This window comes from Stenella coeruleoalba (genome assembly GCF_951394435.1).
Source record: "Stenella coeruleoalba genome assembly, chromosome: 7".
Classification (NCBI taxonomy): domain Eukaryota; kingdom Metazoa; phylum Chordata; class Mammalia; order Artiodactyla; family Delphinidae; genus Stenella; species Stenella coeruleoalba.
In genome coordinates this window covers 121,886,083-122,018,478 of record NC_137153.1, presented here as the reverse complement: position 1 = coordinate 122,018,478, position 132,396 = coordinate 121,886,083, and the positions used below count along the sequence as shown (strand labels likewise).

General features: G+C 62.3%; 12 protein-coding genes and 2 long non-coding RNA genes across 16 annotated transcripts in view; 6 read left to right on the top strand and 8 right to left on the bottom strand.

The window, feature by feature from the left end:
• TRAF2 (TNF receptor associated factor 2) overlaps positions 1–5,574 on the bottom strand; it is a 20,425-nt gene extending 14,851 nt beyond the window's left edge. Inside the window, exon 1 of the mRNA XM_079927147.1 lies at positions 5,539–5,574. The gene's annotated coding sequence lies outside the window, so the exon portion shown is untranslated. The remainder of the gene's footprint in view (positions 1–5,538) is intronic.
• Positions 5,575–17,814: 12,240 nt separating this feature from the next.
• On the top strand, positions 17,815–21,515 carry EDF1 (endothelial differentiation related factor 1). Its single transcript, XM_079926979.1, has 5 exons — positions 17,815–18,009; positions 19,510–19,561; positions 19,934–20,094; positions 20,383–20,476; positions 21,038–21,515. Exons 1-5 carry the CDS (start codon positions 17,932–17,934, stop codon positions 21,097–21,099), a joined length of 447 nt encoding a protein of 148 aa, XP_079783105.1. The 5' UTR covers positions 17,815–17,931; the 3' UTR covers positions 21,100–21,515.
• Positions 21,516–22,260: 745 nt separating this feature from the next.
• MAMDC4 (MAM domain containing 4) lies at positions 22,261–30,569 on the bottom strand (the record flags this gene model as incomplete). Its single annotated transcript, XM_079926593.1, has 29 exons — positions 22,261–22,501; positions 22,667–22,944; positions 23,254–23,535; positions 23,641–23,768; positions 23,869–24,003; positions 24,182–24,328; positions 24,482–24,572; positions 24,657–24,775; positions 24,883–25,020; positions 25,122–25,341; positions 25,412–25,548; positions 25,687–25,821; positions 25,989–26,105; positions 26,252–26,366; positions 26,452–26,576; positions 26,656–26,787; positions 26,948–27,073; positions 27,176–27,319; positions 27,411–27,525; positions 27,784–27,957; positions 28,043–28,131; positions 28,222–28,359; positions 28,532–28,657; positions 28,808–28,892; positions 28,976–29,106; positions 29,298–29,423; positions 29,503–29,676; positions 29,750–29,857; positions 30,524–30,569. The coding sequence occupies 29 exons, from the start codon at positions 30,567–30,569 to the stop codon at positions 22,261–22,263; spliced, it is 4,122 nt and encodes a 1,373-aa protein (XP_079782719.1).
• A 1,602-nt stretch (positions 30,570–32,171) lies between these two features.
• PHPT1 (phosphohistidine phosphatase 1) lies at positions 32,172–33,820 on the bottom strand. The gene is made up of 3 exons (XM_079926529.1): positions 33,479–33,820; positions 32,983–33,107; positions 32,172–32,432 (listed from the first exon to the last, which is right to left on the bottom strand). Exons 1-3 carry the CDS (start codon positions 33,636–33,638, stop codon positions 32,340–32,342), a joined length of 378 nt encoding a protein of 125 aa, XP_079782655.1. The 5' UTR covers positions 33,639–33,820; the 3' UTR covers positions 32,172–32,339.
• Positions 33,821–35,883: 2,063 nt separating this feature from the next.
• On the bottom strand, positions 35,884–38,983 carry AJM1 (apical junction component 1 homolog). The gene has a single exon (XM_079927506.1). It carries the CDS (start codon positions 38,925–38,927, stop codon positions 35,997–35,999), a length of 2,931 nt encoding a protein of 976 aa, XP_079783632.1. The 5' UTR covers positions 38,928–38,983; the 3' UTR covers positions 35,884–35,996.
• Positions 38,984–42,204: 3,221 nt separating this feature from the next.
• RABL6 (RAB, member RAS oncogene family like 6) lies at positions 42,205–62,011 on the bottom strand. Its single transcript, XM_079927491.1, has 15 exons — positions 61,634–62,011; positions 55,567–55,701; positions 54,276–54,323; positions 51,957–52,009; positions 50,942–51,033; positions 50,673–50,813; positions 50,037–50,142; positions 48,461–48,564; positions 46,050–46,369; positions 45,726–45,876; positions 44,628–44,840; positions 44,324–44,546; positions 43,796–43,967; positions 42,959–43,017; positions 42,205–42,861 (listed from the first exon to the last, which is right to left on the bottom strand). The coding sequence occupies exons 1-15, from the start codon at positions 61,761–61,763 to the stop codon at positions 42,670–42,672; spliced, it is 2,139 nt and encodes a 712-aa protein (XP_079783617.1). The 5' UTR covers positions 61,764–62,011; the 3' UTR covers positions 42,205–42,669.
• A 422-nt stretch (positions 62,012–62,433) lies between these two features.
• Positions 62,434–71,116, bottom strand: CCDC183 (coiled-coil domain containing 183; the record flags this gene model as incomplete). Its single annotated transcript, XM_079926592.1, is given in 19 exon segments — positions 62,434–62,546; positions 63,205–63,301; positions 63,372–63,482; positions 63,568–63,644; positions 63,647–63,735; positions 63,929–64,071; positions 64,682–64,708; positions 64,712–64,782; positions 65,273–65,277; positions 65,279–65,325; positions 65,404–65,514; positions 65,516–65,530; positions 66,614–66,736; positions 69,229–69,333; positions 69,532–69,699; positions 69,842–69,847; positions 69,850–69,921; positions 70,388–70,509; positions 71,032–71,116. Coding segments are annotated over 19 exon segments (1,587 nt in total).
• Positions 71,117–73,250: 2,134 nt separating this feature from the next.
• Positions 73,251–75,214, bottom strand: TMEM141 (transmembrane protein 141). Its single transcript, XM_079927348.1, has 5 exons — positions 75,117–75,214; positions 74,773–74,839; positions 74,464–74,547; positions 74,097–74,204; positions 73,251–73,698 (listed from the first exon to the last, which is right to left on the bottom strand). Exons 1-5 carry the CDS (start codon positions 75,168–75,170, stop codon positions 73,685–73,687), a joined length of 327 nt encoding a protein of 108 aa, XP_079783474.1. The 5' UTR covers positions 75,171–75,214; the 3' UTR covers positions 73,251–73,684.
• Positions 75,215–84,250: 9,036 nt separating this feature from the next.
• On the top strand, positions 84,251–87,730 carry LCN15 (lipocalin 15; the record flags this gene model as incomplete). The annotated part of the gene is made up of 3 exons (XM_079926591.1): positions 84,251–84,560; positions 85,446–85,688; positions 87,586–87,730. Exons 1-3 carry the CDS (start codon positions 84,448–84,450, stop codon positions 87,728–87,730), a joined length of 501 nt encoding a protein of 166 aa, XP_079782717.1. The 5' UTR covers positions 84,251–84,447.
• A 997-nt stretch (positions 87,731–88,727) lies between these two features.
• On the top strand, positions 88,728–91,620 carry LCN8 (lipocalin 8; the record flags this gene model as incomplete). Its single annotated transcript, XM_079926590.1, is given in 5 exon segments — positions 88,728–88,811; positions 89,776–89,906; positions 90,721–90,751; positions 90,755–90,818; positions 90,898–91,620. Coding segments are annotated over 5 exon segments (435 nt in total). The 3' UTR covers positions 91,023–91,620.
• A 3,205-nt stretch (positions 91,621–94,825) lies between these two features.
• Positions 94,826–95,765, top strand: LOC307189427. The gene is made up of 4 exons (XR_013829188.1): positions 94,826–94,895; positions 94,973–95,001; positions 95,208–95,276; positions 95,614–95,765. It is a non-coding gene; the product is annotated as an uncharacterized lncRNA (long non-coding RNA).
• A 5,250-nt stretch (positions 95,766–101,015) lies between these two features.
• LOC307189145 (epididymal-specific lipocalin-6-like) lies at positions 101,016–106,823 on the top strand. The gene is made up of 7 exons (XM_079926945.1): positions 101,016–101,197; positions 101,377–101,516; positions 104,906–104,976; positions 105,489–105,599; positions 105,954–106,055; positions 106,356–106,381; positions 106,556–106,823. Exons 1-7 carry the CDS (start codon positions 101,108–101,110, stop codon positions 106,556–106,558), a joined length of 543 nt encoding a protein of 180 aa, XP_079783071.1. The 5' UTR covers positions 101,016–101,107; the 3' UTR covers positions 106,559–106,823.
• An 11,386-nt stretch (positions 106,824–118,209) lies between these two features.
• On the top strand, positions 118,210–122,911 carry LOC307189437. The gene is made up of 5 exons (XR_013829190.1): positions 118,210–118,674; positions 119,536–119,623; positions 120,572–120,642; positions 121,690–121,780; positions 122,712–122,911. It is a non-coding gene; the product is annotated as an uncharacterized lncRNA (long non-coding RNA).
• A 902-nt stretch (positions 122,912–123,813) lies between these two features.
• DIPK1B (divergent protein kinase domain 1B) lies at positions 123,814–132,070 on the bottom strand. Of its 3 annotated transcripts, none has more exons than XM_079927552.1 (5): positions 131,894–132,070; positions 128,274–128,408; positions 125,673–125,780; positions 125,393–125,548; positions 123,814–124,992 (listed from the first exon to the last, which is right to left on the bottom strand). In XM_079927552.1, the coding sequence occupies exons 1-5, from the start codon at positions 131,954–131,956 to the stop codon at positions 124,180–124,182; spliced, it is 1,275 nt and encodes a 424-aa protein (XP_079783678.1). In that variant the 5' UTR covers positions 131,957–132,070; the 3' UTR covers positions 123,814–124,179. The 3 variants fall into 3 exon arrangements, with proteins under 3 accessions (XP_079783678.1, XP_079783677.1, XP_079783679.1); XM_079927551.1 differs by having other exon boundaries at positions 123,817–124,992; positions 125,393–125,569; XM_079927553.1 differs by lacking the exon at positions 128,274–128,408 and having other exon boundaries at positions 123,817–124,992; positions 125,393–125,569.
• Positions 132,071–132,396: the final 326 nt, after the last annotated feature.

The following is a 132,396-nucleotide window of genomic DNA, read 5'->3' as shown; positions in this document are numbered from 1 at the left end:
CCCTGGTTGGGGAAACTAAGATCCCACGAGCCGAGCCGCGCGCGGCCATAAATAAATAAATAGACAAACAAAATAAACAAGATGAAACGCAAAGGCCTCTGTGGCTGCAGCCATGTTTTACACAGGCAGGGCCAGAAAACAAAATAAAAAATGGAGCTCGTGCAAGGCGTAAGGATGAGGGTGACGCTTTTCTCGCTGCCAACCTCAAACACAGTCTCCAGCGGACCTGTCAGGAGAGACTTTCTTCTTTTGCGATGACTTTCCGCCCGAATGTGGCCGGTCTGGGGGAAACACTTTCTGGCCGACTGACCACACCTTCTGTGGCAGATTGAGCCCATTTTATTAATCCATGGACCTTTACTCCTGTTGGACATAAAAGAACCACAAACGGTCTCTTTCTTGAGCAATAAAGAAGGAAAAGGCCCCAACACACAGTAGGCCTCGTCTTCCCCGCTCAGCGGTCACAGCTACCTGGCGCAGCAGGAGGGTGGGCGGCCACGCGGTCAGAGGGCGCCCCCGCCACGCCCTAGGAGGTCTCAGTGCTTAAGGCCTTAAATGTCTTATTCAAGTCACAGTTATACACTTGAACCCTCAAGAACCGTAATGGAAAACATCATACTCTAAAGCGCCGTGCCCAAACTCAGCACCGAAAGCCACCCGACCTGCCCAAACATCAGAAGAAACCTCCGCGTCTCTGGCCCTTTCGGACCCTCCTGGCGCCACACACTCCACCCACCTGCAGTCACACAGGGCTGGGGGCTGGGCGACCGGCAGCCTTTGTACTTAGGGGTCAGATGTTACAAGCCTCCAATATGGAACCAAACCCCCCTACTGGTCCTTCCAAGCTTCCAGTTTATCTTCCAAATCCTGACTCTCAGGTGTGGTGGTGAACAACAAGAACTACATCCATTCACACGACTCACCAGGGAGTGAGAGCGAGCACTCCCACACGCCCGGCGCCGGCCTCACACTTACTTCACTCCCCAAACATGCTCCAGACGGGAATGCACTAACTTTATACAACAAACTTGCATTTTGTTGGAACGGCATTTCTACTAGACACAAAACATCATTTACAGGATAATTTCAGTTACGTGAAGCTCGAGGATAGGCGAAACTAACCTATGACAATAGAAGTTAGAACAGCAGTTACCCTTGGGGTTGGGAACTGGGATACAACAGACGTTGGGTCTTCGTCCTGGTTCTTGGCGCAAAGCACCCAGAACCCCTGGGGCTTCCTGAGCCATGGGGACAGAGGAGCATCTCCACGGTGGGGGGTGGGGGCGGCGACACTGGCCATTGACTTAATCACCAGTGATTCAATCAATCCTGCCTTCAGAACCGAGCCCCGGTGAAACCCCTAAACGACCGGGTTTGGAGAGCTTCTGGGTTGAACACGTGGAGGTGCTGGGAAGGGGGGGCTGGAGAGGGCATGGAGGCTCCACGTCCCTCCCTGTACCTGGCCCTGTGTGTCTCTCCCAGCGGGCTGTTACGCATGTTTCTCTGAGCCCTTCTAGCAAATTACTGACCCCAAGGAGGGGGTCATGGGGACCCTCAATTTACAGTCGGTCAGTCAGAAGTATGGGAGGCCCCGCCTCCCCACTGGCATCTGAAGTGGGGTGGGGGCAGCCTTGTGCAACCAACCCCTTAACACAAGGGGTCTGTGCTAACTCCAGTCGGCCAGTGTCAGAACTGAATTAAACTGCAGGATGCCCAGTCGGCATCTATCAAGAAAAGTAGGGCTTCCCTGGTGGCGCGGTGGTTCAGAGTCCGCCTGCCGATGCAGGGGACGCGGGTTCGTGCCCCGGTCCAGGATGATCCCACATGCCACGGAGCGGCTGGGCCCGTGAGCCATGGCCGCTGAGCCTGCGCGTCCGGATCCTGTGCTCCGCAGTGGGAGAGGCCACAGCAGTGAGAGGCCCGCGTACCGCAAAGAAAAAAAAACAAAAGCCAGGCAGAACTGCTTGGTGTGGGGAAACCCACACATCTGGAGTCAGAAATCCCGTGAGACGCGAAACAGAGAAGCTTTCCATGTGGGAGGGTCAGTGCTGCCTGAGGGATGTGAGGGCTTCCGGAAGGCAAAGCACGACTGTATATGTGGACACAGGCGCATCTGCCTGTACATTTAGGACTTGTGCATTTTGCTGTATGCATGCCTCATTTTAAAAAGAAAGAGATGGAGTTTCTATTCCCGAGAGTCGAAAGAAAGATGGTGAAATCCCTAATTATGGTACACCCATGCACGTTTACCCAGAATAACCCTGCTTCATAATATTAACAATGGCAGAATAACCTCAAAAACCGGGTTTAACACAAAAGAAGCCCCCCAGGTGGGGCTGCGTCTCCCTCCTGCCTCCCCACCCCCAGGAGAATGGGGGGGCATCTGGCACCCCACCGCTGTTCTGCCGTTTCCTGTGCCCCCTTCCCAAGCCCAGGTCCCGCCTGGGTACACAGCAGGAGGACCCCGGGAAAGAGCCGTCCCTGTGACTGAGCCGGAGGCCGCTGGGCAGCTGGGCTCCACCGTCCTCAGTCCGGTGTGTGGGGGTCAGGGACGAATTCTCAGAAGGCTACGTTGCTGCCCAAACCCACATCACATTAGGTGTCGGAGCACTTGGTTGCCGGGGGCCACCTGTCGCCAGCAGACACACGGGTTCAACCCAGGAGCTTCCCTCTGGGATGCCCCAACGCAAGGACCAAACTCCCCCAAATCCACGCTCCACTGACAGCTGCCCCTGCTGCACGCCACGCTGGGCCCCCAGGTCCGAGACTCCTGAAGCAACTCCCGGGGACCTGCGACCGCACACAGCGCGTGTCCTCATCCACGTGAACGTTACGCTGACACTACCTTCATCTTCGTTCAAGCTCAACGTGATGCCAAGCGGTCTGGTACCAAGTTAACGCCCAACGACCGTTTACACTAAAGCACACAGCAAACGCTGCGCCGTCCCTCCCGCCGCGCCCACTCACAGCTACTCGTGCCGCCAGCACACCCAGATGCTCATGAAAACCTGGGGCCGCTGATCAATGACGCAGCGCTTCGGCCCCTTTGAGGCCTCAGCCCCACCTCACGCCCACCTCAAACGGGCCAGGAAATCCACTGGCTCTACCCGCTACAAACATCCAGGACCTGACCACACTGCTACCACTGGGCCCGGTCACCGTCCACTGTGACCTGACTCACCGCAGGAGCCTCCCGAGGCCCTTGAGTACGAGCTGGGGACTTGGGCTCCTCCCTCAGACCCCAGGCTTCCAGGGCCTCTGCTGCTCGGCTTCCTGAACAACCCTCGCCTCCCCGCACCGTTCCTCGGCCCGGGCAGCATCGCGGGCCTGGAGGCAGGGAAGAGGGACCCGGGCCCATGGGAGGTGCAGGGGTGCCCTCCGTGCTCCCAAGGCTCCCGCCGGTCACTGGCTCCTACACCCGTGTCTGACCCTTCCTCCGTGCTGCACCACTGGCCCAGCCGGGCACCACCCCACCACAAAGCAGGGCACCCCAATCCTGGAGCCCGCACTGTAGTCACCTCCACTACTCACCTCCTACCCCCACCGCTGCTGTGTCCTCGCCTCCCTAAATCACAGCCAGTCCCCAAGAACACCTGCCCCAAACGCCATCTCCACCGCCTGCTGGCCCTGCAGGGAACACGGTGGCCACTCTGTTCCTGCTCAGAGCCAGGGGACAGCTTCCGCGGAGCCTGCCCCCCTCACTCCCCGAGGCTCAGCTGCCCAGGCCTTTGGGGGTGATCCTCACCCACCTCCGTGAAGGAGCAGGCCCAGGACACAGGGAGGACAGGGCAACAAGCCCAGGTGTGGACACAGGAACAGACGGAAGGGGTGCACCCCATTCTTGGCATGATCTGTGGAACCTGTGGGTCATTTTTTCTGGGGTTTCTTCTCTGGACCTTCCTCCCCTTGCCCGTGTGTGTGTGCCCTGTGGTGGAAACCCACCTGCCGGACCGTGCCCAGTCCACGCTGGTGTGCTGACCGGGTGGGCGGGCAGGCAGGCGGGCAGGCGTCTCTCACTGCCAGAGGGGGGCCCACACCTGGCTCAGAACTAAGTCAGAAGGCCTTTTCTTCCCAGAGAAAACATTTTCTCCAGCACCAAGTGATGGCTGTAAATTCCGTGCTCTAGTCCACAGTTTACGACCACTGTTGAAACAACCCATTTCTTCAGGTCCCCAGAGGAATGACATGCGTGTTTGTCTCCCCAGAGGGCGCGAGCCTGTGATGTACATACGGGACCTGCACTCTGTCGCTCGCATGGATGTTTCCAGGCTCCTGCTGTGCATCACGCGTGGAGCTGGGGAGACTGGGCAGCACTGTTACCGATGCGGCCAACAGGCGAGGGCCACAGGGCACAACGCAACCGCAGGTGGCACAGGTCTGGGACGCAGGGGGGACACCGGAAGGGCCCATGGCGCGGCCTGGGTGTGTCAGGAGGTGCGCTCAGGGCTGTCCCAGGCCAAAGGACCAGAGAGCACAGAGGCCCAAATCACAGCTCCGGCCTTTGGGAGCTGCAGCCTCACGGGGGCTGGGCTGTGTCCCCAGGTGTGGGGCTGAGGTGCGGGACCGGCCAGGCTGGGGCCTGGAATCAGAGAGAGCGGCTGCTCGAATGTGTGAAGATGCTACTGCTGAAAGCACTGAAAGCTTCTACTTCTCAGAAAAGCTTTCAAAAAACCACTGCTTAGGATTTTGTTTGTTTGAAATTCAACGCTGAGTTCTGCGGTATGTAAATTACACTGCAATAAAGCTGTTAAAAATAACTCAAACAACAGTTCTGGGCTCTTGGGACCCCCACCTAGAGCCAGTAACTGAGTGGCTAAACGCTGTCGTCCTCCCGGGGACATGTGGTCCCTGAGTCACGCACGGCCCGGCGTCAGGCCTGGCACGCCCCCTGCTCTGCTAGATTCAAGGCCGGGCGGAGCGGCTGCTGTCACAGGCGCAGCTGTCCCCAGCTCTCCCCCGTCCCCACCGTCCAGTCCACGAGGAGCCCGCTCTGCCTCCAAGGAGCGTCTGGCCCCGCACACACAGCAGTTTTCTGAGTCCCCACGCCAGGCTCCGTCCGCCCCGGCAGCTCCCTGGATCCCTGCATCCTCCCCATCCACCTCGGGGCTCGGTGTCACCGTCGGACAAGGCCCAAGCTCGGGGGGTCGGAGACACGGGGAGAGGGCCCCGGGCAGCAAGCGACAAGCGGCGATCCCCGAGGTCCAGGCCGCCCGCGGAGCCCGTCCGGACCCCGAGCGGGGCAGGAAGCCCCTCGGGGGCAAGAAGGGGTGGGGCACCGCAGCCGAGGCTCGGGGGCGGCCCGGGGGGCGTGGACCCCGCGCGGACCCGGGCCGGCCGCCGTGGACGCCCCGCCGTTCGCGAACTTTCCTGTGAGGGGCCCGCTCCGACTTTCAGTTTCCGGCTCCGAGAAATCCCCTCAGGCCCGCGCGCCGCGGCGGCCGTGCCTCCCGCCGGGCCTCCTGGCACCGCGCGCCCCCCCGCCCCCGCCCCTCGACCTAGACCCCAAACCCCAACCCCAATCCCCGCGGCGCGACTCACCAACCGCCGCCGCGCGCCCGGAACTGCCTGCCCGCCTGCCGCCGCCGCCGCCGCCGCCCCGCCCACGAGCCCGCCTGATGGACTGATGTGGAGACCTACCAGGAGCGAGCAGGAAGCCACACAGGGCCCCGATTGACCAGCTTTCTCCCCCGCCCCCTGCTTCGGGCCCTCCCTCCTGACGGACTGACACAAAAGCCTACCAAGTGCCGCAGAGAACCACAGCGGGCGCCGATTGGCCAGCTTTCTCCCCCGCCCCTCCCACCTCGGGCCCTCACTACTGACTGACTGACACAACAGCCTACCAGAAGCGCGCAGGGAGCCGCAGCGGGCGCCGATTGGGCGGAGCTGACGCGTCTAGGGTACTTAAGTCGCCCGCGGACGCTCTCTAGATAGAGTCCGTCTTCGCTGGCGCGGCTCTGTGGCTGGAGGGCGTGGTCCCGCTGTTCCCGCAGAGGGTTAGTTCCAGGCGCAGGGCTGGGCCCCAGTGTGGGTTACATTTATGAGAAAAAGTACAAATAGACGCCGCTCACCTAAAGGGTAGGAAGGCTTTAGAGCTCTCCTTTCGGAGTAGTGAAATGTTCTAGCTCTAGGTAGTGGCGACGGTTGCCCGACATTACAAAGTACAAATGACACTGAATTGTAAGCTTTAAAATGGTTTAAACGGTGAATTTTATCTTATGTGAATTTCACCACCAAACAAAACAATATGCACAGCCTATGGCACATGGACACACACGAGTGGAAATATTTAGAAAGGAAGCGCTGGTCTTGACCAGAAAAAAGGGGCGGCACACTGCCGCTAAGTGTGTGACCTGAGGACAAGCCGTTTCTCATCTGCTAAAGGAGAGTGGGGACAATTTGGATTCTCTCCTGTGGAACACAGCTTTCTAAATACCTGAGAACAGCGTCTCATCTGATACCAGCACCCGGAAATGGGGACGGCTCTCCCCATTTTGCAGAAAAGGAAAGATTACGAGAGGCAAGATTCCTTACCCAGGTCACACAGCACACTGGGCACCCCCGCTCCAGGGGGAGCATCTGAAGCCACGCAGACTGTTCAAGGACAGAGTAAACGACACAGAAGCCACATGATGTAAAGGGTCCACGCTGTGTCCAGAAGTCCTCACATCACACTGCATAAATCATTACTAGGTCTGGAGTCGGAATTCCCCGATCGCAAACGCCACATCCCCGAATACAGCAGCAAGGCCCCTAGGCCTCCATTACAAGTTCCGTGAACTTCAAGGCTGAGTTTGCCACCAGCAGCCGTGGAAACCTCCTCAGTCCCCACCTACGCGTTCCATGAGGTTTCCCTCAAGGCCCATAACTAACCGAGCTCTCAGGTGTAAGGAGGTTTCTCCTCCTGGGGTCTGGGGGGCCGAGGCCATCCTGTGAACCCACTGGCAGCACGGAAGGAAGTGGCTCTTGCTGCAGAGAGGAGGTCCCCCCTCAGCAGCACCCCTCTTTCTTCAGGGTAAAGTGGAAGTTGTTCGCCGGCCTTCTGCAGTGACTCCCTGGGGAGGGTCAGACCTCACTCACCCTTCCAGCATCGGGGACAGCACAGGAGCGCTGGGCTCAGGGCCCCCTCAGCCCACCCTGCATCCCGAAGAGATTTCCTGGACGAAGGTCTTGCTTCCCGGGAAGGAGGCTGCCTGCAGCCCTCGGCACTGACAGGGCTGAGCCCATCTCGAAGGACCTGGCGATGCTTCCAGCATGAAAATGATTTCATATCTCTCAGACTGCCAGTTTCAGAGGATTTTCCTGAATACATTGTGTGTGTGTATGTGTGTGTGTGTGTGTGTGTGTGTGTGTGTGAGAGAGAGAGAGAGAGAGAGAGAGAGAGAGAGAGAGAGAGATTCTGACAACAGGCCCCCGAGTTGAGATGGGGTAGAGGGAGCCTCGGCAGGGAGGGGCTGCTGACTGAGAAGCGGCCAGCCCACCCCCGCCTGCCAGCTCAGAAGGGTGACACCTCGATCCAGGCGGGCTGGAAAAGGGATGACTCACTCTGGTCGTCGGGCAACTCAGGGGATTCCCACGCGGGTTCCTTCCTGCCAAAAAGAAAGCAAAACTCAGCCTCTGAGGCAGCCATGCGGGGAGGTGACTGGGACAGCCCCGAGCAGACCCTAGAGGGGGCCTGCGTCATCCACCTGCTCCCTGAGGGCTGGGGTCTAGGGCCTCTGTCCTGTGCCTCAGTGCCCCCCAGAGAGAGGCGTGGGCCTGGCTACAGATCCGGGTCGATGCTGCGGTGGACGCTGGCTTTTCACAGCTCGCCGGCCAGGCAGGAGAGGCCCCAGCAGCTGCCCACTGGGCCTGCAGACCCCGGGGGAGGTGCTGCCGCGGCCACGCACTCTGCCCCAAGGCCCCCTTTCCCAGGCCCCTGGCGCCTGCCCCGCCCCCTTGGCTTTCCTCCCTCGGGTCCTGGTCTGCGCCCAGGACATTTCTGAATGCTGGCGGTACCTCCGCTCCCCACTGGCATGGCCAGTCCCCTTGGACATCTCACCTCCCATCCTTTACTCACCCAGGCCTCTGGGAGACAGCACTCAGGGCCAGGAGGCAGGAAGGCCGACATGGGCCCCCACTTAGGACCCTGGACATGGGCTGCCCCTCCTGTGCCGGTGCTGTCCCCAGAGCAGAGGCCGGCACTGAGCAGAGCCAGCCTCCCAGTACAGCCCACTTCCCGTCCTGAGAGCTCGCCCCGCTTCTTTTCTCGCTTTTCAGACATTTGAAGGTCAACCGCGGGCTGCAGCTTCTGAAAGGAGCTGGTTTCACTCTCACTGTGTAATCACCTGATGGATGCATTTCCAGAAAGGCCGGCCTCCAGCTCTGCCCAGAATTCCCCTGCCCGGGAGTCAGCCACAAGGGGCTCCCCCACTCCCCCTCCTGGAACTGCACAGCCAGCACCGTCCCTCCCCAAGAAAAGGAGAAAGACGAGGCTGGTGAGACCCCGCAGCTGACTTCATGGCAGCAGCCAGTGCTCTGGGACCAGGACCGCCCACACCCAGGCCCTAATGAGGTGCAGAGAGCACGGTGGTGACAGCGTGCACGTAGCGCTGCGTCCTCTGTAAGCGAAGGTGGAAAGGAATGGTTTCCGTGTCTGTTTGTACTCTCTGTAGGCTCGGGAAGGGTGCGGGAGAAAGTAGTCAACGTGATGGGGGCCAAGGAGCAGGCCGTGGTCACTGTACACCATCCCACAGTTTTTAAACCACCTGATGATACCACCGATTCAAAAGCATTTGGTTTTAAACAACAGAAGGTCATTTCGGAAGCTCTGGAAAACACAGAAAAGTACCAGGAAGAAGGCAAAGATCACCCCAAATTCCCCCACCCTGCCCAGATTCCCCACTCAACACCCACCTCCCTTCAGCCGATCTCAGAAAACGGACGCCACCCCACACCCGGAACGGAAGGCCTGAGGGACAACCTCACATGCAGAATCACAGGTGCCCGGGCTTCCCTGGCCAACCCTGGCCTCCGATCGCCAGGCCGACCCGGCCCCAGGGCCTTTACACCGGCCAGTGCCTTGCCGGGACCAGCTCCCTCACTCCCCGGGCGAGGGCTCAGCCTGGGCCCTCTGCAGGTCCTAGGGTCTCAGATAGAGAAGGTCTCTCCTGCTGGCCCTGTGTTAAGTGGGTCCCCCCCCACACACACCCCGTGGGACTAGACTCGGTTTGTGTGCCCGTGTCCTCTGCCAGCTGGGTCATTGAAGGGCAGCGGCCTTTTCGGCCTCATTGGGGAGCAGCGGCGGGTCCGCGCGCGCCCTCTGCCGGCCACATCCGGAACTGCCGCTCTGGCCCCTTGACTCCGGCCGGACCTCCCGCCCAGGCACCGCGCCCCTGCTCCCTGTGGGGACCTTGCTCCACCGCCTCACTTCGGACCCGCAAACCGTAAGATGGCTCTGCTCACACTCGGACCCAGCAAGTGATCACCTGGCCAAGGTCCGCAGCTCTGTGTCGGAGAGGCTCGGGGTGGCCCTCAGGGGTCTCCCAGCACCCCACTGCAGCAGGCATTCCCCGCCCCACCACTGCCACCCTCTTCCATGGGGCTCCCACCTGTCCAGGACCCAGCATTCTTCAGCTCAGCTGGGACCTCTGACCCTGGTTCTGCCAGCTGTCAACCGTACCTCCTTGCTTCCCCAAACCCCAGGCCCATCCTTGGCAGCCCCCACTCTCCAGCCGGCCCCCTCCCCTCCCCTGGCCATCTGTAGAGGCCCTGCACCCGGCTCAGTCTAAGTGGTCCTGCTTTCTGCAGCTGAAGGAAGTGGCCACCAGTGCGCAGGAGAAGCTGGCAGCCTCCTCCACTGCCCAGTCCAGCCACTCACCCTCCTGGACCACAGCCCATCCTCTCCTCCCGCACACCTGGCCTTTCCAGTGCTCGCTGGGGACGCCCAGTGGATCTTTTAACTCCCCTTCTCCATGGGACCAAGTGTATTCGGTGACAACGACAATGGCTGAGAAGAAAAGCAAGCTGTGAAAATATTTTCTTGCTGAACTTCATGTACACAATCATGTGAATAAAAAGTAAATACATTCAATAAACAGTACAAAAAAGGGGAAAGTGATGGATCAAAACTTTCGTTACATTATGTATTTTCTCAAAAACAAGGGGAATACTTACACTGACATATCCATTTTTCACATTAATGAATAACAGTATAGACCAGTTTCTGTTTTTGAGTCTTAATATCTGCAAATTTCACAGTGCTTTTGTCACCATCAGTCTTTTTTCTTCTTGTCATGTTCAATAGAGTATCCAGCCATATTTGTCCATCTATTTTCACTCGTAGTTGATCAAAGGATACTTTTTATTGACCTCAATAAACCTGTAATTTTCTCTCCCTTGAAACCACAGACGCACCAAGTTAGGAAGAACCGTATGTACCTCCTGCAAATTGTGATTCTGTTAGTGTCTTTGGTCAAAGCCGATCCCTGGTGCCTTTCAGACCTCTCCGCAGTTGAAAAACTGTAAATTCCAATGAAAACTCTGAGTGGCTGTATAGAACGACAGGGTTGAAGTAAGTCGGGCGTAGTAGCGGTGCTAATGTCACCTGCTTTGCTGTCTAAGTGCAGGAGCACAGAGTTCTGCCAGGGCTGGAAGTACACATGACACCCAAATGTTAGGAACATTCCCCCGAAACACAGGGTGCAGCTGATTTCCACGTAGGACACAAAGCGCGCTGGGGTTTGCCGGTGCCAGCAGCCGCCAGGAGACATTTTGAGGAGGAGTATTTGTATTTTATCACTGGCATCATTTAGGATTACTACATGAACCTTTAGCTAATTGCATCATATACGATCTACCCTTTGGGTCCCAGAGTGAGGGGGGTCATCAGAGGCTAGCTGCGCTGGCTCCAGGCAAACCCAGAGGCCCCGGCCCCTGAGCAGGCTGGGCTGCAGGGAGGGGCTGAACACTGTGTAGGGACGGCTGGACCCCAGATCCCGTCTCCAACCCACACAGCCAGGCAACTTCCCTCTCCTCACTGCTATGGAAGGCAGGAGGTGATGAATCCAAGGGCTCTCTAGCCTAGGGACGCCGGGCTCAGTTCTTCCCCTTGGCGGCCACCTGGCTGGCAGTCAGGCTAAGGAGGAAACAGTGGGTTGGCCACGTGTTGCTCTTTGGGACCCTCAGACGAAATGGCTCTGTCCCACCCTGATCACCCCAAAGAGGAGCCCACCCTGGCGAGTCCTGCCATGCACGTGAGGCTCCCAGCTGCTCCCAAGGGCCACCCTCTTGGATGAGACAGACAGCCAAGGGTTGGGACAGTTGCGCGAAAGACATCAAAACAGATGAAAGGAGGGGGAGGGAGGGTGCAGGTACCTGAAGAAAAAACCTGACCAGAACTAAACTTGGTAACCTCAGAGGGACAGAGAGAAGAGTATGTGAAACAGGGCGCTATACATTTCCGTGCCGTAGAAGGAGCAGATAGACTAGAGCAGGGAGCGCTTAGAAACTAAAAATGTGATACCAAATTCAAGAAAAAAGTCAGTGAAAGGGTGGTAAGTTGAGGAAATCTCCCAAAAGTGGAGCAGAAAGAAAAGGAGTTAAAAATAGAAAAGATAAGGACATTCACAGCCCCAGGAGGGAATCTAAGATCTTAGTGATAGGAATTCCAGAAAGTGGAAACAAGCAACGAAGGGAGTTAGTTATGGAGGAAAGAGCACAAGAAAACATTCTCAAACTGAAGGGCCTTATTGTCCAAACTTAGGGGGTCTAGAGTGTGGAGCACATGGTGGGGAAGCACACCAAGGCCATCACCCTGAGGTTGCAGAGAAAGGAGGGCAAGTAGAAGGTCCTAAAACTTCCAGATGGGGGGAGGGGGGAGGGAAGGGAGAGGAGAAGGAGGGAGAGACAGAGACAGAGGCAAAGAGAGAGAGGAGGAAGCCCACACAAAGCAGGTCATAAATAAAGGACTGACAACAAGAAAGACATGGGACTTCTCAACAGTAATATGGAAACTAGAAGACAATAGAGCCTGACTTTGAAATTCTAAGAGAAAACATATTCCAACCTGTAATTTGTTGCTCAAAGTATCAATCAATCACCTTGAGAGTTGATGATGGGATAAAGACATTTTCAAACATGCTGTCTCAAAAAATTTTCCTCCCATGTAGTCTTGGTCTGAAAGTTACTAGAGCCTGTCCACCAAGATCAGAGTGAAAGGAAAGAAGATGCTGGCATTGGCTCCAGGAGACAGAAGAAACTCCTCAAAAGACAGTTCCAGGCTCGGGTCTGGACGAAGCCCACCCAACTTTGCTGGGGAGAACAGGCTGCAGAGGATGAGGCTTGGGAAACACAGGGATGGCCAGTCACCTGATGGGTGGAGAGGAGATCTGCAGCCCCGACAGACAGTCTGGGGCTGAATTAATGGGGGTAAATAAAAATGAAGTGAATTAACATGCAGCTAATCAAAAAAATTAGAGACACTTGTCAACACAAGGAAAAAGTGATGGGGGAAAGGAAGTAGAATCCTAATGCATTATGTAGATCTGCTGTGAACAATACTTGTACAGTCATATTCATCAGAATACTAACAAAGGATGTAACCAATAACTTTTAAGTTAACAATGAGTAACAAGTAGCTTGTTGGTCTGTTGATCCAACCTGACATAGTTAGCTTCCATAGGGTGTTCAGCCCCTCTCAGCCCCCTGACCACTCCTTTTGCCCTGGTCAGTCCAATTCACTGCCCATACTCCCCTGAGCACTGCCTTCACCCCATGTTCACACCCCCATCCTCCACACTGGCCAGAGGGCTCTCCCCCAAAGGAAAACCTCAGTGGGTTAATCCTAATCCCCAAAGGCTCCTTCTTTTCAGAAAGTGCCTGTCTAGGGACTTCCCTGGTGGCGCAGTGGTTAAGAATCCTCCTGTCAATGCAGGGGACACGGGTTTGAGCCCTGGTCTGGGAAGATCCCACATACTGCAGAGCAACTAAGCCCGTGCACCACAACTACTGAGCCTGCGCTGTAGAGCCCGCGAGCCACAACTACTAAGCCTGCATGCCACAAGTTCTGAAGCCCACGTACCTAGAGCCCCTGCTCTGCAACAAGAGAAGCCACCGCAATGAGAAGCCTGCGCACCGCAACGAAGAGTAGCCCCTGCTCGCCGCAACTAGAGAAAGCCCGTGCACACAGCAACGAAGACCCAATGCAGCCATAAATAAATAAATAAAATATTTGACTACTAGTGAAATTTTTCCCAATTTTTTTTTTTGCCACACCTTGTGTCATGTGGGATCTTAGTTCCCTGAGCAGGGATCGAACCTGCACCCCCTGCATTGGAAGTGCATTGTCTTAACCACTGGACCACCAGGGAAGTCCCAAATTTTTCCCAATTAGATGAAAAACATTAATATATAGATCCAAGAAGCTCAGCAAACCAAAGGAGGATAAATATGAAGAATGGTATAATTGGGCACATAATAGGAACCCCCTCTCCCCCCCAAAAAAAGAGAAAATCTTGAAACAGCCAGAGAACATGTCACATTACATGCAGGGCACAATGATCAAAATAGATATGAACGACGGATGATTTATCATTGGAAACAATGGAGGTCAGAACACAATGGGACAATATTTATAAAAGACATCCTTCAAAAATAAACACGGCAATTCCTCAAAAAATTAAAACTAGAGTCACCACATGATCAGCAGTTCCACTTCTGGGTACATATCCAAATAACTGAAATCAGGGTCTAGAAAAGACACGTGTACATCCACGTTCACAGTAGCACTACCCACAGTAGCTAAATACGGAAGCAACCTGTGTTCATCAATGGCTGAACGGATAAGCAAAATGTGGTATGTACGTGCAATGGACTATTATTCAGCCTTGAAAAAGAAAGAAGTTCTGACACAGGCTACAACATGGAGGAACCTTGAGGACGTCATGCTGAGTGAAATAAGCTAGTCACAGAAGGACAAATATTGTAGGATTCCATTTATATGAGGTTCCTAGAATAGTTAAAGTCCGAAAGTAGAGTGGTGGGTGCCGAGGGCTGGGGGAGAGGAGGAATAGGGAATTAGTGTTTCATGGGAACAGAGTTTCAGTTTTACAAAATAAAGAGTTCTGGAGATGGATTATGGGTGATGGTTTCACAGTATCATAAATGTATTTAATGCCACTGAACTCTACACTTTAAAAATGGCTAAGATGGTAATTTTTATGTTAAGTGTATTTTATCACAATAAAAAATGCTTTTTTACAGAGGGGAAAGGGATGACACAAAAGCTGGGCTGCCAGGAAGTGGGGTCCTTGGGGCCACCTCAAGGGCTGTTGGCCATGGTGATCATGAGCTGCCTTTGAATGTGTGAGTAGCCCCTCCTTCGTGAGGGTACAGACCTTCACGTTTACTAGATTTTACTGGATAGTATTTAGTTGATAACTTTTTTTTTTTTTTTTTTTTTTTTTTGCGGTACGTGGGTCTCTCACTGTTGTGGCCTCTCCCGTTGCGGAGCACAGGCTCCGGACGCACAGGCTCAGCGGCCATGGCTCACGGGCTTAGCTGCTCCGCGGCATGTGGGATCTTCCTGGACCGGGGCACGAACCCGCGTCCCCTGCATCGGCAGGCAGACTCTCAACCACTGCGCCACCAGGGAATCCCAGCTGATAACTTTTAATGCTAATTTTCACCAGGGAGGGACTTCCCTGGCAGTCCAGTGGTTAAGACTTCGCCTTCCAATGCAGGGGTTGCGGGTTCGAGCCCTGCTCAGGGAGCTAAGATCCCACATGCCTCGCGTCCAAAAAACCAAAACGTAAAACAGAAGCAATATTGTAACAAATTCAATAAAGACTTTAAAAATGGTCCACATCAAAAAAAAAATCTAATTTTCATCAGGGATACAATATTCAAGTTAATATCTTTATTTGGGAAATAGAGAAATAGCCATGTTTTATCTTTGTTTTCCAGAAGGCTACAGAATTCTCTTTTCCCTTCTCCATGAATGGAGATGTGTGACGCTGGTTACTTTAGTGAAGGCAAGCAGGGGATTCATTAAACAGCAGTGGTGTGACGCCTCAGGGGAGATGTGAGCTGCTCACCAGGCCTCTTGAAGCTGATTCTCCATGCCACCTGCTGCAGCTTCGCCCCCAAAGCTACTCTCCCGTGGACCCTGAGTAAATCAGGAGCACCCAGAGCCAGGAGGGGGTGAGCACGGGTGACCCGACAGGGAATGGGTCGGGGGGAGGGGCACAGACACCTGTACCACCTGTGCCCTGGTGGTAGCTCATGCCACAAGGACGGGGGCTGCAGAGGTCTCTGTGGCTTCAGGCCTGGACTCCTGACCAAGGGCCAGATGTGATGATGGCTATCCTGGCAGACACCTGCACGGACAGAAGACACCAGGGTCTAGGATGCCCCCTCTCTGGGCTGAGCCAACCAGGGCAGATGCAACACCACGGAGCTGATGCAACTTCTCCTTTGGGGATCACAGCCCTCAAGAGAGGGCCTCACTCGAGGGTTCACATGGCCGGGTGTTGCTTCAGTTCCAGGAGTAGGATATCTTGACTTAAAGAGGTTAAGACCGCCGTCTCTTTCTAAGCAGCCTCCTCTCTCTTCACACTCTTCCTGGGCCCGCTGCAGTGACCACAGGCATTTTTGGGACCCCACTAAGAGGAGCTTGAGTTGGGATGCACTGGGATATTTTTATGCTGTTCACAGTCTTGCTGGCCTGTCCTGGGGCAGGTACATCTTCCACATCTGCCAACTACTACCCGCACAGCGCCTGGAACTGGAAGTACGTGGAGCAAAGGAGAAACAAGGTTTGTCGTATGAACCAAAAGGGAGTCTATGCAAAATTGTTAGCAGAGGACTCGGCTGTCCTGACTCCTGGATAGAATGTGTGGATTTAATTACAGAAAACTCAGCCAGAGTTGGAGTCGACTCGGGACTGGCCTGTACGGTGTGCCCTCATGCCTGCCATGCATGTCAATTACCCCAAACAGGAAGAGATCTCTGCCTACATCTTGGGCAGGAAGGTGCCTCTACTTACCGTCAGGCAGGAGGAAGGAAACTTCCCTCCACCCCCCAACAGCCCAGCCAATCAGAGACTGCAGCAGTCCAGCCAACAAGAAGCCTCCATTGGACCCCCAGCTCCCCAAACTCTTTGGTTATCACAGCCCGTCCCAACTCCCCCTTCTCCCTATAAAAGCAAGTTCTTCCTGTTCTCCCGATTTGCCTATGGTCTGCCACAGTTTTAATATTCTGAACTGTAATTCCTAAATATACTTGCTTTTGCTGGTAAGATAACTGGATGTTATATTATTAAAGTGTACACATTTATCAGAATTCCTGTGTTGTGGAGCATAAACCTATAAGAATGCTACAAAGAGTGAGCACATCTGTGCGAAGCGCCAAGTATTACCCAAACCGAGGTCAACGCTAACAATCAGAGACAAATTTGATCACACAGGTTAGAAAAATGTCTGAATTGTCTTCCTGTTCTTTCCGTAAAACAATTCTGCAAAGTCATGATGTGGCATTCAATGAGGATACAGCCAAAAATGTAAGCAAAAGCATTAGAGATGCATTCATTAATTCACACAAACGTTATTTTTCTGAATTTTGTGATGTGTGGAGTTTGTCAGTTTTTTTAAATTTATAGACTTATTTTTTCATTATACAAGATTATCATAGGGCTTCCCTGGTGGCGCAGTGGTTGAGAGTCCGCCTGCAGATGCAAGGGACGCGGGTTCGTGTCCCCGTCCGGGAAGATCCCACATGCCGCGGAGCGGCTGGGCCCGTGAGCCATGGCCGCTGGGCCTGCACGTCCGGAGCCTGTGCTCCGCAACGGGAGAGGCCACAACAGTGCGAGGCCCGCGTACCGAAAAAAAAAAAAAAAAAAAAGATTATCATAAAATAACTATAAAATATTACAAAGTTATTGTTAAATAACTTATTCACGTTATATTATGTACACATATATTACATATTGTAAAATTATGTATATATTATTCAAAATACACGTGTTATACAAAAACATTCTCTTTTGTAACTAATTTTTTTTATAATTTTATATATTTCCTTGGAGTCCTCCCACAAAATATATTTGCTTCAGGCCCCACCTAACCCGCACCCTGGCCCCCATCATCTTTGCATCACGTGAGCAGAACTCCAGAGAAACAGAACTTCCATTTGCGTGCCAGGTGACCAAAAAAGGCATGAAACAGAAACTAACCTCAACTACAGGAAAATCAATGAGGCTACCTTTCCCTTGCATCCAGTCTGCGCGCCCACCTTGCCCGCGAGGGGCCAGGCCAGGCCGGGGCTGCTCGATCCCCATCCCCAAAGCTGCGACCAGGAAGCCAGGTGCGGACCCCAGTCTCCCTCCCCCTACCTGCTCCTCCCCCGAGTCTCCTCTTCTCCCCTTCTCGCCCCGGCGCACAGTACCCGCTACTCGCATTTCCCCTTCCCCTCCCAGTACCCCTCTTCACGTCCTGCGCCCCGACCCCGTTCCAGAGCCACCCTGCGCCGCCTCCCCAAGCCGGGTTCCCCTTCCTCCCACCCCCTCATCCTCTCGCCTCCCCGCCCACGGCCCCTGTACCTCTCATTGCCCCACATGCCCCTCATCACCCCCCAGCGCTCCCAAGCGCCCCTCCAGCTGCCCCTGGCGCCCCCCCCCGGCCACCCCCACACACAACGCCCCCCAGCGGCCGCACGCCCCGGCCGCGACTTCTCCCGCCCCACGTCACGCACCTCTGGCGTTTCCACAGACGAGCCGGGCACGGATTGGCCCCGAGCCGCGGGAAGTGCCCGCCCCCAGAGCCGCCGGCCAATGGGAGGAGGGGGCGGGCCCGAGGCGGGCGCCGGAAGCGCTCGAGCGACTAGGGGTCGTCGCGTCGCCGGGTTTCGAGCAGCTGCCGCGGAGCCGCCGGACGGACCGCCAGCGCCGCCTGCCCCGCCATGGCTGAGAGTGACTGGGACACGGTAACGGTGCTGCGCAAAAAGGGCCCCACGGCCGCCCAGGCCAAGTCCAAGCAGGTGCGGGCTCAGCGCGGGCCTCGGGGCCCAGGAGCGGCCGGGCGGGCGGGGCGGACGCGGGGCCGGGGGCGGGGAGGACGCGGGGCTGGGGGCGGGGAGTGGGGACTGGAGCAGGGACCGGGTGGGAGCGGAGCGGGGACAGGGGGCGGCGACGGGGCGGGGGCCGGGGGCAGGAGTGGGAGACAGGGGCGGGGTGGGGGTGGAAGGGTCCGGATGGTCTTAGGGCAGTGACACAGGCCTGCGGGCGAGGCGCTGGACCTCTTGGTGGGGACAGGTACATAGGGACTGGAGGGGAGCGGGGCGAGGTTAGCGGGGTGGACCTCGGGGCGCAGATGGGGGATGGAGCGCAGATAGGTGGTGGGTCGAGGGGAGGGATGGGACAGGGGCACGGTTGCCTGGCACCCCCGCCCCAGGGTCTCCTTCCCGCTTCTGCGGGCTGCCGGGTGCCTGGCCAGTCCGCTGCCGCCTGTGGAGCCCACTGAAGCACATTGCCGGTCATAGGGAGTCCCTGGCCCCAGGCTGAGGTGGCCTAGGACCCTGCGTCCCCAACTTGCAAGGGTAGCCGGCATGCCCTGAGGGGTACTTGGGGCAGAAGGTTCCCTGGCTAGTCCATCCGGGGTTCATCTGTGAGTCGATGTGAGGGAAAAGGGGAAGGGCAGTTTAGTCCCCACCCCTGCTTGTTTCTGCTCTCAGGCCGCCTTGGGCCAGCCTTAGACACGCAGTGCCAGGTCTGGGCCAGGACTAGCTTTGGCACTGGTGATCAGCATTCATTGACCTGCCCAGGACTTCTCAGTTAGTCAAAACCAAACTCACTCTTTTTTTTTTTTTCCAAAGGAAACTTAATAGCCACAAGCTAGGAATCACGTGAACAGCTCTAGAAAGCATCTGTGCACCTGTCACACTGAGAATGTCGCACAGTCATGTCTCTGAGGTGTCAGAAGCTTCAAGAAATACACTACATTAATACTCGGGGACTGTAGATCAGGGGATGTCGCTGTCTTTGCTGATGTTGGGGACGGGGGCTGCAGGCTTTGTGCGACGTACTGTCTTTTATCAGGAGCCGGACTGGCCGAGGAAGGCCAGACCAGGTCCTCACTTGACGTTCCTTCCTGCTTTTGCAGGAGAGTGTACTAGAGAGGTAAATCTATTTCAAGTGTGGGTTTCCGAAAGGAATCCATTAGCACGTTGTTTTCAGCAGCCAAGACGTGAGCTCTTTCTGTTTTCCTTAGCAGGAGTTTATTGAGAGTTGCCTGGATATTTGGTTGTAGAGGGATTTGTATAACGGGCTTTGGTTTAAACCCAGCATTTGCTTGTCAGTGCTTGGAAAAGCATCAGGTACTAAGCACGTAGCACTGCGCTTAGGGGCACGAGCTTGGAGCTCACGGGCTCAAAAAGCGCCAGGCGCTAGCAGTGCGCTGACTGGCTGACAGCAGCCTAAACCGGTGTTTGCCAAATACTGCAAAGCTAATTTTGACCGAAAAACACTTGCTAATTTTCCAGGCCATCTTAGCAGCTCAGAGACGAGGAGAAGATGTGGAGACTTCCAAGAAATGTAGGTACTCGTGTGTCCACTCGCAAGACCGGGGGGGGGGGGTGCTCTTGGGGTTCGTACCTGCAGACGCGTGAGTGCTGCCCCCGGGCTGTCGGGTGGCTGCTGGCAGCTGAAGCCGCCGCAGAGCTGGGCGACGTCAGGGATCTTGTGAGAGCAGCTGTGGTTGGCGTAGGTCAGGAGGGATTGTTCTCCTCCTTAGTTCACAGATTCTGGACTTGTCCTTTGCGTGCTCTTGTCCCCACTTTGGGTGGCCTGGCCTAGCACGTCACCCTGGGCACAGGGCGCCTCTTGGGCCTGGTTCCCATTCTGAAACGGCTCTCCTTCGGCTTCATTGCAAACCCTCTCCTCTGCTCTTGCCTCGTGCCGGTCCAGGGGCCGCCGGCCAGAACAAACAGCATTCGATCACCAAGAACACAGCCAAGCTGGACCGGGAGACCGAGGAGCTGCACCACGACCGGGTGACCCTGGAGGTGGGCAAGGTGATCCAGCAGGGCCGGCAGGGCAAAGGACTGACGCAGAAGGACCTGGCGACGGTGAGCGCGGCGGGTCCCCTCCTCCCGGGCCGTGGTCGGGCAGGCGGGAGGCGTGGGCTCCGCTCTCCTGGTGACTTGAGGGCTTCAGTTCGCTCTTGCCCCGGGAACCCTGAGCCCTCTCGGGGGGGCCACACGAGTCGGCTGTAACTTCCTGAGCTGCTATCCGCTCAGACCCTCGGCCTGCACAGTGCTGCGGGGGTCGGCGCCTGAGGCGCCTCACCTGGATGTGTTCTAGTCTCCCAGCATCTCCTTCTGGAACTGACGTGTGCAAATACACGTTCTCTTTAGAAAATCAACGAAAAGCCACAGGTCATCGCGGACTATGAGAGTGGCCGGGCCATTCCTAACAACCAGGTTCTGGGCAAGATCGAGAGAGCCATCGGTGAGTGTCCCGCCATCCTTCAGTGGGTCTCGGCTGCCACTGCCTGACCGCGCGCGGTACGGCCGCCCCTCCTGGGTGGGCTTGGTGAGGAGGGGCGCAGGAAGGCCCCTGGGGCCCCGGAATTCTCCGGCGCCTGAAGAAAATTCCCACGAGCATGTAGCGTCTGGGCGCCTCCCCCTTTGGCATCTCCCCGAGCCCCCTGTGCTGTGGGCCTCGCTCTCCCTGCCCCGCCCCCAGCATTGGCGGCAGCGTGGCTCCCAGAGCGAGGAGGCCTAGTTCTGGGGAGGGGCGTCCTCTGTCCCCATGAAGACGGGCAGGCACGTGCTCTTCAGAGTCAGGCGTGGAAGCTAGCGTGGTGGGCGTGGTGCTCATCGGTTTCCCGCCCCTCCACACACGCGCCCACTGCCCCCCGCCTCCAGTGGAGCCTGGGAGCCGCGCTCAAGGGTCGGTGCTGGTGCCGCTGCCCCCTCCGGGGCAGTGGGTAGTGGTGCTGTGGAGCTGCCCTGTGCCTTGAAGACCCAGGGGCGAGCTGCAGTGGTCATGGGCCGGTGGCTCTTTCAGGCCTCAAGCTCCGGGGGAGAGACATTGGGAAGCCGATCGAGAAGGGGCCGAGGGCGAAATGAGCACAAAGCCTCGAAATCAGTGCGTTCCGGCTGATCTCGTCTGGCTGGTTCCCCTTGACCACCAGCGCCAGCGCGGGTCTCCTCACCGGCCGTGCGGAACACAGGGCGGTAGCCCTGCCCGGGAACCCCCTCTACCCGTACCTGCTGTCAAACTAACAAAACCTTGCAGCGTGTTTGCTTCTCCTGATTGTTTTCCTTCCTGTCCCCGTCCCTCATGTGGGGTGCAGAGCGCTGCCTTCCTCTCCCCCGGGGTCTGCCCTGTCACGGCTGTGGCTCCAGGGAGCTCGGAGGGGGGACCGCCTCGCACACGGTGGGCAGCCACCGTCTGGGAGAGGAGCTGCGTGTCCGGCCCGGCTCGTAGAGAAGCTAATAAACGTTTGTCGCCCTTCCTGCTGGTGCTGCATCCTGCTGTCCGGCCTCGCCTCTTGTGCCTGCAGCTCCCCCTCCCTCTGGCCCCCAGCGTGGCGAGGGGCTGTTTGCATGCAGCACTGTGGGGGAGTCTGCGGGCCAGGAGGGTCGCTCTGCAGGCTGTTGCTCGTCACCTCTGCTGGGACGGTTAGTGGGCGTCCATCCGCTTCTTGGCGCCAGACCCTGGCCCTCCCCGGCACTGAGTCCCTGGTCACATCGTTCCGTGCAGAGCCCAGTGGGCCGGGGTGGCAAGGTGGAGCCACCTGGGCTGGAGTCCAGGGTACCTGGCCATGCCGGTGTGGCCGTCACCCCCTCCCCTAGGACAGCCATGCCCGGGGGGCCTTCCAGACCTGGCGGGTGGTGTCTGAATCTCCCTCGTGGAAGACCAGAGCCTGGGACTGTCCCTAGGTCAGAAAGACTCAGCTCCATTTTATTAGATGAGGGTGGCGTGTGGGCGGGGACCTTGACCATGGGAGGGTGGACACGGTGACCTTTATTTGGGACAGGGGACACATCAGGGCATTCCTCCTCCAAGTCCAGCTCCATGCCACCTTGGACCCAGTTAAGTGTCTGCTCCTCAGTCTGTCACCGGCAGCTCTGGGGATTTCTCTCTGTCTTAAATCAGATGCAGAATCGCCCGGTGAGGTGGGGCCCCTGATGGGCCTGGGTCGGAGTCCCACTAGGCTGGCCAGAGGCTCGCTTGGCCTGGGGCAGGGGCTTCTCAGGTCCCGCTGCGCCTCCCTCCTGGTGCCCCTAGCCCCTGGCGCCGTCTCCGGGGACTGCCTGTTTCCAGTCTCCTGAGCCACTGAGGCACGTGGGAGGGGCCCCCAAGCACATCCTCTTGGGCAGGTCGGGGAGCCCGGGGAGCCCCCGCTTCCTGCTGGCCTCAACCTTGGCTGGCCAGCGGGGGGTCCCTTGTGGGCCGGGCCACTTATTGCTGGGGTATGTAGCTGCGGCCCCTGTGAGGGTGAGGGATGCAGGGGCTCGACGCGTCCTGGGGGGTGGGAAAGGTGTCGGTCCCTGGGCCACGGGGTCTTCTCTGCGTCATCTACTGGTCATTGGTGACCGATGCTGGCAGGGTGACATGGCCCTAGGAGGAAGGAGGAGATCTGTGGCCACCGGGCAGCGGTGGCCCCGCGTGTGGGAGGGTCCTGTTCACCGTCCAGCCGAGTGCAGGGCGCAGGGGCTCCTGCCCGCCACCCCCCCCAGGGCTCCTACCGCGTTGAACAGAATGTTGTCAAAGCTGGGGGCCACGGTGTCCGTCTCCCCCCAGAAGGGGCAGCCCCCCCTGTTCTGCAGCCAGCGCCGTCCCGCAAGTCCAAGCAACACCAGCAGCATGAGGAGGAGGAGGGTGCCACCAACCACCGCTGGCACCGACGTGGCCACTGCTGTGTCTCCTGTGGGTGTGGGGTGCGTGACCCGGGATCCGAGCCCTCCCTGTCAGCCCCACGCCCGGGCACGGCCGTCCCCACAGCCCTGAGGACTTCTGCGCCCCCCGCTAAAGGAGGGGCGCCGGTCGTGCCCACACAAGGCTCCCAGCTGAGGCCGAGCCCTGGTGGGCAGGCGGCTGCCAGCTGCGGAGCTGGGGGAATCGAGGCCCCAGGCTAGGGCCCCACCCCGCCTTTGTCACAGAACACCAGCAACCGCAGGTGCTGCAGCAAGAGGCTGGCTGTGGCCTCTGGCCTGACCGGACGTGGGGGCGCGGAGTGCAGAGGCCGGGGAGGGGCGCCCCAGTCCTGAGCGAACAGGGGCCAGGGGCGGCCCAGCCCGGCATGGGGCACAGCGGGCGAGCGAGGGGACGGTGCAGGGCCCGGCCCGGTGGCTCTCCTGGTCTCTTGGGCCAGGAGCAGGCCGCTGGCAGCCACGTGGGCCGTGAACCACCGAAGCTGGTGGAGGCCCAGACCCGGGGCAGGGCTTACCCTGGCTGGGTGTAGGCAGCTGGCAACGTTGCCCGGCCAGGTACTCAACGTCATCCAGGGCAATGGGCCCCAGGGCTGGCTGGCCGCCCAGAGTGGCTTCAAACACAATCTAACCGGGAGGGAGAAGAGGCTGGGTGGGCCCGAGGAGGAGGATGGCCCCTCCTGAGCTCCTGAGCCCCCTGAGGTCCCCCGGCTCTGGGCGGTCCGGCCTCACCTGGAACTCCTCGGCGCTGGCCACTTCCACCTGGCCTTCCAGCCACTGGTGCCGCAGGCGCCCGCCCGCGCCCCACACGGCCAGCTGACCCCGGGCGCTGCTCAGGAGCACCCTCAGCTCACCCTTGTCTGAGAGCAGGGGGCCAGGTGTCAGACCCCCGACCCGGCGGGAGGCGGGGCTGCCCCCGTGCCCGGTGCCCCCACCACGCTCGCTGCCGGCCCGACTCACAGAAATGCTCAGGAAAGCCCATGTGGTACCAGAAGCGGAGGCAGGAGGCCTCGGTGGCGGGCAGTGGCTGGCTGCGCAGCCAGGCCGCTCGGCCCCCCGGGCCCAGCACGCCCGTTTCGAAGAGAGCAAAGTGGCCTGGCAACGAGAGAGGGCACGGTGCCCCGTGGACCGGATGGAGCCAGGCCCCCCGACCTTTGGCCTCTGACCCTGGCGGGAGCCTGGCTGGGCTGGCCGGTTGGCCCGGACTGGGGTGAGTGAGGTGTGTGGCCGGGGGCGTGTATGGCGCTGGGGTCCCTTCCCGACTCAGACCCACCTGCCTCTGTGCCCAGGGTGTGGTCCACAGGCGGCTGGGGGTAGCGGGAGGGCGCGGCTCCACTGCTCCAGTCCCAGCTGTACCCGCCCAGGCCAGGCCAGGGCAGATGGTTCCAGCCACACAGACCAGCCTCAAAGTCACAGGAAGCTGCAAGGGACTTGGGCAATAAGCGGTGCTGCCCCCGTCCCCGGGGCACCACCGCTGCGGGGGGTAGAGGTCAGGCCAGGCGTCTCGGGGGAGGCACGGAGCTGGTACCACCAGGAGCCAGGCAGGCCCCAGGGCCAGGCCACGGGCTCCCACCTGGCCGAGGGCAGGGCCCATCCTGGAGGAGCAGGTCGTCCAGCGCGATGTAGGAGCGCTCCACGCCGGCGGCCACGGCCTCAAACACCACCTGGCGGGCACGGGGCGGGGGGGCTCGCTTCCGGTCGGTACTGGATGGCCCTTGGGGGTGAGGAAGGCCCTCCACCCCGCTCACCCTCCAGGCCCGCTCGGCCTGCAAGTCCACGCTGCCCAGGCGCCAGGCAAACCCTCCATCGGTGCCGATGCTGAGCACCTGCCTCCTCTCAGCCTCCTCCACGTGGACCCTCAGCGTGCCTGCCGCCCGAGCAGCCACAGCCCCGGTCAGCGGCAGGGGCGGCTCCCGAGCGGCCTCCAGCAGGGGCCTGAGGGACCCACGGGCCCCGCTCCCGGCAGCCCCTCACCTGGGTTGCGGAGGCTCAGGTGGTACCAGAAGGTCAGGCAGGCGGCCTGGGCCAGGGGCCTGTGCTCCTCTGAAATCAGGGAAGCCACGTGGCCACGGGGCAGGGCCTGCGGGCTCATGTCCACCACCATGTAGTGCCCTGGGGGGTGCCAGCGTCAGCCTGCCGGCCCCCCCCGCCCCGCCCCTGCCCCCCAGCTCCCCACCCCCACCCCACGCCTCTGCCCCACCCCCTGCTGGCACCCTGAGCCGTCTCTGTGGTGTGGTCTGCAGGGGGGCCCCGGGCCGCCTGGCCCGTGGCATTGGTCTGGCGTGTCCAGAGGCCCCGGCCCCCCGTGGAGAAGCCGCAGGCGGAGTCCTCGAAGGAGCAGCGCTTGGGGGCCCAGCAGGGCCCGGGCCGCACAGTCATGTCGTCCAGCGCCATGGTGCCGTGGTACCCGTCCCGGAGGCCCTCGAACAGCAGCTGGGGGACAGCGGGGGGTCAGCTGTCTGGGGCCTTGCCCTGCCCACCTCTGCCGGGCACCGGGCCTCACTTGGTACTTGGCGCTGGAGTCCTGCGGGTGGTGGAGGGTGGCCCAGGCCTCATGCCAGCGGTTGCCGTGGGTGCCAGACCGCGACCACAGGTGCCTTTCTCTCTCCCCTTCTCGCCTCATTGCCAGGCGCAGAGTCCCTAGGGGGAGGCAGGGTTTGGAGGGGACAAGACCCCGACTCCTGCCTCTCACCCCTCCTAGAGCCCCGACGGGCCCAGAGACAGAACTCGAGCCCCCCGTGGGCCTCTACCGCGGCCCCGCCCAGCACGGGGTCTCACCGATCTGGGGCCCATAGAGGTGGTACCAGAAGGAGAGGCACTCCTGAGCGGCCGCGGGTGACTGGGGCCAGGTGAGCAGGTGAGCACCGGGGCCCTGGGCTGGGGGTTCCGTGGGGTCTAGGAGCATGAAGTGGCCTGCAGGCGGGCCGTGGGGCTGAGCCGCAGAGACGCCAGGCTGGGGACACTCAGCCCAGAGCTCCCCTCTGCCCCCTGGGAGTCCGGTCTGGGAGGCCCCCGGGGTGGGTATGGGAGGCCGCTCCGAGTCTGAGAGCCGCCCCCAGGTCGGGGCGCCCCTGCCTCACCTTGGCCTGTGGTGTGGTCGTACCCAGGGCCACGGCTCTCGACTCGGTGCCAGTGGGCATCTGTGAGGTGGCCAGTGTGCCAGCCGCAGGTGCCCCGCTCAAAGTTACAGGAGATCTCTGGGGGTAAGGCACTGGGGGGTCAGCAGCCCCCGCACCCCTCCTGAGCCCCGAGAGGGTGGGAGAGACTTGCTCCCGGACTGGGGACTCCCGGGGGTTCCTCGAGGAGGCCTGGGTGGGAGGCCCCTGGGTGGGGACTGGGCCACGGTGGTCACCTTTCTCGGTGACCGCCGCAGGGCTGCAGTCCTTCAGGGTCACGCTGTCCACCCCAGCGCCCTGCTGGCCAGGGCCATCCAGGTCCAGCAGCCCAACGAACTCCAGCTTTACGGGGGCGCGGGGGACGGGCCGGTAAGTCAGGGCCGGCTCCGCGTGCCCCTCGCCCCCCGCCCCAGGCTGCCCGCCTCACCCGGAAGGGCCGGTGGCGAGCCCCGAGAAGGACTGTGTCCACTTTCCAGCCCCCGGAGCTGCTGCCCGCGGCCTGCCACACCAGCTCACGGCTGCTGCCTTCCACCACGACCAGCTCCAGGAAGCCTGGTAAGGGGTCACTGTGGGCTGGCCCGCCCCACCTCCGCCCCAGGGCTGGGCAGAGGGCCTGGAGGGACAGCGGTACCTTGGGGGTGACTCTGAAAATAGTAAGCCATGTGGAGTTCACAGCGGGGGCCAGAGGGGCCCAGGGTGGGTGTGAGGACGCGGGCCTGCTCTGCCAGCTGCCCCCAGGCCCTCTGCACGGACAGGAAGTGCCCTGGGGAAGAGCAGGCGTCTCAGAGCTGATTCCTGAGAATGGGGGACACCCCCCAATTCAGAGACCCTCCCCGGTGAAAAGAAGCAGAGCGGGGACCCTTGTGCGGGTGCAGTTGGAAGGCAGGCTGCAGGCTGCCCTGGGCGGGGCACTCGGGCCTCACCAGCGGCCCCGCTGGCGTCCATGCCAGGGCTCCCGCTGTCCTGGGCCGGGAGACGCACCCACTGCAGCCGCCCCACACTGGCATCCTCCCAGCCCCCGGCCGAGGGGGACTCGAAGTCCGTGGTGCCTGCAATGGCAGCCGGTGTGAACGGTCCCGCCCACCACTGCGAGCGGGGCTGGTCTGGGGGAAGGGAGGTGAGGGCTCCCCGCACCCAGCTCCGCCTCTTACCGCATTCCTGCTCGTCCTCGCCCCCAGGGCACTGCTGCTGGAAGTCACACAGCTGCTCCGGGGGGACACACAGCTCCCCACACAAGAGATGTCCGGGCTCGCAGAAATTCCAGGGCTGCAGGCTGGACAGCTGGGACCGGGGACCTGGAGCCCAGAGCCCAGGAGGTGGGCCAGCCACCTCTGTGGGGGCAGAGCAGGGATCAGGCAGGTGGGTGGGGGCTGTGCCTCTCCTCACGGGGGGCGGGGGGGTGCCCAGCAGGCTCACCTGGGACTGGTTTGCAGTGGTCAGACAGGATGAGGTCATCCAGGCCCACGACGCCCCCCGGGCCCGTCTGCCCGGCCAGGAGGATCTGAGGGCGGAGGCGGCTCTGTCATCCCTGGGTCTGCTCCCTCGAGCCCTCTCCCCACGACCCACACCTCGTACCTGTCTATCGCTGGACGCTCCCTCCCGTCACCACCCCAGCCCTGCAGGAGGGGCCTCGGCGGGCAGCCCCTCCTCCCCTCTGGCTTGCCTTCCTGCTGAGACAGCGGAGGGGCCCAGACCAGACTCCTGAGGGGCCCCTGGACCTCCCCACGTCCCTGCATGGTGCTGCCCTCGCCAGCCTCACCCGAAAGGGGTGCTTGCTCTGGATGTCAACGCGGTCTCGGACCCAGGCGGCCCCCAGTTCCCCGTGGCGCCTGCGCAGCAGGACAGCGGCCTGGGGGGCGCCAGCGCTCCGCGTCTGCAGGAACACCTGGAGGCAGCCGGCCTCGGACCCGTGCAGGTAGTGATAGAAGGTGAGCTGGAAGGGGAGTGAGCATGTCAGGGGAGGCTCTCCAGGGCCTGGGCGATCAGGGTGGCCACCCTGTGTCCTCCACCCGCCTCACCGAGCACTTCTCGGGGGCCGAGGCCTGGAACTCGGGGCTGGAGAGGATGGCTGGGGCGCTGGGCTCTGCCACGGCCACCAGGAAGGAGCCTGGGGAGACAGCAGGCGTGAGCCGGGCTGGCAGGGGTGCTGTGGCCGAGCGTGGCCCGGGTGGCGGCCGGGGTCCCCGGGGGGCCTCACCCTGCGCGCTGTTCCGGCTGTGGTCACGGTGCGGCCAGGCGGGGTGCTGCGGACCGCCCGCGCTGTGGTTCCGGGCCCAGCCCTCTGAGCGGTTCCACAGGCCCAGGCCCCTCTCAAAATCGGTGGCCGTGTGGTGGTCTAGGGCGGGAAGCGGGGCTCCGGCTACCACGCGGGGCCTCCTCCCTGGGCCCCCCGCCTCCCCGGGCCTGTGCTGATGGCCCCAGCTCCAGGTGGACAGGAGCTGCCTCACCCCCAGAAGGACCGTGCCAAGGGACAACCCCCGCCCGTGGCCCCGCCAGCCCCGGCTCACTGCAGGTGGGCGTGTCTTCATCTGAACCGTCGCCGCAGTTGTCCTCCCCGTCGCACAGCTGGTGGGGCGCCACGCAGGCCTTGTTCTGGCAATGGTGATGCCCAAGGGGGCAGTGCGCCTGCGGGGCTAGGGTGGGGGAGGGTTAACCCACCACCCCACCCCAAGGCTCCGGGTCAGGGCAGCTTGGGGAGAGGCTCAAGGCCGGAATGAGGGGACCACGGGCTCCTGCTAACCCCTCCCCCACCCAGGGGTGTGTTCACGGCCTGGGGACCTTACTGGGCAACCCACAGCTCCAGAAGGCCACGTCGTCCAAGGCCACAGCACCCCTGCGGGTGGCGTTTCGGGTGGCAGAGAAGGTCACCTGAAGAGAGCGAGGTCCCTGGGATCTCAGGCAGAGCTCAGACCCTTCTCGCTGCCCCCACCATGCGACCGTCCCCGTCTCACCCTGAAGTCACCCTGGATGCGGCCGGTGGGCACCACCAGCTCCTGCCAGCCTGGGACCCAGGGCCCCGAGCTCCGCCACAGGGTCAGTGTCTCCACACCGTGGGTCAGCTCCAGCCGCAGCTCGGCCACACCTGCAGTGGGGCGTCCCAGGCATCTCAGGCCCCGGGACCCCTCCCCCCGCCCGGTGGCTGCTGCGCCCTGCCCCAGGACCCCTGCCCGTCCTGTCCTGGGGGCGCCCTCCCGTCTCTGCGGCAGCTCCCCTTCCTTTCCCGGTCCCTCCCCTCGGGACCCGCACGCGGGGCGCACGGTCCTGGGCCCGCACCTCCAGAGGCCACGTGGTACCAGAGGCTCAGCTCACAGGAGGGGGCTGCCTCACGCAGGGTTGGGGAGCGCAGGGCTGCGGTGGCCACCTCTCTCCCACGGTGTGTGCCAGCAGCCGCGTACCAGCCTGGCCGGGCCGAGAGGTCAGGAGACCGGGCGGGAAGCACAGAGGGGAGGGCTAGTGTGGAGACCCGCCCAGGCCTCACCGAGGTCAGTGCCCAGAGTGTGGTCCGAGCGCGGCCCTGGACCCTCCGGCATGGCCCCTGCCCGGTCTCGGAGCCAGCTGTAGCCCGAGGTGCTTATGTCCCGCCAGCCACAGGAGTCCTGCTCGAAGTCGCAGGCGAAGGGGGCGCCCAGGGTGGGTGAGGCCCCGTGGTAACCTGCAGGGCAGGTGGTCAGGTGGGGTGCCTGCAGGCGCCGGCCCTGCCCGCTCCCCGCCCGGCCCCGGCTCACCGCACTGGGCCTCGTCGGGGCAGCCCCTGCAGTCACACACAAAGTTGCACACGGCCTCGCGGGGGGGTCTGCAGCGGCTGGGGCCCCAGGCCCAGCCCGGGGACCTTGCTGCCAGCAGAGAGACAGCCAGGTGGCCTGGGGTAGGGAGACACCACATCCCAGTTTGCCTGGGACTGTTCCATGGCCCAGAAACTGCTCAGACTCGGGCGTCCCGGGACATAGGTCACACTGCTTTGGGGTCCAGGCCAGGAAGTCATGCAGGGAGGGGGCTGGGTCTGTGTCTGGGGGCCTGGAACCCAGAGAACTGCCACCTGGGGGGTCCCTGTCAGGGCCAAGCAGAGAATGACTGAACCTGGGGAGGCTGCCTGCGTGCCAGGATGGGGGGTGCATGGGCGAGCGAGGGACCAAGGACCCCTGATGTGGGACACTCCCTGGGGAAGAGAACAGGAGCCCAGCAAGAAACCGGAGGGGCTGCCAGCAGGGGGCCCCCTCAAGGGGCTGCATCAACGGGTGGCCCAGGCCCCCCAGAGCTCTGTCCAGGTCAAGAGTGGCTGACTACCATCTGCCTTCAGGGCCCTCTCACCTTGGAGCCCAGGTGGAGATGGAGGCCAGGGAGAGCAGCACCCTTCCCCGGCGGGGCCATCCCCAGGACCCCAAGGGCTCGCCTGCGTCCCCCACTGCAGGCCGTCCAGGGCCTGAACCCCTCCTTCTCTGTAGGCCCAGCACCCGAGCCCCCGGACACTCCTGCTTCGGGAGCCAGACCCGACGACTCACCCAGGAGCAGGACCAAGACGGGCAGGAGGTGGCCGGGCAGAGACATGGTCAGGCCAGAGGAAGGGAGACCAAGGGGCAGTGTGTGCACCGGCCAGCCTGGTGGGCACTTTTCCTGGTCATCAGCCCGAGGCCCCACTGGCTGACTCTGCTCTAATCGGAGAGTGGGGCTCAGCCCCATCTGTACCTGCGGCCCCTCGCCTGGCCCCGCCCTGCGCTGACAAGGACGGGCACCCGGCTGTAAAAGCATCCAGGAGAGGGGCCCCTGGCCTAGGTGGGCTCCCACCTGCCTGGCTCCTTCAGGCCAAAGGTCAGGCTCCGACCATCATGCCCACTGCTGCCCAGCCCTGCCGGGTGGAGGCCCCACTGGAGACAGCACCGAGTGACACCGGCCTCGGCCGCTTCTCCCGGGGTCTCTGACCCCACACCTGCTGGGAATTCAACTCAGCCTGGCCCGGGTCGCCAGTAGGAAACCAGCTTGTGCAAAGCCCCCATCCAGCCCCTGAGTTCCCTGCACGGGTTGGGGCAGCCCTAGCAACCCGGGACGTTGGCCTCCATAGCTCAGCCTGTGGGTTCCTCTTCGCTTGCTCTTACAAACGATGGACAGACTATTCGTCAGCAAGTGTCCCGAACGGTGTGGGCTGGACGCTGCCAGGCACAGGGTCCAGAGGAACCTAGAGACTCTGGGGCTTGTGGCACCGACCCCCCTGGAGGATTTGGAGCCAGGCTCCACCCGCAGTTTACTACGGTGCAGCCTGGGGAGCTTGTCTCACCTGAGCCTCAGTTTCCTCATCTTTGTTTTAAAATGTATTTATTTATTGGCTGCGTCAGGTCTTAGTTGCTGCACGTGGGATCTTTTGTTATGGCGCACGGACTCAGTAGTTGCGGTGCGTGGGCTTAGCTGCCCTGCAGCACGTGGGATCTTAGCTCCCCGACCAGGGGTCGAACCCGCCTTCCCTGCATTGCAAGACGGATTCTTAACCACTGGACCACCGGGGAAGTCTTCCCTCGTTTTCAGACGCGGTCACAATGGTGCCTGCCTGGACAGGCTCCCGTGAGGGCCCTGGAGGCTCACAGGAGGCTGGCGCGGCAGGGTCACAGCCTCGGCAAGGGGCACCTCCGCTCCCCACAGCCCTGCGCCAAGAGAAGGGTCTTGGGAGAGGGGCTCCCAGCTCCAAGTCTGAAGCCCTGCCTGTTTACTTGGAGCAGAGCCTGTGGCTGCGGCGCAGGGCCGTGGGACCTGACCTTGGAGTCGAGGGGTCGTAGACTGCCTGACTCATGACCTCAGTTGGCAGCTGGCCAGGAGGGTGGTTGCTGGCGCCTGCCCTCCCTGCACACTGGGATGGGTCCCCGCCTCGGCAGGCCCGAGGGACTCAGCCCTAGCTCCTTGCGTAAGGGCTCGTCAGGCCTCCTCCCAGATGTCCTTGGGGATAGCAGGTGCGTGGAGAAGCAATCAGGCCATAAACGGGGGCAGCAGCCCAGGGGCCCCCTTATCAGGCCCCAAAGGGCTGAGTGTGCACTGCCACTCCCGGGGCCCCCAGGGGTGGAGCGGGGTGAGGGGCAGCCAGGAGTGACCCGCTGCCCCCACTCTAGTCAGGGGTACAGAGAGGTGACCTAGGAACAGAGAAGCCAAGACACACAGCATTCAGGGACCAGCAGAGGTGACGATGCTTTTAATTCTCCCCAGAGAGGTAACCCCGGGCACTGAGGCCTGGCCAGGGTGGCAAAGTGCCAGGGGGTGCAGCCCAGCCTCTTGGGAGGTGGCCTTGAGAACAGAGTTCCAAGTGGGTCGCTGGAGGTGGCTGGTCTCAGGTGGGCCTCAGTAGCCGTCGTCGGCCCAGGTGACCTCGTAGTCAGGGTACCTGGCTTTGATCTTCTCAGTGGAGACGGAGTGCTGGGCGCGACCGTAACCCTGAAGGGAGAAGGCAGCTCTCACAGCCCTGTCCTGGCTCTGGGCGCCCGGTCAGCAGGGACACCAGGGGCCAGCTCAGGAGGGGGCTGTCATCCCCTCCGACCACACCAGGGCGCTCTCCTGTGGAAGCGTGGCCACCAGGGTGAGCAAATCTTGAGGGAGGTTCCTTTAGCTGGAGGCCCAGACCCCTCTAGGTGCCCCCGTGTATCTGCTGGTAGCTTGGTGAAGGGAGGGACAGGGGCCTCTTAGTTTCACCCCAGCACTGATGGCCTCAAAGCACTAAAGGATGACGGCCGGTCAGGCTTTTGGACCAGGAACAGCACGCAGACCGTCAGAGCAGAGGGGCAGGGGGCGGCTCCCTCCCACCCTGTGTGCTTCCCGTGTCATGCCACGTGAGAAATGGGGAGCCTACAGGCCCCGGATGGGGGGGTTCTGCCGCCGAGAAGGGCCGGAAAACTGAGCACCCCAGGTCAGGCAGCTTGGAGGGCCAGGTCTCCCCAAGCCAGGACTGGGGCCCTCGGCCCACCCAGGCCCGAGGCTGTGGGCTCACCATGGAGTAGCCGTACACATGGATCTTCTTGTCCTGGCTCTGGTGGGAGATGCGCCCGCCCCCCAGGCACACGCAGTCATAGCCTTTCTTCTGCATCTCGCCTGATACCTTGTCATAGATGTCCGCTGGGATAGGAAGGGGGGCTCAGCACGCGCCCTGGCTGCCCTTGAAGGCTGAAGGGGTCTGAAGCCCCGCTCTGAGCAGCTCCCTCCCCAGGAAAGGAGACCCTCTGGGAAGGGATGAAATGGAGGAGGGGGTGCACCCGGGCAGGGGCGCTGGGACTAGGAGGGAGGAGTCGGGCCATGGCAGCCCCTCGTCTCCAGGACCATCTGGGTACTCCAGACTCTGGGTACTCCACGCTCCTCTGGGCCAGCCAGGGATGAAACCGGGTACAGGATCACCTCCCACTACGCCCCTCGGCCCCGCCCGCAGCCGTGGCTAGTCCCGCCCACAGACGCCGGAGACCCCGCCCCCTGGCCCTCCGCCCCGCCCTCACCGTGGTACTCGGCCCACTTGTAGCCGCGAACGATCTCTTTGCTCTCCCCCGCCGGGGCCCCGGAGGGCGGCACCGCGTGGACTCGAATCAGCACATACTTGAAGACGCCGTCGGAGTCGATGTCCACGTCGGGGATCTGGGAGAGGTCCGCCGCCGTCATGTTCCCGGAGCGCACTCACCCCCTGCGGCCCGCGGCCCTTCCCCCACGCGACCCGGGGCTGCGCCGACAGTGCGGGAGGCGGGGCCTGGGAACCCGTGACCAATCCTGCGGGGTCATGCTGCCCGAGCCCAGTGCCTCAGCCAACCACGCGGCAACCCGCGGCACAGACTGGCCAATCGCGATCCAGCTCCTTGCAGCCCAGACACCACGCCGGCTCCACTTAAAGAGGAACTTGGGACCGGGAGTAGGTGGTGACTCAATCCAGCCCCCGTAAAAGTTCCTTTCCAGGGAGCTTGCGGGGAGGAGGGGGGTGTGACAGGCCCCTTTGGTGGGGGTTAGGAGGCCCATGAGGCCCAAGGGACGCGCGCCGGCCCTGGCGCCGTCCCCCACGTGACCGAAGGCCTCCCTTCCCCTACACCGATCCTGCTGTCCGCTCCCGCTGTCCCTTGGCTTCCCTCCGGGTTCCCCCCACCCCGTGCCCGAGGGCCTCCCTCCCCAGTCCCCCACCGAGGCCGAGGGCCTCTCTCTCCTGCTTCCCACTCCGCGTTGCTCCATGGTGTCCCTCCCAGGTTTCCGAAGGCCCCCCCCCCCACGCCTCCGAAAGTCTCCGTCCCGCGTGCCACCCACTCCCCCGCACAAAGAATGAGGCAGCAATGGCTACATTCGAGTTTTATTTTCCTTGGTTCGAAAGTGCTCGCCCTCTGGAAATAATCCCGGCCCAGGGTCCTTCCTGGAGGGCCGGCCCTCAGGCGCGGGGCAGAAGGCGGAGGCACCCAGGCCGGGGGGCGCGGCGGCCAGTTTGGGAGGCCGCGAAGGCGGGTGGGGCAAGCGGGGCGCGTGGCCGGTGCAAATGCGCGGAGCCGAGGTGGGCGCACAGGCATTTAGGGGAGGGAGATGGGCGCGGGTGCACGGTCAGGGGCGAGGGCCGGGAACAGAGGCGGGGTTTGGGGGGGGGAGGTCCACAATTTAATTCAGTCGATGCCCCACCTGGCCCCAATGGGGGACTGGGGGCTACAGGAGGGCCCTTCCGGGCTCCCGGCCTTGCCCCCTCTCCAGGTTACTCGCCATCCTTGGAGCCCGGGCCAGGGCCAGCGGGCACCCCGGGGTAGGGCGGGGAAGGACGGACACTCGAGCGTGCGCTCCCGAGGGCCGGAGCCGGGCCCCCTGGCCGCACCACAGGGCACGGCTAGAGCGAGCGTTCGGGGGCGTTTGTTTGATCGCGCCCCCACCCCTCCGGTGGACCACCGCCCTGGCGAACCTGCTCCCATCCACGCTTTCCCCGCCCTGCTCCAAACTGGGAACGCCCCTCTTCTTTGGTCCTCCCTGTGCCTAGGAATAGGGTCCCTGCTGGACGGCCTCTTCGGCCCCTCCCGCAAATCCATCCTGTGCACCTGCTTCCTGCCTCCCTGTATACCTGCTTCCTGCCTCCCTGTGTGGTTAGGGCCTGCGCTGCCGTTTGCACCCCGGGTCTGCCCTGGCACACGCCTAGGGCCATCCTGTCGGGTGAGGGCAGGCAGCCCGATTCACGCCCAGCCAGGTCTCAGGTCTGGCCAGCGCCCCTACCCATACGTCCGCTCTGCTTCCCCCACCCAGGACTCCCTTCCCTCTGGCTGGGTGTCTTGCACCTTGGCTGAGGACCCCCGAGTACCCCTTCACTGCTGCTTGCCCAACCCCTGCAGCAGGGCGGGCAGCGCCGTCAGTTTGCCATGGTCCGGCACAGCAGGGATGGGGGCCAGCGGAGACACCACGCGCAGGTCCCCGCCGGCCCTGCCCATCAGGCCAGGACGTGCTTGGGATGCGGACACACCGAGGCCAATCAGGGTGTCCTCTAGAGGGGAAAGGCCTCTGAGCAGGACGCATCCCAGACCACAGGAGGCGGGTGGGGAGTGTGTTTAAAGGGACGGGACTAGGCTTTGGTCGACTCGGGCTCCTGGACCAGGGCGAGCCGGGGTTGGAGAGGTTCCAGGGAGGCCCTGCAGACGGACAGGGGTCGGAGGAACCGATTATGCGCGGTGGGATCTGCAGCAGTGACCCCTCCGCGTAAAGGCAGGGCGGGCTGGTCCTCAGACCCACCCCGCCTCCCAGCGGGGAGCACCAAGCGGCCGAGGACCGGCCCTTGGGGAGGCCCGAAGGCGAGCTGGGGGAGAGGGAGCCGGGCGGGACTGGTCTGGGGGTTGGGGGGGAAGGGGGTTCGCAGGAAGGCGGAGGGAAAGGCGGAGCCTGTGGAGAACGCAATGGGGCGGAGCTTTTGGCGAGCTGGGCGGGGCCTGAGTGGACTGGGCAGGGCTCGGGTGGACTGGATGGGGTTCAGGGTGGGCCCTGGGTGGACTGGGCGGGCCCCGGGCGCGCCCTCGCGGCTCACATAATGTCATCCAACAGGTTGGCACTGGCCACCCAGTCTAGCGCGCGTGGCTCGGAGGCGGCCATGATCATGCACATGAAGGGACGGCCTGTGCGCCGGTCCGTGGGGTAGATGGTGGTGGGTGTGAAGCGCCGGTTGGCTTCGACGAACTCGCAGAGCTGCTCGTAGACGCGCGGGAACTCGTGGCGTAGGAAGACGCCGCGGAGCCGCAGCTCTCGCTGGATGTGGATGAAGGCCACCTCGCGTGCTCGCCGGCCCGCCTCGCCGTCCTGGTCCAGGCCCGCAGTGCCGGGCGGCGGCGTCAGGATCAACGTCTCCATGTCGGGTTCGCGGCCCCGCGCCGGGGGCGGCCGTGCTGGGCTGCCGGCCGCCAGCGCCACTTTGGCGAACTTGCGCACCGTGGGTCCGGGGCTGCGCGGCGCGGGAGCTGGCCGGGCAGGGGCGCCGGGTGGCACAGCGCCGGGGCCCACGGCCACGGACACGCTGAGCAGGAAGCACTCCGCCGGCTCGTAGAGGCGGCCGGCGGCCGCCAGCTCCCGAGCATAGCTGCCCAGTGGCGCCGCGTGCATGGCCAGCTCGCGCAGCGACAGGTAGGTGGGCGACAGCAGCAGCCCCTCGAGGCCGAAGCGCAGGAAGTTGTCTGCGGAGCCGGGACTCGGGAAGCCCAGGAAGAGAACGCCGCGGCCGCGCGACAAGAAGCCGACGCGCGCGATGCGCGAGAAGGCGCGGTGCACTGGGCCGCTGTCGCGGCAGAATTGCAACACGTGGCGGCACACGCTGCCCACGCGGCCGTACACGCAGCGCACCTTGTGCGCGTCCCAATCCTCGCGGCGACAGAGGCGCGAGCAGTAGTAGGTGTAGCAGCTATGGCAGGACTTGAAGTAGAGGCAGGCGTTGAACATGGTCTCGGTGCGCCCGCAGCGCGCATTGGAGCACGTCATCAGGTCATCCTCGTCGGCGCTGGGCTCCGGGGACGCGTCGGCCGCCTGACCCGGGCCCGCGGGCTCCTCAGCGCTGCCGGCAGACAGGGGTGGCGAGCGCGGTGCCCGCGTCGGGACCCCGGCGCCCGAGGGTCGCGAGTCTAGCAGGCGCCGCAGCTGGCGGCCCAGGCCGTCGGACGCGGGCTCGGGCGCTTGGCCGGCGGGGGGCCGCGAGTCGATGACCAGATCGGTGATGAGCTCGTCCAGCTGTTCGAGGCTGCGCTGGCGGCCAGAGGCGGGGCCATCGGGGACGGCGGGCGGAGGCGGCCGCGGGCGACTCCCCAGCAGCTCCCAGCTCCTGGCGCTCGGGCGCTCAGCCGCGCGCAGGTCGTTGTCGGTGATGGTGATCTCCGGCGTGACGTACCAGTTTCGGGCCAGGCCCTCGCCCATACGGCCCTTCTCCGACAGCGACGTCTCGGACAGCGACAGCGCCGCGTAGCGTCTGGGCGAGGTGGACAGGTTCACTATGACGGGCGGACGCCGGCCTTCGGGGGATGTGCCCCGCGGCTCCCGTGCCTCGCGCCCCAGCAGGTTCTCGTAGCTGCGGCCGCGGCCCAGTGGGTCTTCGCGGCGCGGCGCGGGCGCCAGGATGTTGTCCCAGGAGCGCGAGTAGTGGCGGCTGTCGGTCGCTAGCCGGGGTGGGCTGGTGCCGGTGCCGCCGTGCCACGAGGCGAGCAACGGGCCGGGGTCCGGGGGAGGAGGCGCCACCTGCAGGGTGCGGTAAGGCCTCGGGCCCCAGTCGCCCCAGGCCGGGCTGCTGCGCGGGTGCGGGTAAGTCCGCGTCAGGGCGTCTCGATTGCGGTACCGCCCGAAGTCCTCAGTGTAAAAGGGGCGGGCGGCGGGGTGAGCCCGGGGCTCTTCGGGGGCGTAGCGGGGGCCGCAGGGCGGGCCGTAGGCTCGGGGGGCCTCCCCGTAGTAGGAACGGGAGGGTGGTTCTTGGACGGGGAAGGTGCGAACTTCCCCCGCATAGTAGATGCCCCCGTGTCTTGGACTGGGCCCGGGTGGCTCTTCGGACAGAAAGGGCCTGGGGTAGTAGCTGTCGAAGGGCGGTCCAGGGCTGGCCATGAAGCCACCGGGGTGGCCCTCGGGTTCCTCGGTGTAGAAGAATTGGGTGGGGCCCGGCGGGGTGATGAAGGGCAGACTCCGGCGCTCCGCGTAGTCTCGCGGCCCGAGAAGGGGCCCATCGCAGTACAGCGCCCGGGGGTCGGCGCAGTATGAGTCACTGGGGGTGGGGGTGAGCGAAAGCCCCACGTGGCGAGGCCCGGGCACCGTGAGGCCGTGGAGCTGCGGGGCGGCGCGGGGCCAGGGCGCGGTCTCGGTGGGCCCGCAGGGCCTCGAGCTCCGGGCGGCATGCTGCAGCACCGCGTCGTCGGGCTTGACGTCCAGGCGGCAGCGGACGTGGGGGGCCGGCCCCGCGGGTGGCTCGGCCGGCGCACAGCGGTTGGCGGCGGCGCACAGGGGCGCCATGCGGCCCGGGCCGCCCCGCTGAGGCTGCAGCTTGATGGGGTGCAGCTCGTTGGCGAGCGCGCGCAGCGCGGGGTACGCGGGCTCCCGGCGGGGCGATGCGTCGGCCGGCGCCGCCCGCTGGGCCTCCCGGCCTCGGCGCGGCGGCACAGGCGGCGAGGCGGGTGCGGGCGCCAGGCCCGGGGCCGCACGGGGTGCGCTCTTGGAGCGGGCGCGGCGCCGTGGCTCGCCGTCGCGGGATCGGGCGCGCGGCGCAGCGGGCTCCGGAGGCGGCGGCTCCGGACGGGCCTCCATGGCCTCCCGGTCCAGTGCCTCCAGGAAATCGAAACTGCGGCAGTGGCGCTTGTTGAAAGGCGCGGGCGCAGCAGGCCGGGCCATTGGGCGCTCACATGGCGGGGGCCTCGACACGGGCCCCGGGGCCGCCACCTTGATGTCCTGGTACACGGTCGACACCAGCAGGTCCGGCGGGTCCGTGCGGGTCATCTTAAAAGAGGCCTCCAGGCTGCAGCTCACTCGGCCTTTTGGGGCTTTCGCCCTGAGGGGAGACGCGGGTCAGGGCGGCCCCTCTGTAGCCCAGGCCCCGCTAACCCCCAGCGCTGGCCCGGCTTACCTGGGGCACAGTGGGCGGGGCAGCCCTGGCCACGGGCCTTGGCCGAGGCCGCAGGGACTTGCTCCATGCTGGCGTCAGAAGCACCTGCAGGAGGAAGCCAGCTGTCCGGCCACTCAGGTCCCGCCCCCTCATCCAGACCATCCTTTCTGTGCCACTTTCTGTTGGGATGAGGCGGGTCAGCCAGAACAGGGATGTCATTGCAGTGGTTCCCGAACTTCTGCGCCCACTAGTGACCACTGGGCAGGCTTGGGTAGACCCCCTTTCCTGGGACAGGCCAGCAGCGGGGTAGGAAGAGTGGGGGTGTGATCCCAGGACCACCACCGTGGTGCCCACTGCTGGAGCAACTGGGTACTCCTTTGGGGCCTTCACAGACTTCTTCACAGAGCAGGTGGCTGAAGCCCCCTCCTTAAGACCCAGTGCAGAGCGAGCCCTCCACTGCTGCAGTGTGAGGTCCGGGCCCCGGCCTTCAGCAGCTCCACTCAGTCACCTGATCGTCCCGCCCCACCTGCTGGCTAGGCTGGACAGGCAGTCCTCCCCCAGCGCTGTGTCAGGCCCCAGGTCCTGAAGCGGCCCCACCGGGTCCAGGCATCTCGGCTCGTGGACTTGCCGGCCCCACCCTCAACTCTCCGTGTGGCCCAGGCCAGAGTAATGCTTCCAAAGGTCACAGTGGACCCTAAAGCTCCCTTTCCTTTGCAGAAACATCCTTTGACTCTCCCTCATCTTGGGGTGGCGAAACCCACTAAGATCTTTGGGGCTGTCACGAAAAGCCCGGGAGAGCGACCCCCCATCTTTGCAGTGAGTACACTGCAGCCGGCGACCGGGCCCTGGTTGCAGGACCACGTGGGGGCTTGCGAGCCAGGAGCTCGAGGCTGCCCCTGGGCCCCTGAGCAAAGCACCAGGCCAGGAGGCTGCCAGCCGGGGAAGCAGGGCGGTGGGTGGGTAAAGCCCCCGCCGCCCCCGGTTCTCAGGCAGGCCCTCCCCACAGCCGCTCGGGAAGGCGCCATGGAAACCTGAGGTTCCGTGCCCCCGCATGCAGGCTGAGCTGGGGTCCAGCCCTCCGTACCAGGCTCACGTTCAGACCTGAGCCACCGGCTTCACTGGGTACCCAGAGCCTGGACAGGCTGGGAGGAGCTCAGACAGCGGTACAGGTCCCCACTTCCTCACACAGGCTGGGGGAGCGTGCTCCAGGGTGAGCTGGGTCCTCACCTGGTAGGACCTCTGGTCTGGTTGACCCTCTGTGTCCCGGGTGTGCCAGGGGCTTCCTGCCGGCAGGGCTGCTCTCCTGGGTCAAGGCCACCCAGGCCCAGTGCCTGCCCCCAGCTCGGCCTCAGGCGCACCCCAACTGCCCCTGGTTTGCAGGACCACCCCCTCCCACTCCCTTCCATCCTAAAGCTAGGCCGGAATTGGGGGCTGGATGACGGGGTGTGAGGCTCCGCCCCAGGGAGGTGACAGCCAGGCCTTGGTGCTGCTGTGATGAGGAGCTAGACCGGGCGACACCCCTGCCCGTGGGGATGGGACAGTCCGCCCTCGCCGGGGTCCTAGGCCTAATGAGCCCGGCGGGTGGCCTCCCCGCCAAGCAGCCCGGCCCCTGCCCCGAGCGCCCGGGTGGGGGGCCGGCGTCCTCCCGGGGCGGCACCCCCATCCTTGCAGGTGCCGCACCTGCGAAAGACCCGCGGGGCAGCGGCCTCGACCCCTTACCTGGGCGGTGCTCCCCCACCTTGCCCGGTGGGCTGCGCAGGCCCGGCGAGCTCTGCCGTCCCCCGCGCTGCCGCCGCGTCCCCGGCACCAGCAGAAGCTTCCAGGCAGCGGCGCGAGGCCGCCGGGCCGCTCAGTGCTGCCCCCAATGGCGACTGGCAGGACTGCACTTAAAGGGGCCGCGCCGTGGGCCGGGGACGCGTGTGCCCCGCTGGCTCCAGGTTGGGGCTGTGGCTGGGCGCGAGGTGACGGGCTCTCTGCAGCCTCAAGGGCAGGCCTGGGGTCTAACGAGGGGACCCGGGTCCAGGGGGCACCTGGCCGGTCCTGCCAGCCCCCATCTCCAGGACACCTGCCCAAGGGCAGCTGGTGGCCTGGCAGGCCTTGGAGCTGAAGCCTGGAGAAAGCCCAAGCCCTGGCCCGCACAGCAGACAACTCCCGGAATTCAAGCCTCGGTTCAGCCCGGGCAGGAGCAGATGGGCGGCTCCCCGCCCTGCTGGCCTCTGCGCTGCAGTGCTGGAGGTGCCAAGCCCTCCCCAGGTACCTGGGTCCAGATGGGCACCACCTGAGTGCCTGCAGCCTCCTGTCCCCAGGATGTCCAGCTTCCCCATGCAAGCGCACACTCTTGCGCTCCCCACCTCCAATGTCCAGAGGCTGCTGCTGCTGCTCTGGGCAGCTCTGCACACCCATGAACTGCATGGTGACAGCCTCCCTCCAGGCCCCTCCCACACACGATACTGAGCAGGAAATATTCTAGCTTGGCAGAGGGGCAGGTCACCTGGCAGAGGAGCAGGTCACCGATGCCCTTGGCTCCGAAGGCCGGGACCTGCCACACTGTGGGTCCGTCAGATGAGGGGCCCTGGGCAGTACGGTCAGTATGGTCCCCACGTTAGCAGGTACTACAGGGACAGTCGACCTCACAAACTCTGGGCTAAAGGGAGCCCCTAAGGTATCTGGGGTCCAGCCCCCAACACCTGCCCACTGACCGATGGCCCACGGCCTCGCGGGTGCGAAGCTCTCTAGGCACGGCAACTGGGGAGGGGGAGGCCCGGCCACCAGGCCCCGCTTCCGCCTGCACGCCCTCGGAGGGAGCAGTCCTCTGGGCACCTGTGGGGTTGCGGGCGGGGCAGGGCCCTGCTGACAGCTGGCGGGGAGTGGCCTGTGGGGTTAGGGTTGGGTGTCAGGTGGGAGCAGGGACACACAGCTGCCCTCAGAGGGCTGGACCGGGCACACAGGATGGTGGCCGTGCTGGTCCCACCTGGATAGGGCATGGCACACGGAGGGCTGGGCCTGCTGGAGGCTTCCTACCCCCAAGGGTAGTCATCCCTCAGGGGAAAAGGGCTCCGGGGCCTGAAGGTAGGGTGCTAGGACCTTCCTGCCCACCCACGCCGACCGGGGGCTGGGGGCAGGTGGGCCCGTCCCAGCCGGGCAGGGGCCCCGCAGCAGCATACACAGATGCGCAGTAAAACAGGAGAGCTTTATGGTCCGAGTGGTGTGCAAGGACAGCAAAAGAACACGAGTGCTGCGGGCCTCCCCGCTTGGCCCGCGCACGCCCGAGCTCAGGTGCGGGTGCAAAGCCGGTCGCCGTGCCTGCAAAGAGCTGCCCCGAGACACGCGCCAGCGTCGCCTGCCCTCTGCGCACAGGTGCCCCAAGGGTCTGGGGACCAGACGTCTGCAGAGCCGGCGCAGCTGAAGCGGAGGCCGCTGCATGCAGCGGGCCTGGGTGAGTGCGTGCGGCGGGCCGAGGGCAAGCAGGGGCCGGGCGGGCGACGGGAACATTGCCCCAACCCTGCAAACAGCCTCACGGGCTTCCTCGGCCTCAGTCCCATCCCTGAGAAGCGCTGGGGGCCGGCTGCCCCTCCCCGCAGGGCAGGCCCAGCGCCCCCAGCACACGCGGAGCGCCCTGCGGTCTGCGCGCCAGGCCTAGAGCTCCTCGTAATCGCCGCCCCCGCGGAGGTGGCCGCCCGGGGCCCCGCCCCCCAGGAAGGCCTCCAGCTCGTCGACCGCAGGCCTCTCTGTGCCCCGCCGCCGCCGCCGCTCCTCCCGACCCTTGTCCTCCGCTTGGTCCCTGCTCTTCTTCCGCCGGCTCTTCTTCTTCGCGGCCTTCTCTTCCTCCTGGGGGGGGGGGGGGCGTGCAGCGTCACCCGGGGGCTGGGAGAGCTGGGCCCGCCCTGCCCAGGGGCACCCGGGAGGGCTCCGGGAGCGTGTGTACCTCTCTGCCCTTCTTCTTCTTCTTCTTCTTCTCCTTCGAGGGAGGCCTGCCCTCCTTATCTGCACGGGTGAGACGCAGCCTCAGCTCCCCGTGGGCCAGAGGCCAGGCCCTCCCCGGGCCTCCCGGGCTGGTGTGAGCCTGGGAGTGGGCGGGTCTAGCAGAGGCCCTGAGCCGGGGTCCCAGTGTGAGCACGGCCCAGAGTGAAGACCCAGCACCTCAAGCCTCTGCCCTGGGTCTGGGTGGGGCCCTGGCTACAAAGGCAACAGGAGCCGCTCCTGTGGACGGGCCGACACTTCAGCACCAGGACAGGCCCAGGAAGGTCCTTTCCTCCCCACTTTGGGGACGAGGCAGTTCCAGGACCGGCCCAGGTGACGCTGCTGGGCTCGAGCTGCCCAGGGTGGAGGCTGGGGATGAGGCAGGGAGCGGTGGAGCGGGCCAGGGTCGTCATGGAGCACATGGGGGCTCGGCAACGCAGGGCCGGACTGAGGGCTCAGAAGAGCTTGCAGCAGCGCTGCCCACGCCGCCAAACGCCTCCCCTGTGGCCACTCGGTCAGCTGCCTCAGCTGCCCATCCTTCCAGCCTGGTCCTGGCCTGAAAGCCTGGGATGTCGTCAGAACACAGCCGGACCCCAAGCAGGACAGAGAAAAAAGAAGGAACTGGGCTTCCGGCCCCGCGGGATGGCCTCGCTGCTTGCGCCCCTGTGCTCTGGGGCCCCCAGGTTCAAAGGCACAGGTAAGGGGGTCAGAAACATGGCCCCTGGCTGGGACACAGTACAAGTCACCAGTGCCGACACCGTTGGATGGGGAGGGAGGGGCAGGCGTGTCGCCCCGCAGCTACCTTCCTCGCTGCTCTCCTTGCGGCCTGTGTTTTCCAGCCCCAACCCGAAGAGATCCGAGTCGTTCTTCAGTCTGAAGGAGGGGGCAGGGGGTTTGGGGGGCGGGGGCGGCTGGACAGGGCCGGCTTCCTCATCCGTCACGTCCGAGAGGTCCTCTCGCACCGGGAACTCACCCTGGAGAAGGAGCGGGCAGGTGGGCCGCCGAGCCCCTCCCCAGTTCCCTGTCACGTGACTCCGTAAGGAGGCTCCTGCGCCGGCCCCGCACCACGGGCTCACCCAGAGTGACGACAGCCCGAGCGGGGCAGCCGTGACGCCGAGGCCCCCCACCACATCCTCCCCAGAACGGGGGCAGCCTGGGCCTGGCACACGCAGCCCCCTGCGGGGCAGCCCTCCCGGCTCAGCCAGGCTGCCCTGACTCACGCCCCGCGAGACCCCTGCTGCGTTCTCGTGCCTCCCGTGCCTTTCTGCCACTCCCCACCCACCACTCGCCCTGGACTCGGAGGCAGCGTGGTGCCAAGATCGGTCCTCACCGCTCTCCGCTGAGCATCTGAGTCACTCTCAAAGTCAGGGTCGTCCATGACGAAGGAGAGCATCTGGGCGGCAATAGGCCCCTCGGGGTCACTCTCCGATGACACCTGCTTGTCCCCCCCGTCCTCCAGCCCCGGAGAGGAGCCCTCAGTGCCGCCTGGCCAGTGGGGCTCTGTGGCCTTGGGAGCTGCGTCCTGGTGTGGCCTCGAGGCCTTCGTGGAGGAACTGCAGGACACACAGGAGGGTCACGGAGCCTGAGGCTGCCCTCCCCCGCGGGACACCCCTTCCTTCCCACCCCCAACATACCGTTTGGTCCCTGGTTCAGAGCACTTCTGGGGGGCCAGGACGGTGGCCTCGTGGTGCCCTGCCGCCACCTCTTCCTCCTCGCTGGACAGAGTGATGTGCTCCCTGGGGATGGGGCCCGTGGGTGGCAGGGGCCTACTAGGCGGCTTATCTTCAAGGTCCACGTCGTCCTGGAAACCCGCCACCATTGGGTTCCCCCCTGGGGCCTCCCCATCACTGCAAAGGACAAGCAGGGCAGTCAGAGGTCACAAGTGGGGTACGGAGCACCCACCCTGATCACCAGGCCGCTCTGTGCCAGGCAAGGGCCCTGACGGCGGGGTTGTCCACCCTTGCATGGATGCAGCAAAGGGGGATGCACTTCGAGGGTGGCCTTGGGGGCTGTCCCGTGTAGGGGACCCACCACACTGCAGCAGAGCTGTGGCAGAGGTCGACAGGAGAGCAGGCGTGAGGTGGGCTGAGGAGAGGACAGAGATGCCCCTGTGCGACGGGAAGCCACGGCGGGGCCCGCGGGTGGACACCTGAAGTGGGTGCCCTCCCGTGGGGCGGTGGGGTGAGGGGTGTGGGGCCCAGGGTGATGAGGGGCTCAGTGATGCCGGGGCCCTCCCTTGGCAGGGGCACAGTGCTGGCTTCGGCCTGGTATTTTGCACTTTGGGACACGCGGTGGTGGTGGAGGCGGAGCGGCGGGCCTCACTCGGGCTCGGCACCGGGAAGGGAGAGTGTGCGCCGGGCCTCGAGCCTCTCCCGTGCGGCCCTGACCGGCCACCTGCTGCGGGAGAAGCTGACGGCAGCTCTTTGGCCCCAGGGTTCCTCCTTCCACCCGGCCAAGGCTCTCAAGTGGCATCAGCCCCAGGAAGTCACTGAGAGGAAGATGCCGCCGACAGGCGGGTCACCGGCTCCCTGCTCCCTCCCTGCAGGTGTGAGGCTGCCCTTCCCGCAGCTCCTCAGGCCCAGCTCTGCTTCTGTCCCCAGAGCCCAGATGGGGTGCCTGTCCCCTCCGCCCGCCCAGTGCCAGGGAGGCAGCAGAGTCCACACCTGACGGGCCGAGGGCCAAGGCTGAGGATGGCAGCAGCTACCTGCCTGCCTTCCAGGCTCCGCGCTTACCTGTCACTGTCCTGCGGGACCTTGGCTCCAACTTTCTTTTCATCCCTTGGGGGGGCTACGTCCTCCAGGAAGCTGCGGTCAAGACTGTCGTCAGGAACAAAGTCCTCCACGTTCTGGACTCTTGCCGGGGCCTCTGAAGCTGGGGCCGGCTCTGTGGACAGCAGGCACCAACTCTTGCCCAGCGCCCAGCCCAGCCGGGTCCACCCCAGGCTGGGCCACAAGCAGGATGCTGTGTGGCTAGGCTGTGGGGCTGCCTGCCCAGCAGGGGTGTGCCCCACTTGGGATGCCTGTGCCCACCTCCCGAGGGCTGCTTCTGGGGCCTACCTGGGGGTGAAGGGGCCACCTCGGCCGCCGGCGAGGTCCCGAACAGCCGCGAGATGATGCTGCGCCGGGGGGGTGCCGCGGGGACCAGGGGGTGTGCAGGGGCTGGTGGCGCCTCCGAGGGGCAGGGGGGCCCCGGGCAAGCCGAGGGGGCCTGGAGGGGCGGCTGTGGAGCCGGCTGGGGTGTGTTGGGGCTGGAGCTCCCCGTGGACACTGCACTCAGAGGCACCACAGGAGATGGGGAGCCCGAGGATGGACTCTGCCCGTTGGTGGCCAGCGGGGACGCGTGGCCACGGCTGCGGGCCTCCATCATCTCAAGGAAGCTGGGGGCAAACAGGGCAAGGGGTGAGAAAGCCACCTCCCCGCGCCTCCTCCTCTGAGGCTCCTCAGAGGCTGCTACTGCTGTGCCGGTGGGGACGGGGTGTCCCCGCTCTCAGGCTCAGAGCCCCTACCTGCCTTTCCAGGTTTCCCAGCGCAGGCTGGTGGCAAACACTGCAAGCGCCCCCAGGGCGGGGAGTGATAGGTGCGAACACAAACACTGGCTGGGAGTCTCTTCCCTCAAGGGGAAGGGTGCGCTGTGCAGACAGGCAGGCTTTGCTGTGCCCCCGCCCTATGCCCCCTGACCCTGTTTCTAGAACCCACCTACAGGGACAGGCTGCAACCCTCCCAGACAGGGAGGGGCCTAGACCCGGGCAGCCTGGGCCCGACCGTCCCACTGACTGAGGACCCTGGTGTCACCTAGGCCTGTAGCAGGGCCCTCCTCCCGTGGGGTGGGCTTTCAAACATAAGGTGTGGAATGGAGAGCCGGCCTGTGCTTGTGGGCCGGGGTCCTGGGGAGCTGGGGTGTCCGGGCCAGCCGGCCTCACCTCTAGGTTGGTATTTGGGTGAGGGGGTGGGGGGTGGGAGGAAGGACGGGCAAGGCACTGGGTCCTGGCGCAGGCTGGGAGCGGATCCGCCCCAGACCTCGTCCGGTCCCCCAGCTGCTCAGGGGAGGTCACAGGGACACCACAGCCGAGCCCCCCCATGGTGCCGTCTTCTTCCAGTGGCCTGGTCCTGGGGGCTGGCTGGGGACGGACGCTGTGGGGAGGCTCCAGATGCCACCTCCCCAGGGACCCTATGCTTGGTGACGCCGGGCGCCCAAGCTCTCCGTCAGAGAACACCTTGCAGGAGCTGGTCAGCCCCAGGGTGGCATCCACAGCAAGGCCAGCCTGGCAGACGGAGCAGGTGAACCCCCCCCCCCAGAATAACTCCTGCTGCCCCCCTCTCGCTGTTCCAGGACCAGCAGCTGGATCTTTCTCGGGAGACCCAAAGGCCCTTCCTCGAGTCCCTCTGGGGCAGCTGGGAGGTGCGAGGGTCCTGCCTGGGCCGCAGCCAGAGCCCGTGCTCCAGGCCGTGAGCACAGGTGGGGCAGCAGCCTGCGCCCCACCCCCCAGCCCCAACATTTGGATAATTCAACAAAACAAAGGAAGCAGCTGTTTTTAGGGGTGGTTCAGGGTTAGGCCTTCCCCCACGAGCTGTGGAAGGCGGACGGGCCTGCTACCTGCTCTGGGCGCCCCAAGACCCTGCGAGGGCAGAGGAGGGCCTGCCCGGGGGCTGCTCCCCGCCCGCTCGGCCGTCCTGCTGCAAGTGGCAGGACAACGCCCCTTCCTCCACTATCAAGGGCCAGGAGATTTCGTTCCCACCCAACACGCCTTCCCAAGGTCGAGGAGCTCTCTCCACTGGCATCAACCTCGGAAACCTATGTCAAAACAGGGACGGGGCCTCGGCTGGAAAACGCCAGGGTGGCCGGTCTTGCTGGGGCCTGCGGTGGACACGTGGCCGGGTCAGCGGCTCCCCCTTCTGCATGCCAGGTGGCCGACAGGCGGGCCGGTCTGGACAGAGGCAGGCGGGGGCCGGGCAGCTAGAGCGCCTACAGCCGCACCGGGCCCGCACGCCGTGTTCCCTCCACCCCCGCAAGGCACGCAGCTGTCTGAGGGCAGCAGCTGCAGAAGCACCTCCGTGAAGTGCCGGCCACGCTGCGTGCCCATCACACCCGGTTAAAGCAGGCCGGGCCCGAAGTGCCCAGTGGGCGGGGGCGGCAGGGCCCTGGGGTGTCCAACCTCACATCCTCAGGGCCAGCAGGAGCCCGGTATCTGCTTCCCAAGAAGAGCCGAGGCCTGACAGCGTGGAGAGAGCCACCCTCACCCCCTTCCCATGGGGCCTGGACCACATTCAAAGCTGAAATGACTCCATTTCTTTGAGCAACACACCTCCACGCGGACAGATCTACCCGGGTGGGTGGCACTCAGGCTGCGGGCCCGCTGAGCGCACACCCGAGCTCAGAGGGAGGCCTGGCCCACAGGGTGCACGTGCCACCTGCCCGCAGAGCCCCGCCTGCAGGGTCTAAATGCTGAGGGCAGCCGCGGCCGACATACATGTCGTAGTTCTGGTCCTCGGTCTCCTGCTGCACGGACAACTCCTCCAGCGTGGCATCGATGTCCAGCTGGTTCGTCTCCAGCTGCCGCAGCAGCGTCTCTCTCTACAGAAAGGAAGCAGACACCTGAGCCGGGACCGTCGCTGCGGTGAGCCACCCCTTCAGCCTGGCGCCCCTCTCGGCGGGCCCTTGATGGACAAAACCACCTGAAGCTGAGTGCCTGGAGCCGGGAGCCCGCACGGCCTCGCCCAGGGGGGCACGATGCCTCGGCTGCTCTGCAGGGCTCCAGGGGCAGAGGTCGTGATGCGAGCGAACCGCCCAGAGAGACAGCGCCCTGTTCACACAAGGTACCCCAAAGTGTAAGAAGCCCCAACACTTGCTGAAAACCACGCGCTTCCTGCCAGCCCCAGGCTCAGGACCAGCAGCGGCTTCCAGCTTCCATCCTGCCCGACGCCACCCCCCAACCCACGCTGCGGGCGTTTTCCTGCGATTTGTGTGCACGTTTTACTTGGACAGAAGGTTAAAGGGACTCCTTCAGGCGACGAGGATCAACACCCAGGAAAGGGTGGCCAGCACGTCTGCGAGGTCCGGACACCCTGAAAACGCCCGCTGCCCTGGCCTGCAGAGGCCTCATCCCGTCAAAAGAAGGCGAGAGGAAAGGAAAGAGCCGCTCGCCCGAGTAAGTTCCACATCCTTCTGGAGGAGGGCCACGGGTCAACGTCCCAGTGACAAGCCGCGTGGGTGACACGTGTCCCCGCCATGTGATGAGCAGGGCAGTCACCTCTGGGGTCTCGCGCACAAAAGCCCATCACCCATCTGAGGTCAGACAGACCCTGAGCCAGGCACGTCTGAAGAACTGTCACAGCCCAGCGCAGCCGCGGAAGAGTGACCACCACGTGTGGGGTGGGCTGGGTGGGGCCCAGGACAGAGGGCCGGCGGGAGGTGCCGACAAAGCCTGGTTCTGTGGTCTTGATGGGAACACGTGGAAACGTGAGGCTGCAATCGGGGAACTGAACCGGGGCACGGAACCCTCTGCGCTCTCTGCAAACCTACAACTGTTCCCAAATACGAAGGTCAATAACACCAAGAGCAAAGGGCTGCACAGTAGGCAGGGGCCCGAGGCAGGGGCTTCTCGGGCCCATCCCGGCACCTGTCGCCAGAGAGGGGCCAGGTCCACAGCGGGGACACAGCGGCACGGCCACAGTGAAGATCCGAGGCGTCCTGATCTGGGTGCCGGGGCCGAGTGCACCTCCTCGGTGAGGACGGACACACGAGGGCCCCAGCAGGGGTCAGCGCAGAGGGTCGCAGCTCCCGGGAAGAACATGCAAGGACACCCATGTTCTCCCGCAGCTGGTGGGTCCGTGGCTCCAGAAAGGCCCAGGTCCCAGACCACCAGGCAAGGGGAGGGGACAGGGTGGGCCATCCAGGGGCCGCCAGCATCCGCACACGGCATCCTAACTGACGGCCTCGCTCCAACCAAACCACCAAGCTGCCCGCCCGCTCGGGCCCCGCCCCTGCGCCACAGCGGCCCTGGCAGATCCAAGCCCCACCCCCTGCACCCTGCCGGCAGGGCTCACCTGGAGCTGCAGGAATGGGATGTTGAAGAACCTGTGCAGGTACTTGAGCCCGAAGCTGTTCTTCATGGAGGACTCGGCGTAGCGGAAGTAAGAAGACCCTGGGGGCCTGTTCGTGAAAAGCACGGAGACATGAGACACGGTGGTGGCAGCGGGCAGCGTGGCCTGGCCCCAGCACCCCCTTGCAGGGCTGAGTCGCCTCCTGTGGGTGACGGGCTCATGGTCCACAGGCGGAGACCTGAAGTTCAGAGGGCTCTGCTTAGCCGGGCGCCCACCAGGGGATGCCTGGACCAGGAAGGTGCTGCCTGCCTGCCCGGCAGGACCTCGAGGCACCATCCCCAGCGCCCGGCCCCGGCCTCAGAGAGGGAGGGAGGCCGCCCCCACCTGGCACCTGGGGCTGCTCGGTGCCAGGAAGCCGGGTGCCCACCCACACCCCGCCCTCCAGGTCTGCGTCCGCATCCCGGAGGGGCAGGGTGCGGGCCAGGCGGGGCAGGGAAGCCGGGGGAGCTGGCGCACCTGGGGACCCGGGGCTGTGCAGCTGGGTGGGCGGCCAGGGCTCGAGGCAGAGGAGGGCGCAAGCAGGAGCGTCCCAGGCGGACAGGCCGACCGCAGCAGCCGCGCCTGCGAGCTGGCACCCACCTGTCCAGGTTGTCGATGAAGTCTCGCGCGTCGTCGGGCAGGATGACGCGGTGCTCGCCCATGTCGCGGTAGTTCCCCAGCACGCACACAGGCACGTGCGTCGGCACTTTGGGAAGCTCCCGGAGAATGTAGTTGAAGGTCCTTGGGAGGCGCATGTGGGGAGAGACCCGCCTTAGCTTCCGCCCCCGGGAACAGCGTGGCTGAATGGCCAGCATGCACACCGCCCACGGCCAGCCCTCAAGAAGCACTGAGTGGGCCAGCGCCCTCACCACTGCTTGGTGATGTCGAACATCATGACCACCCCGTTGCAGTTCTTGTACACGTCCAGGAACTCGGCATCCAGGGCCATCTCGGACTCCGCCTAGGGATGGGGGAATCGGGCCTCAGAGACGGTGCCCCAGGCCAGGTCCCACAGGCGAGCACCCGCCAGCTCCTGGGAAAGGCTGAACAGGACTTTTACAACTGAAAAGACAATGGCTATTTTCATTTTGGGAAAAAGAAACATAGACGCAAGGTTATCTGGGGTGGAGGCCACACCGTGCCTGCCCTCAGCTGAGGGTCTCCCGCAGTGGCCGGCGGCGGTGTCCCGACCTTGGGGCTCACAGACGCTCCGCTCTGGGACAACGGAGCAGAAGAAATGCGCCGCAGCGCTGGCGACGCCCCGGAGAACCGTCCAGGGCACACACACCAGGGGGGCTGCAGTGCTGGGGCGGTGGCAGCATGCCCACAAAGACCACACAGACCTGGGCCAGGCGGTCACTGGATCTTCCTGTCCTAAAAGGGAACCCTAAAGGCTGCCCGCCGTCAGGAGGCCGTCTACGGACGGGAGGACCCGGAGAGAAGGGCCCTTGGAAGCCGTCGGAAAGCTTTGCAGCTGCCCCTGAATTCTTTGTGTCGAGGTGGCGGCCGTGGTGAGAGCCTCTCGGAGCCACACTCATGCCCACGTGTGCCTGGGGCCACACCTGAAGGCGTGCCTATGCTTTCATTGGCTGAGGCCTTTGTAACACGGATATAAAATTTGGCCACTTCACCTAAATACCTCTCAGGTCACCCCAACTCCGAGTAGGGTCTGGCGGGCATCCCTGACACAGAGCAGCAGCTCAGGTGACCCCAGCCACCCCAACGCGACCAAGGGCAGCACGAGAGTGGCCACTGAGTCCACCAGCACAGATGGAGTCCTCAGGAGGGCCAGGCCAGGCGGGAGGCAGAGGGGTCTGAAGAACAGATGCCTGCTCACAACCCCCACCCGAAAGAGTGGGCCACGTGGGAACAGACGCAGCTCACCTCCTGGGGCTCATTCTCCATCTTCAAGGCATCGCCTCGCTTCTTGCATTTTCCTTAAGAAAAGACACAAAGTCACGGGGTGGAAATGCTGGGCCCAAGGATGGCCTGAGGGGGTAGCAGCCCCTCCTTGTGTTCCACTGCCCCCCATGCCCCTGCCCCCGCCTCCAGTAGGTGCCTTACGGGCTGGGGTTGGAGCCGCCGGGACCCTAGGGCAGGACATGGCCAGGACCCCAGGGAGCCCACGGAGGCTCCCTGAGCCGGTGCTGAGGGTGGACAAGCTGGGCTTGGGGCCAGGAAGCCGTGGAACCACCTGAGCAGTAAGAGCTCCCATGCCCAGCCTCCCTTCCCTCCATCTCAGACATTTCTGACAGAGGAGAAAGGACCACTCGTCACCCTAGGGTCCTGGGGCCCTCAGTCTCAGAGCAGCGGGCTAGGTGAAACCAACAAGCCGGGGTTCGTTTATTAGAAGGCCGCCCTCTGCCTCTTCCACAGCCTCTCCCAGAACCTCTCACCACCCTCTGGTCCCGTCTCTGGAGGTGTCCCAGCTCAACAGACGCTGGCCACCTCACGCCCTCCCAGTGGATGCCTGGGGCCATGGGGTCGAGGCCCGAGCACCACGACTGCCGACAGGTGTGGCCAAAGCCCAGGACGTGCCACCACCACCCAGCTGCGAGCAGAGCGGAACCTGGGCCGGTGCTCCTGGGAGGAGGGCCGGGCAGCCAGAGTTACGCCGCGCCCACGCCCGCCACGAGGGGCACCATTTCTCAGCCGCTGCCACCCCCCTCCAACTCGATGCCCCTTGCTGCTGTGGACGAGCCTCGGACCGTGTCCAACAGGGGACCAGTCAGGGTGGTAGAGAAGGCACGTTTCCTCCCCAGTCTGCAGATGACACCAGATGACGGAGCCGTGGGGATGCTGGACGCTCATACGGAATGCTGCCCCTGCCCCTGGCCGCCAGCACACGAGCAAGCCTCCTCTCCACGCCGCAAGGAGCTCTGTGGTGAACAGCCACCCAGGGAACCGTGGCCAGCCCATCACTGCCCTTCCGTGGGCGGGAAGTGGGGTGCTCGGAGGTTCCCAGAACAGGGCAGTGCCTGCCTCTGTACCATGAGGCCGTTCCCCCCACTGAAGACACGACATGCTGCTGATGGAAGGGGTCCCGTCAGCAAAGACAGAGCCCATTCTGGACATGTGCATCCCGTCCCGAATGAGTGCAGACCCAGGGAGTCGGAGCCAGGCACGCGGGGCAGGGGTGCGGGATGTGCCGGGGCACGGAGGGCAGCCTGGCCCGAGCGACGGCTCCCCCTCACATCTGGGATGGCGGCTGGGCTGCAAGGGGCTGCTTCCTAGTGCTACCCGGCCACACGCACACAGGACACAGTGCAAGCACGCTCTGGAGCACGAGGCCCCTCCAGGCCCTGTGGGGTTTAAGGCATCCTGGGGGCAGTAGCCCCAGCATGGCGCTCGGGCTCAGGGCAGCAGCGTCCTCACCTGGCTCGATGGGTCCTCGGGACCCAAACCCACCTCCAAAGAACGTGGTGTAGGAGAGAGTGCGTGTCCTGCACCAGAAATCACAAGCTCGTAGAAGACAACGTCCCTTTGTCCCTGAAGGACGGGAGGAGCTATAGCAGGCCTGCGGGATCCGAGGCCGGGCCTGGGGGTCGGAGGTCAAACCTGCGAGGCCAGACCACGGTGTGCACAGGGCACTGGCCCCAGGAAGGAACACGAGCATCACACAGGAGGGGCCTGTGGCCTGTGTGCGAGGAGGAGATGAATGGGATGAGACGCTGGCGGCGAACGTGCCACGCCCCCACCCCGGCCCGCCTGCTGCACACAGGCACGGCCGTTTGGGGTCTGTGTGCGTGCTGGGGTCCCCGAAAGCTCAAGCCACCTCAGAAGCCAAGGACCCTTGGCCCTGGGCCCAGGGGCAGGAACAAGTGGGCTGCCACACCCATGGTGCTGCAGGAAGGGCTCCCTGAACAGCCCCACAGAGCCTCTGGGTGTGGTCCTGTCTACCCTCCATGGCCACGTGCTCAGCTCAAGTGGCTGGAACAGGTGTTTCAAGAGCAAAGACCACGGTGCCCCGACTGGTCAGCACCGGGCGCTCCATCCTGGACCACACACCCGGAGCCCGACGGCACGCTCAGCAGAGCCAGGCCTCCGATGGACCCTGTGCCCAGGAACCAGAGTCAAGGGAACGAGGCGCCAGGAGGCGGCAGAGGAGGGGCCGCCAGCGAGGGAGAGAGGACAGCTGTTCTCCTCCACAGCACAAGCAAAGCTTGAAAGAGAAAAGCACACTCGTACAAGGATCTGACTTACCTTTGTCAACCACATCCCAGACTTCAACTTTCACGATATCGTCAGTGGCTAGAATAGGGGGGAAACAGTAAGATGAGCAACCAGTGTGAACTGCCGGTTTCACAGATGGGCCGCGCGGATGTCACTGTCCCCGCTCGGTGCCTCCCCAAGGGCCCCTGCTCCCGCCCAGGCTGGCGGGTGCTGTGCCCAGGACACCCCCTCCCTGGAAGGCAGGGAGCAATCTGGACACCTCCTCCGCTGACACGACCCCGTATCCCGAAGGGTCCCTGGGGCAGGCTCGCCCCCAGCCTGAACCCAGCCCCCGCTAGCCCCCGCTGGCCCCCGGCTTCTGCGGGAAGGCCCAGTGCCCTGCTCCTTGGCAGAAGCCTCTGCTCCGCTGCTTGCGGGGGGCCAGGGCAGCAGGCTCTGGGATGGGCCAGTCTGGCGTCAGGGCCTGTGCACGTGCCCGGGCCGTCAGCGGGTCCACCCACCACCCCAGGGATTCCGTGGGGAAAAGGGAGAGGCGGGGAACTGCCGGGCACCTGCCGGGCTCCTGCCACCGAGCTGCAGGGCACAAGAAGTGCGCTGTCCCCGCCAACTTCACCCAGACCGGGAAGGGGTGCCCTGGGGGGGAGGCTTCCCTGTGCAGCTGGTGGGCAGGGCAGCACGAATGCACACAGCTGTCCTGCGTCGCGGCCTGGCCGTCCCTAGGAGCGAGCCGGAACGTCTACAAAGGCCCGTGTGCCCTGCTGTTGGCCCACTGGATTTTTTTTTTCAACGGAAAGGAATGTTTAAAATGGCTCAAAGGGCTTTTGCTTTCTGGCTCCTGGGCACGCAGAGTGGATTCTCTCCCTCCCAGCAGGGCGCCCCGTGGCCGCTGTCCCCAGGCACGGAGTGGAGGTGCTGCCGTTCTGCCTCCGGCCGGGGGGCCGCCAGGTGTGTTCTGCCCATCAGGCAGCCTCGCCAACAAACGCCCTCCCAGGACCCCGTGGGGACGGCACCTCACAACTGCCGCCGAGAGCCGGGCTCCAAGGCCCAAGGGGCCTCTGTCTGCCGCGGCCCAGCACGCGCTGTGGCCGGGATGCTCCCTGCCCGGAGGCTCTGCCCCTGGGAGGTGGACCGAGTCTCCCACAGGACAGGGGACTTCAGGGCCACCCCAAAGCGGCTCTGATGAGCCCCCGAGTTCACGCGTGTGCGGTGTTCCTGGGACGACCCCAGGCTGGGGGCGGGCGACGGGAGGAAGGCCCTACCCTGCAGGCCCCGCCCCCCACCCTGCGGCCGCCGCCCCCCCCCCCCCCCCCCCCCGCCTCACTTTTGTAGCTCCAGTGGATGCTGGTGACCTGGATCTCCTGCGTGGGGATGTACTCCTCCACGAACTTCTTGCCCTGCAGCCGGTGCCACAGGGCTGTCTTGCCCGTGTTCCTGTCCCCTCGGATCACGATCTTCACTGCGGGGAGAAAGCACAGATGAGGCAGACAGTCAAGGCAAAAGGCAAACTTTCATCCCCCGAGCGGGTCCACGCATGGCTTCTCGTGCACAGACGTGGCCAGTGTGGCTGGCGAGCCAGGAGAGCTGGGTGAGGTGGGCTGGCCGGGAGCCCCCGGAGGGACGAGGCCGTGGGCACACGCTCGCTCCCTCGGGGCACCGGCAGCCCTGCTCTCCCCCAGGCCCCCGACGGACTTCCTCCGGGGCAGGTGGTCGACCTCGGGACTCTGCACTCGGGAACGCAGTGCTCCAGAGCTGGGTGCCCGTGGGGCAGGTTGGGGCAGGCTGTGTTCACCTCTGCAGGCCCCACGGTTCCCACGTCCGCTCTCACCCTCCTTTCCCAGAGCCCTGGCATCTTCGGGGCAGGATTCTGCAGGACGCAGGGCTCCTCAAGACCACATCTGGATGACAACAGGAAACCTGGATTCTACTCTGCTTGCTCAGCCGGTGTTTAGGAGCGTGTGCACGTGGAGGGCTGGGGGCAGCGTCTCCCCCACTGGCACCGGGCACCGGGCAGGGCCGGCGTGGACTCCGTGTTTCTCACCCGGTCGTCCTGTAGGGCGCCGTCTTCTAAGTTTTCAATGTCTGGCACAAAGTCGTCCGTGACATCTTATGTTCTAGACTTCGTGGTTGCTGCTGCGTACTCTTCATCCTCCCTGATACTTGTTTTGTCTTTTTAATTAACCTTCCCAGAGGCTCGTCTACTTGACCAGTCACACACACACACCCTGTGTGTTTTGCTGGACGCCTCCACTGACCCTTCTTAGAAAGCACTTGCTCCTGCGTTTTTGTCGTTTACTTTCTTTCTTTCTTGAGGTTTCTCCTGTTCTTCTCCTGGGTTTCACACCGTACTCTCGGGTCGACCAGCACAAGTGTGTGGGCTGTTCATTATCACTGCATTACAGATACTCCTCTGACCCATAAATTACTGAGAAATATTTCTAAGCTCCCCCGGAAAGTTGTCCTTTTCGTTATTCCCATCCAGTCTGGCTCACTGTGGCCCCAGAACGTGGTTTCCATGGCACGTACCCTCGGGGTCTGCTCGGACGGTCGGTTTTAGGAAGGCTCCTTGGTGTGAGCGGGGCTGGGCGCAGACGCCTGCTCTTCACTGAGTCTTGCTCTCGCCCGGCCGGCTGTCTGACCTGCGCCCAGCGTGAGTCCCCACAGCTCCGGCACGAGGACCCCACGGGTGCGGCTTCCTCGCGTCTGATACTGACCCACCGCGTGGTTCCACGACCCTGCTTTCAACCTTTCTATGCCATCGTGTGTTGGATGTGTCTCTTACACATCACACAGCCGGAAAGAAATCAAATCGCAGTCTCTCTTTCACTGGTGCGTCTGCCCGTTCACATTCCCTGGTTGCCAACAGCGGCGGGTAACCCCCTCCGCCACGTGCAATCATTTCCGGTCACTGCCGGGGCTCCCTCCCCTCTTTTCTGCCTCTTTCATGTTGGACGAGGGTTTTTTTAATTCCCCTTTTGCCTGGTATTTATTTGGAGGGTTTGAGATCTATTTCCTTTCTTAAATCTTTAACACACACCTCTGCTGCAGTGAAGCCTGAAGTTAACACGTGTCCTCGGCTCCCACTTAAACACACTCTGGCCAGCGCCATCGTGGGTTACACGCTGATTGCTAGCGTCTGGCTCCTCCTCCTGCGTTCCCCACGGTAGTCACGATGCTTGCTCACCCATTTCCGTGCTGACCTGTGCCTTGCAAACCTCCTCCATCTCCCGAGCTCCCTCTCCATCTGTCTGGAGTACCTCCTCCGGGACTTACTTCAGCAGGAACCTTCACACAGAAACTGTCCAGCTGAGATCGGAGAGGGGCTTAATCGCACTCACTCACTTGGCGTAGATTTCTAGGCCGACCAGGATTTCCCCACAGGAACGTCTCCACACCATCACTGTCGGCGTGTTGTCAGGCTCTTGGCTGTCCCTCTGCTTGCACCGGTCGCTTCTACAATTCTCCTCTTTGACTTTGCTGTCCTGAAATTCCCATGATGTGTCCAACTCTGGGAGTCTGAAAGCCCTGGCCTTGGGTTTCTTGGAGTTTCACGTACTCCGGGAACTCCGGGAAGTCCTAGCCTGCATTTCTGCAGTAACTACCTCTTCTCCACCCCTGCTATTCTTTCCTTCTGAGACTCAGATCACGTGTGTGTGGGCATCGCTCAGTTCTGGGCCCGCATCCCCCTGCCAGGTGCCAACTCCACCTTCAGCTATTACGCTGCTTCGCCCACCTGCCGGCCTTTTGTTTGCGTGACCGTGCTCTTTCATTTCTGCAGGGTCTCTCTGGTTCTTTTTTCAAACACGGCTTGTCTGTCCAGAGTCTTGATATAATCTTAGAACTGCTTCCTTCTTTTATATCTTTACCAATTTTAACATGTATTGATATTTGTTTTCTATTCTGTTTTGAGAATGAAAAGTCTTAATTTTCTCCCTCTTCAACTGAAATCCTTTTAAAATTTGAAATTTACTCTTCAAAAAAGTTAATTAGAAGAAACCGTACAACGTCAGAAATAAATAAAATGACCTGCTTTCATCCATTAAAAAAAGGAATTGGCCTCTACTTTTAAATTAAAAAGTCCAATCAATCTCAGAACCTTGGACACTGGCTCAGATAAGCTAAATAAGTGATCCACTGAAAAACCTGTAATTAAGATTCTCCCAAGAAGCGACGAGGAGCCCTTACTTAGGAAGCACGTGGCGCTTTACGCCAGGCGTTTTACTAAACAGAACTCTATCTCTATTCTACGTCTTTTCTTTTATTCTAAGTAAAGCTACAACGCAGAAGACCCAAGAATCTCTTCTACTCCGATTCAACAGTAATTCACTCACACTGCCACACGTTTCCTGCAAGATCGGGAATCTCCTTTTTGTGTTTTCATACAATAAAAGAAGTGCTTTATCTTGGATGTAGATGATGCAATCAATCACTCTGCAGGAGGCACAACTGAAATCCAGCGATGCCCTTTCTCCGTACCACCAGCAGGGGTCACTAGACACACGCCCAGCTGGCCACCTCCTCCTGGGCAGCCCCTCACCCCCACCGCAGCAGCGGCTCCTCTGCTCAGAGCCCTCTGAGGTGTCCCGTTCACAGAGTCCCCAGGACGGTGTGAGGGCCGCACTTCTGCGGCTTGGCCCCCCCGTGCTTCTCTCCTGATCTCGCTCCGCTGTGACCCCTCGGCCCTTCTCCACGAGGCCCGCTCTGACCTTCTACGTAAAGTCCCAACCCCAGCCCCCACCCTGCTCCATTCCTCCACCCTTCAGATGGGTGATGTGGTTACCACCTCATCATGCTTAGTGCCCACAGTCTGCCTTTCCACCCCCACTAGAATGGAAGCTCCACAAGGCAGAGACTGCCGTCTGGGTTTTCACTGATCTACGCTCAGTAAATATTTGCTAAGTAAATGAACGCTAGGGAAGGAAAACCTATAAATGAAAACGTGGCAGATCACGGGCAGCAAAGGCTCGGGAATTTGCAAATCGGCCCTGCTGGGGCAGGTCAAATAGTTTGCCAAACACAGCTGTTTATTTCCGAGAGAAAAAGCTCTCTTATCCAGAAACCAGCCTTTCAAAGGTTTCTTGGCAAGGAGGTGTTTAACTCCATTTTAAGTGCTAGCACTGAAATCCGACTGGCCAGGACTCTGGCTGTCCCAGCGTCTGGAGGCCTTCTCAGTAAGGAATGCAGCCTGGAGCAAGGGCACTCTGGACGAAACGCACAAGACCGGGCCTCCTCACTGGACCCAACACGGGTAGAAAGAGCAGACCAACACAGGTAGCATCCTTCCACTTAACACGCGAATGACTTCCAAACCATGGACAACGTCCAATGTCTCATTTGGGTTTTGATTCTAAACGGGATGTGTATGCTGGGACTCTGCATGGGTGTCACTTCTCATCGTCATAGCAATTTAAAAGAAAACGACTTGTCTGCCCCAGGAGGACAAGGTTCTGTAAGAGACAATCATCAATTCTTACCCATAAAAGTCCTGAGTCTATAACTATCGTATTGCTGGTTTGCTCTCCTAAGTAAGATGTTTTGGGAAATAAATATTAGAAATGTTCTATTCTACTGACTAATAAAAAAATTTTAAAGTTTCAAAATTGCAGTATTAGCCAACTACAGGGGCAGCATCACCCTGAAATGTCCTGTGGGCACAGCACCCCGTTTCTCTCAACTGCACCACCTTTCGTTCATTTTGTTCCAGATCAGAATCTGCCCCCCCTCTCCCCAACTTCCTGAGGCGGGTCTCTTCTCTGGAAGGACTCCAATGTCCTTTCTACTTTTTTTTTTTTTTTTTTTGCGGTACTCGGGCCTCTCACTGTTGTGGCCTCTCCTGTTGCGGAGCACAGGCTCCGGACGCGCAGGCTCAGCGGCCATGGCTCACGGGCCCAGACGCTCCGTGGCATGTGGGATCTTCCCGGACCAGGGCACGAACCCGTGTCCTCTGCATCGGCAGGCGGACTCTCAACCACTGCGCCACCAGGGAAGCCCCATCCTTTCTACTTTTTACTCCCGCCCACCCAGGACCAGGGGGTGTGCCCACCAGGGAGTGCTTTTCCAAAGGTGAACATTTTTCAGGTCCAGTTTCCAAAGGACTAAGATTAAGTTTTAAAAAATAATACCGTAAATAGTAAAATTAAATAAGGGAACCAAAGGTGGATTGTAAAGACTTGTGTAAATGAGTATTTTGACTTACTATTATCCTCTTCTTGGAATGTGAGAGAAATACACACAAAATTGGGTAAAATACATGCAAAACGATCCCTCTTTTAAACCCAAAGTCTTTCCAATCAGTTTCTTAATATGGTACATTGTTACCAAAATCTGGGTCATCACAGAGACTGAAAGGCTCCCCTGAAAGTAGCAAAGGGAGGAATGTCCAGTATCTTGTAGCAATATATAGAAATACTTAAAAAGGAAAACAATTTAAAAGCAGAGAACAACATTAAAAAATCTTTAAATACCGCTAGCAAAAAGCCAGCAAGATGGAAAAACTTTAAAGAGGTCAAGAGGACGGTCAGCCTCTAGGAGCTACACAATTTACATAATTTATAACTGAGGACTGGAAACGACCTGGGCTTTCAGGGCATCTGGTAAATAACTCCTCTTTCCCGTAGGAGAAAAGAAATCTCTACAATAACAAGTAAGAGAGTAAGAGCCTGTGCCTTCTGGAGCTTTTCTAAATATATCCCTTACAAATGCTTCTTTTTTAAAAAAAGGGGGGGGGCAAGAACGTGCGGTGTAGCTGACATTCCGTCTTCAAACGGGGTTCGAAGTCTACAAAGAAAAATCCCATAGCTCAAACTACCGAAGCCGGCGGAGTCCTCCGCTCTCTTCTCTTGCGGGTGACCCCACGGTTCATGGATGGAGAGCTCCACCACCCACTTTAAGAAGCGTCATACACCACAGACTCTCCCCACGTTATGTAAGAATCCCTCTTAGACGAGGTCACCTGGGCCAATGAGGGTACCGCAGACGCACCAGGAACCGCCTAGACCAATTTCACTCGAATGTCCCACCGTGCCAGCATTCCTCGGGAATGACCCACAGGTCAGAGGGGAGCGCCGCGGGCCGAGGAGTCCACCTTCTGGCCCTGGGGTCCTCTAGGACCTCCTCTCCGGCCCGCATCACCTCCCAACCCCAAGGGAACGCCCCTGGGGCACCCGCAACGTGCCCGGCACAGGTAAGGGCTCAGCTCACCTGCACACAGACGGCGAGGCCCTCGGAGCGCGACGGGTCCCCCAGCGCTTCCCGGGCGAGGCCCGCCCCGGTTACCACAAGTCCTGGACGGCGCGGCTGGGGCCTGCGGACCCCGCGGGACGGCGCCCGCTGCACCCGTGCCCCCACTTTCCACGTGCCCCCGCAGGAACCCCACGCCGGGCTACACTCACTGTTGTACTGCACCCCCTTGGCGAAGCGCCTCTGCAGCGCCTGGTTCATGGACTGCAGCCCAGCCGGGATGTTCTTGTCGCGGCCCGGAGCCTGCTCCGACCCCACCAGCTTCTTGAGCGCGGAAAACATCTTCCCGCTCCCACGTCCGAGCCCGGCGCGGCTCCCGAGTTCAGCGGCAGCGGCGGCGGCTGCGCGGCGCGGATCGCACCATGTCCCGGGCCCCGGCGACTGGGCGCCTGCCTCGAGGGCGGCTCAGGGGCTCAGCCGCGGAGGATCAGCTTCGTCCCCCGCGGACCCCGGCGCGGCCGCTCTGCACTCGTCAGCGCCGCCATCTTGGCGCCGGCTCGGCGGGGCGCGCGGCTACGGGGCTCCGCGAGGGCCACAGGAGTGCGGCGCGCGGAGGGGTGCGCGTGCGCAGAGCGCTGCGGTCGCGGGGCGTGCGGCTACGGGGCGCCGCGAGGGCCACGGGCGGGTGGCGCGCGGAGGTGCGCTCTTGAGCCGGGCGGTGTAGGTGCGGGGCGTTGGACTCCGCAGTCCCGCCTTACGAACTGCCCCCAGGGTTTCAGCTCAGCTCAGACCCCCGTCCGCATCCCCGCCCGGACCCCCTACTCACTCTTACCCCTGCACCCTCGGGCCCAGATCCACACCGAGCACCCCACTTCGCCGCAGACTTCCCAACGCTGTCCCCCACATCTGCGTCCCCTCAGGTGCCCCGCAGTCCTGGAAAATTGTTTATTTGTGTAACCAATGACAGCATGGGGGCGGGGTGTGCTGGCGAGGCGGGTTCTTCCTCTTCCGGTCACTTCTTCTTGGCTACCTTGAGCTTCCCCTCTATCAGCCGCTGGCCCTGCCTCTTGATCTCGGCCCGCGAGGGCACGTAACTGTGGTCCACGTCGGCGAACTGGAAGGTCTCTGCAAAGGAGCGTGGGGGGGGGGGTGGGCAGCCGCGCCCGCAGCCCGTCTGCCCCGCGAGGGTCCCCAGATCCTGGATTGTCCCCTGGCGTCCGTTCACCGCAGGGCCAATTGTACCAACGACGTATATTTCTTACTTTCTGTGTCCCTGATGCTCTGGCATTTGGGGTCTCGCACAGCCGGGGAGAGAGACAGACCAGGGCTCACCCAGCCCTTCCAGAGCCCACACTCGACCACCTCTGTCTAGCGCACACCCCAAGCCTGAATCACCCAAGGCCAGGTGCCAGGCAACTGGGGACAGCCCCTGTGCCCCAAACCTGCTGGAATTATTTGAACGGGCAGATCTTAAGCGGTGTGCCCCCTGCCTTGCCCTTCCCACAGAAACTCCAATAAGCGCCCTGACCAAGGCCTTCCCCTCTGCCTACCTACCGGCACTGGTGCCTCCCTGTGTCACAAAAGGTGGTAAGTTCTTTCAAGGGCATTAACTTCACCAAGTCACCTCCATAAATTAAAAATCCTGTGGGTGCAACTGACACACCCTTTCCATCCCTTTAGCCCCTGTGCCTCCAGGCCGCCCTGGTCAGATGCGGCAAGCGCCGTCCCCAGCCTCTGCCTCTGCACAGCTCAGGCCCACCGCCAGCTGCTGGGCGGCCCGTGCCTGCGACATCCTCCCCCCTCTCCTCAAAGCTGATCCTGGTGTTCTGCTTCTCCTTCAGGGCCGAGGACTCCAGGGCATGCCTCACCTTCGTGTGGACCTGCAGGGCATGGGGACTGTCAGCTCTGAGGGCACACGGGGCGTGTGGGCACCCCCCGGGCCAGGGCTACCTCCTCTGTCCTGGGCAGCATCTGCGCTCGGTCAGCCAGGTACAGCAGCTTCCCCTCGCAGTATGCCAGCTTGCTGTACACATCCAGGGTGTCGGAGCGCAGCGCTTCTTTCTGTGGCCAGGAGGAACAAGTCGTCTCCCTCTGGCCCTTCCAGGGGACCCTCTGTACTGGGGGCCCCTCCACGCTTCCCTGGTACCTGGGCCGTGGGCAGGGGGACGCCCATCAGGCGGATGTGGAGGTTGTCGATGCCAGTTTGGATGGTCAGCAGCAGCTCTGGCTCTTGGCCATGTTGGCGTGGGCCAGCTGCAGCCGGGCTTCCTCCTCCTTCAGCATGTCCTTCATTTTCTTCTCAACAGACTTCAAGCTGTTGAGGATGAGGGAGGTGGGTAGCGGACTGAGGGCAAGGTCGCGGAGTCCCGAGCGGGCGCTGTGCTGATTCGGGCTCAGGAGCTCACACGCGGGCACTTGGGGCCCCTCGGCAGTGGGTGCGCTCAGCTCCGAGCCTGGTGCCAGCCACGGGGCTGTCAGTGAGGAGGAGGTCAGGGGCTCCCGGGTGCCTGATGGAGCTGGGCATCACGCCCTCCGTCGCCAGCTCCTTCGTCACGGCCTCCAGCTGCGCCCGCCTCCCCTCACCGCCCGCCACCTGCAGCGCCAGGTTCTCCTCCGTGCTCCTCTGAGCCAGGAAGCGGCCGGCGATGTCCTGGCGGGGCCGGTGGGGTGAGGAGCAGGTGTGAGCCAGGAGGGAGCTTGTTCTTCTGGCTTCTGGTGGTCAGTAACATTGACCGTGGCTGGGTGTTGAGGACCTGTGAGGCCCTCTGTGTGTGTCACCCTCGTGACAGGCAGAGGGGCCAGATGACCCCAAGGAAGAGCCAGAGAGACCACCGCCACGAGACTGCGTGGCTTTGAGTCACTCGTCCAACGGTGGACAAGCTTACGTCAGGACCATGGACAGGAGCTCAAGGCTTACTGATGATAAATCCAGGGCGGATTAAAATAAAGGGGGTGGGGCGGAGAGGCAGCTGCTCACACGATGCTGTTGGTTTGGGAAGGGGAAGGAGTTAAGAGGTGAAGGCCGCCTCCTCGGGGTTTGAGGTCCTCAAATTCCAGCGGGCTCTGTGCAGCCCCTGGAACACGGCTCGGATTTGCCATCTGCGTCCCTGGAGTGCCCACTACTCTGAGCTGTGGGGCCGCTGCTTTGTGTGTCCATTCATGCAGCAGGTGTCTGCAGAGCCTGGCCCAGCTCAGCTGGGCCTTGGGCTGGGGCAGGGTCCCCACCTGTCTTTCTGCCCACACCCCAGGAGTGCCAGTACCCAGAGGTGAGAGCACCGCACAGCAGTCTAGACTTTCTCCACCAAAGCCGTCACGTCCGTCTGGTATTCGATATCAGCCTTGAAGGTCTCCCTCCTCCTCACTGGGCACAGCAGACGGGAAGGTCAGCCGGCATGCAGTAATGCTGTGGGAGCTCTGCGCGGGGCCGTCGGATGCCCCCGTACGTCGTCGGGGGAGGCCACCCAAGAGCTGGGTACCCGTCAGAGTCGCCTTCACCTTAACTGGCTCCCTGCTCGGCCAGCCCTCGAGGGATGCCCCAAGGCAGCGCCATCCGCAGGAGGACCAAAAGTGGCCTGGCACAGTGGGGCTTAGTGGGGCTTCTCAGAGGCGGCTCAGGGGTGCATTGTACAGCTGAGAAGCCGGGGGCTCAGCCACCCCTGGCCAAGAGCCCAGAGCCGGCAGCAGCACCTTGAAGCATGCGCTGTGACTGTTGGTGTGCTCCGGTGCAGGTCTAGCCAGGGAGGGGCCGGGGCTCGTCGGTCTCCCTCACCCTGGCCCCCGCAGGTTACCCCCACCTCACGGTGACCCACCTCTCGGGACCCTGGCTGGGGCGGCGGGAGCTGAGCGTTCACCTTTCAGTTTCGGGACCCATCAGGCTGGAGGGGAAGTGCAAGTCCCGCCGGCCCTGAGCGCGGAGGGGGAGGAGGTGAGAGGTGTCCTCTGTGGCACAGGGGCTGCTGTGCCTGGCGTGGCCCGGACGCACCCAGCGGTATTTCTCGCTGGTCTCCTTGGAGTGGATCTTGTCAGTGAGCTGCTTCTGCTGGTTGAGCCGGTCCTCCCATGCCTGGCGTTCCTCGATGAAGGTGGCCTCCCCTTTGCCTCATGTTCATCTGGGGACACAGGAAGGGGGCGGGGGTCTGTCCCACCAAGGCCACCCGGGGTGCTGACCCAGCGTCAGCGTCAGTCCCCGCCTTCCCGATTTGGGACGCTCCACCTGCGACCATCACCCTCACCCTTGCGTTCTGCCCTCCTCTGGGACGCCCCCCTCCTGCCTGGCCTCTGAGCCTTCCCTCGCGTTACGCCCCTTCAGCTGGGGTCGCTCCGGCTACAGCCATAGGCTCAGGGACCGCCTGGGACATGCCTCACAGAATTTTCTCTCCAGCCCTGGTCCTCCGCTGCCTCTGCCAGCTCCCCTTACAACTCACTAGAGTGGATTCCACATGTCTAAACGCAAACTCATCATCTTCCCCCAGACCTCCTGTCTCCCGGCACATCCTGCTCTGGTGGCTAAATCCACTGTCTGGGCCTGCTCACGTGGCCTGGATGCCACGCTCTGCCCTTGCCTGCACGTCTCACTCGCCCCGCCCCTCATCGGGGTGACCTCTTAAAGGCTTCTCGGCTCCGTCCGAGTTCGGCTACCCATCTCCACCACTGGTCTGGCCCAAGTGACCGGTGTCTTGGCCCTGGTCCCCTCCAGTCTCTGCAGCCAGAGCACACCCGTTTGGAGACACGAATCTGATCCCATCTCCCCCCATCTCCTCCCAGGGCTCCAGGTTAGGAGGGCTGCCACTGCAGCCCCGCCACCTGCTGCCCACACAGGCTCCAGCCCCCACACCTCCTTTTGGCCCTGTTACACCCCAAGACTCTGTTGCCCAACCTCCAACCCCCAGAATCCGCCATTCATTGCCTTCCTGAGAAGGTCATGAGGAGGGGGCAGGCTGGCCTGGCAGGGGCCTCGGCACAGAGTGGGTGAAGGGGTGGCACCTGCCCCGTCCAGGTCAACTCTCTGCCTTCTCTGTCTACCTCTGCCCAGGCTCACAGGTGGTAAGGCAAGCAGGCCGGCAGGGCAGCCACTGGACTCCTCCAGTGATGACGGGGGGTGTGGGCATGGGGGTGTCCCGACGGACCCTGGGCCAGACAGGTTCAAGAGATAGCCCTGCAGGGAGGGCCCCCAGCCTGGGACCTGCTCTCACCTTGACCTCATCCGTAATCATCATGGAGTCTTGGGACAGGACTGTCATGTCCGACAGTTCCGAGCAGTAGTCAACCACGAGATTCTGCAGCTTGTCCAGCTCTGTGGGGTATCCTGCCAGCTTCTGCAGCAGAAGGGCAAGGGCAGGCGGGCACAGAGCCTGACAGTCTAGGGACTGCGGGCCAACCACAGGCTCCCCTGGCCGCTCCCTCGTTCTCTTCTGGCCCCCAAAGTGGACCACGTCTACTCCCCACCCCTCACCCCGGACTGTGCAAGTCCAGGGGACAAGTATAACCTGGCCTGTGGCCCCAGCCGGGCCCAAAGCAGGTGAAAGGACACGTTTGGGGAGGGAAGACAGCATCTTCCTGGTGGATTCTCTCACTGCCCAGGGCCAGAGTCCAGAGACACTTCCAAAGAAGTTGTGATGGGATGTCCCACCGCGTGAGCGGTGACTGTGAAACGCCGGAGGCTGGCTGCTGTAAGTGAAGAAGAGGGTCTCAGAACACTGGTGTGGGGTCAGAGACTCAGGACTCGAGGCCAAGGCTGTAACCTGACCAGCTAGCGTGGGGCCTTAGGACAGCCTGGCTTCTGCCATGTGTAAGGTAGGGTAGTGGCGGCTCTTTCAGGAGGTCGCTGTCAGGATGGATTGAGCAGGTAGAATGACGTGTATTTAGCACAGGGCAGGTTCGTAAATGTCCAATATATCTGGGCTCTTAGGATTTTGTTGTTGATAACTACAACGTAGAATCTTCACTTTTTTTTTTTTTTTTTTTTTTGCGGTATGTGGGCCTCTCACTGTTGTGGCCTCTCCCGTTGCGCAGCACAGGCTCCGGACGCACAGGCTCAGCGGCCATGGCTCACGGGCGCAGCCGCTCCGTGGCATGTGGGATCTTCCCGGACCGGGGCACGAACCCCTGTCCCCTGCATCGGCAGGCGGACTCCCAACCACTGCATCACCAGGGAAGCCCTTTTTTTTTTTTTTTTTTTTTAATGCAAGGGAGACTTCCCTGGTGTTCCAGTGATTAAAACTCGGCACAGGGGGCACGGGTTCGATCCCCAGTCAGGGAACTAAGAACCCGCATGCTGTGCCATGCGGCCAAAAAAAAAAAAAAAAAATGCAGATGACCACAGGAGTTATTTTTTTTTAGTGCATATGTTCTGAAAAGATAAGCAAGTACCACTGGGAGGACATGATGCATACAAGTGAAGGAGGGGCTGGACCCCAGGGTGCAGTCGGAGTGGGAAGGGGTGTGGGTAGAAGGAGTGGCCCCGGGAAGGACACGTGGGCAGGGCCACAAGGTGAGTCTCCAGGACCCGGGGCCTGAGGCAAGAGGGACAGGCTGGAGGACAAAGCTGCGTGCTGCTGGGCTCTGGGCACCGTGGGCAGGATTTGGGGGGCATGACCCCAGCTGCGAAGAGCTGCAATGCCCACCCATCCCACACCCTCCTCCAAACGCGTTTCTACCTGTCACCCTCCCGGCCACACTGCCCTCCAGGGCTTCCCCTCCCCCAGCCCCAGCATGAAGGTGGGGTCTTCCCTCTCTCTCTCGGCCCCCCCGCCAAGCTGCTCCTCTTTGCACCCTGGCACCCAGCCTCCAGCCCTCCTCTCCAACTGTCCTCGTCCTCACCATCTTCCACCACCGGGCCTGTGGCGGGTGCCTGTGCTCTTCTGTGTGGGGGCCAAAGGGGGCCGCCAGTGAAGGGGGGTTGCCTCACAGCAGGGCTCACGGCCCCTGGGGACTTCCCCCTGGCCTTCTCGGCAGGGAGCAGGGTGGCTGGCTTGGAAGAGGTGGGCAGCAAGCGGAGGTTACTGACCTGCTCAGAGGCAGCTTGCCCTGGATGATGTTAGGGGACTTCTGAGGGTGCAGGACCCATCTCTTGGCCTCAGAAGCCAGGGGATGAGAAACGATGGGGCAAAGAAAAAACAACACTAAACCATCAAATAAGAACCCAAACAGGACGTCCCTGGTGGCGCAGGGGTTAAGAATCCGCCTGCCCATGCAGGGGACACGGGTTTGAGCCCTGGTCTGGGAAGATCCCACATGCTGCGAAGCAACTCAGCCCCTGCACCACAGCTACTGAGCCTGCACTCCGGAGCCTGTGAGCCACAACTACTGAGCCCGCGAGCCACGACTACTGAAGCTCACAAGCCACAACTACTGAGGCCCACGCACCTAGAGCCTGTGCTCCGCAACCAGAGAAGCCACTGCAGTGAGAAGCCTGCACACCACAACGAAGAGTAGCCCTGCTCGCCACAACTAAAGAAAGCCCGCACGCAGCGACGAATACCCAAGCAGCCAAAAATAAATAAGTCAATAAATCACTAAATTTATAAAAAACCAAAAAACAAACAATTCTGATGTAGCACATGATATGCCTTTTTGGAATAGCAAATAAATTCTTGAAAGAACGTTTCCCACCTACAAGGTGCCGCTGCTCAGCTTGGTGCCCAAAGCGGGGCTCAGCCTTTCTCGGGGTCACCCGGCCTGGGGGAGAGCTGCGCGCCAGCGGGGCAGCCTAACCCGGAGGGCACGCCCCCGCCGAGATTCCCGCCCTTCCTGGCCAGCTGGGCTCCCTGGGACCGGGATGCGGTCTCGGTCTCCGGGTGTGGGTTGCGGGGCTCAGGTGGTCCAGCAGGTCCACGTACAGCAGGTGGATATTCTGGCTAGTGGTGATCTTGACCATCGTCTTTTCTATGTTGTTCTCCAGCTGACGGATGACCTGGGCGGGGAGGAAGGGCACATTGAGAGTGCGTGGGGACAGGCCACCTGGGAGTGCAGAGGCTGGCGGGGGCGGGGCTGGGCTTTCTTCCAAGGGGGCCGCATCCATCTAGCCCCGCCCTCCCACAGAGCCCCGGCCCCTCCTCCTGTGGCCCCGCCCCCATCACCCTGGAGGCCCCGCCCCGCTCCCCGCCGCCACCTGCGGCATGCGCGGCTCCTCCTTGGTGGCCTTGGGCTGGTTCTTAAGGCTGGCCAGCTTCAGCTGCATGCTCTCCAGCTTCTGCTCGCGCCGCCGCACCAGGTCGATCAGCACGTTGTGCATATTCACGCGGTCGAAGACGTACTTGCGCAGCTTCTCCCGCGCCACCTGGGTCGGGGAGGGCACGGCCCGCGCGTGGGTGCTCAGAGGCCACGGAGCGCGCCTGCAGCTGGGCGGGCGGGGAGGGACCCGCGGCAACGCCACACGGACGCTGGGGCTGGGAACTCGCTCTGCTCCCCACCGGCTCCACGTCGTAGTGGTGCAGCGGCTGTGCGCCAGGCTCATGGGCACGTCCTTTCCGCAGGACTTGGAGGTGGTCCGCTGGTCATACTGTGGGGCGCGGCGGCTGAGCGGGGGGCTCGGCCCCTCTGCGTTCCCCCCCGCCGGCCGCCGGCCCCTCCAGGGATTCTCCCCGGGTTTCCTCTGCCCTGTGCTAGCCCAGCAGCAAGACCCCAGCTCCTGGGGCCGCAAGGGGCAGAGCACTGAACGACTCCATCCGGGCCATCCCTGCTCCGATGTGATGGGGGTCCAGAGAGGCGGGTCCCTGGCTCCCATATATGGCTGCTGCAGAGGGTAGCCCAGGAAAGGGACCTCTGTCGGGCCTCTGGCCCTGCCCTCTGAGGTGTGGTGGGGAAACTGCCCCCCTCCACCCAGTTTCAGAATGGTTGGGGTTAGAGTGGGGAAAGGAGAGGAGGTGCCAGCTGTCCACCTGTGTTGGGGGAAGGGCTGTTTCAGCACGTGCCCCGCCCCCCCCCACCCCCAGCCAGCAGGTAGCAGGGAGGGTCCCGCCGTCCACCTTCTTGGCCAAAGCCCCCCCGTGGGACCCGCGGCGAATGTTGCTGCACAGGACAGCCAGCGTGGCCTTGTTCTTGAACGTGGTCTCCTTCACCGCCTGGATCTGCAGCGCCCGACGTTGCTCTGTGTGGAGGGACAGGGCAGCCAGGATGTAGGCCAAGGGCCAAGGGCCTGGCCAGGATACCCGGGTGGGGTATGCTCCACGCCGGGCAGGACAGAGGTGGGGGCGTGAGTTTGCTGTCTCCAAGGCCGCACTCCTTCCTCCCAGCCTGCATGGGGGCCAGCTTCGCTGCTCAGCAGTGCTCATCTGGATGGCTCTCAGTGGACAGCAGTGCTGGGAGGTGGGGAGGGCGGGGTGCAAGCCAGGGACGGGCAGGCCTGTGATTTCTTCCAGACCCTCTAGCCACAGAAGTGGGTGGATCCCCTCCTGTCCCTTCTGGCTTTGAGGCCACCGTGCTTACAAATCTCCTTGAAGCCCCCATCTTCTCCTCCCCCTGGTCCCTGCATGGCAGACCCCTCCGATCCCTTCCCCCCAGCTCTGTTTGGGGGTGAGCAGTAGAGCGGCCCCCAGTCCATATGCCCTGGACCGTCCGTGTGTTAAGATCGTAAGTCCTGCCCCCAGGAGCCCCGGAGGCCCTGGGTCACCCCAGCGGCAGCTGCACCCTTGAGCCGAGTGACAGCCTTCAGCTCCTGGATCTGCCTCCACCTCCGCCTCACTACGGATCTTCATGGCGGCCCACGGCGCCCTCCGGGGCCCGTCCGCACCTCCCACCCTCTCTGTGCTGAGCCTGCCCCGCAGAACCACAGTTCAGATTGCCACTGGAATCTCGGCCCATTGGGACGGGGGCGGAGGTTCTCAACGCCCAGGGAACCCGGGAATTCCTGGCCCACCCCGACGACCCCACCCTCTGCCCCCAGCCAGCCTTGGGGTTGCTCTCCTGGACACGAGTCTCGTGGCTGCTCTCCTAAAACTTCTGACCTCTCACTGCCTACAGGGTCTCCGTTCCCTTACCCCACCCCAAGCTCAAACTCCAACCCTGGTGACCTGGCTCGTAAGACCCCAGCCTCGGCCCTGACTACCCCATCTCTCCCTGGGGAAGTCCTGGGTCCAGCTTTACCTGTCACTTACTCCAGGAGGAGTCAGTCCCCTCCCTCTGCACCCCCAGCACAAGCTTCCCTTCCAGCCACGCGGCCCAAGCCTGGGATTCCAGGGCTGCACATCAGATGGGTTACTTCTTCCAACCTGCATGAGTTTGCCAACAAAGCACCACAGACCGGGCAGCTTAAACAACAGAAATTTATTGTCTCACATCCTGGAGGCTTGAAGTCTGAGATCAAGGTGTCGGCAGGGCGGGCTTCTCCTGAGGCGTCTCTCCCAGGCTTGTGGACGGCCGTGTCCTCGTGGGGTCTTTCCCCTGTACTCATCTGTGTCCTAATCACTTTCTCTTACAAGCACACCAGTCAGACTGGATGAGGGCCCACCCCCATTTTAACGTAATCACCCCTTCAAAGGTCCTGTTTCCAAATGCAGAGTCATATTCTGAGGTCCTGGGGGCTGCAAACTGAGTTTATGGGAGACACAGTTCAGCCACAACGACAGTCTTCACCCGTGCGCTGTTACAGCGCCCATCTTTCTCTGTGACCTCTCGAACAGATCCTTTACTTTTCTGGTCACTCTCTTTTTAAAAAGTGAGTCCAGTCCCCTCTGCAACTCGAAGTTCACCCTCTGCCCTCCCTCTGAGCCCAGGTCTTTCCCTCAGGGGGTTGGGAGGGCCTGCCGTGGGCAGGGTCTATTCCCTTGATGCCCGTGTTCTCCCAGGTGTGAGGCAGAGCCTGTGCCCCAGTACTGGTTCTCCTTTCCTCAGATGGAGAACCCCTGAATTTTAGTGGGCACGAGGCTGCCCAGAGCAAGCTGCCCTCCTAGGTGCCTTTGCACTAGGCGTCCCACATGACTTAGTTCTAGCCAATGCAGTGTTCAGAGAAGTGAGTGAACTGCCCTCCTCCTCCCCTTTTCTCTTTCCTGTTGACAGGGATGAAGACCTGATGGCCGGAGCCAGCACAGCTGCCTGGGACCATGAGGTGGATTTGGAATGAGGGCTGTTACAGCACAGAACACGCTAAAAGAAGCCTGGGTCCCTGACTCCACACAGCCCCAGACCACCCACTTGAGCTTTTCCATGAAAGAAATTGAAAACTCTAGCTTGCTTATGCCGTGGTTATCTTGGGCTTCCTGTCGTTCTGCCTTCCCACGAACAGATTCCCTGGTGCATAGAGTGTGCAGTAGACGTTCTTTTGCGGGACTGGCTAGGTCAGCAGGCGCAGGGGCGGAGCTGGGGCTGGAGCAGCGGCCCTGTGTGCCTTCAGTGTTACCGGGAAGCCTGCTATGAAGGACGGTGGCTTTGCCCAGGTGTTTTATAATCTCTGCCTCTCCCTCTGTTGGGGGTGGGTGAGGTGGGCAGTCTTGCCCACCCAGGAACACTCCTCCATGTGGACAGAGCTCCAGTAAGCTGACTCTGGCCTCCTGAACCACTCACTTCCTCCTCCCCAGGGGAGAAGTGACTTAATCTGATAGGTGGGTTTGGAATGATAGGCAGGTGGGCGTGGCCACTTCCTGTCCCTTGTCTCCTGGAAGCTAGGTGCTGCCTGGCTGCACACCGTCTGCTCTGCTTCTCTGTGCCAGGTGGTACAGAAGCACCCCCGCATGGAGGGACCATGGGGGCTGCCCAGAGTGTCTAATCCTGGGGTTCGGTGTTAGGAACAGCCCTGGCACCTCCTCCAATCAGCTGTATGGTACCGAGGTGACACTTCTCTCATCTTCTTACTGCACTGACTTGTTTCCCAACTGCTTTAGAACTCAGGCGGGAAACGGGAAACAGGAAAAGGCGTTTATTAGTCCCACAACCCCCAGCGGCAGCTGTCAGCTCTGACTGGGGTGGGCGGGGGGATGCAGGGGTCAGAAAGGGCGTACCAGCAGCAGGAAGTGCAGAAGGCCCAACCCCCCACCCCAGAGCTGCCGCCCCCAAATATGCATGAGACAGGCCTGGTCTTCTCCAGCTCTGTGTCCACCACGTTTCTCACTGCCTTGCAGGAGGCCAGCCACCCAGGGGCAGCACGTCCTGGTCTGACCTTCTGGGCGTCCAGGCCGGGCAGGAGCAGTTTGCACAGGTCTGACAGAGCTGGCCATGCATGTGTGCAGGGGACATGGGTGTGGGGAGGCCAGCCTGGGGTGCAGAGGTGCTGAGGGCTGTGTTCTAGAACACTCCGGCCCCAGGTCCTCTGTGCCCTGGCTGGAGCTCTCCTAGCTGTGTCGATCTGTAAGAGGCAAAGGGAGACAGCTAGAACCACACCCCAAAGCTGCGCCCGGTCCCTGTGCCCATTTTACCGGGGCAAAAACTGAGGCCTGTAACAGGAGGGATGCAGGCAGTGGAGGCCAGGCTTGAGATCAATCAGCTTGATGTCCACTGCGGCGCCTCTCAATCCGGCCGCTCTTCTCGGGGTGCCCACCCTCCTCGCTCTGTACTCGCCCCTCCCAGGGCCACCCAGCCCCTCCTGGGTCTTCCTCCTGCACAAGGGCCTGGAAGTTCTGTCTGCCGCAGGCCCCCTCCCTCCCGCCCCCACCCCCATGCGCGTGTCAAGGGGACAGGCCCGTCCCGCCTACGCCCGGGGAATGGAGCCTCGGTTCCGCGTCCTGCTGCCCCCAGGACCCTCACCTGTGTCCATGTCTTTGGGGAGCTGCCCTGTCTCCAGGAAGAGCCAGAGGTTGCTGCATTTCTGCGACTCCACTCGGGTCACCCAGTAGCTGGCCACTGAGCCTGCGACTGGGGAGAGGCGGGCAGGGGCCAGTGGGCGGGGGGCGGGGCCTCTGCACTTGTCAGGGGAAGGGAGCAGGGTGCAGGTTTCTTCCTGGGAGCGGTGGGGTCCAGCAGGGCTCCCACTGAGAACTGGAGCCCCATCCCCGGAGGCAGGGATGCCCGGAACCACAGCCCCCCACCCCTAGTGGGATCCACTTCTGCTGAAGAGCCAGCGGCAACAGGGGTGCATTTCAGGGGCGCCAGGCACCAGTCCTGGAGTACCCACCCACGGCCACCAGCACGTTCCACTGAAAGGGGTACGGAAACTTCATCTGAACGAGCATCTGCAGGCCGACGGTCGCACCGGTGCCTGCCAAGAGCCAGGGTCCGCATCAGCCAGCCCGTCCACGGGGCTCGCCAGGGGACCACGGGGCTCGCCAGGGGACCACGGGGCTCTCGGCCTAAGTGCTCGCGACACCTGCCAGGCTCTGAGCACTGCGGGCTGGCGACCTGGCGCCACCTGCTGGGGAGTCAGGGTGAGACAGGAGGGTGAGGTCTCGTCACACTCCAGGACAGACACCTGGACCCAGCCTACCTGTGACAAAGGTGAAAATGCCCTTCATGAAGGCGTTCGACTGGCACGCGGCATACTCCCCGAGTCCCTGGGATGGGGGAGGGGGTTGAAGGCTCAGTTCCCCGTCCCTCCTTTGGGCACACTCCGGCCCTGGGGTAGGGGACCACTCATCGTGAGGCCCTGGGGGCCTGGACACATCCCACCTGCCCCCATGCCCACCCAGGATGCCTCGATCTCCACAGCAACAGGGTCCCCCACCTCTGTCCCTCTTCTCTTCCCTGATAAGGGCACTCCCACCGAGGCCCCCGCCCCGCTCAGGTCAGCTTCTGAGGTCAGGGGCCCGCGTCCCAGGCCAGCCTTCTCACCGGGTGCTTGCTGGCCACGGCGTCGTCCACCCGGGACAGGCCCAGGTTTACCATGGCTGGCGGGGCGCAGGGAGCCGGCGGGGCAGAGCGGCGCCGGACCGGGCGGAGGGGCGGGGCCGGATGGGGCGGGGCGGGGCCTGGCGGGGCGGGGCCTGGCGGGCGGAGGGCCGGGGGCGGAGGGCCGGGCGCGGAGCGGGCCGCGCGCTCCCCAGGCCCAGCTCTGTGACGTTGGGTGGCCAGGCGGCGGCGCGAAGGCGGCCGCCGGCTAGCGCTCCTCCCCGCGGGCCCGGCCTGGGTCGTCCGCCTCGTTTCCAGGCTCTCAGAGACATAATGATTAGTTAGTATTATTTGTGGGGGTGGGGCTTTGCTTACGGCATTACATCTACTGAAAACGACCACGGAATAGCGTATCCAAAGATGATATAGCGAGTTAATTCCGAAAACACCGTAAGCGCGTACTTGGCGCCAGTTCTGTGCTAGGAGCTGGGGGTCCCACGGAAGGGTCAGAGCTCCTAGCCCTCATAGAGCAAACAGGTAAACAGACCTGGGAGGAGGTCAGGAAAACAAAATGGGTAAAGCGTACGGAGAGAGGCCCGGGCCTGTGTGTACGTGTGTGTGTGTGTGCGCGCGCGCGCCCGCCCTCAAGGAGAGACCTGCGTGGGAGGGTCAGGCAGACCCTCAAGCTTCAACCTTGGGCTGCTGTGTGGGACTAAGCGTGGCCTATTTGCATAAGCTTCAGGAGGCCCATGTGGCTGGATGTGAGGGCGAGAGGCGAGGGTTGGGCTGTGCCTTGAAGCCTGGTGGGAACTTAAGTTCCTCTGATTGCGCACAGCCAGGCACAGCCAGGGATGTCAGCTCAGTGGACATCTTGCTGTCCCTGCGCGGTGGGGGGGCCAGCCTTCCAAGAGGGCAGCTGCTAGGGTTTAGAGAGTGTTTCAGCAGTGGAGCAGGCAGGGGTGCTGTCATGGTGCAGCACGCTGTCAGGATATCGGGGGCTACTGGGGTGCAAGAGTGCTGTCAGGGTGCTCTCGGGGTGTGTTTGGAGGCTGCACGAACAGGCCTTGGCATTGGGTTGGAGGTGCCAGCGAGGAAGGAAGGGGACCCAGGCTGGCCTCCAGTGCTTGCCCTGAGCACAGGTGGGCACAGCAGTGCGGGGCTGAGGGGAGCTGATGGTGTGGGGCACGCTGGGAGGTGGTTTGGGCTCTGTCGGGTCTGAGATGTCTGGAGGCAGGAGAGTGGGATGTGTGAATTTGGAACCCAGTGGGGAGGTCAAGGTTGTAGTTAAAAACGCTTTCTCTAAAGAAAAATTTATTATTGCTTGTTAATGAAAATAGTGTATATTCCATATAAAAATGAAAGCTGTGCAGATGCTCCTAAAGTAAAATGCACGTCCCCCACCACCAACGTGGGCGCTGGCGGGGGCGTTCCCGGTGCAAGTGGGGGAGGGGGGATGGGGGGGATGAAGAGACACAGGGTGCAGCCGTTCCCAGCGCCTGCTCCTTCCCAGGGCTCTGGAGAGAAGTGCCCCGGGCGCCCTCAGGGCGGGCTGGAGGGGACAGGGCGATTTCACCAGGTGCAGTGTGATCCGAAGTCACCACTGCCTCTGTGACAAGGTGTGGCTGGTTCACTGCTACTCCAGTTAAACCCAAAGTCGCTGCTTGTTAGTGGGTGTCTTTGGAAGTATCACCACGAAGTGGGTCAACAGCTTACTGTTGAAGTCACTTGAGGAAACTGCTTTCAAGCCTAAGCAGAGGGTGCAGTGCTCTCGTCGTACAGAGTCACCAGGACTGCCTGGCAGCCATTTCCCACCCTCGGCTGACGCTTTGATAATCTTAGTATTTAGTTTCTCAGACAAGCCACCTACAGACTCCTGTGGGTCAGCTTGTGAAGTCTAGAATACATGAACTCAGAGAGCCGTTTCATCTTCTCTGTGTTGAAGAGACAGTGGGGAAATTCTACGGACATATGAAATATTCTTTTGCTTCAAAATCTATTGCCTTGGGACTTCCCTGGTGGGCAGTGGCAAGGAATCCACCTGCCAATGCAGGGGAAGTGGGTTCGAGCCCTGGTCGGGGAACTAAGATCCCACATGCCGCAGGACAACTAAGCCCCCGTGCCACAACTACAGAGCTCGCATGCCGCAAACTGCAGAGCCCATGGGCCACAACTAGAGAGAGAAAACCTGCACGCCACAGCTAGAGAGAAGCCCACGCGCCCCGACGAAGTGCCCACGCGCCGCAACAAAAAAGATCCTGCACGCCTCAACAAAGATCCCGCGTGCCGCAACTAAGATCCCGCGTGCCGCAACTAAGATCCCGCGTGCCGCAACTAAGACTCGACACAGCCAAAGAAACCAAAAACCAAAACACACACAAAAAACTATTGCCTTTCCCAAATTCCCTTTTTGTACCATTCATTTCTTCTTGGCTCCATAATCTGAAGATGGACTGAATTGTTGAAGTTTACCATTTTCTTCGAACAGCTCTTTTGACTTACAAGTAGGTCAGCGGGCTGGGGCCTGGGCCTCTGCACTTCTCAGGGAAAGGGCACAACCGATACATTTCAGGCTGAACCTTGCAGAAGCGTTCCTGCCAAATGCTTCATCTTCAGGAAGAAGCCCCGCCCAGGTATCGCTAACCTATCCATGTGCCACCAAGCTCCAAGGAACAGACACTTGGAGTCACGCGTCACATCTGAAAAAGCACCAACCCCTGACTGGAGCTGCATACCATCTGGTGACCTGAAAGTAAAGATTTCCAGGAATTAAAGCAGGTGACATCTGACCTGACAGCTTTCCCAAGATGTCTGGACCAGGCCTGTGCGCCCTTTTCTCACTGTTGCTGCTTCTCTCTCTCTTTCACGGGAAGACAACACCCTTGTCCACATTTCCCAAACCCCTGTGAAAGGGGGAGACCTCTTCTTTTGATTATGGCTTTTGGGAAACAGCCTTATCATGATCCCGTGACAAATTAATCTTTTACTTGCCTTTTGGGAAGCGTTAGACGGTTCAGGATTCAGTCTTTATTTCATCTGAACTATTAACTGACTCTGGTTCTTACCTACACTCTCTGAATTTGCAAACGTACAGGCTGTATTTTTCATAATATAATTGGTTCCAAACAGTTCTTTTGAGATAACGATACTATTTTTAATAGATCTTTGAAGTTTTGCAGAGCTCATCAGTTATTGCTTCACGTTTATTTCTGTGCTGTTTCTTCCCAACGTACTCAGGTAATTCTTTCAGTTTGAGTGTGCTCCTTCTGTATTTACTGTTCTATTTTCTCCTCATAACAAAACGGAAGCCTCCCATTGATCCACTTTTCTAAACCTTCATGGATGCCTAAGTGGGAACTTCCAGGAGGCATATTTGACTCCAGATTTCCCTCCATGGGGAGAGCCTTTTTCCTTTGGGTCAGAGTAAGTACCAATGAAAAATGACCAGAAAAGTGGAAACTCGGGAATTCCCTAGTGGTCCAGTGGTTAGGATTCAGTGCTTTCACTGCCAGGGAGCCCAGGTTCAATCCCTAGTCAGGGAAATAAGATCCCGCGAGACACGTGGCACGGCCAGAAAAAAAAAAAAAGTGGAAACTCAACTGCATAGAATCAGGCATAGCTGCACGTCTCACCTGCCTCTCTGTGGCCCTTTGATTTGTTCAGTTGGCCACCTTCAGGCATAAGGTCCATGTTTGGAACCATCACACAATTTAGAGTTGTCATGTTACTCTTAATTCTGTTTTGTATGAATATTTTAAATTCTTCATTTTGTTGCCTGTCAAACTTTTGTAAAAATGATGTGTCCTGGGACTTCCCTGGCAGTCCAGTGGCTAAGACTTCACCTTCCAATGCAGAGGGTGCGGGTTCGATCCCTGGTCAGGGAGCTAAGATCCCACATGCCTCAGGACCAAAAAACCAAAACATAAAACAGAAGTAATATTGTAACAAATTCAATAAAGACTTTAAAAATGGTTCATGTCAAAAAAAATTTAAAAAGAAAACAATGTAGCCAATAAAGTGATACTGGCTCAACATTTCAAAATACTCTCCCTTGGCCTTAATAAAACAGCAACATGGGTTTATTCGGGAACAGTAAAGAACTACAATTCAGGACAAGCAATCTAGGGCAAACCACAAGCAAGTGCAGAGAACAAAGGAGAGGAAACTCTTTTATAGAGGAGAAGGGGGAGTTGGGAGGGGCTGTTCTAAACAAAGTGTCCGTTGGAGGAAACGGGGAGTTCGCAGTGTGGTGACTTTCCATCGGCTGAACTGTGATGGTCTCTCATTGGCTGGGTTGTTGCTGGGCTGAGAGAAAATCTTCCTTCCTCCTGCTGGGCAGTAAGTAGTAACCTTCCCGTTGGGTCTGCAATTGAGGCTGCACGGCAGGGTGTGAGAGCTCCCCCTTCTGGCCTCCTGACTGCAGTTTACTGAGGGTTCCCTTTATTAAATTTTCACATAAAGGAGAGGCCTGAGGGTCCAGAGGGAAACCACCCCATGCCTCCGAGAATGCTGCAGCTCCCTGGCTCCAGACCTGGACCTCCCACCCCCACCAAGGGACCCTGCTCACTAACGAGGTGCAGGGATGACCCCGCCCCTGCCTGGCTGGGCCTCCCATTCCTCACAGCTCAGCTTTTCTCCACAGAAATGGAACCCAAGTCATGTGCAAACACACCACTTCCCTGACCTTGGCTAGCTTCACTCATCTGTGCCCCAAGACCCTTCTCCAACAGGAGGGCAGGCACCTCGCCTGACCCCACCCAAGGTGCTTCCGAGAATCATGGGCGGCTGGACACATGCCCTGTGACAATTGGCCCAAATGGGCAGGACTTGAACGATAACGAACAATAATTTCTGTCCCCATCTTCAACTCAGGACCAACTGCAGAAAGACAAATATGCCCCCTAAACAGCCACAGGGGGTGCCTGCTTGTTCTCATTTTGTGGTCTTCATTTATTTCCACTGTTGTAATCGGTCTTTTATGTTTTTCATCTTTTTTGTTATTAAAAAAGAAATTCTAAATATTCCTATAGAAAACGGATTAATCTTTATCAGGTTTACCTTTTCTGGTTTTCGTAGACTTGGTCCATACCAAATTAAAAATTTTTTTCCTACAAGCACTGTTAAATTTCATTTTTATGTGGAAATCTGATCCATTTAAGTTTATTTTGATGTAAGGAGTGGGGTGGTGATCTAGCTATGTATGTATTTTCTAAATGGTCCCTAGTGGTGACAGTTTTGTTGACTGCGTATTCAAGTTTTCTCCACAGACGGAAACATGTCCTTCATCGTATGCTGAATTCCCCTGTCATTTGTGTCTCTTCCCATTGTTTCTAGATTCTTCTGTTATTCTATTTGTAATCACGCTCTTACTGCTCATGATTTTATAACAGGTTTTCATGTCTTGTAGAACTAGTTGCCTGTGTTTATTTTTCCTTTGTAGGGGGAGGGGAGGGGGAGGCGAGCGGCCGGGCAGCGGGGAGGCGCAGGGCAGCCAGGTCAATCCCAGCTCACCCCCTATGCCAGCACCAGGCTGACCGTTGCCAGTGCCCTGAGTGCAGCTCCTGCCCTGAGGGGCCCTCCCTGGCCTGGCGTCCACCCTGTCAGTCCAACCTCCCCAGCGAAGAGTGCTGGGAGGGGCTCTGGTTCCTGCCTCCTAGGCAGTCGTCCTTCAGCCCCTGCCCTCTGGTGCCCTGGGCCTCTTCTATGGAGGGCGTGGGGAGCCACCCCTGCCCCTGGCGGGCTGTCTGTGCCCGAGGCCCTGGCCCCTGGGTTTGTCTGCTTCGCGGGCCCTAGTGATCTGAGCTGGAACAGGGTGGGGTGGGGTGGAGGGCTTCACGTGTACTTTTCTTTTTTTCCTGAAATTAAGTCTCTGGCACCGGCAGCATCACACCTTCTGTCCTTAATGAAAAGTGGAATAGTGGTTGGCAGAGGGCTTTATTTCCAGAAGCCTTGTTGAGATTTCATTCAGGGACCGTATAGTTCGCCCATATAAGTGTACAGTTCAGTGGGTTTTAGTGCATCCATAGAGTTGTGCGACCATCACCACCATCAACTCTAGAACATTTCCCTGACCCCACAGGGAGAGCCTATGCCCATTAAACGGCTGCTCCCCACTGGCCCAGGACCTGGTAACCAGTAATCTCCTTTCTGTCTCCACGAACTTGCCTCTCTGCACGTTGCGTACAGGGGGGTTCCTACACTACGTGGCCCTTGGGGCCTGGTCTCTCACCCAGCACCCTGTCTTCACGGTTCATCCTGTTCCTTGTCATACGGACAACTTTCTGACGTGTGGATAGACCCTGTTTGTTTATCCATTCATTGGTAGCAGGTTTGACGCTTGGAAACCCTGCAACGGACCCCACTTCAATATAAGGTGACCTTCCTGCTCGGGGACCCCTCCCCAGCCCCAGCGGGCGCGAAGCCCCGTGGAAGCCCTTCTGCCAGCCCGGCAAGCAGGGTCCCTTTGCTGCCACCCTGTGGCCATTTCTGGGACCACACCTGCTGTGCTTGGGTCCAGGGCCTTGCCAGCTCTGGCCTGCCCACTGCCCACACCTCTCCTGCCAGTGCCCCCGTCCACGTCCTGAGCCCCCTCCTGTGCACTCTTCCTAGCCTCCTCCAGGGGGCTGAAGCCGGCAGGAAGCGATGGAGGCCCTGGCAGCGGCGCCCCTGCACTGCGGGGAGGGGGGGCGGGGCTCCCACTGACCCGCTGCTATCTGGGCCTGCAGTGCCAGCTGCGCCCACGGACCGTGCAGGCCAGATGTGGCCACACAAACTCTGCCCCGGCAGCAAACGTGCTGTGGAGCTCGCAGTTTAGCAGACCTGCGGGTCAAAGCGACTTGGCCCCTGTCCTTTATTCATTCACAAGCATTGACGAGCCCCTTCCACCGCCAGGCCCTGCGCTCCAGGCTGGGGAAACAGACGCCAACAGGCTGCCAGCAGGCCGGTACAGCTCCTCTTGTCACGGGGTTTACAGTGTGTGCGGGAGAGCAGACCACAAATAAACACAGCAGAGAATTCGGATGGTGTTAAAGCCGCCAGGAAACGACCGGCAGGTGCAGGCTGGGGTTTGAGGAAGGCTGCTTGGAGGATGCGGAGGCTGAGAAGTAGCCCGGGGAGCAGGGCCTCCGGTGAGGGGGCTGGAAGGGACCACCGGAGGGCCGCTGGGGGGGAGGGGGCAAGCAAGAGGCCTGGGGTGGGGCGGGGGCTGCTGGGCGGACCGCCGGGGAGCTGGGCTGGGCACAGGGGTGGGCTGGGTGCGGGTTTTGCGCTCAGGGCCACGATGACTCGGCAGCGTCTCAAGCAGGGACGCGTCAGACGGATGCTTTACCAGCTTTGCTCCACCCACTCTGTGGAGAGGGGACTTGGGGGTGAGGGTGAGTGGGGAGGCCAGGAGATGGCCGGGCATCGAAGACTCGCGACGGAGAGTCCCCAGACCACGGCCGGGGACACACCGGTGGCAGGTCCTCCACAGCTTGGCAGGCTGCCCTGCACCTCGGAGGCTCCGAGGGGTCCCCGGAGGGGTCTGCAGGTTGTTCATCCGGCCCCCCGCATGGCACTTGGTCACTTCCACTTTCTAGGGATTGTCAGTAAAACCACATGACCAGCCGCCGGCAGATTCTGTGTGTGTCTCGTTTCTCTTGGGTAAACACCTAGGCTTGCGAGCGTCCTCGAACCGTATGGTAATGAATGTTTACCTTCATAAGAATCTGCGAAACCATTTCCCAGGGTGTTGCTCCCTCTCGTTTTCTCCATCCCAGTGGTGACAGCCTTGATTTAGAAGCAGAGTCGCCATCCTGCTGGTGTGTAGCCGCGTCTCCTTACGACAAGCGCCCGCGAGCCTCTCTGCGTGGGCTTGCTTTGTGTCTGGGAATCTTTTCAAACCTTTTGTCTGTTTTTAAAAAAAAATTTATTTTTTAATTGAGTCTTGAGAGTTCCCTACAGGTTCAGGATTGAAGTCCTTTATCAGATAGATGTGTGTTTCGTAAATATTTTCACGGGAAGGCTTTCACTGCATTCTGTCCAATGACTCTGGGACCTGACTGAGAGGCGTGGCCTGAAACCCAGTGGAGGCTGCGAGCGGAGCCCTCGGCTCTGCCCCTCCCTCCCTGCTGGCCGCTGGGGTCTTTCTCTGACTCTGAACCCACTTCCACTCCAGAGCGCAGTGCTGGCTTTCCCTGGGCACCCCTGCCTCTGACCCGAGGCCTCGGGGTGGTGAGTCCCAGGTCACACGCTGCTCCTCAGAGTGTCTCTGGGGCCCTCTGAGTGGACGTGAGAGGTCGCCTGCAGAGGCCTCGGCAGCTCAAGCCCCCTCCAGCCCGCAGAGCCACCGGGAGACGCTCTGGTCCACACACTTATGCAACCAGGGATAAGGTGGCCAGACACCCTAACCCACCCTAAGTGGCAGCCCAGACCCACCCTCCTCTCGGGCTGCTGGAGGCCCAGCTGGGGGTCTGGAGTGAGGGGTGCCCAGGCTTCTGACGTCACCTCTGTCATCCCAAGACGAGGTCCGGAGGCCTGGCCAATGGTGGCTCCACTCCCGTGCGAGGAGCGGGGACTCTGGGGGCTCGGAGGGGAGCTCACTGGTCGGGGCAACCCGACTGGCTGAGCCGCGGTCACGGAGGTGGCCGGGACACGAGCCAGGTGAGGGCCGGGCTCTCTGGATCCTCCGGGAAACGACTCCCGGAGCAGGTGCGGACACTCGAGCGATTGTGCCAGACGGTGAGCAAAGAGGGCCTGGAGCTTCCAGAGCTGCTCATCGCCGAGCCCCGCTGCCGGGCCGGGCTGCAAAGCTGGGCGCCAGGGGCCAGAGGACCGGCCCGGGGATGGAGGCCACCCTGCTGAGCTGCGTCCTGGCGCTGCTCTGAGCGTCCTCGGCACAGGCTGAGGTCCTGGGGCAGCCAGATTTTGATGCCAAAGAGGTATCGGAGGCCTCTGAGCTATGACACGCGGGTGGGGGCCTGGGCTGAGCCCTCACTGGGAACAATAGCGACGATGCGATACCAGTACCTCCTGCCTTCCACCGAGCACTTGTCGGTGCCTTGGGCCGCGCACCCTTTAGAGCCGCGCTCCACTTAATCCTGAAACAGCCACGTGTGTGGGTAATTACCGACCCACTTCACGGTTGGGAGAACTGAGGTTCACAGTGGCCATGAGGCCTGCCCCAGGAGAGTGGGAGAGCAGGGACCCAGACCCAAGAGATGGACACTCTGGAGACCCCCGGCTGTGTGGCTTCGGAGAAACCTGTGGTCCTTGCGGCCCAGGGTCCCGGTGCCCGGAGGATCGGGCCTGAGGTCACTGAGCTGTCTTGCAGTTCTCAGGCCTCTGGTACGTGGTGCCCATGGTCTCTGACTGCAAGGTCTTCAGGGACAAGAAGGGCCACCTGCTGACGTCCACCAGCAACATCAAGGCCATGGCGGAGAGCAGCCTCTGCGTCCACATGCAGCTCCCCGGGTGAGCGCGGCGCTCGGGGAGCGGTCGGGTGGGCGGGGCCGAGAGAGTGAGCCCGGCTGTGCACCCCCAGGGCTGAAAGCTGTAACCAGATGGGTGCCGCGTAGCTGAGGGAGGGCTGCCAGGGGCACATCCGAGTCCCGAGTAGGTGTCCTCCCTCCCTTCTCCATGGGGTGACATGGGACCATCCTTCTACCCGGGACCCTCCCCCACGCCCCCCCATCTCCTGCCCCTCCCCTCCCTCAGCCCCTCCCCTGCCTCGGCCCCCCCTCCCCTCCCCACCTGGCTGCCTTTGCAGGCCCTGTCCCCATCTCTTCTCCTGCCCCCCCTCATCACACACTCCCAGGTCAAGGTGGGGGTGGTCGAACCCCACAGCACTTTGGTCGGGTAGGGGTCGACTGGAGGGGGCTCCGAGGGCTGGGCACTCAGGCCAAAGCTCATACCTCCCTCCGGCTGGGGACCCGCTCTCGCCTGCTTGGCCCGCTGCCTCACACCCTGAGCGGGGGCCGAGGTACTATTTTGCTTTCATTTCTGGGGGGCTTGGTAGAGCGAACCGGGGGGGCTCCCCAAGGAGAGAGGCTGGGGTGAAGGCTGGAGGCTGGCATTGGGAGCTGCAGGTAAGGATGCCTGAAGGGGGCGGGCCCAGGGGAACCTGGTCCCAGAGGACAGCCAGGCCACCCCAACCTCCCAGGTGCGGCTGTGTGAATCAGGAAAGGGCGCTCCTCTGGGCAGCTGCCGTCCCCGCTGGTCCCTCGGCCAGGCAGGTACTTTCATGCAGTGCACAAGCGGCCCAGCCCCGGCTGGCGGCCCTGTTGTCAGCCTTCAAGAAAGTGCAGTGAGGCCAGGAGACCCTCATCTGCCCTTCTCTCTCACCTCTGTGAGCCACAGGGGTTCACAGGCACCCCTGCTCTGCCCCAGGCCGGACCCAGGAAGCGAGCCCCCAGGCTTGAAGGCCTTCCAGGACTTCTACCCAACGGTGGGGCTGCCGGAGGACACGGTGGTCACGCGGCCCAAGTCAGGTACCCGCCGAGCCCCGTCCTGCGGGAAACCCCGCCCACCAAGCCCAGCCCCGCCCCCTTTCCGGAGTCCTGGGAGGCACAGGCAGGAGGTGGCCTTCTCTTCTAAGGATGGGTTGGCAGCCCTTCCAGCCACTCTTCTTCACACCCCGCCCTTCCCCTTAACACACATGAGGGAGATGTTTGGGACAGTCGGGGCCCGAGGGCCCCACGCTCTGTGGGGGGCTGTCCTGGGCAGGTCCCAGGAGCAAGTGGGCAGTCCCAGCCAACCCAGCCTCTCACAGACCCTCTGCCTTTCTACAGATGCGTGCTCCTCGGGGGCAAGGAAGCACGCTGACAGCTCGGGACACCCACCGTGGCCCTTCCTAGGTGGGGGCCAGGGTCACTCCCCCCTCCCGTCCTCCAGGGCCTGTGCGTGTGGGCTGCCCCTTCTCGCCATGCCTCCTGCCCGCTCACCTTCTGAGGGCTGCAGGTGCAGATCCCCGCCAACATCCATTGTTCTGCCTGGACACTCACCTGTGTGCTCCAGGCCTCAGCTTACACATCACCTCTTCCAGGGAGCCTCTCCTGATTACCTAGGGCTGCCATAACAAACTACCACAAACTGGGTGGCTTAAAACAACAGAAATTTACTCTCTCACAGTCTAGAGGCCAGAGGTCCAGAATCAAGTTGTGGGCAGGGCTGGTCCCATCTGGAGGCTGTAGGGGAGAATCCCGGCCTCTTCCACCTTCTAGTGGTGCCGGTGAGCCTTGGTGTTCCTCGACCTGTAGACCATCACTCCCATCTCTGCGTCCGTTGTTACCTGGCCAGATTTCCCTCTTCTTATAAGGACATCAGTCATTGGATGTAGGGCCCACCCTAAATCTAGGGTTATCTCATCTCGAGATCCTTAACTAATTACATCTGCAAAGACCTTATTTCCAAATAAGATCACTTTCAGAATTCCAAGCGGACTTGAATTTGGGGGGACACGGTCCAACCCAGTACATTCTGTGTCCCCGTAGCCCCTGGCTTACCCGTGGGACACTGGGTCCTGCCTTGGAATCCCCTGTCCTCGTTCGCTTCCTGAGGGTCCCACGAGGCAGTCTTCTGGGTTGCTGCCATCACAGGGCTGGGTCCACAGGAGCTCTTGGGACACGGATGCAGGTGGGCTCTTGGGAACACCTTCTCCCAAAGTGGACACCAGGAAACCATTGGGCCCCTCACCCGTGTTCATCGTGAAGAATTTGGGAACCTATGTAAAACAATAAATAATGGACACGACGTGACAGTCACCGGCATTGGGAGGTGCCCCTGCAGCCTGTCCTGGCAGGGTTAGATGTCGCTCGGTGGGGGCTTCCTGAGTGGCCCGTGGGCAGTGTCCCTCCGGCCTTCACCGCATTCTGCTCTCCTGGCCGGGCTGGTTTACCCAGTGCTGTGCTGGGGCCGCCGGGGCTGCCGCATCTTTCCATGGGTCTGAATGACACTGCCCAGGATCCCAGCCCTGTCTCCTGTCACATGAGTGCTTGTTTCAGCAATGTTACTGGGTGGGAGAAGGGCGATTAGGGATCGCGTCACATCCCCCTCAGGAAGGTTCGAGCTGCGGAAAGTGTGAACCTGTCTTCCTGCTCTGTGCCCCACCCTCCAGGATTATCTTAGAAAAAAGCAGCTTTCGGAGTAAAGTGCCCCATGTGGACCCCCTCTCAGGTGCTGAGCTGTGGGGTTCAGCATGGTTTAGTCGCCATTCTGGGGCTTTCTTGCCACGCCAGCCCCTCACTGCTAACCAGGGAGTGAGCGAGGCCCTGGGGAGAGTGGCTGGGTCCCCAGAAGCCCGGGGCAGGGGCGGCCTCCAGCCTGGGCCCCCGGGGGGTGGGGGCAGCACTGCGGGTGTGTTTCCACATTTGCAGAAGTTTGGGTGGCAGGATCCACTCGCACTGGCCTTTCTGGTGATGAGGAAACTGGGGGGCCCCGCTGCGTGAGGGGGGCAGCTTGGGGTGTTCCAGGAGTGACCAGACCTCTCCTGTCTATGCAGGGTGAGCCGGAACAGCAGGCCGTGTCACGTGGAGCCGTCTGGACCCAAGGCCCTCCTGGCCCCCGCACCTCCCCATCCGCGGTGCTCTGCCGGCAGCTCCTTGGGCCTCCCCCTGGCACTCAATAAACAGATTCTGCAGTTTTGAGGCCCCTCGCCTCTCTGGAGAGACCGTCAAGGAGGGCACAGCGGGCCAGGCCTTGACCCGGGCCCTGGGGCCACTGAGGCAGGGAGGCTCGGGGCTGAGGGCAGGAGGCGCCAGCCGAGGGTGGCACCTGTGGGGGCTGCCACCACAGACAGTGTCCGGTGCCCCCTGCCCAGCCCCTGTGGGTTCATGGCACCTGTGGGGAAGCCGAGGTGCCCTGTGCCGCCCAGCCCTGTGGCTGGCTCTCCTCCAGGTGCACAGATTCCCCTCCACAGGCCCGGAGGCAGAGCGGCTGCTGGCTCCCTGGCACCTGTAGAGGCTCACGGGGCCTGGTGCGACCCCACTGCGCCCCACTGCCACCTCCCGTGGGCCCTCCCCTCCCACTGGGCCTCTGTGCCTTTCAGGCACTGCTCCCTCTGCAGGGAACGACCTTTCCCACGCAAGCTTCGCACCGCCCGCCGTCGTCTCCCCCACCCGGGGGAGGAACCCCCCACCCGGCTCTGCGGTCCAGGCCCGTGGAGCGTATGTCCACTTGTCCCAAGAGCCATCGGAAAGAGCCTGAAAACCACCATGTGTCCTGGGAGGAGGGCCCGGGAGTGCGTGCGGAGCTCTGAGCCCCTGGGGGTCTGGGCTTGGTGTATCCATCCCATTAGTGCCCCCGGGGTGGGAGATGCCGTCCTGGGTCACCCCCGTGCAGGTGGGGGGGGCCTTGTCCTGCTCTCAGGCCCCCAGGCGGGCCCCGCCGCGGTGTCCACCATCATCCCCGGGCCAGGCAGCGGGGGGCGCCGGCATCTCTAGTGCAGGCCAGCCCCCCTCGGCCCCTCCCCAGGGCTGTGGGTGTCACGGGGCCCGGATGCACGCCCCGTGAGCATTTGGAGGCCAAGTTCGCCGAGGACACCCTTGGGTGATTGCGCCACCCGCCAGATCTCCCTCCCGATATAAACCCGGGTGCGGGGGGCACGGGTGCGGGGGGCACAGCTGCGGGGGGCACAGACCCTCCATGGAGGCCGGGCTGCTGAGCGCCGTCCTGGGGATTATCCTGGTGCAGGTGGAAATGACCACGCAGGACCTGGACCTGCAGAAGGTGGCTGTCTTTCTGGGCCCCGGGAGGAGGTGGGGCGGGGAGGCGCCCGCACGTGCAGCTACTCCAGGCCCCGCCGCTGCCCCAGCTGATGCTGGGCAGCTGCGTCGGGGGCCCCAGGACTCACCCAGGCCAGCCCCATGAGGGCGGGTGGTGGAGTGTCTGAGCTCAGCCCTGCCTGGTCTCCCCTCTCCTAGCGAGCGGGTGTGAGGCAAGTGGCCAGGGCCGCGCAGGGGCGGCGCCCTCCCTCAGGGCCTCCTGTGGTCTCCAGGGCGTGGGGTCCCCGCTGTACCCGCTGACCCCGCACACTGTAGGAGCCAGAGGAGGAGGCTTTCCTGGTGTGGAGACCTGGGCTGCGGGCTCTGGTTTCCAGCCCGATGCTTCTTTGCCGGAGTTCCTTCTTCGCTGGCTCTGTGTCGGCTGTTGGGCCAGGAGCACATCAGCAGGCTCAGAAGTGACAGATGTCGGACACGGATGCGTTTCTCTTGCAAAAATGATCAGTTTTCAAAAGTTTCAGATGGAAGGTCTGGGCTCTGGGCGGCCGTTTCTGCGGCAGGCGCTCGCTCCCCAGCCTGGTTGGGCAGAGCCGGGCCTCTTCCGCGGGGGAGGGCTGCTGGCCACTGCTCCCCAGTGGCTTTCACATTCGGCTGGCCCTCTCCAGCCCCCCTCTCTCAGGCTCTAACCACCTCCGCCCCTGGCGTCCCATCCCCAAGGACAGGCAGCAGCAAGGCTGGTTCTCCTTGGAGACTGGGATCCAGCCCTGTGGCAACTGCAGACAGGCCTGTGCGGGGAGGGGCTCGCCCTGTCGTCCCCAAAGGGACCCCTCAGGAGGCCGACGGCTGCTGCTTCAGAGCCTGCCAGCTCCCTGCCTGGGAGTTCCGGGGAGAGGCGTCTGCCTCCTGGGGCCCAGGGATGGGGTCTCTGTCCGTCTGCCCGAGACGGGCTTGGCCCCGGCCCCTTTCTCTAGATTGCAGGGTTCTGGCGGGAAGTTGGGGTGGCCTCCAGCCAAAACCTGGCACTGCAGACCCCAAAGAGGCTGGCGGCCTTGTTCCTGACCTTGAGTGGGGAGGAGCTGACCGTGAAGGCTGCGTATAACAGGTAAGGGGCCTGGGCAGAGCCCGGCTGTACCGGCCGCAGCTGTGGATGTGGACTTTACCGTCACTTGGGTGGACCAGCCCTCCCTGCGTCTATCCTGACCCGCCCCTGAGACCAGGCCGCCAGGCTCCTAGAGCTGCATCTTCTCCCAAATAAAAGCACAGGGTCTTAATGAAGCCGCATCAGTTTGCAAGAAAGGAAAATGGACTTAGGGGCAGGCGGCTCTCTGGAGGTCATAGAATCCTTGGGTGAGGCTGGCACGGCCCCATCCTGTGCCTCTGCCGTCCTTGCCCTGCCCCAGGCTCGCCTGGGGGTGGACACACTGCCAGAGCCCTTCCTGAAGACACGCACCCACCCCCCCACCCCCCCCACCCGCCCTGGGATGTGCCCAGCAGAAGGAATGCAGGCTGGCGTTTTCCTAATGAGTACTTTCCTGCCTCTCAGTTCAGGAAGCTGTGAGACTGAACAAATAGTGAGCTCAGAAATAAATGTTTCGGGGAACTTTGTTTTCTTGGTAAGAGCCGTTCCCTTGCTGCTGCAGCCACAGCCCTCTGGTCCTGCGCACCAGCTCTGCTTGGCCTCGCTGTTCCCCGTCCCGCGCGCGCCCCAGACGCCCGTTCTCCCACCAAGACACTGGTCATCCTGCCAGGGCCGCTCTAGTCCTCCCCTACCCCACCCTGGCATCCCCAGAGGGTCCCGGCTGGGTGGGGAGAGGATGGAGTCAGGCGCTGCTGACCCTGGCCTCTGAGGTCCACCCACCCCGAGGGTGCCTGGTCCGCCCATGCCTGTCTCTCCCACCTGCTTGCACAGGCCACAGGGAGATCCAGGTGATAGACACAGACTACGGATAGTACGCCATCCTGAGGGTGTCCCTCCACTGGCGGGACAAGGAATTCCACGTGCTCAAGTATTTCAGTAAGCTGCCCCTGGGGTGGGGCGGGGCCGCTGTGGTCCTCCTGGGGACCACCCAGCCCAGGCCCCTGTGCTCCCACAGTTCGAAGCCTTGAGGGCGAGTATGAACCAGGCTTCTGGAAGTTCCGGGAGTTGACCGCAGACACGGGACTGTACCTGGTGGCCCGGCACGGTGAGCCCCAGACGTTGGGGTGGGTGCTGGGCTAGGGACCCCCCCGGGTGGGGTCCGGGCGCCTGTCCCGCAGCCCCTCACACTGTCCCGTCCCACAGGGAGGTGTGCCAAGCTCCTGAAGGAGGCGAGCCTTTGCCTGAGTCCCGGCCTGAGGGGAGCCCCTGGGCCTCCAGGGTGGTGACACCAGGCTGCCAGGAGGGGACCCTGGAGGCTGGGGGGGAGGGCAGGGCTGGGCAGGGAGGGGAGGAGGCTGGCCCTCGTCCCCCATTTCCATCCAGCAGGGTCCGGCCGAGGGCGGTGGGGTAGGCGCAGGCCCTGTGGGCCCCTTCTCAGGCTCCCCGGGTCCCCCACTGGGCTAACACGTCAGCTGCACGACCCCCTCTGTCTCAACGGCCCCGAGAGGTTGGGACAATTACCCCGCTTTGCAGGTAGAGAAACTGAGGCCCAGGCCACACAGCTAGGACACCCACTCCTGGACGTGGCTCCAACCACTGCCCCCCAGGGTCCTCGGAGGCCAGGTGGCGCCCTGAGGCCCAGGCCTTCTGTGTCACAGGAGCTGACCTAGGGGAGCCCCCGCCCCCATCCGGGATGCTGGGAGCCCCGCCCACCCGGTCTCCTGCTCTGAATAAACTCTACTGCCAAACCCGCTGCCCGAGTCTTTCCTGGGGCCGAGGGGTGACAGGTGGGGGTGGCGGGGTCAACAGAGGAGCTTCTGCCATGAGGAGGTGGGGTGAGTTGAGCACCGTGAGGCCCTGCTCCATCTGCAGGGGCACAACCGCTCAGCTCTCCTTGGAGCCGGGACCCCAAGAGTCGCTTCCGCATTCCGTGTGCCTCTCTCCCACCCTGCCCCCTTGTATTCTCTCGTCTCGGCCTCTCTGTGTCTCTCTCTCTCTCTGTCTCTGTTCCTCTGTCTCTCCCCCACCCCTCTGACTGGGCTGCTGTCTGCTGGGAAGCCCTCGCCCGGCCGGTCTACCTGTGAGGACGGCTGTGGCACTTGGAGGTGGGATGGGGTCAAGGGCAAAGGAGGGCCGCCGCGTGTGTGCTGCGTGGACTCGGACAAGTGCCTTCCGCCCGCTGCTCAGGAAGCTCTTCACCCGTAAGATGGGGAGACGCTGTCCCCGCCTGGGGGCACGACGCTGTGGGTGAGAAGCGAGTACCAGCAGGCGGGGCTGCCTCTGGCCGCCGTCGGGGCGGCAGGATGCTGCTGGCTGGCCAGTCGCTGAGCGTGGGGCTTCTTCAGTCGGCCAGCAGGGCTGGAGGCGGCAGGACATCCCGGCCCGCTCCTCGCTGCCCGCAGCCCGGGGGGCTGGGCTACACAGAGTCAGCGTCGCGTGGGCACCCATGTCCCTGGTGCTGCCCCACTGAGCGGGCCCACGCCTACTCAGCTGGCAGGCCCCGGGGGGCACGCGCCCACGTCCTGAGCATGCCTGGGGCTCCCGGGTGGGCCGTGTACTGGGAGCTGCTGAGGCTCCTGCCGGAGCCTTCCGGGCAGCTGCCGGGTCCTGGTGCTGTGAGGGGCCCTGCCCGCCGAACTCCCTCAGCACACATTCCCAAAGTGCTTCCCAGAGCACCTCGTGCCCTTTCATGTCCCCATCCCCTCACCCTGGAGCCTGGGGGCCCTGGAGGCCCCTCTGGCCACGGGACGTGGTCTGAGCACCTGGGCGGCCTGGGGCCCAGCCTGCAGGCGAGCGGATCAGGCGAATGAACACAGGAGGGAACCTGGGCGACACCCGCGCCCCACGGGTGGGTCCCCCTCGGGTCTGGCCCCGCCGGCTGGTGAGCAGGCAGCCGCGTGAGCTGCCGGACTGCGTAATGAAGCCAGCCTGTGCCTTCCCCGATGCCCGCAGGGACTGGTGCCGAGGCCCGTGTCCTGCGGCTTTGGGGAGCTGGCCCCAGCCCCTGCCTGCCAGACACGAGGGGCAAGGTGATCGCAGCCCTGCTGGGGCTGTTCTTGGCGCTGGCGGACGGTGAGGAGGACTTCAGCCTGAAGGACTTCGACTTTGCCCAGGTGGCCGGGTCAGGGCGCCTGCCGTTGGGGACAGGCCCGTCCCGGCAAGCCTGGGAGACCCTGCAGGACCTGCTGCCTCTGGAGCCCCCTGCTAGCTCCGCAGCGTGCGGGGCCCTGGAATTTCCCAGACCACTGCCCTGCTCTGTGGTCGGGGGGGTGGCCCTTGATCCCGGCTGCAGCTTCCCCGGGGCAGCCCCCCTCCAGCTCTCCATCCCCCCAGTTTTCAGGTATCTGGTACGAGATTGCCTCCGCTCCAACCTGGAGCCCCAGGGCTCGCCCCGGATGAAGAAGATGGGGGCCGTAATGGCGCAGCAGGAGGGGCCCCCCCTGGCCCTGACCTCCGTGTCTGACCAGTGAGTGGCGCCTCTCTCCCCTGTGCCACGCGGTCACCCTGCTGGGATGAGGGTGGGTTTTGGGCCGAAGGACACCGGGGGTACAACCCTTTCCAGATGAGGGGTCCGCAGAGCAGAGCAGGAGTGCGGGGGGCCGTCATTCTCTAAGACGGCGGAGGAGGTGACCCTCAGCCTCAGGGCCAGTGCGGGCTGGGGCTCGGCCTCTGGCCCCACCGCCCGGGACCCCTCCCTGCCGGGTGTCGGGGCCTCCCTGCGAGGCTGCCCCAGCCCAGGCACTGTGGAGGAGCCCATGCTGTCTGCGGGCTCGCACGCCCACGGCCTGGCCACCTCCCCTAGAACGTGTATGGGCTGGGGAGGTGTCTCTGGCCCCTCCGAGTACCCCGAGTCGGATCCTCAGAGGTGGGCACACTTTCACTGCAGGAGAAGTTTGTTCCCAGAGGGCGGTCTCCTCCTGCCCGGCCGGGAGGCTGGAGGCTCCTGGGTGGTCTCGGGGCTGCCCCTGGTCCAGAGCAATGGTGTGGCGGGGCTGGAGGCTGCTGGGCTGACAGGCGTCTGCTCCTTGCAGCACGAGCGCTGTGTGGAGGAGAAGAGCCAGGCTGTGAAGGGGTCACCCCCGGGAAGTTCAAGCTTCCTATGGAGTCTGGTAAGAGCTGCCTGCGGGGGCCCTGCACTCCGCTCAGCCTGGAGGCCAACGTGGTGCCCGGTAGGCTGGGGCCCTCTAGCCGTGCCTTCCCTGCGGACTGGACCAGGTGGGGACGCTGTGTCCCGCCACATGCGGCCCTTGCTCAGTCACACCGGGCACCGAGGGTCTTCCTGTGGGGACCCGGCCTCAGTGGGGTGCTACTGGTCACCCGGCCCAGAGCCCTTGGCATGGGGCTCAGTGCAAAGCCCGTGCGGAAGCCCCCCAGCCACCGTCTCCAGCCCCCAGGCTCTGGCCTCAGCTGCCAGGACTTCCTCTCTGAAATCCTTGACAATGTCGATCAGACGTCTTCCGGTCCTGGTCAGCCGGGTTCCCTGCCCACCGTGTGTGTGTGTCCTTTACAAGGCGGGGGTGGGCCCGGGGGCGTGGCCTGGGGGAGGTCCCCACCCAGAGCCTGGGAGGCCTGTGTTTGGTTCATTTCCCAGGAGGCAAAGAGGTCACTGTGGTGGCCACGGACTACGAGACGTCCAGCATCATGAACGCTGTCTTCCACAAAGGAGGGAAGGCCCACAGTGTCCTGAAACTTCACAGTGAGCCCACGGGGGAGTCTCTACTCTGCCTCTGCCCAGAGAGGGGGCAGGAGAGGGCTAGGAGGTGGATGGGGTGGGCGGGACAGGCAGGGAAAGGGACAGGACAGGGAGGGGGACGGGGTAGGGCAGAAAGGGGCACAGGACAGGGCAGGGAGTGTGTCTGTGGCTCCAGTCTCCGCCTGTGCCCCCCAGCCAGCGGCAGCCCTTCCTCGCAGGCCGGATGGTGGAACACGACGAAAGAGCCGTGGACAGGTTCCCCGTAAAGGCCGTGGAGCACGGGCTGTCAGCAGGGGATGTGCAGCTGCTCTCCAGGGACTGTGAGTGTCCGGGCCCCCGGGGCAGGCCTCTCTTCTGGCACCCATCTCCCCGCGTCACCATCTTCTCTTCTCCACAGTGACCTACGTGAACTTGCTGCGCTAGGTGGTGAGTTCCTGCCCCCACTCTGAGGCTGGGGCTCCGTCCACCAGGCCTTCCCATCACACCTGGAAGAGGAGTCTGGGGTCCGAGGGGCGGTGGGACTGTCTGGGGCAGACAGAGCAGAGGCAGACAGTGGGCCGAGCCGTAAGGGGCTGCCTGAGGGTCGAGGCCGTCAGCAGTCTGCTCTGGGCCAGCTCATCCTCTGGTCACAGAGGCTGCGCTGAGAGTGCGGTCCGGGCACCTGTCCTGCAGCCCCTCACGCTGTCCTGTCCTACCGGGAGGTAAGCCTTTTCCCCGGTCTGAGCCCCACCCGAGTCCTGGCCTGAGGGGAGCCCCGGCTCGCTCTAGTTCCTGGGCCTCCGGGGTGGTGACACCAGGCTGCCAGAAGGGGACCCTGGAGGCTGGGAGGGGAGGGCAGGGCTGGGCGGGGGAGGGGCGGAGGCTGGCCCTCGTCCCCCATTTCCATCCAGCAGGGTCCTGCGGGGGGGGGGGGCAGGCGCAGGCCCTGTGGGCTCCTTCTTGGGCTCCCCGGGTCCCCCACTGGGCTAACACGTCAGCTGCACGACCCCCTCTGTCTCAACGGCCCCGAGAGGTTGGGACAATTACCCTGCTTTGCAGGTAGAGAAACTGAGGCCCAGGCCTTCTGTGTCACAGGAGCTGAACTAGGGGAGCCCCCGCCCCCATCCGGGATGCTGGGAGCCCCACCCACCCGGGCTCCCCTGGCCGCCCAGCCCTGGGGGGCCCACCTGCACCTGCTCTGAATAAACTCTACTGCCAAACCCGCTGCCCCAAGTCTTTCCTGGGGCCGAGGGGTGACAGGTGGGGGTGGCGGGGTGTGTTTTCTGTGACTGCCCTAAAAAGGACAGCAAACCCAACTCTCAGGTGGCCTGGGTTTACTGTGACCACGTCTGGCCCACCCCTGGCTGGACCTCCCCCTGCAGGGGGCTGAGTCGGCCGCAGGCCAGGCTGCCCTGGGGGTGGTGCGGGGGTAGGGGGACGAGACGCCATCTGCCACACTCCTAGGGTCTCCTCTGGTCCCTGAGAGCCAGAGGCAGCCCCAGGCCGGGCTCCCTGAGCAGAGCTCCTCTCAAATGAAAGGTGACCACAGCCGGCGCCTGTCTACCTTCTCCCATGGCTCCCTACTGCCCCGAACTCAAATCCACGGGCACTGGGTCCAAGGCCCTCAACCACGGCTGCCCTCCGGCCCCCCCTGGCTCGCACCCGCAGGTCAGCCCAGCCTCGTCAGTGCCTGGGGTCACCCTGCATTCTCTCACCCCAGGATCTGCACTGTGATGTGTGATTCCCCCTCTCCTTCCATTGGCTGGGGCAGGGTAGAGAATGTGGGCGGGTGTCAGCCCCCTACCCACGTGCAGAGCAGCGTGACCGGGCTTCCAAGCACGGCTGGGGGGCTGGGGTGCTGATCCAGCCAGAGAGGAGAGACCCTGCTGACCCTCAGGCGTCCAGCCAGCCACCAGTAAGCCCTGCAGGAGTAAAGACCAGCCCTGAGGGAGGACCCACCTGGGACTCTCCTTAGCAAATCCTGAACCGTCCCAACAGACCCACAGGGGAGATGCTCGGAGACCGAATTCTGACACATTTGAGGTGCTTGGGGAACATTTGGACTTTTCCCCAGATCTGTCAGGCCAGAGCTCGAGGGAGCATGGTCGTCTGCCTCAGGGGAATTCCCCATAGAAGATTCTAGGATGTCTGCTTGGTTCCGTAACACAGAACCCTGCTGGGCGTGGTGCAGAAACAACAGTTCACTTTCTCAGGTTCCTGGAGGCTGGAAGCCTGAGATCAGGGTGCTGAGAGGGCTGGAGTCTGGTGAGACCCCCTTGTTGGCTTGTGGACGGTGGCCTTCCCGCTGCGTCCCCCGCTGGCCTCTTCTCTGCACACACACGGTGTCCTTCCCTCTTCCGAGGGCGCTAGCCCTACCGGATCAGGGTCATACCCTTATGACCTCACTTAAACTTATCACCCCCTAAAAGGCCCTAATGCCCAATACGGCCACATCGGGCCCTGCGGGCTTTAGTACGGGAACTGGGTTGGGGGGGACACAAATCAGAGGGTGATAATGGAGACCAGGGCTTCCACCTGCGGCATCAGTAACGTCGAGCACAGAAGTTACTACACATACAAAGAAACGGGAAAATACGACCTCTGGTTAAAAAAAAAGAAGTTAATAAAAAGTGATCCTGAGAAGGGCCAGAGCTGGATTTGGAAGGTGAAGGTCTAACTAAAGCAGCCTTTGCATTCTGAACTTGTACTCTGCTCCACTGTCCCGTCTGTTCACGCGTGGGTACCATTCTGCCATCCATTAGTCCAGTCCTTCCTCATAGCTTCTGTTTTATCTCTATCATCCATCTATCTATCTGCTCCACTGTCCCGTCTGTTCACGCGTGGGCACCATTCTGCCATCCATTAGTCCAGTCCTTCCTCATAGCTTCTGTTTTATCTCTATCATCCATCTATCTATCTGCTCCACTGTCCCGTCTGTTCACGCGTGGGCACCATTCTGCCATCCATTAGTCCAGTCCTTCCTCATAGCTTCTGTTTTATCTCTATCATCCATCTATCTATCTGCTCCACTGTCCCGTCTGTTCACGCGTGGGCACCATTCTGCCATCCATTAGTCCAGTCCTTCCTCATAGCTTCTGTTTTATCTCTATCATCCATCTATCTATCTGCTCCACTGTCCCGTCTGTTCACGCGTGGGCACCATTCTGCCATCCATTAGTCCAGTCCTTCCTCATAGCTTCTGTTTTATCTCTATCATCCATCTATCTATCTGCTCCACTGTCCCGTCTGTTCACGCGTGGGCACCATTCTGCCATCCATTAGTCCAGTCCTTCCTCATAGCTTCTGTTTTATCTCTATCATCCATCTATCTATCTGCTCCACTGTCCCGTCTGTTCACGCGTGGGCACCATTCTGCCATCCATTAGTCCAGTCCTTCCTCATAGCTTCTGTTTTATCTCTATCATCCATCTATCTATCTGCTCCACTGTCCCGTCTGTTCACGCGTGGGCACCATTCTGCCATCCATTAGTCCAGTCCTTCCTCATAGCTTCTGTTTTATCTCTATCATCCATCTATCTATCTGCTCCACTGTCCCGTCTATTCACGCGTGGGTACCATTCTGCCATCCATTAGTCCAGTCCTTCCTCATAGCTTCTGTTTTATCTCTATCATCCATCCATCTATCTATCTATCTATCTATCTATCTATCTATCATCTATCATCTATCTACTATCTATCTATAGATCTAGCTCTTTGTCTAACAGGGTAAATTTTGGCAAACTGAATTTTCCTGTAACATTATCCATGTCATTGAGGACTTCAAAGTGATTTGCTTAGAGGTCAGCAGAGTACTTTCTGTTGATGAAGCATCTTTTTCTTCCGTCCCAAAGGTCACTTCCCCCTTTTGTCACTTCTTACTTCATGTATTTATGGTCTCTCCATCTTTTCTTCTTCACGTTAGTTAATTCTGTTATTTTTAAAAAGAATACTAATGATTTTGTTAATAATTCTGCAAATTAACAGAAAAATTCTGTTCATTTTTCCAAGGATGAGGACTTTGGTTCATTAATTATATCTGCTGTTCTCTATAGTCTATTATTTCCCGCTTTTATCATTATTATTTCCTTCCTCGTGACATCCTACGGTTTATTTTGTTCTTTGTCTAGCTCTTAGAGTTGGGAATTTAATGCATTTAGTTTCATTCTTTTATTTTTTTAATTTTATGTTGTTGTTGTTTGTTTTTTGCGGTACATGGGCCTCTCACTGTTGTGGCCTCTCCCGTTGCGGAGCACAGTCTCCGGATGCGCAGGCTCAGCGGCCATGGCTCACGGGTCCAGCCGCTCCGTGGCACGTGGGATCCTCCCGGACCGGGGTATGAACCCGTGCCCCTGCATCGGCAGGCAGACTCTCAACCACTGCGCCACCAGGGAAGCCCCTCATTCTTTTATTTTTAATGGTGTGTTTAAGGTTATGATGTTTCCTCTGACCCTGAATTACATGGTATTTTTATATTTATTTTAAATAAATTCTGTAATTTCAGTTTGTATTTTTCCTTTCATCCAATAGTATTTTTTAAAATAGAAAGTTAAAAAAAATCTAGTTTTATTGTATTTTGTTTTGTTTTGGGGGTTTTTTTGGCCACGCTGCACGGCATGTGGGATCTTAGTTCCCCGATCAGGGATCGAACCCACATGCCCTGCATGGGAAGCACAGAGTCTTAACCCCGGGACTGCCTGGGAAGTCCCAGTTTTATTGTATTTTGGTCAGAGAACGTTTGTAATATTTCTACTTTGTGGCACTCATCGATGCCTTCTCTGTGACCAATCAATTTTGTGCATGTTTTGCTCTGTGTTATCAAGAGTACAGTTATAGGGCTTCCCTGGTGGCGCAGTGGTTGGGGGTCCGCCTGCCGATGCAGGGGACGCGGGTTCGTGCCCCGGTCCGGGAGGATCCCACATGCCGCGGAGCGGGTGTGCCCGTGAGCCATGGCCACTGAGCCTGCGCGTCCGGAGCCTGTGCTCCGCAACGGGAGAGGCCGCAACAGTGAGAGGCCCGCGCACCGCAAAAAAAAAAAAAAAGAAAGTTAGAACTATGAGAAATAAATGTCTGTCGTTTACAAGCTGCCGGCCTATGGTTTTCTGTTATTTCAGCCCCAACGGGCTAAACAGCCTGCCTTTAATTCCCGCGTAGGAAGCATCGCCCATGGGTCTCTTCTGGCGTCTGTTTTTCCTGCTGCTTCTCACTCACATTGTCTTCGTCTCTCAAGTATTTTTTTTAGGAAACTGAACTTGAAAAAATAACGAACGAGGTTAATGTCAAGGTCGGGATGATGTTTCTGTCTTTTATTGTCATTTTCTTCCGTCAGGCATCTGGGAGGAGGTGGTCAGGGACCACCCCCAACCAAGCTCAGGCTTGAGGCTCTCTGGGCTCTGAGGCAGGGCAAGGCTTAGCTGCAAGTCTGTGTGCAGCGGGCTTACTTTCATCCCCTTTCCCAAGCAGGGCTGGGGTGCTGGCTTGGCCGAGGTCCCTCCTGGGAAGGCCCGGCAGGACAGATGGCTTCATCTGTCCTCACCTTCCAAACCCTGCCTGTTCTGTGTCCACAGCACCCCTGGAAGCCAACCAGCAGAGGGGTCTGGGAGCTGTGGCGTGCAGGGTCCCCCGCCCCGGCGAGGCATCTTCCCAGTTACTTCCGCCTGGGTTTCGGGGGCTCAGACAGATCCTGCCGAGCCCCCTGCCCTTCACTCCCAGGCAGGGTCTCCGATGACCCAGGGCGGGCAGCCCAGGCCCAGGGAGAGCTCCCATGCGGCCTTGGGGGCCTGGCCAGGGTCATGGTGAGCAGGGGTAGGAGGCAGCAGGGTGAGGCTGCCAGAGAGTGGGCAGGTCCAGACGGGCGAGCGGAGGGCGGAAGGAACAGGGTGTTCCGCTGGGTGTTGCCGTGATGGGGCAGGAGCCCGCAGCCCGCAGCCCGCAGAGCAGGAGGATTGCTGGGCCGGGAGGAGGTGGGAGCTTTCCAAAGAGCTGCGCGGGGACTTTTCATACTTTTAAGGATGAAAACAAAAGCTATGCACAGCTGCAGCTTCTGGAGGGGCGGCTTGTTCTTGACGCTCTCCTCAGACATGTCCTTGGCCTGGGTTCAAGGGCAGGGTCCCTGGCCCGCCCAGACTGAGCCAGAGACTGTTGGCTCCCCGGAGAGGAGGGGAGGGGAGGGGAGGGGAGGGGAGGGGAGGGGATGGTGCGGCTGAGGGTGGGATGCTCCTTCTGGAACCTTCCAAGTGAGAGAAGCGGGGATGGCACGAATGTGTCTACGTAGGAGGGGCTTCGCACACGCTCCTCAGGGCCCACGGCCCCCTCTCCGGCCCGTCTGGAGGATTAATCCCCCCGCCCCCCCCCCGCCTCCCCCCGCCTCCCCCCCCCCCGCCTCCCCTCCCCCACCGCCCCGGTACTTTTGCCACGTCTCGAGGAGAGGCCAGGATGGTGCCCGGCGTTAGCGGCCGCCCACAGCAGTGCATTCCGAGCCTTTAAAGAGGCTTCCAGGGGCTGGAGGGCTCGCTCACCCCCGCGCAGGTGTGCTGGTGTGCAGGCCTCTGCGAGGATGAGGGGCGTGCTGCTGGCCGCCCTTCTGGCTTTGGTCTTGGTGCCCAGGGCCCGGGCCGTGTGGCTGGGGAGGCTGGACCCTCGGCAGGTGACAGCCCTCTTGTGCCAGCACGTGCCTTGGGGCCGCACGGCCTCTGGGCTCCCCCAGTGCCAGCCCAGACCACGGGGGCTGTGGGTGGATGGGCTAGCCTGCGTCAGGGCCCCCAGATCAAGAGGATGGGCCGGGGCTGGAGGGACAGGCCCCCTCACCCGTTCCTCCTCCGTCAGCTCCTGGGGTCCTGGTACATTCTCGCCGTGGCCTCGGGCGAGAAGGACTTTGTGGTGGACAAGGCCACGAAGAACATCGAGGGGGTCATGCTGACCCTCACGCCAGAGAACACTCTGAAGGTGCTGTCCTCCCGGAGCCGGTGCGTGGGGCTGGGGTCTGGACGGCGGGCCCCGCCCTCCCCTCCCCCGCCCCCCCCCTCCCCCGCGCTGGGCTCTGCTCTGAGAGCCACCCTCTGCCTGGCGTCTGGGCTCTGCATCCCTGGACTCCTGGCTGGGGCGCCCCTGGGTGGGACTCACGCCTTCTCCACCAGGGCCGGGCACAGCTTCTGACCTCCCCGCCTGCTGTTCCAGGCCCTTGGGTAGCTCGGCAGGGTCTCTGGTCAGCAGGAGAGGCCTCTCCTTTGCTTAAGGCCCTCCTGAGCTGCTACTTAAGGTGGGTCCGTGCATCTGTGGCTGGGAGCCCCTGGTTCTGTCGGAAAATGAATCCCCCAGAAGACGTGGTCACTGAGGCCATTTACCAGACAGGACTTGTGGAGTCAGGCTGAGCCTTGGCCGCTTTTGGCCAGTGGAGCAGACCCCATGCACGCCTTGGGGGCAAGGGATGCTGGAAGGAGGGGTCGTGCTTCTGGGGGACCTTGCTGCCTGGGACACCTGGGGGGAGCCAGGCAGGGGGCGGGGGGCATGGTGTGCTGGGGGAGGTGTCGTTCTAGCGTCCCCGTCTTTCACGTGGGGAAGGCCAGGCAGTCACCAGCTGGTGGCGCACCACGGGCATTTCCACCCTGAATCTGGAGCCCCTGCGCGGTCTGAACAGCCACGCAGACCCCGGCCTGAGAGGGGAACTTTCTCCCCTGCTCCCCGTGGCGCGCTCACTGCCTTCAGGAGATGGTGGGGCTGCCGTCCACCTGGGCCAGCCAGGCCGAGGATGTGCAAGGACCGAGGAGGTCTGTGCTGGGGCGGGGGCCCCTCTGAGTTGGGTGAACACAGGGTCACATGCGGCGTGGGTGGCAGCCCCAAAGCCACATGGCTCGGTGAGTCCTGATGAGGCTGGTGGGAAAACAATCTGCATATGGAAACCTGGCCTCTGGAGAGCCCTGGGCTGTGGAACAGCCGTGGACGGGGAGAGGACCACGGCAATCACAGGGGAGGGGGGTCTCCGACGCTCTTGCTGGAACCTGCTTGCGGTTGGGGCTGGTGAGTGGCCTTGCTCTGAGTCCCGTCAAGGTGCCTCTGTCTGAGGACCTCGGCCAGCCCGTCTGCAGGACTCACACTCAGACCAGGGCTTACAGGACAGGCAAGCAGCCGTTTCATTTTGTTATGTAATGTGAACTTCATTTGCCGGATTTTGAATAGGAAACACATTTGCGTGTTTCAAAAAATCAGAGTGCCCTGGGAATTCCCTGGCGGTCCAGGGGTTGGCACTCAGCGCTTTCACTGCCGAGGGCATGGGTTCGCTCCCTGGTTGGGGAACTAAGATTTTGTAAGCCACGTGGCACAGCCAAAAGAAAAATCAGAATCCCCAGGGGTGGAAAGCAGGGGTCTTTCCCCCCCCACCTCAGCCAGTGGCCCCCTCCCCACAGGTGGCCCACGGTTTTGATCTGCTGCAGCTCCTCAGGGACGTTCAGGCACACGCAAGCACACGCGCGTCATTTAAACACGAGGGCCAAATACCGTTCCGTGTCAGTCCCTGGGGTCTCTGCCCTCTTTTTTTAAAAAATAAATTTATTTATTTTATTTTTGGCTGTGTTGGGTCTTCGTCGCAGTGCACGGGCTTCTCATTGTGGTGGCTTCTCTAGTTGCAGAGCATAGGCTCCAGGCGCACAGGCTTCAGTACTTGCGGTTCGCAGGCTCCGTAGTTGTGGCTCACGGGCTTAGTTGCTCCGCGGCATGTGGGATCTTCCCGGATCAGGGCTCAAACCCGTGTCCTCTGCATTGGCAGGCAGATTCTTAACCACTGCGCCACCAGGGAATCTGCCCTCTTTTGAAACATTTAAAATTTTATTCTCTTTTGTCTTTATAGGCGACAAACTTGCCCACGTTAGTTTTTGCTTCTTTCTCTGATCACGAGGGAGTGAGACGTCTCGGTACCTGTTCCTTCTGTGTTTCCTTCCCAGCCCAGCGTCTGTTCATATCTTTTGCATACTTTTCCCTCGGGCGGGTTATTATTGACTTGCAAGAACCCTTAAGTGTTAGGGTTTTTTAGCCACTGTCTGCGATAAAGTTAGATGCGAATATATTTCCCATTTTGTCGTTTTTCTTATACCACCGAGGAGCTGTCGATAGGAAGGGCTCTTTTAGTTTCTGTGCAGGTGTAAACACCTGGCTTCTCTCAGAGCGTCTGGGTTTTGTGTTCAGAAGCCTTTCTGTCTCCCTGGAGCTAAGAGGGCCTCTGACCTCTGACCGGCTCAGGGCTGAGCCTGGGGATGCACGAGCTGGGACCGTCGCTGAAGGGGCCAGTCGCCCAGCCCCACTCACCCAGTGGTTCCTCTTCCTCCACTGACTGAGATGCTACCTTGTCTCGCGCGAACCTCCTCCGCTTTTTGCTTTATTTTCGGGCTTTCTATTCTGTTCCCTTGATTTGTCTATTTCTGTGCCAAGTCCCATTGTTTTCCCTCTTGGGGCCCCACAATACGCCTTGTCAGTTTACTGGCTTGTTTTTGCTGGTTACACTTCCTTTTAGGCTGTTCCTTGCTATTCCTGTGTCTTGCACGGAACTGGGCCAGGAGCTGGTCTTGCTGCACTTACAGAAGTGGGTCTGCTCATTTTGCGGACTGGAGGCTTAGGGAATTTGGCCCCTTTTGGTGTTGAGTCTCTTTATTCAAAACTGCAGACCTGGGGCTTCCCTGGTGGCACAGTGGTAAGGATCCACCTGCCGATGCAGGGGACACGGGTTCGAGTCCTGGTCCAGGAAGAGCCCATGTGCCGCGGAGCAACTAAGCCCGTGGGCCACAACTACTGAGCCTGCGCTCTAGAGCCTGCGAGCCACAACTACTGAGCCCGCGAGCCACAACTACTGAAGCCCGCACGCCTAGAGCCCGTGCTCGGCAACAAGAGAAGCCACTGCAGTGAGAAGCCTGCGCGCCACAACAAAGAGTAGCCCCCGCTCGCCGCATCTAGAGAAAGCCCGTGCGCAGCAACGAAGACCCAGCGCAGCCAAAAATTTAAAAAAAAAAAATTAATTAATTAACAACAACGACAACAGAACACAACTGCAGACGCCCTGTTCGTCTCACGCTCCTTTGCTGCCCTGAGCAGCAAGAAAAAACTAAGTTTTCTCCGTGTGGTTCTGGCAGAGCGGGTCTCTGGGGAGGTGACGGAGCAGATTCGCATTCTGCAGGTGCCGGGCTGGCCCATTTCCCTGACGGGTTCGCTTTGGTCAAGAGCAGGGTTTCTGGCTAACTTGGGCCACCGAGGGGGAGGCGGAATCCCCTCTGCAGCCACGCTGGCCCCTGGCCGGGTCTGGGTGGCCAAACCTGTCTTCTCTCGTCCTGCATACGGACCCTGGGTGATGACAGACCCTCTTCCTTTCCAGGCGGGAGAGATGCCACCTGCATGCTGTGGAACTGACGAAACAAAATTCCAGATGGGTGTTCAGGAATCCCTGTAAGGATGCCGGCCACGGTGGTCCGGATTCCGGGCAGGCTCCATTTCCCTGACCGTGATCGGGGCCGGGTCCTGCCCCTGGCAGCCCTGGACCCCCTGCGCCTGCAGGCAGGGTCAGCACGCAGGAGGGGAAGGGGAGGGGGCGACTCCACCCCAGGCTTCAGTGGCGTTCTCGCCCGGGAAGTGAAAGGTCCTCATTTTGTCAGAGGTTTGGCGCCAGTCCTGAGGACAGAGGACTCGACTGTGTCAGGCAGGCTCAGCTGGGACCCCAGGCCTCCCGCTGTACTGTGTGGGGGCGGGGCGGCTGGCACTCTTACCCCGTGGGGACAGGATCGCGGGAGGGCGCCCCAGGATGAGCTGGGACTCACCTGCTGTCCATCAGCCACCGCAAGCCTCTGTGTGCCGGAGCCGGGTGGGGGTCAGGGACCAGGGGGACAGAGCTGGGAGGCTCTCGGCCAGCTGGGGGGCCCCCCACGAGGTCTGACCCCACCCCGGCGGCACCTGTCTCCTAGCCCTGGGTGTGCTGGAGTACCGGGTGCTGGCCACCAACTTCAGGGACCATGCCATAGTGCTCACGCAGCTGGAGCTCCAGGACGAGGCCTTCAGCACCGTGGAGCTGTACAGTGAGTGCGGCCGCGGGCGCGGAGGCCTCCCTGCCGTGCTGGGCCTCCGTCCTCCCGGGGTCCCAGCCTTGAAAGAGCCCAGCGGGCTGGCGGCCGCTCCGCTCCATCACTCATCCCTGCATGAAATCCCCACCGGGGCCCCAAGCCTTCCTTCCCTGTCGCCCCCTCCCCGCACTTGTCCTCTGTGGGAGACGTGACCCTGCCTGGAGGGAGGGACAGGGTGGGAGCTGCATGTGGTAAAGGGCCTTGGGGTCAGAAGAGCGCAGGGTCCCAGGTGTCTGTCTGGTTCCTGCTGCGGACCCCCTGCTCGCCCCCGTCCCCCAGCCCGGCTCTCAGGGGGCACCTCCCCTGCAGGCCGGACGGAGCTGGCCAGCCAGAAGGCCATGGGCCTCTTCACCAAGTGGAGCAAGGGCCTGGGCTTCTCGTCCCAGCAGCAGGCCACGCTGCAGAAGGACCGTGAGTGTCACCGAGCCTGACGCCACCGTGTGCTGAGGGGCACGGACCGTGGGGCCATTTGCTGGCTTCAGCTACGCTCGGGGACCCTCCAGGCCTCAGGGCTGGCAGGGCTCGGGGGTCTTCAAGGAGTCACCTAGTCCCCGCCCAAAGTCAGACCTGTGGGGATGGGGGGGGCAGGGGGGCGCTGTGTGCAGGGGCCGGCAGGGCCCCAGGTGCTCTGCGGCCACGGTCTGTCTCAGGCACTCGGCTGGGCAGGGAGACCCGCCCCGTCCTCACTGCCGTCTCGCTTTCCTCCCCCAGTCACCTGTGCACGCAAGGCCTTCCAGGTAAGCGGCCTTCCCGAGCGTCCCTGAGCTCCTGTGTGGTGGGTGGAGTCTGGGGGCCCTGGGGGCCCCTCCGTCCCAGTGGCTGCACCGCCGCCAGGCAGGGCTGGGGGCTTGGGGGAGCCGATGCCTCTCCGGGCGAGCCCAGGGTCCCCCAATGTTCCTCATGGTTTTCAGTGAATGCTGCAGCCCCCAGGGGACCGGAGGAGGCTGGCCAGACGCTACCCTCCCTGCTCAGCCTCCCAGTGCTGGGCTTTGGGCCGGCTGCTCCCAGGGGCTCTCGACGCAGATTCCAATAAAGCGGCTCCACAAACCTGTGCCACGCCTCTCGCCTGTGTGCGCGCGGGGCCTGGGCTGGGGGCAGCCGGAGGAGCCCTCAGGGAGCTGCCTGTGTGCGCGCGGGGCCTGGGCTGGGGGCAGCCGGAGGAGCCCACAGGGAGCTGCCTCCTCGGGCCCTGGGCTGAGAGCAGCCAGAAGAACCCACAGGGAGCTGCCTCCTCGGGCCGGGTGGCTGCAGGGAGAGGCGGATGGGCAGGGTGGGCTTGTCAAGGGCTGGGCACAGAGCACAGAGCCAGCCTGGCACGAGAGTGCGGGCCTGCAGCCCCGTCCCTCCCCAGCGGCCCTCTGGCCCGGAGGTGGAAGCTGGGCTGCAGGCGGCTGCTCCTCCCACAGGGCTCACGGCAGGCGGGGCTCCGGGCAGGCAGGAGGCTGGTCCGCTCAGTTTGGAGGACGACCCTGTGATCTGGATGAAGAGTGGGCAGGGCGCTGGGCTGGGATGCCCAGGGTGTGAAAGATTGGCTTTTCCTGGCTGGAGCTCTTGGATGGGGGGTGGGGGCAGGGACCCCAGAGGGCTCGAGCCTGTCGGTCCTCCTGTGTCCTGAAGTCCTGGCAGAGCACAAGCCGTCAGGGGAGGTGGGCTGGGAGCAGGGTGGGGACTGCCTCTCACTTGAGGTGAGGTCAGGTGCACACAGGCTGCCACCCTCTTCACACACACGCATGTGCACACGTGCGAACACGTCAGTACCTTCTAAGGGCATCGAGAAGGCAGCCCCCGCGTCAGCGCCGGCACCATCTGAGCCCCGTCTTCACGTCCTTCACTTTCGTCCCTCTTAGGTGACTCAATGACACGTTCCGACCTTTGCCTCTCTCCCTGGGGGGCTAGGACAGGAGGCCCAGGAGCCTCCCTGCCAGGTGCAATGGCTCTAGGGGACATATGGTGACCGGAGGCCCAGGAGTTGACCTGGGGAACATCATGGTCTCCATCTTTGGGGCATCCCGGGACAGCAGCTGTGCCGCTCCGAGGGCCAAGGGTAGGGCTGGCCCTCCGTGCGGGGAGGGAGGGCCCCAAGCTCCCTCCCTGCCATTGGCCCACCAGGCTGGCTTGCGGCTGCAGGCTGGCCGGACACCCACGCAGGGCTGGTGGGCTGGGACATTTAAGCGTGGCGTCCAGCGGGCAGCTGGGAGGAGGGCCAGGATGGGGCCAGGCTGGCTGTTGCCCATGCTGGTCCTGGTACTGGAGCTGCCTGGGGGGTCCCTGGCGCAGAAGCAGCTCCCCAGGGAGCCCCACAACCTCAACTGGGACAAGGTGAGTCTCGTGCCCCCAGCCCACCGGCCGGGCGCTGGGGCCAGGGTGGGCAGGGGCAGCAGGAAGAGGGGTCCCTGGAAGTCTTCGCAGAGCCACCGGAATCCGCTGGACGGGCTTTCAGAGGGCTCCGGCACAGGCTTCTGTTGGCCCTGTGGGGCAGCCCACGGCCTCTTTTGGGGACAGGCTGGGGCTTCAAAACTCAGCTGACGGCCGTGGGCCACATGCCAGGAGCCCTGAGGAGGGGCTGTAGCAGAGGCCCCCAGACAGGCACAGCCTGAGGTGGCCCGGAGGTGCCAGGTGGGCAGAGCGGAGGCAGCACGAGCAGGACACGTCCTGGAATAATGAGGCCTCTGGCTGGGTGGAAGTTTCCTGTGGCGGCGGCCATGGGCACAGGCCGAGGAGACTGGGGGGCATCTGGGAGGGGCTCTGCTGCAGGGAGAGCAGTGGGACGGGGTGCGGGGGCCAGCTGGGAGGGAAGGGGCCCCCACGAGGCCCATGTGGGCAGGAAGCTCTGACACCCGGTGCCCAGGGCCCTGCCTGGTGCCGCCCCGGGCCCTAGAGCAGCCGGGCATCTGCATCCTCAGCCTGGGGTGGCAGCGGGGGCCCCGAGGCAGGGGCCGTGCCACCCTGTGGGTGTTGGACGTGCTCTGGGCCTCAGGCTAGGGTCCCCTGTCCTGTGGGTTCTCTGGGACCTGGGGTGGGGGCCGAACCCGTGTGGCAGCCCAGACCCTGTGCCCCCAGCACCCTCTCTACAGTTTTCAGGGTTCTGGTACATTGTTGCCGTCGCCTCTGACACCCAGGGGTTGTTGCCGGCCAGAGACAAGAGGAAGCTGGGGGCATCTTTAGTGAAGGTTCACAAAATGGACCAGCTGAGGGTGGTCCTTGTCTTTAACCGGTGAGTGGACCAGGGCAGGGGTCCCAGCACATCCTCTGCAGACCCCTGAGCCCAGGGAGGGGAAAGGGAGCCGGGGGGTGGGGGCGGGGACCAGGCTCGAGCGTCAGTCTGGAAATCCCACAAGGACTGTCCCCGAAACCCCAATACCCATCGCTCTCTGCCCCTAAAACTCAAACGGCTGCTTTTGGGAGAGGCTCCCACAGTCCACCAGGGGCTCAGCGGGCACAGGGTGTTCGGAGTGTTTCCCCTGAGCTGTGGGACCGGTCCGGGTCCACGCTGGAAAGTCCCAGGGTGGCAGATCCCAGAAGGGGCTCACAGCCCGCCTCCCCCCAGGTCACAGGGGTGCAAGGCACACTCGCTGATCCTGCGGAAAGACAGGAAGAGGGCTGTGTTCAGGAACACCTGTGCGTAACCGCTGGGCCCTCGGGAGAGCAAGGGGAGGGGTGTCCAGGGCTTCCTGGCCACCAGGACCCAGGTTTGGGCTACCGACCGCACTGGCCCCAGCTGTCCTCCTCTGAGAACATGGGCCGGTGGGGATGAACGCCCAGGACACGCAGTCAGGCCACCGTGGCCCAGAGCCGACGTGGCAGACGTGTGCCCGGGGGCCTGGGTGGAGGGGACTCTGTGGCCCTTCCAGACACCCCCGCCGTGCAGGCGGAAGGGGTCAGGGGGTCGGGGCCCACCGTCCAGGCGCGAGCAGGCGACTCTGTGCTTCTCTTCCCGTCCAGTGAAGGGGGTGGCGGGCTTCCACGTTCTGACCTCTGACTACAAGGACAGCGTGGTCTACCTGCGCCTGGGCCGGGCGGGCCAGGCCACCAAGACCCTGCTTCTCCTCAGTGAGTCCAGTGGCCGGGTGTGCGGGGCAGAGAGTGGGGGCCGAGCGGGCATCGTGCTGGACACCCAGGCCAGCGGCCACACAATGGGCACTCACCCCTCAGTCCAGGGCGCCAGCCTGTGGGGTCTGGTGGTTTGCAGACGGCCGCCTTCTCGCTGTGTCCTCGCACAGGGCTTGGGGCGGTGCTCTGGTCTCGTCCTCTTCCCGTAAGGGCACCAGCTCCATCGTGAGGGCCCCACGCTCACGACCTCAGCTTCCCCGATCACCTCCCAAGGCCTCCTATGACCACCCAGTTGGGGACTCAACACGTGAATTTGGGGGACACACACACGTAGCCCACAGTGGCCAGTCATGGCCCGTGGGGTGCGGCCTGGCAGGAGGGGTGACGTGGGGAGGTAGGGCTGGCCGAGGATGTGAGCAGAGGGAGGGAGGGAGGGAAGGAGGGAGGGAGGAGGGAGGGAGGAGGGAGGGAGGGAGGGAGGGAGGGAGGGAGGGAGGAGGGAAGGAGGGAGGGAGGAGGGAGGGAGGAGGGAGGGAGGAGGGAGGGAGGAGGGAGGGAGGAGGGAGGGAAGGAGGGAGGGAGGAGGGAGGGAGGAGGGAGGGAGGGAGGGAGGGAGGGAGGGAGGAAGGGAGGGAGGGAGGGAAGGAGGGAGGGAGGGAGGGAAGGAGGGAGGGAGGGAGGGAGGAGGGAGGGAAGGAGGGAAGGAGGGAGGGAGGGAGGGAGGAGGGAGGGAGGGAGGGAGGAGGGAGGGAGGAGGGAGGGAGGAGGGAGGGAGGGAGGGAGGGAGGGAGGGAGGAGGGAAGGAGGGAGGGAGGAGGGAGGAGGGAGGGAGGGAGGAGGGAGGAGGGAGGGAGGGAGGAGGGAGGGAGGGAGGGAAGAGGGAGGAAGGGAGGGAGGGAGGGAAGGAGGGAGGGAGGGAGGAGGGAGGGAGGAGGGAGGGAGGAGGGAGGGAGGGAGGGAGGGAGGAGGGAGGAGGGAGGGAGGGAGGAGGAGGGAGGGAGGGAGGGAAGGAGGGAGGGAGGGAGGGAGGAGGGAGGGAGGGAGGGAGGAGGGAGGGAGGGAAGGAGGGAGGGATGGAGGGAGGGAGGAGGGAGGGAGGGAAGGAGGGAGGAGGGAGGGAGGGATGGCAGAATGCGGGACCCTTTGCTTGGAGACCATGCGGGAGGGTCTGGGAGGTGCCCCCAGGGGCTAGTGGGGAGGCCATTGCAGAGGGGGGTCAGAAAGGCAGAGGCCGGGAGGGGCGGGCTGTCCATGTGGAGGCAGAGGCCCCCAGGCTGACAGCAGGATTGGGGGGCAGGAGGTGAACCAAGAAGAGGTTCTGCCCCGGGTTGGGTGGGTGGTACAGAGAGGGCGGGAGGGGGTGTTGGGGCGTCTCCGTCGGGGTGGACCCGTCCAGGGATGCAGCGGGAGGGGCAGCGGCCAGACTGGCCAGAAGGAACTGGAGGGCCCTGCGTGGTGACCCTGCATGGTGACCCCACCTCCCAAGGCTCTCTGGGGACCCGCCCTGGCTGACGCTTCCTGTCACCCACCAGTAGCCGCCTGCCCCTGAGCGCACGCACCTTGCTTGTCTGTCCCAAAGCCTGCGGGCGTTCCGGTGCTGAGGGGCGGGTGCCACATCGCACGGCTGATGACGCGGCTCTGCTTCCCCACTGCAGGCAGGCAGAGCACGGCCAGCTTCCTGAGTATGAGAAAGTTCATAGACGTGTGTGAGGCTTTGGAGCTCGCCCGCAGTGTGACAGTTCTCCCGAAAGATGGTAAAGTGCGGCCACAGGCGCTCGGGCAGCACCGCTCCCGGCCCCGTGCCCATCCCGCTGGGGTGCTGACTCCTGTGGGGGACAGAGAGGTGGAGCGGTGACAAGGGCGCTTGTTAAAGATCTAAAGCCACCGTGAATGCACGGCCACGTGTGCGAGCCCACGGCACCCAGAACACAAATGCTGCCTTGGCCAGGTCTCTGCCGTGTGGCTGGGGGCCGGGGCTGCATGGCTTTGCCCTCTGCGGTGCCCGAGGCCCCCGGGAGAGCCAGTCCCCCACCCCCTCACTGCCTCTTTCCTCTCCCGCAGCTTCCTGTGCACACACCATCCTGCCGTGAGAGTGAGCTGCCACCCACCTGCTCTTCCCTTTGAGGCTCGACTTGTGGTCCACCTAGACCGCAGGAGTGTTGTTCCAAATTGCAGGCTTTCACCTCCAACTGGTTGTGGAGTGGTGTTTGGGGACCCCAGGCCTCTGAGGATGTGGAACCTGGGGCCCGTGGCTGTAGCCCAGCAGGGTCCTTTACGATCACTGAGGGATGGGGTGAGGGGCACATGCTGACCGGGCGGGGGATGCGAAGCCAGGCCCCTTCGGCCTGTGTCCTCTGGATTACGCGGCAAACAGGTGCGGCTGGGCCTTTTCTGCTGCAAAATAGACCACGGGTCCCATGTAATGTGCCACGTGCTTTCTCTGCAGTGAGTCTCTGCCACCGTCCTCCGCGTCCCGTGACACCCTACACTGTCTCAGGAAGCCGTACGCTTATACGCACCACACGCATGTCGCGGACATCGTGCTGGCTGCTGGGGAGAGAGCAGTGGGCACACAGGCAGCCATGGTTCTCTCTTTAGGAGAGGCGGACGCTGACTCAGTCATCCAAGCACACAGTCACAGACCCTCAGAATACGTCCAGAGGTGCCAAGTGCGCACCACAGCAGGCCTGGCTCATTCCAGGTCGGGAGGAAGGGCCAGGGAGAGCTTCTTGGAGGAAGTGACGTTTGAGCTGAGAAATGAAAGGCAGTGCGGGTTGAGAAAGCTATGGTGAGGCTGGGAGGGAGCAGGCCCTCCCTGGAAGATGAAACAGTCTGAAAAAGCCCAGAGTGGTGGAGATGGAGGGGAGGGCGTGGGTGCAGGGCCGGGGCTGAGCTCGGAGCAGCTCAGGGATGTCCGGATGCAGGTGTCCTGAGGGAGTGCGAGTCTAGAGCAGAGGTCAAGGTGGGAGACAGATATTTTGGAGTGACTGATATTTATTTGGTGACGGAGGCTGCACACGGATGAGATCACCTAAGGAGAAAACGACAGGATTGACTCAGTCAGCCCCTGCTGCTTAACAAACAGCCACACAGATGTATTTTTATTTTATTTTTTTGGCCACGCCACGTGGCTTGTGGGCTCTTAGTTCCCCAACCAGGGACTGAACCCGGGATTCACCTGGGCAGTGAGAGTGCCGAGTCCTAACCACTGGACCACCAGGGAATTACCCCCTACGAATGTGTTTAGCTTCCCTGCCTGGGGCTCAGCTTGGGATTGGCTGATGTAGGCTGGGCTCAGCTCGGGATTGGCTGATGTAGGCTGGGCTCAGCTTGGGATTGGCTGATGTAGGCTGGGCTCAGCTTGGGATTGGCTGATGTAGGCTGGGCTCAGCTTGGGATTGGCTGATGTAGGCTGGGCTCGGCTTGGGATTGGCTGATGTAGGCTGGGCTCAGCTTGGGATTGGCTGACGTAGGCTGGGCTCAGCTGTGGAGCTCGGCTGCATTTGTTCTGACAGTTTTGTGTCGGCGGGAGGTGGGTTGATCTGGGCCGGCTCTGCTCCGCTTGTGCTTCAGCTGTGGCGCTTGTCTCGTGGCCGTGAAGAAGGAACAGGGGCCCTTTGAAGGCTCAGAACGGGCACAGCGTCACTTTGCCTCATCCTCTGAGTCACTGCCTGGTCCTCACTCTCAGCCACAACAGCTCACGTCCGGGGTCTTCGTCCCACCTTGCGTCTCAGGTCCCCCGAGTCTCCTGTAACCGGGGTGCTGGAAAGTGGACCCTTGTGGTCTGCGTCCTGCAGGGGCTCCGCTACATCACACACCTTCCAGCTAAACGAGAAGTGGCCCCAGCCCAGGGGTCAGCATCCCCAGTGGACCAAGGGCGGATGACGGCCTGGGAGCTCCCACCCAGGAAGGAGCGGGGCGGCCCCCTCTGGGGGTGGGTGTCCCTGAAGCACTGGCTCTGCGGCTGCAGTGTGCTGTCCTCTTGTCTCTGTCCTCTGAGACGCTTCCGTTTCACATGTTCACTTGCTCCGGTCACATCTGAAGGAGGCGTCGGGACACGCGCCATGTGTGCAAGGCGCTTAGCCCGTCTGCTGACTGGAGAAGTCGCCCCGCGGCAGCCGTACCCCCATCTCAGCCACGCGGGGCTTCTGACACTTGGAGGGTTTTCTGTACATTTGATTCCAATGTACTCCAGGTGCCCAGGGCCACCCCAGGGTCCTTCAGGAAACGTGCCTCTTATCCAGGTTTGAGGATTAGAATTTGGGGGCTGTTAGCCTCGAGGACCTCCCTGGCAACTTAATTCTTCCACAGGTCCAGCAAAAACATCGCACCCCAGTCTTGATTTGGTCTGTACCCTGAGGACGTGTCTCGCCGCGGCGCCGGGATTGAGTTTCGTTGCCTGTCTGCATTTTAACAGCCATGTCCTAGATTTGACCCCCAGCCAGCCTCAACCTTCCCATGGGGTTTACTCTGAGATGAGAGTCCCTCAGATCCCGGAGGACCCCTGCCCACCCTTCCCATGCGGAGCCCATCCCTCTGGGCCTCCCCACAAGGGCACAGGTTTGCGCGCACACACACACACACACACACACACTCACACACACACTCACACACTGACTGCCCTGCTGGGGGTCAGAGGGGAGTGCATATGGGGGAGGTGAGAGGGGCAGGGATATTGACCCCCTAGCGACATGCCTGGTCCCATAGCACGGGGAGGGGAGAGATGCCAGGCTGATGGCAGGGGGTCCCCAGGGTCCGGGGCCCTGGGTCCACCACTCTGGGCACCGGGCACTAGGATGAGACCTACCCCTACTGTGGAGGAGCTATAGGAGAGGAGGCCTCAGCCTACTTCTCTGTAAAGTGGGTGCACAGACGGGGTGATCCCTAGGGTCCCATAAGCTTGCAGAGGAGTCTGCGGGCCTTGGTTCTCCATCCCTGACCCACTCTGCTCTGAGTCCTTGGAAAATGCTTTCTACCCCCCGAGGCCCTTCTGAGCAGGGGACAGACTTGGGGGACTGGGGACCTGGGGTGCAGAAGGTGGCAGAGACTGGACCACTCGTCGGGGACCAGGGACAAGACCCTCCTTGTTGGCGCCTGGGGGTCCGCATTTGGAAGTGGGTGGAGTCACTGCCCTGGTTGGGATGAGGAGGCCTCTGGAGTGAACTGGACATGAGGACAGTGGAGGGAAGGAGGGGAGCAAGAGAGGCTCTGAGGTCCCTCTCATCCCCCGGGAGCCGGCAGGTCCTGCTCGTTTGCCCCCTCGGCCCCGGTGGAACCACTGCCTTGAGGACCCCCAACAAGTTCTGTGGTTAGTTTTCTGGTCTCCTGCCTGGGGCTGCAGTTCCTGGAATGACCACCAGGGGGAAGGCTGTGCGCACTCTACTGGATGGAGCAACTGGGGCAGGGAAGGGACACCCGGGATCATTCTCATTCTGGGCGTCCCCCTGCCGCGGACCCACAGGCACCTTTTATTGTTATCCTCCAGGCCCACAGTGAGAGCTGCTCAGAGGCGGGAGGGGGCTCTGAGACCCTCTATAGATCATTCAGCTACCGTCCCCCCTGCACTCACCCTGAGCAGGGGCCCTGTTAGCCCTGGGGGTGGTGCTGACATGACAGATGGTCCCTGCCCTGCAGGAGCTCACAGCCTGGAGGGGCAGATGGACAAGAGCAGGAAAGCAAATCCACGTGGGAGAGAAGAGCAAGTGCTCTAGGGAATGAGTCAGGGTCCTGGAAGGAGGGCCAGGAGCCCCTGGGGGTCTAAAAGGCTCCCTGGTGACATTGATGCCGGGACCAGAAAGACAAGAGCAGCCAGCCCTGCACACTCCGTGACAGTGAGCTGGGCGGGGGGGGGCTCAAAGGTGCAGAGACTCGGAGGCAGAAGAGGATCTGGCCGGAGAGCAGGCGAGACAGGAGCCAGTGTGGCTGGAGAGAGCTGGGAGGAGAGGAGGTGGGGGGATGGGGGAGGCAGGGCCAGACCCGGGGCCGGAAGGACGTCCTGGTGTCTGTGCTGGGCGACAGCATCCCCTAACGTAGCGCGTACAAGGACAAACACTGACCCTCTCGGTGTCTGTGACCAGGAGGCAGGCTCAGCTCAGCTGGGAGCCTCTGCCCCGAGGTCTCCCAGGAGGCTGGGCTGTGGTCTCAGCTGAGGCTCAGTCAGGGTGGGGTCTGTCTCTGAGATCATTCTCGGGTTATTGGCGGGATTCAGTGTGGACGGGGGCTCGGGTCTTTCCTGTCTGTGGGCCGGGACCCAGTGTCAGTTCTTTGCACTGGAGCCTCTCAGGGCAGCTCGTTAATACCTGATCTTGCTTCTCTAGAACATTGGACCAGAGACAGAGAGACAGAGACAGGGTGAGAGAATGAACACAGGAGGGAGGGAACCAGGCAGAAAGTCACAGACTTTTCATAAACCAGTCTTGGAAACAACTGCCCATCCCTTTTGCCCAATTCTATTCATTTGAACCCAGTCCCAAAACCCATCCACTCTCAGGGGAGGGATGACACAGGCATGTGTGGCAGAGGCAGGGACGCTGGGAGCCGTCGTGGGGCGGCCCACCCACAGGCCGAGGTGAGACAGGACAGGAGGACCTGGAGGGTTGTATGTTATCTAGCACTCATCTATGGAATAAAGTACATTATTTCATTTTTATCTTTTAAAGGTTTTTACTCCAAGGACAATAAATGTAAAATAATGAATTCTAAAGGATTTAAGAATTAACTAAAGAACAAAGTCCTCCCACTCTAGCAGGTGGTGCCCCATTTCCCGCCCTCCCCCTCTGTGTATGCCTGTGCCCATCCTCTTCCTCTTTTGCATTTCCTGGGGCCCCGAATCACAGCTTCCGAAGAGCCCCTACTGTGCATGTTGGGTCCATTTCCTATTTTTCCCCCCCATCACTGTGCTGAAGGGAACGCCCGCGTCCATACGTCTTTGTTTATAACAGATCCCTGGAAGTGGAGAGTCTCGGTCGAATGCAAACGTGATTTTAATGTTGGTCACAGTTTCCAACGTCTGAGATCTCCTTGACCACTCTGAGCCTTGTTTGGGAAAGCAGGGGTTCACACTCTGGGGCTGAGACCCCTGGGAGGGCGGCAGAGGCGGGGCTGTGTGTGGGGTGGGCGTGAGCGTATGAGACAAGGTTTGTGCTGGACACACAGGGCACAGTCCCCAGAGGCTGAGGTTAGGCCGGGAGCAAAGATGGTCGCCCCCTACGTCCCCAGCTTCCAGAGCTCCAGCTCCGACCAGTGACCCTGCCTGGGCCTGGGGAGGACTGTGGGTGTTGAGCTGCAGTGCGGCAGGGCCGGAAGCCCCTCCCCCTGCCCCCAGGAGCTGTTCAAGAAAGCGGTGCCCTACCACTGCCTGGGCTCCATCTGGTCCCAGAGGGACAAGAAGGGCAGGGAGCACCTGGCTTTCACCGTTGTGCCACTGTCACTCAGTTCAACAGTGTGACCAACTGCGTCATCACCACCTGCCTCGGGGACCGGAGCGTGACGGCCCGCGCCAGGGCCGGGGCGGTGGAGCAGTCGATCCGGGGGTGGCCGAGGGATGCTGTGAGAGGGGCAGGGAAGTCCCTCTCCAGTTTTGGAAACTTCTTGTTCTTGGAGAATTGGGTCTCTGGCTTGCCAGCTGCTCCCTCTGGCTGGGACTTAGCTTCCTCCAGGCTGTTGGGTGGGTGGGAAGGGACGGGTCCTTCCTTCCCCAAACCAGCTCAGCCTGTGCCTGCGAAACCGCGCCCCATTGCTCCTTCTGTCTGCACTGAGTTCAAGGGGAGGGCACCCCACCGCCCAGGGACAGGGTGCTGCTGGGAATGCTCTTGGCTAAGGGGCCAAAGGGGCTGCCCACTCTGCCCCGAGGACAGGTGCTGCTAACCACAGAGAATCCTGTAGGATTGTTGCCTCACACTGGGGAGCAGCCCACGTCAGCAATAACTTGTTAGCGTGCAGGAAATCTCAGAGGACTAATGAATTCATGGCGGGTCCTTCCTGACCCCACTTCAGAGGTCTCCCTGTCAAAGGGGGCAAAGTGTCGCTCCCCGGCGCCCCCTGGCAGCCCCTACCCCGTGTCAGAGGTGGGACCCAGGAGACCCCTCCTGAGAGAGCGAAGGCAGAGCTCCCTACGCTGTAGGAAACGCGAAGCTTTAGCAGGGCCTCAGACCCAGCCTGAGGGGCAGGGGCTCCAGGGGAGGGAGAGCAGCAGGGGCTCCAGGGGAGGGAGAGCGGCAGGGAGAGCAGCTCAGCCGAGGCTCCCCAGAAAGCGGGAGGCCCTTCTGCAGGGAACAAAGAGGTTGCCCCAGCTGCAGGGACGCTCGTGGCGTCGCGGCAGTAACTACGGGAGACGTTATCAAGTGCCTCTGTGCCTGGCCCTGTTCTAAGCGCTTCGCAGAAGCGGCCTCGTGCTGTTCCGCCGCCACTGGTCCGGGCCGTACTTGCGGGCGGGAAGGCGGGACTTCCTGACAGCTGGGAGGGGCTGGCTCGGGAAGGGCCCGTGGACGCGATAGGTGAGCCCAGGAGGCCCGGCCGGGGAGCTCGGCCGAGGTACGGAGGCGCCACGTGCGCGGTGCAGCCTGGAGGGTCCGCTAGAGGGCGCTGCGACTGCGGCGAACTCGGGGAGGGCGCGGGTTGGGCCTCGCGGGCCGCCGTCCGCGCTATAAAAGGCGCGGCGCGCGGTCGCGCGGCCTTTCCGAGCTACGGGGATGGTGGGGTTCCGGGCTCGGGTTCCCGCCCGCCCCAGCGCCCGCCGCCGGCCGAACCCCGACCCCCGCGTCTCCATCGTGGGTCGCGATGGTCGAATGTGCGCCCGGGTCCGCGGGACAGGCGGGCGCAGAGGTCCCTTGTGTTGGCGGGGGTGGGTGCGGCGAGGTTCCGGCGCCTCCGCGTAGCATCGTGGGGCCGGGGCTGGGGGCGCCGCGGATGGCTATGCTTTCCGCACCTTCCCGGCTCTGAAGCCTCGAGAACACGGCTATAGGCAGCAGTAGTTTAGTGGGTGAGTCGGGACATTTCATTCGGAAGTTGCTCCCTCCCGCCTTCAGCGCCACTGCTTTCCCTGCTTGCGACCTTGAGGGAGTCACGTTATACTCCTGGCCATCTGTTGTTTTGTCTTTAAACGGACTGGTTGTCACTGCTTACTGAGCTCTAAGAGTGAGGCGATTTCCGTATTATAGTGTGTGTGTGCAGTACAGTGGGTGAGTGCGGTGGCCTCCTTGTGGAAGGGGTGGCTGCATTCATAGCCTGGTCCCTTGATCACCTGCGGTCTGCACTACTGTACTGTAACCTCCAATTTCCACACACCCCCAAATTAAACAGGGAGTAAAACACGGAGGGTACCTGGGTTTGGTGTGCAGACACGTGTAGGCCTGGAGATGAAATGCAGCAAAATAAAGCTTGGGTGAAGGACCTTTTTGTGGGCTTGTAAGGTTGTTATAATGCGTGAGTTTCTTTTTTTCTCTCGGGAGTTTGCCTGCTGGGAACTAGGGGCCTGCTGGGGTCTCAGGTGAGTTGACACGTGTGCTGGGACAGGTTTGCGCTGAAGAATAATTTTTGTGCTAGTTGAATGCCTTTTTTGTTACATTCTAAGCACGGGGCCAGGGCATCCCAGTGGTCAGGGAATAAAAGCTTGAGTTGTTTAATCTTCCGTAGGCGCCGCCCCTAGAGGCGTTGCAGGTGTGGCTGCTGTGCCACATCTGTGTCATTAGGTGGCGGAGAGAAGAGAGGCCTGACTGTGCCCAGCGTCCTGGCCCGTGGACGTGTGGATGATTGATAGTCTGACACTTGACTGTGCTGACTGGGGGTGTGTCTACTGGCAGCCTGAAGCCTGTCGTGTAAAAGGACTTTCATTCCCTCCTAGTTCTTGGCTGGCCCTGGAACACGAGGTTGCCAGGTGTGTGACGGCAGCAGGTAGGAGTGACCCGCTGGTGCAGTGATGAGCAGGAAAGGTGAGTGGGTTTCGGTAAGGCTGACATGCTGAAGATTTGTCACATTGGATTAAAAAAGGGTGGCACTAAAATTTTCCTTTCTGGCGTGAGCTCGATAACACCACCTAACGATCTGGAATAATCTGACTTATTTAGGTGGATCCACGGGTAGTTACTCTCTCTTAAAAGAAATTTTATAGTGGGCTGTGCAGCCAGAAACTCTAGAAATAAAGTCGCCAGGTTTAAACGTTACAGAGACAATTCCAAAGGCCGGCTGTGCTGCCTTACGTGAGGTTTTTCTGAATTCTAGAGGACTGTTTCCTGTGTCGCTTTGTATAGTGTACTTTGATCCGTTGATCTATCTAGGACCTCACTAGTGGCTCCCTGGGAGAGGGTGCAGAGGTTTCTGAGGAGGGTCCTCCTGGCTGCACTACGGTCCCCTGGGCTCATCAAACACCAGTCTATTGCCAGGTGCCAGCACAGGCAGCCCTTCTCCGTTTCGCCTCGGGCTGCCCTTGCGGGTCTGAAGGGTGACGGTGGAAAGGTGGAGGGTTCACGTGTTAGTAGTAGTCATCACTACTTCTTTTTTGTATATAAATTTGTTTATTTTATTTATTTTTGGCTGCGTTGGGTCTTCGTCGCTGCACATGGGCTTTCTCTAGGTGCGGCGAGCGGGGGCTCCTCTTCACTGGAGCCACGGCCTCTAAGCGCTCGGGCTTCAATAGTTGTGGCTCGTGGGCTCTAGAGCGCAGGCTCAGTAGTTGTGGCTCACGGGCTCAGTTGCTCCGCAGCATGTGGGATCTTCCCGGACCAGGCCTCGAACCCGTGTCCCCTGCATCGGCAGGCGGGTTCTTAACCACTGCACCACCAGGGAAGCCCAGTCTCCACTAGTTTTAAGTACTGGCAGGCGTAATAATGGCAGCCAACTTTTCCTGCGCTGATTCTGGGCCGACCACTTTTGTTGTTCAGCACAGGAAGGACAGCGGCTGTTGGCCTGTGAACCTAGGCAAGAATGACCAGCCGACACGGTCCAGACCGAGGTGAGAGGCGGTGCTTTTCTGAGCTCCTCCTGGAGGCCTGCTGGGCGGGCGGGACACTGCCCTGCAGATGCCGGACTTGCCGGCACCACGGGTGCGGCAGCCCTGCTGCACCTGTGACGTTGGGGCGGAGAGGAAGCGGCTATTTCTACGCTCAGTGCTCAGAACAGTGGGCGCTAAGAATGGTTTGTAGCCGGACATCACCAGAAGCTGCAGGAGGGAGCACCTTGTTCCCACGTGCGCTTGCAGTGGGAGCTGTGTGCAGGTCCTTGAAGACTTTGATGTTCTTTTTCTTTATAAGATGAAGCTCGTTGTGAGAATTAAAGGAGATATGTGTACAGGCATATGGCAAGCTTTGGGACAATGGGATTGACCAGGAGAGTCTCCTTGCTGGAAATGAATGTTCTGTTGGTCTGCCTGGCGGGGAGTTTTTAGGAATCCTTGGGCAGGTTTGACCTGCATCCCTGGCTGAGGGCCGCTGAGGGGGTATCAAGGTCCTGTGGGGCTTCCAGGCCATGTTCAGAGTAGGACCCTAGGTGGGGATGAGGGGGGCCCAGCGCCACCGGTCCACGAGCGCTCGTACTCTGAGGACCTTGAGACGAGTCACTGGAAGGAAGGCCAGAGGTTCGCTCCTGGCCTTTGTCCTGTTGGTGAGGCAGAAGTCGGGCCCTTTGTGGAGCCCCTCGACGGGCCGACCGTAACCCTATAAAGAATGATCCTCCAGGCCAGGGGTGTCGTGGTCTCCTTGCAGGTGGAGTGCGTTTTGCTGTTTCCCGAAATGTTTAAGTTGGAGGGTTGGACAAAGGCTGTGGGCTAGTGGCTCTTCGACTAGGGGCGGCGTGTCCCCCCCCAGGGCACGCGGCAACTCGCAGGGCAGGAAAGGGACGGGGTGCTGCTGGCATCTAGCTGGTGGGGTCCAGGGCTGTGGCTGCATGTCCTGTGGTGCCCGGGACGGCCCCACAGTAGAGCTACAGGGTCCCAAATGCTGATGGGGCCAAGGCTGTAGAAGATAATTTGGGAGGGGTTCACGGACTGGATTCCGTTTCTCAGGTCCGTGGGCCCAGCTTGGTCCTCTGCGGCCGGTCAGTGGGACAGACCTGCAGGTGTGGCTCCTGTCACTCTAGGACTGGCTTCAGGACAGGTAAGTTGGGAGCGGGGTGCCTGGCTGGGGGTCTGACAGAACTTTTGGACCCTTTAATACAAGCACGTGGTATCAATTGTGGGTGTGCTTTGAGGAGAGGTGAGAATGTCCAAGTAGCTGACAGTGAAGGCCGCGGTGGGCAGAACTGGTGGTGAGGCAGGACAGTGGCCTGACCTCAGCCACCTCCCCCGTTAGACAGCGTGTTGGCAGCAGATGGCCAGGCCTGTGGCTCAGGGCGGCCTGGCCGGGTGGCTCTGGCTGCAGCATCTGAAGGCTTGATCGGGCCAGAAAGAAGCACTTCCAAGATGGCATGCCCGAGGCTCCTCACGACGGGACAGCTGGCTTCCTCCAGAGCTGGTGTGACCCAGTCTCAGAGCCCCGGTGCCCTTGGGAGGGGCCGTGGGGTGGGCGGGGGCGGCCTGCGCAGCACGTGTCCGGTTGGTTCTTCATCCACACTGTGGAAGTGTGCTCTTCATTTTGTTGTGTTTTTGAGAATCTTGAGCTTTTGGCTGCTACTAAGCAGCTACCAGGGTTTTTGCCCACTTCCTCGTGTCGTGCGCTGTGGCTTGTCGACTGGAGTGGGGTTGGGGTGACAGTGTAACTGCCGGAAGCGAGCCGACTTGAGCAGAGAGGGTGGCAGGTGGCGGTACATCCGGTCGGTCCACCTTTGAGCCCGGCGGCAGCTGGGTTTCCTGTCCCATCCTACTTGGTAGAACCGCCCTGGCTGAATTCCCCTGGAAACTGGGTGGAATGGTCAGAAGGAGAGGGGAGCAGGGCTTGGCGTGTCTGGCAGGAGAGGCTGAAGAGGCTCGAGCAGCTGTGTCCTTGCGTTCCAGAAGCCAGGTGCTCTGCTAAGGAGGCTCGACTGGGGTCCAGCCCACCCAGCGCTGGGAGGCGTGGCGAGTGGATCACCTCTGTTTTCTGTCTGCAGATCCGGCAGGAAGAGCCCAGGGCACCGCCCTCAGTTCTCCAGGAGAGTGGAGCCAGGAGGGGTGTGCGCGACTCGGCACGGGGGCCGTGCGCCTCCAGTCTGCCGCAAGGGCGGTGGGGAGCCGGGGGAAGTCACGGCCTTGCGAATGTCCTCTGATGGAAAGGAACCTGCGGGCTTAATAAAATAACTTGTGTGTGGAACGTCGGTGTGCTGAAAAGCAGTTGTGTGTGCTTTTCCCCCTTGGTGTGGCTCAGCGGTGCCAAGGCAGCAGGCGCGATACAGAACTGTGAGCAGAGACCTGGAATCCCCAGACTCCAGGGAAACTAGGTGACGGCCAGCCTAGTGAAGAGGACGGGACGTGGGGGCGGGGGCGGCAGCCCAGCAGGCGCCCCTCGTCTCGGGGCCCTAATCCTGGCTCCAGCCCGCTGGTCAGGGGAGCTGCACGGTCTCCTGGGTGAGCAGAGCCCACAGTCCTGAGCCGTTCTTCGCTGTGTTGGGTCATCTCCCCCCATCCAAGGGGAGAAATCTAGATGAGGTTTAAGAACTAGTGCTTTAAGAATGTGGATCTCATAGTTGAAACATCGGAACACGTGTCTTCAGCACAAGGTGTTAAAGTGAACGGAAGGATTCAGCCCCTTTTCCAGGAGGGTGTCTCCATGTGGGCAGAACTAGAGAATAAATGGGTCTTGAATAAACTGTCTTGACTTGCGTTTCTCTGTCTTATCAGCTGAGGGCCCAGCAGGAGTTGAGGGTGTGAGGGTCAGGCTCCTGGGCTCACAGCTTCCTGTTTCAGGGGCAGGAGGGAACAGGGGACCCTTGGCTTTTTCCCGGACAGTGGATGTTACAGCTAGTGGCTCGTTGCCATCAGCGGAGCAGCCTTGGTGGGCTGGGCCGCACTGTTCTGTGCAGGAAGCAGTACAGGGAGAAGTTGGTGTAGAAGGTCCTTACGGGAGAAAACTTCTGTCGGCCCACCCTCCCATCCCCATCGGAACCACTGTCGGCCCACCCTCCCATCCCCGTCGGAACCACACCGGATCCGGGTTGCCCTTGGCTCCAGTCATAACCCCAGCCAACCAACAGCCAGGATGTGGCTGCCCTCCAGCAGACCGTCCAGGCTGGGGTCTGGAGTGGGCTGAGGGGACTCGGGTGCTCACGGAAAATCCATTTATTTACACGCATGTTCTCCAAAGTAACAAAACCTTGGTCTAGGCAGGTCCCTTGGCCAGCCCTTGGTGCTCGGGCTCTAGGTCCTTCCCGCTCCTCCCAGCCTCTCCCGTTCCGGCTGCACAGTCGCGTCTGGGAGCCTAGTAAACCCTGGGGGTGGTGGGTGTCCTGCCCCACGGCTGCCTGAGCTCTGGAGACCCATAGGGTCGACACTGGAGCAGCCCTGTCCTTCAGTGGGGGAAGTGGGGAGAGGGCCAAGGGCAGGAGTGGTTCTTGGGGCAGGGCGGGAGCGCCCGGCTGGCCGTCAGGTGTACTTGGTGTTGGAGATCTCCTTCCAGAGCAGGGTCTTGAGGTGGCTGAGCACCAGCGAATGGTGCGCCTCCACCTGGCTGGCCAGCCCGCTCAGCGTGGTGCATGTGCGCAGCTGCTTGCCCAGCGCGGCGCGCAGGCCGGCGGGGGCGCCGGGCAGCAGGTAGTCCTGCAGCAGCTCGCACACCTTGGCCAGGTTGGGCTGCACCAGGTCGCCCTTGCACTGCCGCAGGAGCGTGTCGCAGGGCGCCCTGCAGTCGCGCCCGTAGGTGCAGTCCGAGCTGTGCTCGCAGTGGCGGCCCCGCAGGAAGCGGCGCACGGTGGCCTCAGGCGCCACCTGCTGCAGGTCAGCCATCCTGAAGTCGTACGTGGCTGTGTAGCCCACGTTGGCTAGCGTGGTCTCGCACATGTAGAAGGTCCCGTAGGCGCCGTGGAACAGCTCCTCCACGAACTCCAGCAGGCCGACGGCAATCTTGGCGCGCCGGGGCCACGCGGGCCCCAGCCACTGCTGCAGGGCGCCGTGCAGGGCGGGTGGCAGCAGCGGGCGCAGCAGGGGCGGGAGCACGGCCCCGGGCCAGGAGCTGTGCGGGACCCCCTCGGTGAGGTACAGGTCCCCGCAGTAGCCCAGCAGCCGGGAGGCGTGCTCCTTCTCCTGCAGGGATAGCAGCAGCAAGAACTCATTCCGCTGCAGCAGGGCCCACACTGACTTGGCCTCGGCCAGGGACACCCTGTGGTCCTTGTTGAAGTCGGCCATGAGCAGGACCTGTGCGGCCAGCGCGGGCAGAGAGGGCAGGTCTCCCAGGTTTGCCTGCGGTTTGGGGGCAGGAGAGAGGAGGGCAGGGCGTCGGCCAGCTGGCCAGCAGTCTGCGCTCCGGACCCCGCATGTCCGCCAGGCAGGGGGAGCCCCGCCTCCAGCCGACAGGATGGAGGGGACAGCCAGGGACCTGCAAGGCCCCCTCGCCACTCCTGGAAGCCCAGCTGTGGAGCCTGGGGCCCCCTCACTGCTCATCTGCCCCTCCCGCTCTCCCCGAAGATGCCCCTGGGGCGGGGCCTCAACCCTCTGGCTGCTCCCTGAGGGAGGGTCTGCTTGGAGCTGGGGGCGTAGCCAGGCGCCTGGCTGGCCCGCGTGGCCTCCACCCAGCCTGCCTCCTGCCCTGTCACACGTCCCTGGGCATGAACTTGACTGGCCCCCAGGAGGGCCAACTGACCTTGAGAAAGCTGAGGGTCATCTCCTGGAACTCCTTGATCGAGGTGCCGCGGGTGGGCTTGTCAAAGAGGACCAGCTCCCGCCGGGGGGCCGCGTCTGCCCCCGCCTTCGAGTCCAGGCTCTCCTCGATGCCACACTTGATGGTCACCTCCTTGCCCTGCCAGAGCCCGCTGTACACCTGCACAGGACCACAGGCACCCTCCGTGCAGGTGTCCCCCTCTGGCTGCACCGCGGGCGTCTGAGCCCTGGGGCTGACCCTGGCCCGACCCTGCTGGGCTTACCTGCTGGCCCGGGACAGAGGAGAGGCAGGTCCTCCACTCCACCTGGTGCAGATGGCACAGGTCCTGGCAGATGGAGCCCGAGATGATGCCCTTGCGGTACTGGTCACACTGCGGGGAGGAAGAGGCAGGGAGTGGCCTGGGGAGGCGGGGGCTTGTCCTGCCCGCCCTCCGGCCCCTTTTTTAGCCAGATGCACAGGGAGAAGCTTTCTGCAGTGATTAGCTCAGGCTCTGGAGTAGCTGCTGCCCCCACTGGCCCCTTCTCGGCTCTAGATGAGGCCTTGCAGCCCCCTGAGTCCTGGGGGTCTGGGCTGACCTGAGCAGGTGAGGCCGGAGGGGATGGAGTCAGGCCCGTCCCTGCAGGGGGTGGGGGGGAGTCGTGGCGTCTGGATCGAGTGGGGGGGTGAATTCCTGGATGCGCATCACGTAGCCATGGTGCCCAGGCCCTTGGTGGAGAGGGCCTGGAGGAAGGAGAGGGAAGGGAGGTGCAGAGACAGTGCTGAGGGGCGGGAGGCGCCAGAGGCCCTGGACTCACCTATGGGGACCAGGGAGGCCACGACAGCCGTTCAGCCAGAGGAAAACGAAGAGACCACACACTGTCATTCTGCCACCTTGGAGGGAGGCCCTCCACCACGGGAGTCTGTTCTGACCCGCGAAAAGCCCCAGGGCCACAGGGCCCTTGTGGGGGGGTCTGCCAGGGAGCCTGGGCGGCAGGGCTGGGCCAGGGCGGGGGAAGGGACCTGTCAGCCACACTGCCCACCAGTGTGGGAGGGGCTTCCACGGAAGCTGAGGTGGGCAGTGTGTCCATCAGCCTCAGGGCTCCTGCGACCCATCAGACATCTCCCCTCCCAGCCTGTTTACTGGTGGGGACCCGGCCGAGCACCCAGAGGTCCATGGGCACCAGGTCCGTGGCCCCTGGTCCTGCCTTCCCCACACACACACTGGGTGGCCTTGGACAAGCTGTGGAATATCTTGGAGACGGCTGATACCCCCATGAGGCGGGCAGGTCTCCCCTGGAAAGGAGAGGGTGTCCCCATGGCCCCAGGGACAGGCCTCAGGAGAGCTGGGCCCAGCAGCCAGGGCACTCTGGGAAAACGGGAGCTGCAGTTCCTCTGGCTGGGAGGGGCGGGTGCCTCCTCTGCTCCCCCAGGGCCCCTCAGTCCTCTGCATGTTGGGGCGCTGCTGGGGGCACACAGGAGGTACTCAGAAAACACCCGCCAGCCCTGAGCGGTCTGCTCCCTGCATGCCACTGGCCAGACCCCATCGCATGCCACCTTCCAGGTCTTGCTGCCCGCAAAGGCCCCTCCACCCCTGCCAGCACCAGGCGGCCCGGGCTCATCCCAGACCTCCCGCCCCGCTCCCTGGCCCGAGGGGTCCCCAGAGCAGGGCCTTTTCCCGCCCGCACCCAGAGGCCGGGCTCCATCCCCGCACACGCCTGCCCCTGGGTCTCCCCAGCTCCCCCCCCCGCCCCCGACTGTGAAGGCAGAGCCATGTGTCCAGCACCCAGCTCGGGCCAGGCCCCTGGAGGCCCCCAGTGAGCCTTTCTGGAATAAATGAGCTTGCCTGAGAATGGCCGGGAGGCCCGAGGCCTTCTCCTCTGAGCTGGGACTGCGCCCTTGGTGCCTGGTGGCAGCCCCGCCCCCAGGAGGCCTGAGCCAACCATCAGTGGGCCCTGTACAAGTCCCTACGCACGGGCTCTCCCGCTCTGGAGCCCCGTGCCGCTCCCACCGCCGCCTCTGGGCTTTCCCAAGTGTGGCCCCCCGGGACCTTGCCCAGAACAGGCCTGCTGAGCCCTTCTGGGGCGCCACACAGCCCCCCAGGAGGAGTACTCTCATCCTGCAGAGGAGAAACTCCAGGCCCCTGGCTGGTGCGAGGCAAGGCTCCCCCTTCGAGACCCCAGGAGCTCTGCTGGGGCAGGGCAGGTCTGTCCCCAAGTGGCATGGAGGCCTCAGAACCCTGGTCGCCTCGCCAAGGGCTCCAACCTGCCCGGGGAGGCCAGGCAGGGCGGCCGGGGGTGGGGGTGGGGGATTAGAGTCTGAGGTTTGCCAAGGCCCCTTCGGCCGGCCTCACCCCGCCCTCCAGCCAGTCACTGCATCAGCAGGAGCAGTAAGCCACCCTGTGTGCACGCTCGTGGGTGCACAAGCGCTGGCGTGGACAAGCACACGCAGGCTCACGCGCCCTCACATGCACGTGCACGGCCTTGCTGTAGACGCCACGGTGGCGACTCAGCGCTGTCTCCCGTCTGAGGCCCCGAAGACCATGCCCCGCAGCCTCCTTTGCTGGACTCCTGGCTCCAGGAGGGGCCCTCAAGGCCACCAGTGCCTGCCTGTCCCCGTCTGGGCTAAAATGTCTCCCTCATGGACACCTCTACATCTGGCTCTGTCCATCTGCCCGTCCCCAGCCGCCCGCATCTGCGCAGCCTGCCCTTGGCCTCCGCATTCCTCTCTGGCCTCCCCCGTGGCCCGCCAGGGGCAGCTCTGCAGTCAGCACGGTCAGATGTGTCTTAAAACCCACTGAGCCGGCGCCTCTGAGCCACGTCTCTAAGCTGCCACGGCAGGAGCGCTGGCCCAGGAGCCCACAGGCCTGGCCCGAGGTGACACTTACGATGACCACCTGGCAGATATGCCCGCGGCAGAGCTCAGCGTAGGACGAGTAGTGAACGTAGGCCAGCCAGCTGCCCGCGAAGACGCCCAGCCAGACCAGGAAGACGTACTTGACCCTGAGGCCCGGGAGCCGGCCCTGCGGGGGAGGGGGCCATGAGGGAGCGCCGCATTTGGGGTGCTGACCCCACGTCCCGGACCCCAGCCTTCCCGAGGGGTGCCCCTCCCTCCGGGGGCCAGCACCTGCCCAGCCCAACGTCTCCCTCCCCCTCCACCTACTCACTGTGGGTGGGGCCGGGGCCTGGTGTCTCCCAGACCTTTAAATCTCACGGGCAGGTAAAAATAAATTCCAAAATGAGGGAGATCTGGGGTAGACGCTCGTTATTTTGCTGAATAAAGAGATTTCGAACAATTTTCCCTCCTGTCCTGCCCGCATTTCATAGTGACATGTAACCTCTGCAGAAGGTCAGGCTGGAAGAGCACCCACACCCCCGCGCACTGTCCCCCTGGGTGGTGGAGATTTCGGGCTGGACCCGGGCCAGCAGGGGCCGCGGGGCTGGAGGCACGGTCACCCTGTGAGCCTTTAAGAGACACGGCCTCACCCACCCACGATCACAGAAGCCAAAGGGTGGATACAGCCCGCTTGCCCATTGACAGAGGAGTAGATAAACCAAGTGTGGTCCGTCCACACGACAGAATATTACACAGCCACGAAAAGGCAGAGAAATCCCGACCCAGGCTACAGCAGTCCCTGCCCTGGCCCCTGTGGGTCCTGTCGCCCATGGGCGAGTGAGCCCCTAGGACAGGAGCACATCGTGTCCAGTGAAATGAGCCAGACACGAGACAGATCCTGTGATTCCACCCACGCGAGGGCCTCGAGTCAGACCCACAGAGACAGGAAGGGCTGGGGGCAGGGGCTGGGGAGGATGGGGGGTGGGTGTCTAAAGGGGATGGAGTTTGTTTGCGAAGATGATGAGACGGGTTCTAGAGACGACGGATGGTGACGGCCGCACAACAATGTGAATGTGCTTAATGTCCCTGAACCGTGCACTTAAAAAGGGTTAAGATGCTCAATTTATGTGATGTGTAATTTACCACGATAAAGAACAGATAACCAAGACATGCAGCCCCGGCCCTGCCGCCACAGGCTCTGTCCCGGAAGTCTGCGCTGGGCCGGGAACTGCTGCTATGGAGGGCTCAGCCCCTCTGCCACGTTTCGCCAGCTGACGGGTAGAATCTCAGGGTGGGAGAGTCCCAGAGCCCTGCAGGAGCTGGGGGCGCTGTCTCCCATGCAGCCCCCAAGCCGGGATTGCAGGGGCCTCAACTTCCTTCCCCACCCCCACCCTGGTAAATCACAGGCCCCGCTGGCTGCCGTCCAGGGGCGGCCAGCTGGTGGGATGGGGTTACCATGTGCGGACCCATGCAAGAGCTCAGACACCTTGACCAGGCAGCTGAGCCCCGGGCCCAGGGCCCAGGAGGGCAGGAGGGCCTGGGGCTTCAGGCCAGCCTGCCCTAGAGGGGAACCACGGCCAGCACTGGTCACGCACCCTACCACCCGCGGGCCAGGGAGCGGCTCCAGTCCTGGTTAGTCCTGGGTCCTAGTCACCTGGGGGCTGGGGCCGAGAAATGGGGCCAAAGGGTCCCCACTGAGGACAGGGCAGGGCCCTGCAGGCCCAGCCCAGGCATCTGTGCTCATTTTTACGGTTCTTCCAGGAGAGGCGGGGTCCTCACCTCCTGCTTCCCTAGCACCGACTCACATGGAGGTGCCGCAGCAGGAGGGCCTCTGAGAGCTCCAGGGGCAGGCTCGGAGCCTCAGAGGCCGGGGGTGGCCCTGGGGCCGAGTGAGCGGGTTGGGTCTCAGGCCCACTAGTCCCTGCCACTGCATCTGTTTCCGCCAGTTTTGTTCAAAGGGAAAAACAGGAAAGCACAGGGACAGTGGGTGGGGGGCCGGGGAGCTGGGGGTGTTGTCTGGAAGGATGAGGTCAGAGGACTTCCAGCCGCTGGTGACCCACGCCCCGAGGTGGAGGTGGGCAGGGCCTCTGGGGGGCCAGCGCTGGGAGTCCTGGGGGGATGGCCAGGACGAGGGCAGGCTGTAGCCTGCACTGGACCCAGGGGCTGCCCTGGGCTGGACCCAGGCTTCCCAGACTGACTGCAGGGCCCACCCTGGACACTGCCCAGTGTCCCGCCAGACGCCCTCCGGCTCGGGCCTTCAGGTGGCGGCCCAGCTCCCAGGACACCATCCGCACTTGGCTAACTGTGACCGACCCCCGGGCCCTTATCTCAGGCGGGCACCTCCTCCAGAAGTAGTCCCTGCCCTGGCTCTCGTGGGTCCTGTCACCCATGGGCGAGTGAGCCCCTAGGACAGGGAGTGTGCTGCTCCTCAGGGGGTCCTGTGCAGCTGCTCCCTCACCGTGGCCTGCCCGGCTCCTCGTGGAGCCGCTTGGGGGGGGGTCACTCGGGGGACAGTAACAGCACAGCGATCGGCAGCCTTGGGGCCAGTGACCCACATGGGCCACGACCTCCAACCCTCGCTACCAACCCAGGAGTGTGCTTCACAGGCAGGGAAACTGAGGCTCAGGGTGTGTCCTGACATTAACGGGGGTCCTGGGCTCAAAGCACTGGGAACCCACCAGAACCCCTCTCCTGTCCATGCCCATCTGCCGTTCCCGGGCTGAGCTCAGAGGCCTGACACCCAGGGTCCGGGACCCGCGGCTCCGGCCTCCCCTGCGGCAGCCCCATCAAGCCCTCTCCCGCAGGACGGGGGCTGCTGCACCCCCTGCCTCCCAGCCGGGGGGTGGACACAGACCCTCAGCTCTCACCTTGCCCAGCGTGGGGTGGGGACCGCCACGAACCCAAGGCCCCAGGCGGGCAGGAAGGGCTTTGGGTTACCTGGCTCCCACCCTTCTCCACAGAGGGGAACACGGTGGCCTGGGCTCTGATCAGGGCTGTCTCCTTCCGCCCAGGGGCTGGGGTCCTGGAGGGCACTGAGGTCGTAGGTGTGGCCTGGATCATTTGAGACTCTGATGTGGGCCTGGCTCAGATCACCCAAAGCAGAGGTGACAGGGTTCCTGACAGCTGGCACCCGAGGCAGCCTGGGCCTCCCCTGCAGATGGCAGGGTCCTGAGAGGGACAGTGATTCGCCCAAGGTCACTGTGGGGTCAGGGCACGCTCCTAATCTCGGGCTGGCTGGGGGATGGCCCGGGGGGAGGGTAGTCCTTAGGGTGGTTCTACGGGCCCCAAGTTTTCCATCACAGAAAAACAAACCTGGTCTTTTAAGTAGAGGGAAGCGGAGCGGACTTGCTGTGGCTTCTGGGCCTGCGGGAGCGGGTCCAGCCCGCGGCGGGGTGGGGCCTCCTGCAGCCCCAGAGGCAGGGGGGCCACCCTGCAGCATCCGCGGGGCCCTGCCGCTCCGCTCACCGCATGGACAACCCTCACCCCAGTCCCCAGTCCCCTCCCCGCCCCCAGCCTCCCCGGGAGCCACGCACCGCAGCGCTCATCGGCCTTGAGTCCCGAACCCGCCCCGGGCCCCAGGCTGGACGCCGCGTGCCCCCGCCGAGGCCCGGGCCCCACAGCGGGCGGGGCGGGGGCGGGCGCCGGCCGGGGCCGGGGCGGGGGCGCGCCTACCTGCAGGCCCTTGGAGAAGGGGCAGAAGAGCACCAGGTGCGCCAGGCGCCGCAGCCGCCGCATGGTGGGCGCGGGCCGTGCACCGGCCCGGCTCGGCTCGGTTCGGCTCGGCCTCAGCCCCGCGGGCCGGCCCGCAACGGCCGCCGCGCCTCCTCCCCGCCCCGCGTCCGCGCCGGAGCGCTCGCCTCTGACGGCCGGGCGGGCGCGCGCGGAGGGGAGGCGCGGGGAGGGGGCGCGGCGGGGACGCGCGCGGGGTGGGGGCAGGGAGCAGAGGCGGGAGAGGGCGCGTGGCCGCGAGGGTGGCGGTGCGGGGGCGCGCGGCGGGGAGGGAGGGAGGGGGAGGAGGGGGAGGGGGGAGGAGGGGGGGAGGAGGGAGGGAGGGAGGGAGGGAGGGCCGGGGGCGCGGCGGCGAGCCGCGGTGCTGGTGGGAGGTGACTGCGGCCCCGCCTCCACCCCACCGCCCCCCTCCCCGCGCCCCGCCCTGGAGAGAAAGTGGAGGGCGC

Bases quoted from the DNA above. Each gene is read 5' to 3' on its own strand.
- RABL6 (XM_079927491.1), bottom strand. From the start codon at position 61,763: ATGTTTTCCGCGCTCAAGAAGCTGGTGGGGTCGGAGCAGGCTCCGGGC. The intron at 54,324-55,566 runs GTGAGGCGGGGG...CCCCTATTCTAG, and splicing joins CATCCACTGGAGCTACAAAA to CCACTGACGATATCGTGAAA. The intron at 43,968-44,323 runs GTGAGGACCGAT...CTCCTTCTCCAG, and splicing joins CAGATGCTCAGCGGAGAGCG to GGTGAGTTCCCGGTGCGAGA.
- DIPK1B (XM_079927551.1), bottom strand. From the start codon at position 131,956: ATGCGGCGGCTGCGGCGCCTGGCGCACCTGGTGCTCTTCTGCCCCTTC. The intron at 125,570-125,672 runs GTAAGCCCAGCA...GGTCCTGTGCAG, and splicing joins CCTCTGTCCCGGGCCAGCAG to GTGTACAGCGGGCTCTGGCA. The intron at 124,993-125,392 runs GTCAGTTGGCCC...CCCAAACCGCAG, and splicing joins TGACCCTCAGCTTTCTCAAG to GCAAACCTGGGAGACCTGCC.
- EDF1 (XM_079926979.1), top strand. From the start codon at position 17,932: ATGGCTGAGAGTGACTGGGACACGGTAACGGTGCTGCGCAAAAAGGGC. The intron at 18,010-19,509 runs GTGCGGGCTCAG...CTAATTTTCCAG, and splicing joins CCCAGGCCAAGTCCAAGCAG to GCCATCTTAGCAGCTCAGAG. The intron at 20,477-21,037 runs GTGAGTGTCCCG...TGGCTCTTTCAG, and splicing joins CAAGATCGAGAGAGCCATCG to GCCTCAAGCTCCGGGGGAGA.
- TMEM141 (XM_079927348.1), bottom strand. From the start codon at position 75,170: ATGGTAAACCTGGGCCTGTCCCGGGTGGACGACGCCGTGGCCAGCAAG. The intron at 74,548-74,772 runs GTAGGCTGGGTC...GGCTCTTGGCAG, and splicing joins CATTTTCACCTTTGTCACAG to GCACCGGTGCGACCGTCGGC. The intron at 74,205-74,463 runs GTGGGTACTCCA...GCCTCTCCCCAG, and splicing joins GAACGTGCTGGTGGCCGTGG to TCGCAGGCTCAGTGGCCAGC.
- AJM1 (XM_079927506.1), bottom strand. From the start codon at position 38,927: ATGACCCGCACGGACCCGCCGGACCTGCTGGTGTCGACCGTGTACCAG.
- PHPT1 (XM_079926529.1), bottom strand. From the start codon at position 33,638: ATGACGGCGGCGGACCTCTCCCAGATCCCCGACGTGGACATCGACTCC. The intron at 33,108-33,478 runs GTGAGGGCGGGG...TTCCTATCCCAG, and splicing joins CAAGTGGGCCGAGTACCACG to CGGACATCTATGACAAGGTA. The intron at 32,433-32,982 runs GTGAGCCCACAG...TTCTCCCTTCAG, and splicing joins ATGTGTACGGCTACTCCATG to GGTTACGGTCGCGCCCAGCA.
- LOC307189145 (XM_079926945.1), top strand. From the start codon at position 101,108: ATGAGGGGCGTGCTGCTGGCCGCCCTTCTGGCTTTGGTCTTGGTGCCC. The intron at 101,517-104,905 runs GTGCGTGGGGCT...CTTCCTTTCCAG, and splicing joins GTGCTGTCCTCCCGGAGCCG to GCGGGAGAGATGCCACCTGC. The intron at 104,977-105,488 runs GTAAGGATGCCG...CCTGTCTCCTAG, and splicing joins ATGGGTGTTCAGGAATCCCT to CCCTGGGTGTGCTGGAGTAC.